Below are 111,466 nucleotides of genomic sequence, written 5' to 3'. Positions count from 1 at the left end.
GGAAAGTTTTGTTTTTTCCCTTCACGTCCTGGACGAAATAAATCTTTACTTAAATATATATATATATATACATATATATATAATTAAGTACAAACATCTCCTTAAACAAAATAATCAGAAGAGTCAGCAAAGAATGCATATTTAGTAAGCAACAGCCCATACCATCATGATACCAGTGCCAGTGTAATCCAGTGCACAACAGAAGTGGGTCTGATGCACCAGATTGTGGAAGATTTTGCATCCATCAACCAACACCAGAACACCTGGGGATGAACTGAGGAAGCCCCATTACCCAGGGACTGATCACTGCCTGACAGCAGCTAAAGTTCTGTGTTCAGTGTAACAGCACAACCGAGGAGTCTGGAACTGTTTGTAGACAGAATCTCCAGTTATTTATTTCCAGGAGCAGAGCCAGAAGTAAGAAGCTCTTTCTGAAAGCAAATTGTTGAGTAGAAGAAATTAGAAATTTGTCACCATAATGAGTTCTAGCATCCTTGATATCAGAAGTTGTTTAATATGCTGTTTGAGCAGCATATTATTCTGGAAAGTTATTTTTAAAACTTTTTTCTATTCAGTAAGAAGTCCCATGTTGATGTTTTCTTGTTCACACATGTAAAATTTCCATTCCAAAACCATTAAAGCAACAAAATGTCATGACTGGTAAAGTATCAAGGCCATTCCAATCCATTTGACTCATACCAACTTAAAAAATTATATTTTTTTCCACAATCTATTTCAGAGCAAAAATTCTGTTCGCAAACCCAACACTTTTCTTAATGGAAGAATCCAGCCCCCAGGATCCACAAAAAAAGAAAAAAAAGAAAAAAAAAATCCACACTGGGTTTCTCGTGTCCTTAAATAATAAAAAGGAAGAATATCCACCCCTTTGCACACAGTCACACATCCATCCTGAGCAACTGCCCTATTTCAGAACATTGCTGGGAAGATGAAGACGCATTAATAGAAATGACCTAAAGGGTGATACTAGGGTTACAAGTCTGCCTGTATCTCCTTTTCCTTTGTATTCTTCTTGCTCAAACAGAGTGGTGCAGTGTCAAGCTGTGTTCCTTGTCTCTGGAGACACAGCTGGGAAGGGCAGGAAGGGTCAGCACAGCTGGGATGCTCAGAATCACGCATTATGAGCAGCATCTTGAACACTGCTATTAATTGCTAGTTGTGCTGGTGACCCACACATTTAGAGTCAAACTTCCAACAGCTGTACAGAGATGCTGGGAGGAAGCCTGGAACTCACAAAAAATGGTTCCCAGCACTTGCTGAAGAACCACTCTGCAGATTATGAGCAGCTGAAAAGCATCTGCCCAGCTAGAGCTACTGAAGTATTAAGGGAATTGTGCCCTGGAGGAAAGGGCTTGAAAAACTTCATAGCCTTCATAGTCTTCATTCTCTCTAAAGATACCATATGCTGTGCGATAGTGTCTTCAGAATGCATTAATTAGCATTATTAACAATTAATGACATAAAACCCCCAAAGGCTAAATAGCAGTTACATCCAGAGCAGCCTCACACCAGCTTCAACAAACAACATTTTCACACTTGACTCCACTGTGGACAGAACTGTATTTGGAGATCATGTGTTCTCTCTATTGCTCTTGGAGATTAAGAGTTTGCAAGCTGGCCTGTTGAGAAGTGGTGTCAGGATCTTTCCACAGTAAGCAAGCAAAGGGTGCTCTGAGCCAGAAGGAACAGCCAGCCCCTTTGCCCCTGCACAGCCTGACCCATGGGCCACAGCTCTGTGGGCATTCCTAACAAGAATAGAAATCGCTCTGATTTGGGAAGGTGATTTCTGTTCTGTTCTCTGGAAGTGTGCACCTGTTTCAATACCATTTAATGTCCATGCCTGGAATATTTATATTGCAGGAATACTTACTGTTCTTGGTAGGGGGATGCATGCAAATGCACCCTTAGGCATCGTGAACCCCTGTTTTCAGCTTTTTTTTAACCCCTCTACAGGGTAGCACAGTTGCCATATGTTCTACTGATGTATGATCACTTGGTTCTTGCAGACAAGGCATTTAAAGATCTATGTAATGCAGCTTGGTACAGTGTTTCTTTTCTCTGCCAAATCTAGCTAGGAACTCTGTTACATCTTTCAGTTCCACTGTTGAATGTGCTCTGTGCAGGATACATGAGTAGCTGGAGAGGCCAACATAGCATGAAGGACTCCTGTGAAATTCTGCCATATATGATGTCTTTCCCTAAAGAAAACTCTGTAGAGATCCTCATATTGCTGTCTTTAGTCTCTGCTCCTCAAGACACTTTCCTTATTGTCCTGTAGAACAGAATGCTCTACCATACTTAGCTTTCAACCCAAAGGATGTTAGAAAGAAGCAGACTGAGATCTACTGGGTGGAAATACTGCACAGGGGTGTGTATTGCTGCTGCTTAAAGTCAAAACAAAGTTCACAGGAAAATGCAAGGAAAGTAAGCAAGAAAACTCGATTTTAGATAACAATATGGCTTTAATAATCTCCTTCCATTATGTCTCCAAGGCATGTCAAGCTCAGTGTCTTTGAAAACAATAACTACAGATACAATGTTCACACAAAATTAACGTTTCTAAGCAGTTTAGTGCTGACAGATGATGTGCAATGCAACCTTTTCTTCTCTCCTTTGAGGAAAGACTTTGCTGCAATGGCAGCCAAATTGCAGGAATTTTAACCTTATTGTACATAATTTTTTATTCAGAACAGTATTTGCAACAACTGATGTGTGAACAGCATTCATCATATGCACATATATGTGCATAAGATTTCATTCTTCCAACCAGCTACAGAACACCCCTAATTCTCAAATATGTATGTAAATTGCAACCTTGCCATTCAAATTACTTCAAAAATGTCTTCACAGGTATGTATTACATATACAGACTACATGTCATAGTAATTTCATTGCCTGTGTCCACTATTGAAATGAGATTTATAGAGTTTTTTTACAAAATGTAAAGTAGAAAAAATCATAAGGCTATGGGTTATAACATATAAAAAGAAATAATAGGTAAAAAAGATCTATTGTGCATAACAACAATACAATACATCTGTGTAATGTCCAGTTTCCTAGATTTTATTTTGGCCTGCCACACCACCCAGTTATTCTGGATTTAAATAGAAGCATACAACAAAACACAAGGAATTAGCATTATTTTGCAGCTATATAGCACAGCAATTAAAATAGCAAAATTTTTGTGGTTTAGGCCATGAGTTTAGGAATGCAGAAAGGTTTTCTTCACAGTCCTGGAATGACAACACAGCTCTGCTTTCTAGGGTTTGAAAATGCTCTGTGATACCATTGTCCCAACAGAAAAATTCCTCTTTCTCTGGATATGCCTTTTGCCTCTTGTACAGTCACAGAACTACAGAGCTGATACTCACTCAGTGCAGCTCATATCAGTTAATTCTTGTGCTGTTTCTATGTATCAGAATGGTGTGTTGTAATTTTCTTGTTGAAAATCAGATTTTTAAAATACGCATCATAATCCCAAAAAAATTCCCAGGGTGGATTCCTGCTGATCCTGGTCATTACATTATGTTAACAAAAGGAATCAATTAGTGGTTATAATATTTGATGTTACACATTGACGTTACATCCTCAACTAAGAGGACACCTGGGGACAAACATAGTGACTCCTCTTGCCATAGACATCAGAGGAGGTGCATGAAGAGAATCAGCATATTTCCTCTGAGTATGAGCAAAAAAGGTAGATAATCATATGTGTAACTACAGAGCTCCAGAGAAATTCTTTAATTTTTATATAGATCTGTCTTTAGTTCATTATAATCCTGTTAAATACAAGGAACTTTAAAAGATACTGCAACACTTGTCTGGAGTAGGGTGTGCTATTTTGAGGAGAAAAAAAAGACTTACTGATATGAGGTGAAAAGGGTTACTTTTGGATTTTCAGGAGAAAGGAAAGCTTATCTTAACAGTGGAGTCTAAAGTATTTTATCTTAGCAAACAAAAGCTACATGAGGGTTCTGTTTGATCTGTAAAACAGAGTCAGATGAGAAGAATTGTATTTTAAACAACTGGGCATCAAAGATGCAAAAGACCCATATGTTCCTACCTAAGTATTACGTCTGCTAGAAATAATAATTTTCTGATGCTTGTGCCTCACTTGGGGAAATGAGATTGCACAAGAGGTTCCTGTGGGTCTCTGTGAGCAGGCTGAGTAAGGAAGGGAGATGCTGAAGGAGTCTGCGCCTCATGGTGCCCAGGAGCAGGGGCTGGACTCTGTGAGCCAGGAAAACCTTGCAAATCTGGAGAATCGCTAAAGTACCAGAGGAGAAGGTATTTCATATGGCCTGGGTTCCTTCAGGATTTCAATAGAAAAGAGACCTGAAAGAGAAATGGCTCTTGAAGATGGCTTTTCTTCTAGTACTCTAATGTTGCCACTCATATGCTGGAGAGTCTTTTCCTGGCTGTAGTCCTTGCAGCATTTTTAGGAAGAGGTTTCTCTCTTACTGGTCTCTGCCCAGCTACTTGGAAATTGCAGTTCCCATTCATGGGGTTTTTCTCAGAATTACAGGAGTCTGAGACAGCAGCTTGGAAGCTGGAAGACTTTGAATCCAAAGAAATCTGACTAACAGCAACACTGCCTGCACTTTTGGAGGAATATGTGTAAATCATTTTGAGAAAGGCAGATTTTGTGTTTGTTTCTTGCTTGTAAATGATGACGTAGCACTTTGGAAGAAACGTGCAGCTGAGGATTCCATAATTGGATATTAAAACAACGATGATTTCCACTGCTGGCAAATATTTGCCAAATGTAGTTGCATAGACAGGGATAAATACAATCCAAGCTATAAAGTAAATTAACATGCCAAAGGTGATGAATTTAGCTTCGTTGTAGTTCTCTGGTAACTTCCTACCTTTAAAGGCAAATATGAAGCAAATAAAGGCTAGGGTAGTGATGTAGCCCAGCATAGTTCCGAAAGCCACAACAGAGCCCTCATTGCATTCCAGAAGTATTGCTCTTGGGATTGAGAAATTTTGCTTTACAAAAGGTGTCCTAAATATTAGCCAGAAGGTGCAAATGATAACTTGAATTCCAGTGCAGGTGATCACAATGGGAACAGGTTTATATACACATTTCAAGAAATTCTGTATCTTGGGGTCAAAGCTGAAGGCTAGTAAAATTTTTAGTGACTTTATTAAAATACATGAAACGCAGAGCGCGAAACTTATGCCAAAGAGGGCTTGCCTGGTTTTACATTTGAATTCTGTGGGTTCATCTATGAAGAAAACAGTGCTTAGAAAAATTAAGAAGTGACTGAAGAGAATAATGTAGCAGACGATCAGACCTCCAGATGCCTTCACAACCGGCGTGTTCAAGTTTTTAGCAAATATCACACTAATTGACAACACCAACATCACCCCGAAAGCCGAGAGGAGGAGGAGGAAGATAGCAAACCAGTCAGTCCAGGCGAGGAAGAGGATTGTCTTTCTGTAGCATGTGGAGCTGTTGACCGGCGCCCAGTAGGTTTTGTTGTTACATTGGTAGCAGTAATCCATGTCTGAAAGCAGAAGAAAGAGGGAAGATAACGTCGAAAAGCCGAAGTAAACAAACCGCGAAGTCGATTAGCGAGGCTTGAGATACAAGAGGAATGCGGGAAGCGATGCTGAGGGGGAAAATGGGGGCTGATCCCCTCTCACTGTCGCTCCCGCCGTCCAGGTGGAGGAGCTGCGGGGCTGCGGTGGCAGCGGAGGCTTCGGGAGAAGGAGCGGAGGAGGAGCGACCTCTGGGAGCAGGGATGCCTGAAGCCAGGGCCGGGGAGGAGACAGGGGGAATGGGGAGGCTCCTTGGTCACTGCTGACTGGTGATACGTGACCTGGCCAGAGCTCTGGACAGGCAAACTTTAACTGGAACCTGAAAACGACTCGAGAGTAAAGTGATTATCTTACAGAAATTGGAACGATGTTTCTTTTGTTTACCTGTTTTGACAAGAAGAAGCCCAGACAGCTTTTGAAATACAATAGCAAGAATAAATATTGATTTAGATAATGCTTTGAAAAGTTATTTTTCCTTTAAAATTCTTATCTCCTGATACAGAGAAACTTCACAATTATTTTAATTAAAAAGCAAAAATTTAATTTCCTTCTGCTCTCTGGATATCAAAAGTACCTCGTACTGCAAAATTCTTAATTCCATCTCCTTGATATTTAGTTTTCTCTTTTAAAAATTTTTTATTAAACCCATAGATGAACCCGTGGTAAAATACATATCAGATTTGATAACAGAAAATATATTGTACAGTTTGATGTGACTTCACAGTTATATCAGTTACTGCCTGGTAAGACAAGAGCTATACTGGTAAGTAAAATATATAACCCTTGACCTTCATCAGGTCATAGAAAGATTTGGGTCTGAAGGGACCTCCAACTCCCCTGCCATGGGTAGGGACATCTCCCCTTAGACCAGGTTGCTCCAACCTGGCCTTGAACACTTCCAGGGGTGGGACAGCCACAAAGTCCCTGGGCAATCTGTATCAGTGTCTTGCCATCCTCATAATGAAAAATTTCTTCCTTATTGGACTGAGCATACTGCAGAAAGACTGGGAAGCAAAACTCTATTTTCACAAGACTGTCTCACTGATGAGTCACCCAAACTTTCCATCCTAACAAAAGATAAGGCTAGTGAAGTGGAAAATCATATTGCTTTATGTTTGGTCTTCTAAAAAGCATTTAAACTAAGTTTTATGGGCCAAACACTCATATTGGAGAAACAGAGCCTAAGCAAATATTTTAATTCCATTCCAAAGTTATACCCAAGGTTGCCAAGGCACAATATACCCAAACAAAGCAGTTGTATTGATGTGTAAGTAAACCTTTATTTGGATCACAATTCCTTACCTGTTTTATTGCTGTAATGGTTTTCTGGGCAGTAAACACACTCATAGCAGCATGTATGTGGACTTTCTGTAACCTTTTTCATCTGTCCTGGCCTGCAGGGCTGGGAGCATGTTGACTGAACCTTCTGTAGTGTGCAGAGAACAGAAAAAAAAAATCAGGTCAGGCATAACTAATTACTAAGAAACATGATAAGATGATGCTGAAAAAAGGTATTGTAGTCTCCATGTTACTTGTATTTTCTCCACAAAGTCAACAAGCGACAGGATGGGGCATTATCTATGGGATAATTTTATTCTGGGCCTTGAGTGCCAATCAGTGGAATAAGCTGTAACCTTTAGAATCCAGATCAAAGTACCTGACCCAGCTTTGAATTTGAAATTTATATGGCTGAGGATCAGCTCCAAAGAAAACCCAGAAGCATCTGTTGGGGGATTTGAGTGGCCTTCTTCACAAGTGAGATCCTGAAACCCTGCTCAGCTGCTCTGAGTGTCGGGGAGACACTTCGGGTTGGGGGAGAAGATTAAGAAGGCGCCTTGCACTGCAGCTCCAATGTTCCTAACCCTTCGCAGCTCATTCCTAAGTCATGAAGCACCACACTGGGATACCTGGTCAGGGCCTTCTCCCAACCTCTGAGTTCAGGCTTTCCTCCCAAAGATGATTTTGTTTTGCAAAAGGAGAGGCAGTGCTGAGGGGTGCTGCTATTTCTTCTGTATCCAAGATGGCACTCACAAGGAGATAGAGAAATTTCCTTGCCATCCTGGTCTGTGCTACAAGGAGGGACAAGGTCTGAGGTTTCTTCTTTCTTCAGCCTTTTCTATCAGCTGAGTTCACTCACTGTGACTCCAATTCAAGCCATCTAATAAGCAGCCTTGCCCCATCCCATTACTGATAAATGCTTGGAAGCACAGAAGTGCACAATAAACCAAGACCTTCACCCATGCTCAGACAACAAATATCCATCTGGAACTAGCCATGGCTGCCCTCTAGTCCAGTCTATACCAGTGCCAGGGCTCCAGGTGGTGTCACCTATCTCAGACTGCTGTAGTTGGGCTGACTCCAGTTCTAACAGGAGCAAATAATCAACAGAACTTTTCTCTTTCTTTCTTTTTTTTTTTTTTCTTTTAAAATCAGTAAAGTCAACAGGTATGAGCATTCCTATGTAAAATAAATGGTAAAGGTACTTGAGAGGGGGCTTTTATACACAGTCATTTTTTATTTTAAAGAACCTTTTCATGATTCTGAATTAGCATCCTTAAGACAGACATAACTTCTGATTTGATCATCCTAGGAAATTTTCTAGGAGCATTCTAAGGAAATAACTCAATTTCAAATCACTGGGCCTATTTGCAGGCTACCATGCTTCCCAGGGTGCATGGAAGTTATTGAATAAATCCAGAGAGGATTCTTTGCTCTAAAAGAAGAACATGAAATCACAGAAGAGATTTGTAGCTGACACACACTTTAGTTGCAAATACTGAGGGGGGGAGAAGACATAAGAAACATATTCCACGTTATGTCAACAAATTAAAAGTTACCTTTAAAGCCAGAAATTCTCTTCTTTTCTCATCATCCTCAAAGATAAAGCCACCTTTCTCTGGGTCATATTCTGCCATAGTGGTGATTTCCATGTGGCCATCAATTTCTTTCCAAAGAAGTACATCATAACTGGTTCTCATATCTCCATTGGCATCAAACTTGATTTCTTTGCCACCATCCATGAATGAAACTTTTTTAAGTTCTTCAAGGAGCTGAACATAAATATAGGGAACAATAACATACAGCTATATAATTTCAGTGCAATAAATTCAATTGTTTAAAATCTGTATGGTAACATTAAGTTAAAAGGAAATTTTATTTTTTAATGGTAAAAGAGATCTTAATAATAAGTCTTTTTTATAATGGTTTAATTTGATATCCAACAGAATTCTATAATCAGAAAATCCTTTTGACCTTAAAAATCTATTAGTAAAAAAAATCATTATTTCTTAACTCTATGCAATGTGTACAAACAACACTCATGTTAGTGTTCTTTCCAGCCTCGGAAATTTTGGTGCCATAAATGACAAGAAAGGATTTTTGCTTGCAAGAACTAATGTCCTTTTGGAACTCCCCACAACCACAAGAACAACATTTGCTCCTTAGTGTCACCAGTGGGCAACATTTTCTTTCAGGGTAGCCTCCTCCAGCATGTCTGGAAATACCTAACATTATTTGCAGCTGTGACTCTGCCTGATATTGTGTATTGCAAAGCAAGACTCAGAACTGTTAAATGAACAATACTTGCCAGTTTGCTCAGATGAAGTGATCAATGGCACAATGGCAATAAACAGCAAGGCCATATTTGATAGATTGTAAGAAATATCAAAACAGCCACACTTTGATAAGGCAACAGTCAAGCTTCATATTACAACTCATTCTGTTTAACAGGAAGAAATTTCTCTCTCCTTCATCACAAACAGCCAAATATAAAAGCTCCTTGTGAATCTAGAAAAGGATAGTTTAAAGCACATGTAACCCTATCCCAGTTTATGGGAAGGGCTATCATTAGCTATTGTGGTTCTTAATTGCGGCAAAGGTTTTATCCCTTTGCAGGACAGGGATTTTGGCAACAGGGATTAACAAGAAAAAACCCAGAGATTATGGTGAAAGGCTGAAATTAACTGCTCTTTGAAAAGCACAGTCCTACATATTTGTGATATCTGTAGCATTTAGTGAACATACTAACAAGTATATCAACAGGCTTTGTCAAAGATATGCATGCAATATATCTGGTTTATATGAAATTATTTTTTCATGTATTTTTTTTAGAGTTCATATAGTCTAACTGTATCTCTACCGATTTATGAAGAACCTAAGTGTGCTTCTAAGATTGCATTTGAGTTGTATGCTGTGTGGGACTGAAGAAGAATTTTTAATTGCATATAATCAGGTAAGTAATTCAATCTTTCTTCTCCACTTCTCAAATCTCATTAACAATATGGGAACATCAGAGCTTTGTGACTATATCTTGGGCTTCAGACAGAAGTATCTAATAATTAACAACATTTTGATGTAACTGATGGCTACCTTTGCAAAGTCTGTAAGACCAGTGACTGTCATTTCTCTGTATGTGAAGATTTGTGAATTATTTGCATCCTAAGCTTTGCATATATATCCGTTTCTAGAGGGTCTAAATTTAGTATAAAGGAACTGTATTATGAAAACATCGCAAGGGAAATAACTATCTCTTTCCATTGTCTTCATGAGTGCTTAGCCTCTCAATAGGATTTTTTATTTGGGTTGTTTGGGATTTAATTCAATGATGATGTAAACGCAGCTCCATAAAGTCTCATCCCCTGCAGAGCAGTCCTGAATTTGTCACATTTGTATTTACAAATTCATATAAGAATATGAACATTACTGGCTTTATTTTTTTCAAATCCCCTATCTTGGTTTGACCTGCCCTGACCTAGGACAAGAGGTCAGAGCAAGCCAGAGTGCTTTTCAGTGGTTGTTTGACTTTTAAATGAACTTTTGTTTAATCCTTTCAGTAAAAGTGTGTAAAAGTGAATACTCCTAAGCAGGTTCTCAGGTAAAAGGTCAGGTCAGGTTTACTTGTCTCATTTTTCCTCTTCTTTTCCCACCCACTAGAATTTGATAACAAGTACCTCACTTGTCTTAAAGACTGTGCCTAATTTTCCTATCAGTCACTTCAGTGTAAATCAAGATCAGACTGGAGAATAGTCTGTTGCATTTTCTTTCTCAAGTAAAGATACATTGCAGAGGAAAATACTTGAATTCAGACAAAACAGAGACAATGGTGAGAGAGAGGAAAATTGAAACCCTTTGATGGATGCTCCTACCCCACAAGATCCCTGTATCTCAAGAGCACTCATTGCTCTGTATTACAGTCCTTTGCAGTAACTAGACCAATCAATGGTAGCTGAGTAGCTGGTAGGCCAACTGTAGATTGTTATTTTACATACTACATAATACATTTTGTTCCATCACATGTGAGTAGCTACTGAGATGTTCCAGCAAGGCACCTACAGACTACAGCCTTCATCCAAATTGGTGCCTACTCTGTATGCTCTTTGAAGGTGATGGGGGAAGTGCTAGGGTACCTAATGAAGCCCACCAATTAGCCTACCAGATCCCTTCTGCACCTGTGGATGTGTTTACAGCTGTTTCCATTGCATCCATGAGGGAGGAAACAGTGGGCATGCAGTTACTCATGGTCAGGTAGCTATCTGTATCTGAGATGCAGTAATTGTTCTCTACATGCTACAGTGTCATGTGGGTTACAACCAGGAGTTTCTGTGTCCACATGGTCCTAAAGAGGGAGGTAAAACTGGGTTTCTCATTCTCAGCACTGCAGCAGTTAAATATTACTTCTCTAGCACATTTGGCTGTGATTTCAATTGGTGATGAAATGCAGGAACAGGAGTAAAAAGTGATTTAGAAAAAGGACCAAGATCCCATTCCAGAAAGATGGGAGCAAAAATGAAAGTTTTGCAGAGAATTAGACCTGAAAGAATGAACATCATACCTCCCAAGGAGTGAAGGAGGAGGGATCCTTGCAGTTTCTGTCCTTGCATTGCCCCTTAATGGCATGAGCAATGGCATATACTGCAAGTATAGTACTGTGGATAAATCCTGGTTCAATGTTAGTGTTCAAAAAATCATCCCTCCAGATCTGGTCTTTATTTTCAACATTTTGCAATAGATCATCCTGGGACTGGTTTGAAATGCATGTTTGAAAATCATGGTAATCCAGATGAGCACAGAGTGACAAAAGCATGATATATTCATGTAAAAATTTGTTGTTGTCAGTGGGCTTTTCACGAAGGTTTCTCAGAAAGTCTTGGAATGTGGAGATGTCTCCACTTTTAAATCCAAATCCTACAATGGTCCCCAGCTGTCTGATATTGGGAATTGTACTGATTTTGACTGCAGTCGACCAATTATCACTCGCAATCCAGATTTTATTTACATTCTTCTCAATTGCCTTCTTAAATAGTTTTAGGACATGGAACTGTCTCATAAAGACAACAATAACATTTACTCTGGTTTCCTTGACAATCTTCTCAATGGCATCATCAACTTTGGTGTGAAAGGTGTTGTCAGAGAGATAGGCAGGCAACATTTCTTTAAAAGCAATGCAAACATTGTTTGCCATGGCCTGAACCCCAAAGCTCTCCAGAGCAAAGCGTCCATTGTCATCATCAGTGGCTATTACTCCAATCCAGTTCCACCCAGACTCACAGATCAAACGGATCATTGCTCTTGTCTGATGGAAATCACTGGGGATTGTCCTGAAGAAAGAAGGAAACCGGATTTTGTCACTGAGGATTTCAGCTGATGACACAGGACTCACCTAGGGAGAGCGAACAATTCAGTTATGGAAGAGACCTCCTGCAAAGGATGCCAAGAGATCCCAAACTGCTACAATTGCATTTTTCTCCAGCCTGACCCTCCTGCTCTGACTGAATATCAACAAGGTGGAGCCAAATGGGGCAGGGTCCCTCATTCTGCTATTCAAATGCAGACTCATGCCCAGCACTACCTCCACTACTTTCATGCCCATGCACATAATTATTTCAGTGAAGGCAGAAAATAAAACCTTTTAAAATGGTTATGGAAATTATGCTGGTATAAGAATTCTGGCTTACTCTGTGCAGATACAGTCAACATGCTAAAAAACCACTTAAAATATTGGAAGCATTAAGTATTTTTGAGTTATTATTCAAACTGCTGGTATCCTTACATTTTGCAGTATTTTTCTAAGACTGTATGTTAGTGTTGTTCACCCACATATATATTTTCTCTCCAAGATTTAATTAATGTATTTTAAAAGGATCATTAAGTCTGTTAGAGGACCTTCCCAGAAATATAAACAGCAATTGGTACTTCAGAATGTCATTACCCTTTCCCAGAATAGATTTATTACCTTTTCCTTGTGCATGCAGCTAGAAAAAAAGTAAATGAAACATTGCTATTTAAATCTCCTTATTTGTAATAATTTTCTATTTTTTTGTTGGAGGTTTTTTTCCTATACTTACATTTCATGCATTGCTTGACAGGTCTTAAGAAATAAATCTTAAGTTTTCCAGAAACAGAGTCACCTGTCTGGAGGGGTTACCAGATGTTATTGATGTCAGAAGATTACAGGCGTTATTGATTAAAGAAAATCCACTGAGTCACCTTTTCCATCTCTACATCCCAATGTAGCTTTGTTTCATTACTTGCCTTTTGACTATGTTCAAGTGTGCCATTTTAGTTTTCATACTTACTATGGCTCCTGTGGTGGAGCTGGAGGTCATAATTACTTCCTACCATTGCAGAAGAGAAGATTCAGTTAGAAGTTATGTCTAGTTCAGATTCTTTGTCTTTTTCACATGTTTGGTTACGATGATGCTACTCTGAAGTCAGGTAATTTATGTCAAATTGCAAGACCCAGCATACAAGACAGGATGGTGTGGAAGGGGGATCTCCTTTTTCGTTTTTGGTCCTGACCTTGACTCCAAGTCTTTTACATGGTGAACGCAGAAATATAAGTACTGGCCTAAGTGCCAGTGGGGGACTGTACTAGCCCTGAAGAGGTCAGAAATAGATAAGTATGTTTTGGGAAAGACTAGTGTAGATTCAGAGAGTCATATTCTCTCTTTTCTATAATTGCTTGAAGGAATAACAGAAGTAAAAATGAATTTTAGTGCAATAGTACTCACTTCCCTGTGCACTGTCATAGCAGATTCCAAAATCTAATCCCTCTCAGTCAGGAAAGACTTTTCAAATTTCTGGACAAATTTGATTTTGTTATTTTTTTGACTTGAGATGGATATTGTCATATTCACCATTAGACATGGCACTTATGCCATGAACAAAGTCATTGAGTATCATGCAAGGTACACTGGAGCAAACCATGGAGTATATCTGGAGGTACATTACAATGCAGGACTGACTAATGGAACCGCCAGACTGACAGGAGCCCAGCTTCATCCTGAAATAGCACTCAGAGGCATGTGCCTTGGGCATATAGAATCCTAGAATCATTTTGGCTGGAAAACACCTTTAAAGTCATCAAGTCTAACCATTAACCTCGTATTGCCAAGTTCCTGCTAAGTGCCACGTCTACACATCCTTTAAATAACTCCAGAGACGGTGACTTGACCATCTCCCTGGGCAGCCTGTTCCATTGCCTGACAACCTTTTACAGTGAAGAATTTTTTCCTAATATCCAATCCAAACCTCCCCTGGCAAAACCTGGGGCTATTTCCTCTTGACCTACCACTTGTTGCTTGGAACCCCAACACCCAGCTTGATACAATCCCTCAGGTAGTTGTAGAGAGTGATAAGGTCTCAGCCTCCTCTTCTCCAGACTGAATAACCCCAGTTCCTTCAGCTGCTCTGCATGAGATTTGTACTCTAGACCCTTCACCAGCTTTTTTGCCCTTTTTGGACAAACTTCAGTCCCTCAGTGTTCTTCTGGTGGGGGGCAAAAATTGAACAGAGTATTTGAGATTTGTCCTTAACAGTGTCAACTACAGGGGGAAAAGAAGGGATATAAAATATCCTTTAATGCCTTTGTTTATACTAGTGAATCAAGCCCTGAATTCAAGGTGAATAACACCTGTCTTGAGGTCCTTCTGTTGAGACAAATCCAGCCCTCTAGCAAGCATGGTTTTCACAGTCCCTATGATCAGAGGCACATCTTTATTCTAAGCATGGAAAAAATGACCCTGTGTCCAAAAATAAATAGTTCCCTTAAACTTACCTGTGGGATCAGTTGCAAAGCCAGCAGCCTTGAAACTGCCATCGACACCTCCGAGTAGGTGGCTCCAGTGACTGCCTTAATTCTCGGGATGTAATCTGTGTAGTTACACTTGAACTCTACAACATCCTCAGAGGAATTGTACTTAGACAGAAACCTCAGAGCAGATGCCATGCCTTTTGTGACTTCTGCACACGTGTCATAAATTTCGTAGCCCAGAGTGACTCCAGATAACAGCGTTGAATTGTTGATCGTTTCAATAGCGTGTATCATCGCGAGTGTCTGAAGGAAAAACTGAATTTCAAAGCTGTCAGGAAACACAGAAGTTTTATTTTAGAAGCAAGTTGCTGGGAACAAGGCCAAAGCAAAGTCTTTTTTGAGCATATCCCTTAGAACCTGGAAATTACTGAAAAGATGTTGTTTGTTTTTGTGGTATTTGCTTCAGGTTTAGTGCACAAAAGATTAAAAATAATTTTTTTGTCTCACATAAATGGGAGATTAGGCAAAATAAAGACAAATTTTAAAATGTACCTGGATAAAAATGTTTTCCTGAAAAAACAGGTACTAAACCCCAAATTTCATGGTATAAGAAAAATTCTAAGTGATCTTTCAGGAAGCAACTGTCAAAATCAGCAAAGTTCTTTGAATTTACTCCATCTGTCCAACAAACTTTCAAAATATTTATTTACTTCCATTAAAAGCATGAAACAGAGAAAGTACTACATATTTCAGAATACAAGCAAATATTTCAGAGGTTGATGTCTTCTATCTGTTTCATCAGTGTTCCCAAGATCCTCTTTAAACCTGATGAAGCCATTGCAGCTATTTGTCCTGTAGTATCCAGTGGATACTACAACTGATGCTTAATCAGAATGGTGCTAGCACACAATATCTGAAATGTTACCAATCCTACATCCCAGCAAGCTTCTTTAAAATTTACAGATCTTGCAAACTAAATAAAATTTCAAATGTGCCTGAGACAAATTATGACTCCATAAAAAAAAAATAATGGAAGACTGACAAAATAATCAACTTTGTCACCATTTTGATATAAATCCAGATGGACAGCTGTATGTCCAGCAGATTATTAGACTCAAGTGTGGGGTTAAGTTGCTTGTAAAATTAAAGTAAAATTTGAGGATTTTCACCTGTATTAAAATTAAAGAAAATGTGCATTTGGAATTCCTGAGCTTAGGAAAGCATTATTATGGAATACAAGTTCTTCACCAGCTTTCCTTGCACCTTTTCCAGAAAAATTTATGTTTCAAATACAGTAGGATGTGAAACCAACAAAATAAATATTTTGATGCATAGTCTGAAGCCAAAGGCATACATGACATGGTGTCTGTATATATAGTCTATCTATCCTATAACATAACAGCAAAACTATAATACAAAGTATTATAACTACAGTAATTATTATAATAATTACAAGCTAGTCAGCAAGGTACCATCACGCATTACAACTGATCTGCTCTGTGAGGTAGGGGACATACCAAGGTAAAATGTGCTTAGCTAAAACAGAACAGTTTGCCTCTGTGCAAATCCTGTAGATTCAACTTCATATCAAATGATGAACAACTGCAAGGCAGAGAACTTCAGATATATTGCAATAAATTAGTGCTTGCAAGGAAGTTAAATAATTGTTCAACACAACCCCACAGACCTACTTGTTTATATACAAAGAATGAAATAGGATCAAATACTCATTCCCTTTCTCAGGCAGCCACAGTACTTTTTACTGTAACTCTGCCACGCTTTGTCATCCTGTATTAATTTACGCAGTTTATGTGATGGTGTCTTTAGAGACTAAGAATTGAAAGAGGAACAGATTTTGTTGGTCTTACTATAAGAAGCACATGCTCAATGTTAGTGATCTCTTCTTTGCTATTTATGTAATTTTTGGTATTACTCACCCAGCACAGTTCTGAATTACTGGCTTGATGGGATGTTCTTCTGAATGCAGCATTTCGCTGTGCACTGCAAACAAGCCTCCGATAACAATGTCCCCTGGAGAACTGGCACCCACTAAGTCATGAGTATTCTGGCAAGAGAAAACCATATCAGTGCTGATCACAAAGCAGGGGATCAAAAAGCTAATGAATGCCATGGTTCTATTTCACTTGCTCACTACCAGCTTTAAAGTCAATTAAGCAAGCTGCAGAGCCAACCAGGGCTCCTATGTCATCTATAAACAGCAGCAAAGGAGAAAGGCTGCACTCAAAAGTTAGTCACACCTCAGAAGGTGCTTGTATTTGCTTCACTGGAGGCTATTTTGCCAAAGGTACTGAAGCAATACTGTCACATAAAATGTGAGGGTATAGGGGTGTGAGAGTACAGAGGGAGGGGAAAAGATAGAGGAGTTTAAAAGGAAATGGACAGAAAATCTGGTCTGCTGTGTTCAGAGTTCATTGTGCTTTATCTGAAACACATGGCAAATATATTTTGTATTTGGGCTTTTCTTGAATACCTTCCAACTGAGTACAGGGTGACAAGAAGCAACCATGTAATGTGGTAAACGATATTGCTGCGACTACTTTTTGGGGATCTGGTCCAAAGAGTAGTGAAAAAAGACCCCATTGCACAGAGTGCTTTAGGTCAGATGCTGGCCCAAAAAGACCACCCCAAAACTACCAAGAGACTGCTTTTCTCTAAAATATTTATTTATGCTTTTGGAAATCTTTGTATAGAAGCAGTTTCGATAAGCTAAGATTTATGGTTCTGATACAGACACAGCTTCTAGGAACCTCAGTGAGCTTTGGATCAGGTGCTGTATTTACAAGCCAGATCACTCCTGTTGATGATTAACCTGATAAACACAGAACAGTGGGAAAACAATATGAGTTCTATTTTTTTGTCAGGGGGCAACTAGACTCTCTACTATCCCTCTACCATCCCTGACTGAAGAGAGCAGCACACAAGCAGCAGCTCCTGGGTTGTAGGAGGAGCAGGCAGTAGCTGCTTCTTGCTGCCACCCTTCCCCTCAGATTCACAGGAATCAGATGCTGCACCAGAAAGGATCTGGGGAAAGATAAGCAGAAGCTGGACTTCCAGCTTTCATAAACTCCAACCACAAGCACCAAAGCAAACCTCTTTAGGACAGAAACATCACAGATGCTACTAAGCAATATCAGCTTACGTAAGAGACACAAATTTGGCAGCGATCCCTTTTTGTCCGTGACATTGCCTTGTTTCTCTGTTTTCTTATAATGGCTTCTTCAGATTTTGCTTCTTTTGGTAGTATGCCAAAGCATTCTCAGAAGAATAGGGTCAGTCATACTGTTTAGAGTGTATGATTATACTATAAAAAAGATGAGTTTTACACAGAAAATTTGAATCAAGGATTGTTTCACAGCAAGCAAAAAAAGAGAAATAAGATTTCTGCTACACAGTCTTTCTGATAAGCATAATGCATAATGTGTAATTATTTGAATTATTATATTTTGCTTTTTTTACTCACCAGTCTCTTAGTTAATTCTTTTACAACAGAGATACTTCTTGCAAAGGCAAATGCAAACGTCAATACCATCTAAATGTAAATCCCTATTATAATATAACAGTGTGTGCTGCTTTCATCTGCCGCCTTCATTTCCATGTGGCGTTCTTACTGCTGGGTCAGGGAATATAGTAAACAGCTGCCTGCATTTTCTTCTATGTATCTGATCAAATACATTTATGGGCAGAAGATGATACCCATTTATTTTGCTTCTGTGCTGCTTTGCAAAAATTCCAGTTATTCCAAAGATTCTCCTCTTATAGAAGCATAAAAGTAGTTAAACTCTGGTCCTGAGTAATGAGACATTCACTTGTAAATATTCATGTTCTTATTCCTTTCCATCCAGGTGATGCACCCCAGAGCCTGGCTCCATATACCCATGTGTTTCTGTTTCCCTGGCTTTGCAAATAATTTTGTCTATAAACCTTCTGTATATTTTATGTTGCTAAAGCATAAGATTTGAGCTAGACATTTCCTCAAGCAAGCCACAAGAAATACTCAGCCACATGCCTCTAGTAGAAAATGTAACTTTTACTGCCCTTACATGAAGTACTGCATTTTAGGATTTATTGGAAATACAGCACTTATAAGTGGAAACTTCAGACTTATGATAGTTTATTATTAGAAGCAGAAACGAAAGTTTACTCTTGCCAGTCTCTAGAAAGCTATTAATTTCTATAGAAAAGCATTTTACCTACAAACAAATATTCTTACTTGTTCACTCTGGAAAGTGGAAGTTGGCAAAACAAACACCACATATAATTGGTGCATAATTTAATGTTATTTATAAAAACACCACAAAATGAGGTGTACATGAAACTCAGCTACATTGACTTTACCTGACAATGTAGAGTATTTTCACAGGGAAGGGGTTTTGTTTTTATTCTTTGTCTTCAAGACCCATATCTCATAATTACTGCTCATGATGAAAGAGAAGTACTTAGAAGGATTACTAAAATAACTCAGCCTAACTTAGTACTGCTGAATTAACTGGAAACATATACAAATACCCTTAAGTGTTGGTACATAAGTGCCAATAAGTGTAGAGTACAAAATGTTATTTGCTTAAAATTTATTGACATACTATTGTAAACTGCTAGACTTTCACAGTTGTCTCCATAGGAGTATTTCCTGGTAGGCAGAATCAAGCACAGGATTCAGGGGAAATCTTGATGTACCATCATCTCTAGATAGCAGCCTTTAATGGGCTGGGCAAAGGCAGAAAACAGCAGGTACCAAACCCAGGGTTACTCTGGGAACCAGAGATGTATTCTAAGAGGCTTTGAAGGATTTGATGGAAGATGAAGATACTTTATAGGATTTTAGTATCTCTGTATGACCAAAAGTTACCTACTGCATTGCAAAAATGTCTACATCTTCCACCTGAGCTTCAGCTTCCCTTTGAGAAGGACAAGTAGGTGGGTTTTAGAAGCTGACCCTGTCAAGCTCAGCACTATTCCTGCAGGTAATTTCTTGTAAACTTAAAGTTGTAAAGCTTGAACTTACTTAAAGTTGTAAATTTAAAGTTACAGTGAGTGTCTGCTGCAGTGGTTAAAAACACTCCAGCACCCCAACATCCTCATGCTTCTTCCCCACTTAAGAGGATTCTGCTCCCCCCTTATGAGAAACTTGACTCATGTATTGTCTCCAATTCCTTTAGAGATCTAGAATATTTTTCTTGTAATTTTTCCAGTCTAGAAGGAGACCACAGGATAGTTCTTAAATTACTATGAGCATGGTCCTTTCCCTCATGGTAGGGGATGTCTGTAAATGAATCACCTGTCTCTCCCATCTCTGCAACCCCTAGACCTGGACAGGTCATGGCTTCTGTGCAGAGGGAAGTTTTGCAGCTACCAGGAGCCTGATCAAGCAAAGAGACAACATATCATGCAGGCAACAAGCACCAAGATTTTTTTACTGACCTTCTTTGTCCTAGCTGTTGGTTTTTCCATGGGTCAGATAAGGGGCTGATGCATTTTGGATTCCAACAGGAATATCTTTGCTCTGAAGCCCATCCACTCAGATAATTTTGAAAGAGAAAGATATTTTTCAACACTTTCTATTTTAAACTAATTTGAATTGTGGTGTTTCTAAACCAACACAGAGCAGTGGGCTAAGTCCACTGCTAGGCACACACAAAAGGTAAGGAAAGAAAGAATAAATCTGAATGTTCTCACTGTTATGCAAAAGATTGTGACAACCCATTCTCATTCAGACAGCATCTACCCTGACACAAGGATACTGCCCTGTTGGGAGAACCCAGAAGCATTAAAATAAAACTCCACTGTTTGCAGGGAATCTGATGCTTATGTAAGATAAGAGTGACCACTTTCCTTCCCATAAAGGAAAGGAGAAAAAAGAAAGGAAGATGAGCTTGAATTTTTATCTGAGTGGTTTGTTCCGAGTTCTACCACTGATTTCTTGTGTCTGATTTGCTCAAACATCTGCCATAACTTTCCAGTCCTAGTCAGGCACTCACAGCCGGGTTTCTGAACAGCTCCATCTATATCTCAAATTAAGTAGTGCCCAAATGCCTTGAAACTCTGGACTTAACCTCCTGATTTGTCTCACAATCTGTGAAACAGAGACCAATATTGCCTTTCCATTCAGATAATAAACACTTTAGAATAACTTTTGTCCTTCACTTATGGTGATCCCCCCAGATTATATAAGGGTATTTTGATGCAAGTAATAACGAATATAATAACCAGGCTAAATTAAACTAAGTTACTGTATAAATCAGTGCTGCAATGAAAGAACACACCTGTATGAGGTGTCTATTTAAAAAAGTATTTATTTTCACACAACCCTAATAGAGCCTGGTGTTACTGTAAATGCAGTGGTTGCAGAAAACTTAACCCAGCAGGAAGCTGTTGAATAGAAATGTTTGTGTTTCTCCCTTCTACTTGAGACCTGATATGGTCTTCCATTTTTTTGGCCAGAAAACCACCTCCCTGTATGCCTTTGTTTTGGGGCAGTAAGCAGCATGCTTGGAAGACTCCTAGGTAGCTCACAGGCTTCCTTGTGGTCTTCCTGAAGTACATGGGAGCTCCTGTGCCTCACAACAGAGGATGAAAGGCCAGCTGAAGACTAATCTACTGAAAAGAAAACCAGAGAGTCACAGTGTGAAGCTCGTTATATATTGGTTATGAGCAGAAATCAGGAGCACTTCAAAAAACAGAAAGACCAAGGAAAACATGTGTGACATTGGTTCCTAAAATCATCGCTGAACCCTCCTGTGCAATTGGAAGAAATCGTTGTTTCCAACAGAGAAGCCATTACAAATGTGTACACTGTCTGCTTTCAGGCCAGGAAGAAGGAATTGTCCCTTGTGAAATCATTTTATTCTCCATGCAATCAGTCTATGGAGCCATTTCCTTTCAATATGATAGGCTGCATCTGTGCTAATACAGACAGTAGGTAGTGCTGAGGTTGAAATATAAAGAAGACTAAATATTGGTTAGGACTGACAGCTTTCTAAACCTATAGAACCACTGTATTTAACCAAATTATTCTGTGTTACTGAGTTTCTTTTAATGATGTTTAAACAATTAAGCCAAATAAAAGATGCAGATCTTGGATTACTTAATTTTTATTATCTTTTAAAAAGTCTTCCGTTTGGTAGGACCCTACATAGATTAATTTTAGCTATTAAAATTAAAGAATGGGAAGGACAATACCCATTATTTTAGTTGGTGATCTGTTATTTCAAAAAACCCCAACAACTTAAATATTAAAATCACATCAGCAGTGAAATGGAATTTGGATAGAAGCCAAGCAGTCACATTAATTCCTGAGAAACAAACTAACTCAATTTTCAAGTTCATTGGGTTTGTCCTCCAGTGTCAGCTGAGCTACGTGATGAGGAGGACGAGTCTTGTTTTTCTCTATCAGGTCACAACATTATAATGTGTTTCCTGCTGTTGTTGAATTCCCCCTAATGTACATGTCCTGGCTGGAGTAATTCTGGTGGAAAACTGAGATGCTGGAATGTCTGCCTAGAGGAGGGCTGTGACAGTGCCTTCAGCCTCCTCTCCAGACCACAAGGGCAGTCCTGGGCAGCCCCATAGTAATTTCTTTTGCAGAAAGTGTTTAAGTCAACAGTCAGCATTGTGCATATTCAGTGCAACACTGCTGTTTGTGCTACCATAGCACTATAAGAAATTAAAGCAGAATTGTGAAGGGGATAATAAATTTTCCATATTTTTTTTTTAATTCACAGTAGAAATGTTTGTTTCATTTATCTTCTTCCTCTGATATTTTAATATAATTAGATTAAATTTCAAGCCAAATGCAATTCTGACAAGAAAAATCAAGTAATTTTTGACCTTTGATCTTTTGAGTTTCACTTGACAAATCAAACAAATTTGACTTTTCTTCTGTTAAGAATATTTTTAGCTATTCTAAAATTGAGTTCCTCTGTAAAGTAACTGGATTTTTTTCAAAATAATCTTTCAAGGCTGCTTCTTTGATGCCCAGCCAAGAAGATAGAACCAGCTGCATAGGATGGATGCAGGACAATTTTTCATAAAAGACATCATGGTAGGTGTGACCCAGTTGACTGAGATACCATTTTCAGAATTCATCAGATTTTATTTCTCTCCTTTGTCCCATCTCCTCTCTCAATTGGAAAATGAGAACAAAAATGTCATTCATCTATTGACAATGCAAACATAAGGGCTCAACCTGTAGTGAAAAAGCCAGCCAGAGGGAAAGAAAACTGCAAGCATAGATATTTTTAAATTATCCTAAGGGGCTGCAGCCTGTCTGTCAATGACTGTTCATGATTCTATGGGACCTTCACTGCACAAATGAGGGGACTCTAGATTTTTGCTTCCAGTGCCTTCCACTCACTGGGATGCCACTGGTGATATATTTTTTTTTTTTTGCTGAGGGTGAGAATCCTCCTCTGAGAGTCATTATATTAAGAAATTCCTGGCCTTTTATATTTGGCACATCCTGGAAAAGAGCCTATCCCACAACAAATTCAGGCTGGAAATCATCTCACATGAAAATGATGCTGACAAGAAGGCATGAAGTTGTTGCCAAGCCTCTGATCATTATTACACTGAACAAGCTTTAAATGGAATTAGGTTTACAGGAATTAAAAAATATAAGTGGTTAGAGTTTTTAGACTGTGGAGGATCTGAAGGTGTTAGTTTTGGATTTGGCTGTTAAAGGGACAGAGAACTATTTAAATGCAAATAGCCATTTTGGTGACCTTGTGCTTATTCTCATTAAATCACTTTTGCAAATAGCACCTAGTGATATTTTAACTGTTATAGTACTTGTCCCACATAAATTCCTTCAAAAATGCAGGTATTTTTCTTCAGTCATTTTGGATCTAGAAAAGAACGGGTAATATTAGGCAGTAATTAGAATAAGAGAAATGAAAACCACATTCAGTTTTTGGAGGAGGGACAGAAAGTCAGGTGGACCCTACTTTGCAGGGGATGCCTTAATCACTAAGAGTTATTATGGAAATATTCTATTTCTCTCTGCTCCAAGACTTCAATTATTCTGTGCAGATATCAGCATCGAGAAGAATGAGAATTCATTTGCTTTCCTCCCTCAGCACACTTTATCAAGAACACTTTTGGAAAACAGGAGTTTGAAAGTCTTCAGAGAGAAGACACAAAATCATGTCCATGTCTCCTAAATGTGCTGGCTGACAGGATCTAGAACAAGAGACCAGGGAAAGGTCTGGTTTTCACTCACCCTTACTTCATGAGTACTTGTCTTATCACTGGCTTGAAACCACGTATCTGAACAAATACTTCTCTGTTTGCCTTCTCCCTGAACACTGAGGTACTGGACACAGAGAGACATAATTTGGGATTGAACTAGGTGGTCTCTTCCAACCTCAAATACTGTGTGTTTCTGTGATAGTGCTACTTGCAGTGATGTTCTTGGGGGCAGGACAGGCATCCATAGGTGCCCAGCTGCAGAAGAACTGAGAGGGATTTGAGGTTCCTGAGTACAGGCTATGGTAGGCAGTCCTGAGCTCATCCAAGTGGTTTTGAGGGAGCCTGTTTTTGAGAATCTAAATTTCCATACTTTCACATAGAAACTGAGCTGTTTGGAGCTCCTTACTCAGCTGTAAGGAGCTCAGCAGGCAAGGGCTAAGATTCCTGAAGCTACATAGGTTTTATGCTGTTGTTAACTCAGTTCAGGTTAGAAGCTAAAATACATTTAAAAATTACTGTAAAACCTTTTTTGATCCTAGGATCTCAGGCCTCAAGTTATTTTTATTTATTTATTTATTTTTTTTAATTGATTCAAGGTTGTCATTGCCACCCTTATTCTGGACTTCTTAATTTATTTTGGTTTTCTTTTGAAATCTTAAAAGATCTCAGCTCACTTTACAAGGTTTAATTGATTGTGTTATAAAAGTAAACATACATCTGCAAAGAGAGTACAGTCATAACAGGTGACACTAATAAAAATTCCTTTCAGATAAGGAAAAGAACCCCAAACAGTAAATCTGAAGGAGTCATTCTGGAGGCTGACTGTATAGTTAAATACTGGAAAAAGAAATTTCTCACATGCTAAAATAATGTGAATGTTTCCTGTTAAAAGTTCACTCTTAAAATCTTGTGGAATAATGTATCACCCCTCTTACTTCCTGTAGCACACTGCACTGTTGGTTAAGGAGAACTCACATAACACAAAATAATGCATTATTAACTTTGGCTAATGAGAAAATAGGAAGCAAGATCTTGTTTTAAATCATTTCTGCTCCCTGACAATAAATTTTCTTTGAAGACATGCCTCAAGAATGGATAAAATCATTAACTTGCAGTTACTTCCCCAAGCATTCTGCTAACCCACAGCTCTTAGAAATACAGTACAAAGAAGGTAACAGTAAATAAACTTATGGCTTCTTTTAAGTTTGCAATTAAGTCTCTTTGGAATCACCCAACCTTTAAAGCTAAGGGCAGTAGAACAGCTATACTTACCTTCATTCATTGGAAGAAGAAGCAAGTTATGTCAGCAGCTATGCAAAAGTCTGAGAATTGACTAGAACCAATGAAGGACAGAAAGAAATGTGAATTTTCCAGCTTTTTATTTTACTTCTCTCTAAAGTAGATTTTCAAGCACTGAATTGCCTACAATTTTCAGGTACTCCCATTGTGACCTATGTTGATTAAATGGTTATTGCCACACTGCAAGACTGCTTCTTTTTCATAGAAAAGCAAGGGCAGTTTCATCTGAGAAATAAAAAAGAAAGTAAGCATTTTCAAAAAAACGTATTAAATATATGTATTTTTAAAAGGTTATTTCCTTTGCTTGTGTTTTCTGTTTGATAGAAATACTTTAAAATCTGAAAGGATAAGTATAAAACCTTGTACTACATGTTACTCTAAAGCTTGTTGTTCCATTGACAGCAAAAGGTTTTTACATCAGCTTTATAATCCAGAGAGGCAGAGAGAAAAAAGAACTTCAGGAGTTTGAGGCCAAGCCATGAAGTGTTTTCCCATCTGTTTTGTAATTTTTTTCCAGTCAGTATGGTTTCCTTCTCACACATCAACTTGTTTACATAGGTTTCCATCATTCACTGTAGAACTTTTATTTTTTATCTCTAGTGATAAGAAAAACAGTATTTCTGAGGCATCTCAGAAAACCAAAACATAAACTTTAAAAAAGTCTTGATTTTAAGGAAATTACAACTAAGATTTCATAATCAATGGCTGTCAAAGTTGTAGTCCAACTAATAAACATTTCAATATTCAAATTCTTCCTCTACCTCCAACACATTGAAATGCAGATACTACTTTCTCTACTACCATGGAATAAATGTTCTTGTTTACCTGGATGCAGATTTTGTTAACACACATTTGTCTAAAAAGTTGTGTGTGAGCAGCAGATTCTCAGACACACAGGATAGTTTTGGCTGGCACAGACCTTTAAGATCATCTATTCCACCCTTCCTGCCATGGGCAGGGACACCTCCCACTAGACCAGGTTGCTCCAAGCCCCATCCAACCTGGCCCCGAACACTTCCAGGAAGGGGACAACCACAGCTTCCCTGGGCAACCTGTGCCAGTGTCTCAGCACCCTCACAGTAAAGGCTTTCTTCCTTATATACAACCTACATTTTTCATCTTTCAGTTTAAAATCATTGCTCCTCATCCTGTCACTACAGATAAAAAGTTCTTCTTCCTTCATCTTTCTTGTAAATCCCCTTTATATATTGAAAGGCCACAAAAATGTTCTCATTGTTATTGAGACAGTGTTTATTTTAAAAGGTAATGTCATTATTTCCATATACAAGTATTCATAAATTATCAACCAGGCACCATAAAATCATGATGATGATTAATGATAATGATGATGATGGCATGTTGCATTTCTGTTAGTTCTCATTAGAATCTGTGAGTATATATATATATATATAGATAGATTAACGAAAGGTGATTAATAATTACATGATTCCAAGATGTGAGGCAGTAAGAAAGGCCTCGGCACAGGTACCAAATCTAATATCATCTCATTAGTGAGAAGTTAGGAAACAAAACTAAGTTATTCTCTGGATTACACTTGTGTAAATCACAGTTTAATTCTGCAGAGGTGTTTTGGCTACACTACGATGATTTTAACCTTCCAGCACTGAGCCGTGACAGACCTCCAGGTCAACTGAAACTATCACATTTAGGAATGCACTAAAATACCCTCAGATTCAAAACACAATGCACCCTGCTAGCTACCAAGGTATTTGAAGACAGTATATTTAATGTATGGCAATGTAACATATGGATTGCATTATTTAGACAGAAATATTAATGGAAAAACTTAAGAAGTAGAAATGGAAATAGCTCGTCTTCTAGAAATCCTAACTTCATATATGTATCCAGGTAGTAAGCAAAGCCAAGAAGCTAGAACAAGGAAAAGAGAAAACAATCAGAATTATTTTTGTCATTAATATGACTATTATAGCATTTCTGATGCAGTATTCAGTATATGCATATCATGCAGTCCATTAACCCTCCCATCCTCTGTCCTTGCACAGATCATGAATTTTGATCACAGGCTAATATTTGATGCTCTGTGGCAGGCTGATTTAAAACATAAAGCACTACAGCAGTAGACAATGAGATGTCAAGTTTGAATGACAGTAAAAGACCACTTTGTTGTATCTAAATATTCCAAGATTAAGATAACACCATTATTGTTTCTCTGCATAAAAATCTCAAGCCAAGAACAACTGTAATTGCAAGTGAATCTTCCTAGTTGTAAGTATTACAGAGCCTTTATTTTAGTACTGAACTTACTAGTACACTGGTAAAAGACAAGCAAAACAACCCCACTTACCTACCAGTACTGACAAGAAACACTAAGAGTCAAATGGACTTGATAGTGATGGGACTCTTTCAAAATCTGTAGTCTCTGAAAGGAGGCAGAATGAAGAGATGAATGATTGTATGAATTTGATCTCATTTTTTTCCCAGATGCCCAACATGACACTAGATATCACTGAGACAGACAATTATTGTATCACCAGCCCTGATGCCATCAACAGCAGAAAGAATCCTTTATAAGATAATAAGATAAGAAAAAGCTGCACCCATCCTGAGCACGTTCACCTCTGAACAGTGATTTACACCAGGGAGAATGAAAATCCCTGTAGGCTTTGCACAGAAAATCCCAAACTCAGGCCCCAAGGAGACTGCCTCCACTTATGCTTTTCTAGGCTTGGAGTCATCCTGCATTTTCTGGTTTAATAAACACTCAGTAATCAGAAAATCAAAGTCGAAGAGGCACTGAAAATTTGAGTAGTGGGAATCTATTCAAACAAATGTTCTTTTTAAAGATGATTTTATTCTGTGGGATAAGCAAAGCAGATAAAAGGAAAATATTTCTGTTTCATGCTCACTATCTGGAAACCTAGGTTTAAGAGGATTCAACATAGTTACTTCTTCAATGGCAATCTCTCTCCTAACCTGTTTTTTGCATAAATACACATCTTCCTCTGTGCTCAGCCTTGCTTGAAGACTAACCCAGGAACAGGGGTTTTAAAAGTACTTCCTCAAGCTGCTTTTTAGAAGGACCACGTTAACAGGGGATTTGATGAAGTTGCTACTGTTTCATTCACCATTAATGTGCCTGTTGTCAGCTGTATAAAGCATCACAGAAAAAAAAAAATCACTTTTAAGATCCAGATGTAGGTGTTCAACAGAAGTTTCATATGAGAATTTTATAGTCAGAATTATTTAATGCCATCATCCAACACGAAGTATTTTGAAGAAACATAATCTCCAGAGTTTGTCATCATTAATTTCATCCCCATGAGAGCTTTCCTGTTGTCACCAGGTCCAGATATTTTTTTTTTTTGGTCTGTTTTATTTATGCTAATTGCCATTTATAAACTGTGCATGTCCATGTGCCTTGTTTTTAATGAAGTGTAGAAGTAGCATTTGATTGGAATTCAGATAAATGAGCAATTAAATACACCTGTTTTTTTCTGCAAGTTTCTATGCATATATGTGAAAAAATAAAAGTGTAGCTAGATAAAGACCAAAGGCTGTGTTTTATTACTATGTCTCATATTTTATCACCCCAAAACAGAAAGTATTATGGGATTGACAAAGTTCTTTGTGGGATTCCTCTTATCACTGAAATAGAAGATAATAATGAAAGAATCTTTTGTGGAGTCCTTAGAAAGAATAATAGGAGGGTTGCATGGAAAATTAAGAGAAAAATATGCCTATAAAAAATTAAGAGCTTGCTCAATCTGTGCAAAATAAATTTAATTTTCCTTTAGATAAATATCAGCATACGCTATTACTTCTGTAGTTTAAAACCATCAACATCTATAGCGTACCAGGCCCTACACATGAAACCAAACAGATCTTCCCCTCAAAGATTTATAGGCTAACAGAACCCAAGGAGTCACTTAACTTTATATAGGGCAGGTGACTTTTCCAAGGGCAGATCAGAGACGCTGGAAGCAGAAAAATAAGACTTGTTTCTTACAGCACTCTTTACTGAGCACCATAGTAATAAACTAACCATCACTTCAGTGCACCATTAACTCGAGCACACATTAGTTCAGATTACAGTGGGATGTGCTGCTAAATCCTGCACAAATGCTGTTCACTTATTCTGTTGATAAGAGACACAGCAAAGACCTCGCTGATATTTTCAAAACATGTAGCAGGTTGAACAGGTGGTGTTGAAGGTGTTCTGAGTGAAGGAAAAGACTTGTCGAGGCTGGCTGGGGCTGAGGAGGTACTCAGCCTCCTTTGGTTTGGTGTGTTAAACAGAGAAGAAAACAAGCAAGCTTGCTTATTTAACACCAGTGGGCTGGAAAGTCCTCTGCCCACCAGGAACCTGACCATTACCGGATGCATCCAGTGTTCCCTTACCAAGCATTCCCTGTCAATGCAGGTCTCAGTCCCCTGCAGTGTCTGAGGCTTCACATTGTGCCCTTCCCAGGGCCTGACTGGGTTTCTGGTCACTACTTCAGGTGTCCCAAGGATCTCTGGATGGTATTTATGCTCAGAAGCTCTGAAAGCAACCTGACCTCTTTGTGGTTGGAGATTACAGATCTTAGACAATAAACATTATCACTTCTCTGACACGGAGTCCATTTTCCTCCTGAGCAGACTTCAGGATGTGTTAGTGGCAAGACCCTGTGGTTTTACTTAGAGCACAATACTTAGGTGACTGTATGCATGCAACAAACTTGACTTCTATCTGTTGTTTGCTAAGCAAATAGGGACCTAATCAAGAGCCCATTGAGGGCAGTTGACAGAATGCTACTGCCTTTGGACTGGGCAGTGAATTGCTCTGACATTGTCTGTTATTAAATATAATATATATATATTAAAATATTTTAAAAAATATTGTCTAAACATAAGATGGAGAAAAACTTCAGAATTTTTTATTCTATCCTAGAATTTAGAAATAAATGGCTATAAAATATTACTTCTGGTGACTACCATTGCATCAGTGATAATCAGGAACTGCAAACAGTTTCTTCCTAACATTAGAAAACTCTTGCTGGGATTTTCATAACTCAGAGACTAGTGAGTGCATGAATGTGTCTCCATGCAGGAAGCTGAGACTCAAAGCCAAACTCATGTAACTCAATACAGACGCTACGCTACAAATGGGAATATGCAAAAAGGCAAGCAATAGTTTTATTTCCAGGTTAATCGAGGGCTGGAAAGCCAAATTGTAGTGAAATGAGGCAACCAGGTGCCACTAATTGCCAGGTAGTGGGCATGAGCTTGTGTTAAGCCCACCTGTGCCTGATTAGCAGGATTAGGGGGCCAATGAAAGGTAAGGCCTGAACTCACAGGCTCAGCTCACGCTGGAACTCACAACCTCGGCATGCTTGGCTTTTTTCCTGCTTCTATGAACACCACGCTAACCTGACTGTGCCCCTGGAGCTTTGTCTCAGCACCGCACTAACTTGGTTGTGCCATCAGAGCTCTTCACCCTTAGGGTGAGGCTCGAACCCACGGCCTCAGCATTGCTCGGGTTTGCTGTATAAGTACCGCGCGCTAACCGGCTGCGCCACTCGAGCCTCACCCTAGTGGTGAGGAGCTCTGAGGGCGCAACCAAGTTAGTGTGGTACTGAGACAAAGCTCCAGGCATGCAGTCAGGTTAGCGCGGTGCTCATAGAAGCTGTTAAAGCCAAGCATGTTGAGGTTGTGAGTTCCAGCATGAGCTGAGCTTGTGAGTTCAGGCCTTACCTTTTATTGGCCCCCTAATCCTGCTCATGCGCAGTTGGGGCCCGCCCTAATCAGGCACAGGTGGGCTTAACACAAGCTCATGCCCACTGCCTGGTAATTAGTGGCACCTGGTTGCCTCATTTCACTACACCAAATCTGGGATTAAAATAAATAAATAAATAAATAAATGGAAAACCCCACAGAATTTTAAAAGGAAGAGGTTAGTTTTACATTAAAGAACAGTGAAGTTGCACAGTGTCTCTGTGCCAGCCTTTATTTAAGAAAGGCTATATAATGTAATAAGCATTCTTTGCCATACAAATATTGCCCATGACACCTGTGATTATGCCTGTGGTTCTACAGGCAGCTCATCAGATTGCAAAGGTAATTGCAGCAGGACTGAGGAGGTACACCATCTCTCTCTTCTATCCTATCCCATCCTTCCCTTTTCTTTGGTCCTGGCTGTACCAACCCACCCATATTATGGCTGTTATCATGTTCCCTGGCTGATTTAACTAATAGAAATGTCAGCAAACCGTTCATTGTTTGGTAGTTTTTTGGTTTGTTTTTTTTTCCCCCCTTGTTTTCTGTTATTTCAGTGAATTAAACTAGCACAGCAATGTCTAACCAGTGCTGAAGCTGTCACGAGGTTACCAGTAGGACTGTGTGGCCAAGAATAAGGTGGGCAGAGGGACACAGAAAGGGAAAGGAAGCTGTGTTGGGAAGGGGAAGCCGTCCATGAAAAGTTGCTCTAGGCAACTGCACCCTACTGATGTTACAGCCTTTAGGACTCAGTTTAACATAAAGAGAATAGTCCCTTGGCTGTAGTGGTTTGCTTCTGTTAACACCTATTTAGCAGATATTTGCAGATAGGCTCAGTATTCAGGAACAAGTGTTGCTAACAGAGCTGTTTGGAGTATCTGCAGAAACTCTCAAAACCACTTTGTCAAGGGTGAACATATTCTCTAACCTCAGGTCTATTCTTGGATCATGGAAACTGGAGATGTTTGTTTAGCTGCCTAGTGAAAAATTCAGCTGGTCTCCTTACTTTCTTTTCTTTTCCTGGCTGCTGCCTACCAAAGCACAGTGCAAATACATGAATAGTGAAGTGGCTGCTCAGTCTGCAAGCTTGCAGGAGCACGCACTTATATGAATACAAACATTTTCTCTCAATTTGGCAAAGGTAAAAAAGAATACATACTGGAAAATGACATTTTAAAATCAAGATAAGGAAGCCGAGACAACTGTCTAACATCAACTCAAGAGAGAGGTAAGCATGAGAAATTTTTAGTTCCATGTAGGATCATAAGGTCAGATTTTGCAGTCTCCACCTGCAGGTTACCTCAGCTGCCTGCAGACTGTAGAGTCACCCTGTGTTTCTAGGGGATGGAGACGTGAAGAGGTTAGTATAACCAAAATATATAACATTAGTTTATTTCATCTGAAGTTTGTTCTTCAGAGAGAAAAACAGGAACATTCACCTCTATCCAAAACAGAATGTTTTTTCATTTAAAGATTTTAAGAACAGGAAACAAGTAAAATACCCAAATACAAAGAGACAGAGATGTCTGGCTCTAAAAGCTGGTGACAGAGGAGGAAATATATTATTAAACATCACCATCTACTGGATGCCAGCATTTGTTCCTTAGAAAGGGAACCCTAAGCTTCTATACTGAATTAGAGCTATTCATGCTACAGCAAGGCAGAGAGAATGACAAAGGCTGATGAGAATGACAAATTACTTTAATATTTCCTTGTGGAATATTGGTATCTACCATAGTGTGTTGATAGAAAAAAATAGGTGTTTGAGTCTACCAAATAGTTCTGATATCACCACCTTATCAGAGCTTCTATCTAGTTGATTTGTCTGGGAAGGATATGAAGTGAAACAGTCTTCAGCACTTATAAAAACATGAAATTACACAGGGGCAGATCAGCAACAAATTATATTTCAGTTGCTACATTTGTCTTCCAAACTATTTCAGTTTCACATACAGAATCCCTCAAGCAAATTGCTGTTACTGACAGGTCACTCTGATATAAGTTGAGAATCTTTTGTTTCAGTGTGCTGTGTTAGCAACAAGAAAAAGGAACATTGCAGCAAGATGACATTGTGCAATACCTGAGTGTCAATATAAAACACATTTCACACATACAGAAATTCTGTGTTGCAGAGCATGTGTGTCTGAGCATTTTATTCAAACTGTATAACAGAGTCTGTTGAATTTGGGTAGGATTGCAACCTAGAATTTCAACTAAGACTAAGCAAAACTTCCTAGGCTGACAAGGAAGAGAAACTAAACTTGTGAGAGGAGTATCTGTTTCTGTGGGTAATGTGCCTGATATGGATCATGCCTTGGAAACACCTTTGCTTCTTCACTGACTGTAAAGTGAGGCTGGGGTGACCAGGTTAGACTCAGAAAAAAACCTCTGAGACAAAGTTAGACAAGAGGTATCCCATGCTTCATGTACAAGGACAAATTCCATGACTGCAACTAAATGTATACATAAATATTTTTATTTAGGTGCATTTTTTTGTTAGTAAAACAATAAACAGATACATGTGGGTGTATGTTTTAACAGTTCTACTTCATCATTCAGAGTTTGTTCAGGAATGAGCAATATTGATAGGATTCTAGTTATCAATGAATACAACACAAAAATGACAATAAAAATTCTTAAGCACTAGTAATTATTTAATTGCAATTACTAATTGTAATTAACTCTGCAGCTGCCCCCACCTTCTGTCTCCCAAAGGCTGAGATCATACACCTTGCATGGACTGTCCACTCCAGCAGCAGGAGTTTAAATATGAGGTAAGACTGTGTCCCTGCTTTAGCTTTTGGTGTCCTTCCTTTTTTCCAGCAAAGAGCTGGAGCACACAGAGTTGCTGCTCAGAGGGCTTATGTGGCTCTCCAAATGGACTGAGTGAGGGAGTGATGTTGTGCTGGGGTAGTAAGTCTCTTAATCCTGGGAGGAGAAGGAAACAAGGAAGTCCCAGTGCTCTCTGGGTCACTTTATTCTGCAGCCTGTACCAAACAGTGAAGACACTAAGTACTCAAATGTGTAGTTCATCATGAGGAAAAGATAATGATATCCCTAACTAACACAGGCCAGCCTGAGCCTCCTCGGCTTCGTTTCCAAGTAATTCAGCAATGCACAGTACTGTTTGATCCCAGTGTCAGGAAATGTTGAATCAGTGTTCCCCATTCCCATGTCTAAGGCCCTGCTTAGCAGAAACCATCTCCTGACTAACATAGAACAGGAGATGTGTTCCCTGGAAACGTACCTCTTCTCAGCTGTAGCAGCTAGTGTTTGAAACACAGATGACTATCACCTTTGGGAAAAGGTCATCTTTCTTATGACATTATTAGCTTAAAAATCTATTTTTAAGCAAAATATAAAATACCTTGTTCTAAAATTACTGGTTCTCTGGCTCCTAAGACACTTACAGAATATCTAACTGCAATCAGATCAAACACAAGGATAAGTCTCTATCTGCTGCAGTACCTGTGAGATGCTGCTGTGCTGGGAAAATGCAGTCCCTGCTGCAGGAGTGTTAACACAAGAGTCCATTCTTCTAAGCACAGTGTAGCTCTGTAAGGACAATAGCTTACAACTTGAGTTTAATTCAGAAGATTTGTTTCTAGGATGGAATCAATTTTGAAAATTTTGGGTGTAGAGCTAAGAAATGTTTGCTAAAAGGCATTCAAAGCACTTTTCTAGCCATCATACTAGCCTTGGAAGAGAGTACAAAGAAGGCTAAGCCATAATGTAAGCAGTATGTGTTGTCTATATATATCCTTTCCATCAGGATGAATGCTTCTGAAATTACATCAAAACCCAGAAGACTACGAATTAACTCACTGAAATAAAAAAGTAGCACACAGTGTGCTAGTTATTTTGCAAGAGACCTTTTCAGTTTCTTCAAATCAACACCTTCAGCAGGCAGGTGTGAGAACTTCTCACGTTTAAGGTCAATAAACAGAAGATGAACTTGTAATGACTTGCTTATGCTGAAATAGGTACTTTGGAATGCACTGGTGAGGCAAAGGCTTTCGGAAAGTCAGGTAAGTAAATAAAAACAATAACAAAGGTATCACTGAAAGCAGAGTTGAAATCTGGCTCAACAAAGTAGTAAATAGAATGAAAATGAAAGGATCATGGTACATTGAATGGTAGGAACTGGAAGCAGTAATGTTCTGAAATAAGCAATGAAGAATGAAATCAATGCGACAGAAGATGAAGTCCAAGGTACTTGTTTAAGAGCCAAGACTGTGAAGGTCTCAAAAATTTTAAGGAAGTTATAAAGAAGATTGCAATGGGGCAAAGAAAATTATTTGAAACTGCAAATCTGTGGACAACTCTCTGGTTTTTCTGTCTGGGTTTGGTAGTCCATGTTGGGAGTTCCATGGTGCCACTAAAATACCACAGATGTACCATGCAGATACCAGAAGCGTGACATTTAAAGCTACTCCCAAAACTCCCCCAAATCAAAGCATTACATGGTGACTGCTGCATAGATATATTCTGTAAAATGGAAAAGAAATCTTTCATAGTAATAAAAAAGGCAAATGTAAGTTCAAGCAAAGAGAAAAAATAAGTTGAAAAGTGTTGGGAGGCAGGAGCAACACTGAAAGATGCAAGGAGGTGCAAGAAACTGGTAGAGTAAATTTAAGTGTACTGGTTTGGTTTTAATAATGAAATGAAAGAACACTGGATAGGAAACATGGCAACAGTTCTCAAACACTGAAAAAGAGACAAAAATAGAACAAGAGCAATCATGTTTTAGAGAGAAAAAAGAAGTGATGGACACAAGCTGAAGGGAGATGGTTTAACACTAATAAATATCTTTTATTGACAGATGATCAGGGTATGTGACCTTCCTTCCTCAGAGATCTTTAAGAACAGTTTTAGGAATCTAAATACCTGCCTTGTTTCTGCTGGAAGGGATGTGATAGACAAAATGATCTTTATCAGTCCATTAATTCTTTCAGCACTATAGACCATTACTTTGAAAATGAGACTGAGTGAGAGAATGAACTGATAAGCAAAAAATTTCAAGAATAACAACAGGAATAAGGATAAGATACTGAAGACTCCATGTCCACAATGGCAGCACTAGTGTCAGTGGGAGGAACAGGCCCATAACAACAGTAGTCATAATATGGCTTAGCCTAAAAGCAGTCCCTGTGACTTTGGAAACAGACAGAGCACCAGCCTTCAACTATAGAAAAAAATGGCTACAGAGAAAAAGTATTTGGCTGTTTTATCGCTGTGTGAGTGAAGAGTTCAAATACTATGACTTCCATTTTCTTCCCATGATTATTCTTTCAGTTCTACAAACTACTTTAATTGCCAATGATTTAATATAGAATCCTTTAAAAACAAATTGAGTTTATTAAAGAGCACTCACTGTCTGTCACCTGATAGAGGAAAAGATTTTATATTTAATTTCTTGCATGTTACTTTTTTTTTTTTAAACCATATCTATTAATTATAGAGTAGGTATATTTACTCACATATTGGAACTGGATGATGTACCTGTTCTTGAGCATGCTTTAAACATTACATATTTGCTTAGGAGCACAGATTATCCACTTTTCTTTCTTTACTACTGCAAACACAAGCTTAGTTTTATACAAAGCTGGTAACACCACACAACAATCTTTCACTGACTTTGAAAAGGCAAGCAAGGCATAGTTTGTATAAGCCAGAAAAGGTTACTAGGTCCAAGGAGAACTCTTGTTTACAGAAAAACCCTTCAAAATCATCATTAGTTTTAGGTATAGCTAATTAAATCAGTGCCTGGCGCTGTGAAGGGATAAGGGCTACAAATGGCTGTTGGCCCTGGGTGGAAACTAGCTGGTCTCTGGACCAGATCCCTTACTCAATTAATCCCTGTGTTGATGATAGCTGGAATTCATTAGCATCACTGAGGATATTCTGACATCATAGCAAAGAAGAATCCTGCTCTTAGGCAACAAATAACTACATTTAGCTCCGTATTGAAAAAAAAAAACCAACACAATGGCACACTAGATTTTTTCTCACAAAAGATCCAACACAACAATTAACATCTGGAAGGTTTTATTATACAGTAGAAATACAGGCCCTCACGGGCCACTTTCTGAAGGACTTGGGTCAGCCAAAAATCACTGAGAAGTCAGAGTCTAATGCAATTTTACCGTAACCTCAAAATAAAGCCATTGAAACCAGAAGATGAATTGTCTCGGTGAGTTATGCTAAGAATCAATGCATAGTCATATAGGCTAAGATTTGTATAGCATCGCCTATGAAGTAAGAAGGGGAGAGTGGAACAGTGAAGAAATATTTGGTAACCAACAAGGAAAGAAATATATTTTACACCATTAAAGGACGAGGTGTAAGTAGAAGAAGCATAAAGTTCAAACTAGATGCCATTTTTAGACACTGTGACTCTTTCATGCATCTTCCTCGTTTCTGAAGTCCATAATTTACACTTACAATGCCGTTTCTGGGCCTTTTTGCAGATATGGGCACATCTGGGGCTTTGTTAAATACAAATACTATAGCTGATAGCCAGTGTGATAATGGATCTGTGAAGGAGTGGAAGTGGTAAAATTCTGCTGCATTGTACTACTGGTGAGGTCAATGACTTGAAGAGCAATAGAAGACTGAAAGAGAGTAGAAGGAAGAACAACCTTTGTGTCTGTGACAGCCCAAGCCTACCTGATGGCTGGAAGAATGCAATCTGATACAGGGCTGCTTGCCACCACAAACGATGCTGTAATCCCCCTGTCCTTGTCTGGGAGAAGCATAATGCCCAAGATTTTGCTTTAATGAGGATGTATTAAATAGTGGAATCTGCAGTGATCAGGCTAATTTTCCACCCTACAGGTATTTTTGCTGTCTGGAAAAAAGCAGACACCATCTTTCTCTGGTTGTCCTCCCTCCATCCCTCTCAGTCAGCATGCCGAAACAGGACCAAGCAAAGACACTTCTGCCAGACCAATGGGATCTATTTGTGCAAAATCAAGATGCTTTGTTCAAACACCCAGAAAATTACCCTCAGCAATATCGAAATCCTGACAGCATCAGACAATGCCCAGCCATGGCCCACTCCCCTTCACAGCCTCGGGGGCTGCTGCAAATGAGCGGAGAGGGGATGAGGGGAGCTGCGGTGGGCCAAAAGCTGCTCCCTCACACAAACGGGAGCCACGGCAAGCAGGAGTTAATCATTAAATCTCCAACAGATCCGCTCTGGGACGGCTCCTCTACACCTCTCGGGCCTTCAGCCCTGCCCCGTCCCCTCCCGGACAGGCGCGACCAGCCTGACCGAGCTCCGCGACGGGCGTGGAAGCAGAAGGCAGGGACCGGGAGACTGACGGCGACCTCCGGGACCCCCATCAAAGGCGGAGCCCCCAAGGAGGACGCTGCCGTGAGGAGGGACTGGCGCCCACCGGCCCGGCCGCCTCCGAGGGCACAGGAGTCATGCAGCCTCCCTGGAAGGCGCCGTAGGGCACACCTGTCCCTGCTGCTGCCACCGCCCCCGCATCGCCTCTCCTCCCCTTCACGTTGCCGGAACCAGCGCCGGGCTGATACCGTCTTCCGCCGAGGTGCCAGAGCCCCGCACAAACGCTAAGTGCGGCTCATGCCTCAACCCGCGGTCCCCGCACCCTAAAGCCGCCCCGTCCGCCCTGTCCCGTTTCGTCCCGTCCCGCCGCCCATGGGCGCCGCCTGCGCCGCTGCAGCGGAGGGCAGGCGCCGGTGAGGAGCATGGCCAAGGGACCCGAGCAAGAGGACGCCTTCCTGCACCTGCCAGCCGCGCAGGCACTGTCCTCCGCCGCTCAGGAGGATTGCTACGCCGGCTTGGTGGGGCGAGGCTTGCTGCCCTACGCCGAGGAAGGGCTGTGCGCCGCGGCGGGGGCCGAGAGAGGGATCCCGGAGCCGGCGCTTCCCGCTGGCGTCAAGTCAGGTAAGCGGCGGGATGCCGGCAGCCTCCCCGTGTCAGCCCCCGGTCAGGGCGGTGCGGGCAGTCAGGACCAAGCGCAGCGGGCGCCCAGCCCGTCAATGTTGCTGCTGCTGGGGATCCGGCAGGGATGCGAAGGAAGACGGGTGCGACCGCCTGGCCTCGGGATAGCCGGGCTCGCCCCCTCGGGCAGCGGCGGGCAGGGCGGCCGGTTAAACGGGTGCCCGCGGGGCCGGAGCTTCTTCGGGGAGAGGGTAGGATGGGAGTGCTGCCCCGTCCTAACCATGCCCCTGCACTTCTCTTCTTGTTTCTTCCCCCCGACACTCAGAAACACATTTTAACAGCGAGTCCCTCTCCTCGGAAGAAGAGGATGCAGATACTCGCGACGGCACACTAAAAGCCGCGGACCAGAGCCCGTCTGCCAAGAAGAGCATCACGCAGATCATGAAGGACAAGAAGAAGCAGACGCAGCTCACCCTGCAATGGTAGGGCTCCGGCGGTCAGAACCCCCCACCCCTGTTGCCAGCGCCCGGAGCCAAATCAGGGTCATGGGCCCGGTCCCTCGGAGAGGACACCCCACGTCTTTCATGAGCTGCCACCGGGGGGCCGGGCACGGGTGTCCTCAAGCCCAAAGAAAGGGACACGTCTTTGAAAGCTGAGGGTTGCGTCTCACCGTTCTTGTAGAAATATTTGTAATTTGTGGAGTTTAGTAGTTGGTGTGTTGTTTTTCGTTTTGGTTTTGGTTTTGGATGAGCCTCATCTACAAATATCCAGATTTCTGATCTGATCCAGCCCCAGATTTCTGATCTGGTCCAGCCCCATATTTCTGATTTTATTTTTTAATTATTTTTTTTAATTAGCAGATGTTTATCAGCTAACAGAAATCTCTGCCACATTTTCACAGTATGTAACTATCAATGAAATGTTTTGAAAAAAATGTAGAAATGAAACATTATTTAAGTATTACATCTCTAAATCGATGTTTTAGTTATCATTTAAGGTTCTAATTTTTTGATTCTCACTGCCTTATAACGCTTTTTTTTTTACATTATATTCTACTGTCCATGGGAGCTGTAATTTTACCTCATTTTATCTGGGAAAAATTAACCAAAGAAGAGCTCAAATTCTGCAGATATTTGTTGATAAATGTATCTATTAAAGCACACTTGAAATGAGGGAGGAGTGCTGTTGAATTAAGTGGGAACCTAGTTAACAAATACGGACTGTAAAGCTAGATTTTTTTCCTTCTAACTGAAAACTGAGAGGAATCCAAATTATTTGGTTTCTTAGTCGAGTTTACCTCTAACTTCTAAGAGTAAATTGTAAGGATTTAAGTCTGACATGTCAGTGCAAAGTTATTTAACATTCAGCGTTTACTACACACTATTTTCTTACAGGTTTGTGTAATTTTAGAAGTAAATTTATTGCACATCATCCCGGGAGTAGCAAATGATGTGAAGTGATAAAGAAGTGGAACAGTGAAATACCCAGCTTTTACCCAGAGTTCAAGTGCAGACAGCCAGATTTTGCTTCAGTTTAAAAAATTTTACTTAAATGGCCATCACTAGACACTTGCTTTATTCTGTAAACTGATTAGATTGGGAAGCTATATGAAAATAGAATCATAGAATGGTTTGGGTTGGAAGAGACTGTAAAGATCATCATCATGTATACCCGTTGGAAAAAGCCAGTACTTTGCTTTCCGGTATGGTTTGGTCAAGAAAGTCTCAGGTCCAGTCCTTGGAAATCAAAAAGCAAAGCAGGAAGAGACATTAACCCAGGTGTTAAAGATACAGTGGGTCAGAAGATCCAAGTTTGAAAGACAGACTTACACCCAAGTCTTTCATAGTCTACTGTTCTTATTTTCATCACAAAGATGGTTCTTAGGTGTTGCTAATTTAATTATTAATATAAAGCAAAAAAGTACAGATATTAAAAGGGCTCATTAGGAAAAGGGACATGAAGGGCTCATTAGGAAAAGGGACATGGCCCATGGTGTTGCATGTTCTGCAGCTAACCTGAGCACCAAGTGTGGAGTCAGTCTGTAATATCTGCTTTGTTCAGGAGAAACTCACCAACTCATCTGTGTGCTCTCTTTGAATTCTTTATTAAATAAAATAAAATAAGACAGAGGGATGTACCAAAAGTCAGAAGAAAAATGAAATCAGGAGACATTGCATGTTTCTTCTTACTCTGGCAATTTCTCTATACAGGCTGGAAGAAAACTACATTGTCTGTGAAGGAGTTTGTTTACCAAGATGCATTCTTTATGCACATTATTTAGACTTCTGCAGAAAAGAGAAGCTGGAACCTGCCTGTGCTGCAACTTTTGGGAAGGTAAAGAGTAAATGCCTTCATAATTTGTTAGAGTAATTCTTTGGTAGAGTCACAGGTTAGTATATTTATGTCAAAATTCCTCTGAAATTTGCATGTTTTCTCCTGCTAATGTACATAGAATCAGACAAACCAGAGTCTTCCATCTTTCCATCTTTCATTACATCAGCATTAGGAAAATGAAACTTGCATTGCCTTTGGTTTATTGTTATTTAATTACAAAAGATATGCTGTCTGAGAGTGGGTTTTTTTTCTTTCTTTTTGATGATAACATTAATAAGGTTCTTTCCCCAGAACCAGATCTCACAGGGAAAGCACTTTTAATTGTATTGAAGGTAGTGTAAAGTGAGATGTGGCACTAGAAACCATATAAGAAGGGGAATAAAAATTAATAATACAAAAAGCTCCTGAATGAAAAATTGTTGATCCGTCCTCTTTTCTACCCACCCCTACAATTAATCCTGAAATCATTTATTGAAAGGGGGACGTGAACTCTCTAAATTAAATCCTGAGTAGTTAGTGAAACAGGAAACCAAAAAATGGGTCAAGGATCATCTTTTTTTAAACACTACTGAGCTAGTAATTGCTCATATATAGCATAATGCATTAATTTAATGAAATAATAATGGATTTAAAATCAATTTCTTAAAGTGTTCCCTGACCATTTTTTCCTCTTGAATTAGATACACTGAGAAAGTGTATTTCTAATTTTCATTACAGTTACAGTATAAATGAGGAAGAGAATAACTTTCCACTGTTTTGACTGATCTGTTTATTAAATGTATCTATTAAATCTACTTCTATTATTAAATTACTTTTTTACTTCATAAATGTTTTTCCTTAAGCATAATTCTTTACAGGAAGCATAGGATGTTTTTACAACATTAATCTCAGTTTCAGGAGAACAGTGAGAGAATGTTTAATTTGATTAAATATGTAACATGAATTCTTTATCTGTGACATAGAACAAAAAAGTAATTTTCAAAGGGTTTCACTGAGCATAAATACGTTGAAGACTGTTCAACACTAATAATGTAGGACACAAATGTACTTATGAGGCAATTATTTACTCTCTTTAATCTTTCAATCACACTTTCCAGATGAAAAATCCACTTATTCTTAGTTGTTGACTTTGAAAAAGAACAGCTAGAAGGCAGATCTTTCCTGAATCTGTTTAGATCTCTGAAGCAGAAGGTACAATTATAGGGTCCTAAGTGAAACAGGATCCTGGTGAAAAAAAATAAATTTTAAACTGTAGAAATGAAAAGGGAAAGAAAGAACAAGTGGGAAAAGTGGGAAGGAGTTTATGGGTGGGAAGACTGGATATACACAGCAAAGTGGATGAGGATGAAGGGACCGTTGCAGTATAAAATATGCTTCATTGTTTATATTGTGACATGTGTCACAAGTATTTATTAATGGACTACATCATACTATATATTTCTGCTACAGTTTTTCTATGAACAGATTGCTAGCATTGCTAGCATTGCTAGATATTGCTAGCAAAATATACCATAGAAATTAATTCAATTATTTCCTCTTTAGACCATTCGCCAGAAATTCCCTCTCCTTACCACAAGGCGGCTTGGAACAAGGGGCCATTCAAAGTAAGACACAATTAATTGTGTATCCACTTAAAGATTGTATTCTAGGAATAGCATGTATTTCTATGGTTCCACAATATATACTATTTGGCAGGTGGAGGGCTATCCAGATGACAAGCTGCAAGTGATAACTTTCATATATATGATGAAACTGATACAGAATTTTAGTTTGGAAACATTACTGCGAGCCTAACTTGTAGAATTAAACTGATTAGCCTTCTAAATCTTGTCACAGTTACAAGGCCATGCATTTTTTGCAAATATATGTCAAAATTTTATATATAAAAACTTTATATAATACAAATATATTTGTTACAGCTGCTCATCTTACTATAAACAAAATTTATATATTATTTTATTTGCCTGTTGCAAACCTAACAACTTTCATTGTGTTCTCTGCATAACAAAGAAATTGATTGTAAGATACTAGAAAAAAGCATTTTTTTAAACTGAGAGTGTATGTGTCTGCTCTTTGTTGTGGGTAATTTATAAGAACCCCGAGAAATACACAACCTGCAGTGCAATCACTTCATAATTAGTGTATCCTATTAAGCTGTTCATTTGACCTGTGGAATATTAAGCAGTGGGAATAGATCACAGATAACTACATATCACTTGTGGTGAAATTTTTATTAGTTCTGGTCCTGGCATTGTGCTTCTGGTCATGACGAAGTTACTGTAAAACTGTGGAGAGCAGTGGTTTCAACACATCCCCTTACATCCACTCTCCCTCCTGTGTCCTTATAGTAAGTCTGATGATGATGGACTGATGTGGGGAACCTGAGGGAATGAAAAAGTGTGTGGTGTATTGATGCAAGAAACACAGAGAAGTTAGAATAATGCTCCAGGGCATTGCTAGTGCTATGAGTTAGGTAATTCTAGGAAACTTTCACGCCTGTTTGAGGGATCACAAATATAACAGTTCTCTGTATTGGCTGAAACCAAGATTTTCTTGAAGCTTGTCTGAGTGTTGTGCTTTAAACTGTTATTTCAGTGTTTGTCTATATCTGTTTTTTAAAAGCATTTAAACCTAAATACTGTGCTCATACCATTCTACATAAAATAGAACTAGTTAAATAATTTTGTTCTCTTAAAGTAACTCAAAAAAAGTAATGGTTTTCAATGACAAATCAAATTATGCCAGTTCTTTAGTTGTATATTTCTTTTGTTTTCAAAGCAGGTTTTCCTAAAAATAAAACATTGCTACCAGAAAATAATTAGGATAGATATTGTGTCAAACGTTCTGTGTATACACAGAAGCTAAACAGTTATTACTAATGCCACACTATAGGAGGTGCATGCCTTGAAACATGTGAATGTCCCTAGGATTTTTCTTATGCTTAAATGTACAGATGTGTTTATGTTCTTAATGAGTGGTTTCATGAATGTACCTTTGACTTACAGAAGAAAGCACTGGGTTGGTGGCTTACTGAAACCAAACTAAAACCCAGAAATCTATCAAAGAAACATTTTGTTAATTGCTAAGATAGAAAATCAGGATACTGGCAGTGATAGAAGAAACTCAGACATTCTGCTTTGGGAAAATCTTTATTTAGAACAATGCAGCATGGAAAGGCAAAATTTCTTTTATGTTTCAGTAATTTATAAGAAAACTCAAAGTGAAAGGAAACTGGAAAGGAAAAAACTTACAGGCTTGTGGATTCCCACAATATATTGCAATATATTAGGAATGTCTGAAAGATGTGCTTTTCACTTTTATACTTCTGGGGTGTTGTTTCATGTTGTTGCATTTGGTTTTTTTCCTGCCCTAGAAATATAAGAATTAGCCAGTTTATTCCACCTTAGTTTTGCTGAAGAATGCATTGGAGATGTCATTTGTTAATTTTTAAGTTCTGTTGCACTATAAACACAGATGGAGAAGAATTTAAATTCCAATTTTTTACAGAGACATTTTATTTCTTGAGTATGTCTCCATATTTATTTTAAATAATCATTAATTAAAAATCCAGAGGAAATAAAGCCTACATAGAATATTTTTCTAATTTTTAACAGAGCACTGTTCTTGCATAGTTTGTCAGTCTTATAAATTTGTAATCCATTGTGGTTTTTTCAGGAGAGAGTATATTGTCTGTATTGTATAGAAGAAAACTAGAACTGAAGTTCTTTTCTCTTTTTGTGCATGACCTATAGATGCTGAGTAGAGGTTTTTACTATTAAAAAAGGTTATTTATAGAGGAAAAGAGGTATTTCATATACTGTAAGCTTTGCTGAAGTTTAGCTACGGTTACAGGCATAAAGTGATGTTGACTTAGTAAGCTCTGCAAATGAACATTTGCTGCTGGTGTGGTGTGTAAGATTTTAGGAGAGCTGACTTTCACAATCTGTGTAGGAATATTTGGCAACAGACAAATTCATCAATCCCTTGCTTAAGTCTTAGGTTCATAACCCAGCATATTTGGAGAATTGCTTTCAAGTTATAATGAATGAGAAAATACAAAGGGGAAGCTCTCCCAAATGCTCACTGTATTTTTGATCTGACATATCTAATGAATTGATAAACAAGAATCAAGATCCAAACTTCCAAAACTTATCCTGTGTCTGCCTAATTTTAAGCACAGCAAGTCAACATCTATTATGTAAAGAAGTATGTTTCAAATTCTGTTTTTGACATGGGAACCTAGCTACAAAATCAGTTGTGTTGGGGAATGTGTCCCTATATTCCACTTTTCTTGAAGACATTAAACAGTAGTAGCATATATATATATATATATGCTACAGTTATATATATATATATACATATACACCTCATGCACAACATTTCTTTGACAGATCCCTTATCCCTACTGACCTTGATGGTATTATGTGACACATTTTCATATGGATTAGCTGTTCTTGAACAATTTCCTCAAAGGGGTGAGGCATCAGCAGGCTTTAGTTGAACAGATGGCGGGTTTTTTCACCTTATTTTTGTTGTCAAACTTTTTCTCAAATACTTTGCTCTGTAATTCTCATTTTCACTAAGATAAATGCATTTACATGGCTTTACTGTGCAAAAAAAGGACCTCACAAAAGCACAAATGACAATGTCTTCAGGTTAGAGACTGAATACAGCAGCAAGCAGTCATAGAGAAGTGGCAATATGATTAATAATCTCTTATTATCCGTCTATCTGTCTCTGATATTATGGACCAAATTCCCCTCAGAACCATGACCTCACTAAGCAGCAAATTAATTCCTGCTTTCACCAGGTAGCAGTTAGTGACACAAATATAATTTACAGAATTTTTTCCATTAAATTAATAAGCAAATCAATGGACTGTTCATCAGTTTTGGTAAATGGTTTCTTACCCTCTGCTTTTATGTTAGCAAGGACTCTTTAGTGTTGTACACTCTTTCTGTGTGAAGCAAAGCCGGGTTACTGGTATTGGTAAGAAACACTTCTTACTAGCAATGAAATAAAATCTTTTTAAAGAATGGTAGTGTAGTGACATTGCATTAATTATTTCTGCTGTTGCTAAAATTATTTTGATATAAGGTTAATAGGAGTGATGGCAGTATTTCCTAGGTGCTCTGATTATTGTCCAGGACTCTACTGAGCCAGATGCTGTAAAATATGAAAGGAAAAAGACAATTCCTGTCCAATGAAATCACTGTTCTCTTTGCATAGAAAAGCTGAGTCCTCAGGTGTAGAGTGCCTTACTGGACACTGCATGTGTACACAGTAATGTTATCAATAGAGCTTGGCTGTGGTCAGAAGAAACAAAGAAAATCAGTTCCCTTATCCATCATCTACAAAGTGACAGATATTGTTTTTCTCCCATACCAAAACAAGGCCAAGATCTTTCTAGTATTCTCATGAGCATGAATTTGATTTGGGAACTAACTCTTGCTCTAAGATCAATACATAAATCTTAGTTGCTCCTTTGATTCCAAGTAGCATTTGTGATCTCTGGGTCTGGTAAATGTGAGACTTAAAATAATAGTCAAATAAATCCTAGAACTTTGATCTGCAGTCAGAGTGTCTCTCTGAGTGTTTACATACAAGAACTCATTTGTACAAAAGCATCAATACTAAAACACTCGTTTAAACATTTGGCCAAGAAGTGCCCAAACACTTTGAACACATTTTGTTAACAGAGTTCATGCATCTCCCATGGCCCTTATTAATCAGATGCTGTATGTAGGGGAAGATTTTTGTATCCCTACTGTTTGGGGAAGATCCAGCTCAATAAATGCATAAAACTGCACTTAAATTACTATTTCATAAGCAACAGTTGTCTGTGCAGCAGTTCTGAATCTGCCATTTCCACCTAGGTAATGGTGAACATACTGTGGTCACTGGTAGAATTTAATTGTAATTTTCAGGATACATGAATTACCTGGAGCAGTTATTCAGGAAAATGTACATAATGCTCAGACCATACACACTGAGGGCTGTTTGAGCTCAAGTTACAATTTAATTTCTTTGTAGACTTTGATCAATGATGAATCTTAGCTTTTATCCATCATGTCTGAAAACTATTATCTTATTTATTAGAAGTGATTTAGTGGGTTAATAAAACTGATATGGCAGCTGGCTCCATGATAAGAAGTTATTGCAAGTCCCTGAACAGCTTAAGCCTATCAGCTTATCAGCTATCATTTGTGTCAGTGTGTGCTAAAATCAGGGCTACTATTTTCATGGAACATATGTTACAACAAACCAGTGAAATTAAAAGAGGAAAACAGTTATGCTCAGTTTTTTAAAATGTTTGTCAAGAAGAGTGAAGATAAGTTCCTTATGATGACTTGTTTAACTTTATTATACAATAGAAGCATAACATAGTAAAATACATATATACTGTACACATATGTAGAAATCTGCATATGAAAAGACAGAGGGTTCTTGAAGTTGTGGGTTAAAGATGTTACCAGTGTGTCTGGCGTGGACATGCTACTCTCAACAGGGAGTCCAAAATAAGCTATTCATCTAATGACTTTGGCTAGTAAGAGAATAAAAATCTTTTTACCTTATTACTCTACAAAGTGTTGCAGACAGAGCTTCAGAATTAAAAAGTATAGTGTTTTTTTTCTATTGCTCTTTTCTTGACTGGAAAGCTGTATTTTTTTAGATCTAAAAATTCAACACCAAAATCACTGAAAGAAGTTGCAGTGATCACTGCAATGCCTTTAATACACACTGAATAGATAACAAAAACATCATAGTACAAGGAAGCAACAAATACATGGAGATAAAAAGAGCAAAGTTAGATGTATGGAAAATGGAAAGAAATTCACAGAAGGAATCACTGAAATACAGAATATGCCTTTCTTTCTGAAATTTATTGCTTGCACATTTTACGTACAAAATGTGCAGTGTTCACATTTCTAGTTAAGAGCTAACTATCTTCTCCCTTTACACCCACTTCCATCAGCCCTATTGTCCTTAAAACAAAACTTGGCAATTGTAAATTCTTATATTTTGAAGCATTCCAGAGTAGGGACAAGGTTTTTTTTTGCCTACCACTGGAAATGTGAGAGTCCGAATCATACAGCAGTTCCTATTTCTAGCTCAAATGTATTAATACTGAATTAGATGCTGAATAATTTCGATATTGAATCCTACTTTTGTAGAGAAGTAATTCTTTTCCCTGACCTCAAGCTTACTCCAACTCTGGCAGGAAGAAATTCCAAATTCGTGGTGAGAATGTGGAGTTTTATTGGGGTGTTTTATTTAGGGTGTTAGAATGAGAGGTAGGAAGCTGCATGCTTGCATGTGCAGATAGCTGCTAAAAAAGCAGTCACAGCTCTATTTTATTGTTCATCCCATTCACATCTCTTAAACTGTTAAGGCCAACTAAATGCTGTTATTTCAAAGAATCCTTTCATGTCTCTTTGAAATACCCCTTGTGTCACACCAAAATATACTTCATTTTCATGAAAGAAGAAAATTTATTTCTTTCATCTCTGTTTGGAAACAGTCATCTCCAGGAGAACAGCAATGGGAGACAAATGAGTATGAGAACTGCTTGAGCAGCTTATTCAGCAAAGTCAGTCAGCCTACAACCTGAGACAGTGAATGAATGAATGGATGAGTGAATGAATTACATGTTAGTATATTTAGTCATAGGAGGCTGAAGTGTGCTCTGTGGAACTGTCTAGTTACTGTAGTGGTCAGCTTGATAATATAAACCTGGTAGATCAAATTCAGCACCTGTTCAACAGACAAGATAAAATGAAAGAGAATGCATCTTAGGGAAAAGAAACATAACGTGTTTCTAAGAGATTCACTGTCCAAGCTGTATTTCTGTAAGAGAGAGGTATTTTTCATTTAAATAAAGAAGTTTTTAAACAAGTCATTACAATACAGTTTACTAGGAGACCAGATTTTGTTCCATGTCAGTGAAAAGAATTGGTAGACACTGTCAAAAAAGGTTTTCAGAAAACACTGAAAGTCGGTTTAGCAGTTTACTTGTCTTGACACATCACTCATAAACACTCCTTTTTTCCCCCCACAGGTATCACTATTATGGAATTGGCATTAAAGAAAGCAGTGCATACTACCACTCTGTGTATTCTGGAAAAGGTTTAACAAGGTACAATAACGTAACTCCTGAGACAGTCTGTGAAGGTCTAACTTTAACCTCCCTTTAGGAAGGTATTTGTTGGATGCTAATTTTTATTGATACCAGATTTAGATTGCTTCATATCTCAGTATCTGGCATTTGTAGATTTAAGCAGCAGTTTGTTCCTTAAAGACATGGATTTTGACTTAAGAGGTTGAACTAGTTCTTTTGGCTAGTGTCTTCCAGGATGACCCCACTGCAGCCAGTGGAGAGCTTCATTGCCTGCAGATGATTTGTTCAAGTTTGTGCAAGGCAGGAAAACACCTTTTCCAAAACATGTCTCATTTGGTTTACCTGTGTGTCACCCTCTGAGTTCTTTCCCCAGGACAGCCTCCCCTTGTGAAAAGTCTGCAGAATGGTGTGAAGCTGACACCTGTGGGTGGGAGGGAGGGGTCAGTGCAGATTAATATTTACAAGTCTTTTTACTGGCTAATATCAGTTTAAACCTAACCCAGGAAGCTCTAATTATATTTATTTAAGGGACAGCTAGCAGGATCAATACATTACGATAGCTGCCTGTTGGTTTGCCAAAGATTAATAGTTCGTAAAACAAATGTCTCTGTTCACATATGGCTTGAATGATGGCTTTCATTGTCTACAGCAGTATACCTGTGTAAGTGGGGACTCTGAGAAAGAAAAGGAATAAATGAGTTTGTAACCACACACAGAAAATTCAGCTGCTGGCAGATTTAGGTTATATTCAGAGACTTTTTCTCAACAACAGAATAATTGTAAAAATTGAGGGTAATGTTACCAATGATGCTTAAAAGGAAGGATCTCTCCACTGCAGAACTTATGGTATAGTAGACCGGAATATTAACTTTCCTTCCCCAGGTTTGCTGGTGCACAGTGAGATGAGGTTCTTCCATAATACAAAATTATCTTGAACAATTTTCTCATTTAATTGACTAAAAACCAGTTATTTTCATTCAAGGGAATATAATCACTCTTATTCCTCAGCTTCATGATTTAAAGCCATATACTTGCACAATCTAGCAGCAATGAATGCAAAAAAAGTGGAGGTTCTGCAAAATTCCCCATGGCTGGGTTTCCAGTAGTATACACTCACAAAAAGATAGCATAGAAACTAAAATTTTCAGGGGTACTCACTAGATTCCCTAGTTAGGAACCTTTTATTTCTGTTAGGAATTGTGCTCTCATGTATGAGATGTTGAATTTTCAGGTCCAGCAGTAAAATTGCCTCCCTGTTTGGTTTAGAACAGAAGCTCAAATGATCCTTTTGCTCAGCTTGGGCCATTGTTGTGATTGGATTTGGCTGTATGAAGAGGATGATGCAGTAGCCTGGCATTCAGAGCAAGCTTCTGCAAGAGTCAGGCAGGTGTAGAGATTCAAAACTGAAAGTGAGTCTCCCAGTTAGTGCCTGCTGCATATAATGATCCATCGTACAATCTGTCCTTTGTCTGGTGTTTGTTCTGCTAGTTATGATACAAAAACGGTTACAGGACCAAACCTGGGACAGATATAGGCAGGGAAAATATATGGACTGATGATGATTTCAGATCACACCAGATCAGATGACACCATTTGGTCAAGGGAGGTGATTCTCCCCCACTACTCTCAGACCTCACCTGAAGTACTGTGTCCAGTTTCGGAGTCCCCAGCAAAACAAGGACATGGAGCTCCTTGATTGTGTCCAGAGAAGAGCCTCAAAAATGATCAGTAAGCCGGAGCACCTCCCCTATAAATGCAGGCTGAGAAAGTTCGGGTTGTTCAGCCTAGAGAACAGGAGATTTCAAGTTGACCTTTCCGGTGCCTGAAGGGGACCTATGAGAAAGCTGGAGTAGGTCTTTTTGCACAGGTCTGTAGTGAGAGGAAAAGGGGCAATGATTAAAACCTGAACAGGAGAGACTTAGGTATGACATTAGGAAGAAATTCTTTCATGTGAGGGTGGTGAGACACTGGCACAGCTTGCCCAGGGAAGCTGTGGTTGCCCCCTCCCTGGAAGTGTTCATGGCTAGGTTGGATGGGGCTTGGAGCAACTGGGTCTGTTGGGAGGTGTCCCTGCCCATGCAGGGTTGGAACTGGATGAGCTTTAAGATCCCTTTCCACAAAACCCATTCTGAGATTCTATGCCTGTGCACAAAGGGGAGGCCTTTACCACAAGGCTTGCATGATGGAGGGCAGCTTGGCCAGACATTTAAAGGGGTAATGGGTCTCAGTTTAGTTGTCTAAATATAATCCTCTACTTCCATTTCAAACTTAATTGGCATTCGTATATTAATATTTATGTAACTGAGCTGAGTGCAGGAGTCCTTAAATGCAAGGTTGCAGATGGCTGAATCCTTGAATTCCGCTGTAAATTTGATCTTCTGGCTCCTTTAAATATCAAGCCTTGCACTGTTAAAGGAGCACACTTAATATCAGAAATCCTTACTACCCAAAGCACTGTGAGAAGGGTGGCTTTAGCTGGCAATTAAGGTTCAGGAGAAGCAATGATAGTAGATGTGGCCTCATGCTTTTGCTGTACATTTTTCTGCATGTGTGGAAATCCACAGTCCATGACAAATACATACAGCTATGAAACTAATTAGCTCCATGCTGTGATCAACTGTGTGATATCTTCTTCCATACTCATCTATCAATAACCGAGGGAACTCTGCAGGTAACATATGTTGGATCATCATGTGATGGGAATTGTCAGGTAGCCTGTGCCTGGCCTAAGCAGCAGGAGTTCCACAACTGCTCATCCTCTGGTTTTATTTCCTGCCAGCAGAGCATCTTGGCAGCATGAAATCACAGTATTACCACTAGTAATTATAAGACTGAATGTTGTCCATGGAATCTTATCTGTTGTCGGTTAGCAGAACAGGGAATAATATTTAAACAACATTTATCAGTATGCTGATCCATTAGAATCTCTATCATTACGCATTCTGTAGTTTAGTAGTTATAATTTAAAATATGTGCACTCTTAATAGGAGATTCACTCTACTGCAACACAATTTAGACACAATGAATTTTTGATCTCAGAAAGGCATTTTACTGGCCTCAAAATAATATTGTGGTGAAAAAAAAAATGGAAATTTGCTATGATATCTTCATTTGCATGAGAAATGGAAATTTTACATATATTTTTTCTGCACTGAATGTACACAACTGTACAAAAAATTTGTTTGTGTTTCTTGGAGAAGAAGTTATGGACTTACACCAATACTGCCCCTTTGATATTTATGAAGTTGAAAAGATTAAAAAAAAATAAATCTTGAAACTGGGTTTTATACTTTACTGTTTGGTAAATGGTCTGAATCAGTATGTTTCCTGGTATTCTCAGGAACGTGTAAACCAATGGAAAAAGTTAAGAAAAATCATGATTTTTGGTTATAATTACATTTGGAGAAATGTGATAATTTTTCTACTTGATCTATTTTACATATCTATTTTAGGTGTGTGTATATATATAGGCACAAACTAGAAACTCTAAGATTGTTCTGCTTATGAAAGAATAATGAAATGTGTTTATTTTCAAAGGTTCTCTGGAAGCAAGTTAAAGAATGAGGTAAGTCTTTCATTTCACTTCTGTTATGATCCAAATGTCAAGTGACCTGTGGTTTTCTTCACATTAATTTATTTGAAAAATACAACAGTTTTTTTCCATTAAAGTTTAGACTGCAAAACCTCTAATTATTCAAAGGAAAATAAGATTGGAAGTCACCTTCTGGAGTTCGTGTTCCAACCTAGTTCCCCATAACAACAGAGATTCTTAATACACCCTATTAAGCAAAGGAGCAAACTCTAGTTTAATTCTTTGCATCTGTTACATTTGCAGGAGAGATTTTTAGAACCTCATTTGTCTGATAGGAAGCCAAAAGTTGCTTTTTTTTTTTTCAGTAAGCTGAATTTTATACCCCCTGGTCAGGATTGTCTTTCTCATTTTTTTTTTCTCCTTGTGACAGTTTCTTGTGTCTTTTCACTGCTTTGTCTTGCTAGATGGAACAAGGAGCAGCTTTTGGTCACTTCTGCTCAGCCTTTTAATCTTTCACTGCACTTGTTTCAATTTGAGTATCTTTATGTAAAAACAAGTCATGAAGTCTTGTCAATGACATATCTCCACTTTTTATTGAAAAGAGCCCATCTGATGAACCCCAGAACTGCTTTTTTTTTTTTTTTTTTTTGGTTGGCTGTTGGTTTTTTTTTTCCCACAAGTCACCTATATTTTCACTACTGTATACTGTGGTATAGTCGCTGTCATTCTGGTCATATTTGTACTAGAATATTGTGGATTATTGTACATTAAGGGTTAAGGATTATTTCCAGAATTGTTCTTTTAGTTCAACTGGCATGGAATATCTTACATCCATGTTATTAATTTCCAGTACTTACAATCCAGCATAGGCACATCTCAGGCACATTGCCACAAAGTCCTTGTCATGCAGTAGGTGTTGAAGCATAAATAGGAATTGTTTGGGAAGCTGCTAATTGGCATGGGCCAAAAGAATGACAGGGACTATTCTGAATAGTATGGTTCCGATATTTAGTGGACCAGACTAAATATACCCCCTTAGATCCACTGATACTCAGCAAATCTTTTTCCTTTTTCATTTCCAGATAAACAACTCCTAGCTGATAGCAGAAATTCTTACTGGTTCCTGAGACTGCAGCTTTGCTCTATTGATTTTCATCCCCTTTATTGCCATTATCTCAAAGCCATCCAGATCTTTCTGCATGACCTCTTGGTCTTCCTCTTTATTGATGATTTCATTAGCTCATGTCACCCACTTTAAGCTATGAAATGTTCAATGAGATCAGCTCCAAGTCTAATATTTGAGAATCTTTAATCCCTTTTCAAGCCAATAGTTTCCCTGTCAACACAAATTGTTAGCATTCAAGCTGAAGTCAGTTTCTTAAACATTTTACATTCTTGTACTAATCCCCATTCTCACCAGCACAACTAATCATTTCCCATCATGACACCACATCAAGTATTTTACTGAGGTTCAAACAGAGAAGATTTGCTGCATTTTCCCTGTTCAGATAGTCAGCTATCTTATCAAAAACAGATAGTGCCATGCCATGGCATATACCAAACATATTCAAGGATTCATGAGCACTACTACAGCATTCATTTTTTTCAGGGTTTTGGGATGGAAAAATTCTGATTCCCTTGGCAGAAATGTAAAGAGTTTTTACTTCCATCTCTAATGTAGCATGTTCCCAATCTGTTTGAGAATTGACAGTCCCATAAACTTGCCCTGTTTGTGCCCTAAAGTCAAGTACTTTGGTCCTCCCAGAAAAAGAACCACAGAGAAGCTGGTGGAAAGAAATGAGAAAGGGTACATCAGTAAGCATTTTTGGAAGTCTAGCTTTGTGTTATCTGAAATGATTGAAGCAATTCTTAAAAAACCCCAAAACAACAGCTCTCGTGGTCAAAACTGAATTTTAACATAACTGAATTTCAGTGTACAGAAAATTTGGCATTATGCTTTGCATTTAAGTGAACAGGTGATATATCCTTATTCATTTGCTTGAAAGTACATGCAATTAGATATCCCAGAAAGATTTACAATGATTGCATAAGGTGTAATTCTCAGGAGGAACATAAAGACATTGAAAAGATGTTAAAGCACTGATTGTCTAAATATACTGAGTAAATGGCATTTGAATGAACACTTACTGAGCGCCAGGGATACTGTTTACCTCTGGTATGTTTTATCACATTTTCTAGTATTCTCTCTGTAGGGGGAGATATCAGCAAATTCTTTTATCTAAACCAGTTAGTGGACCATTAGAGTCTGCATGGTTAATTAAGCAGATAATATTACTGTCATTATCTTAATGTTAAATGGCCATTAGAAACAGATGGCATTAAATTGAAAGGGCAAGTGGCAGTGGGTTAAAATATTAAGTCTAGAACTGAGGCACAGTCATATAAGTCCATTAGCAAGGTAAAAAACATTGCAGATTATCTTCTCTTAAACCTCCCACCACCCTCACTGCCTTCTTTTAAATGAACTAATCCCTTTTAATCAGTGCTTTAAATATATTTCATGGGTAATTGCATAATAAAGTCATTGAGATTACACTCCTGTTGTTAAAAAGCCCCAAACCTCCTGATACTGATAGGCAATTATAAAACTGCATAATTGACACAAAGTACTAATGTTTCTAAATTTCTATAATTTCTTTGACTTAGAGCTTTGTATGTATTTGAATAGTAGATAGCACAGGCAAAGTGTGTTTACACAGTGTGTGCTTTCATTCTTTGCTCTGTGCTTTGGCAGAAATATCTCCTTATAAAAGTAGGGTTATATATATGGCAAATAAGTCAGTTACAGCTATAGTTCTCTGAATTCAGTATTTGATACAATCTCATTTGAAACTTACGTCCAATTGGTGAGTGGGCATAGGAAAATACTCCCTTTTGCAGACTTTTACACAATATATTACACTATATAACTGCTATTCCCACTTAAGTGAAATTTTTCAGTGAAATTTGACTTTAGGCAAAGGGATAGGAGAAGGCCACTTCAAGTACCATTCCAATGCCTATCGCATGATCATTAATTCCACCTATTAGTACAAAGGGAATCTGCACAGAAGTAATGGATTTACCACTGGAATACGCAGGAGATGTGCTCAAGGCTCTGTATGCTGCCTTGACTAAGGGACTGAGTGGACTGAAACAGAACGAAGGATTTCAGCCAAATAGTCTTCTCTAGATTTGAATGCAATAGTATGAGAATAAATACAATTCAGTCAGTAAGGACAGAATCATGCTGATTTTTTTGCTTGTCTGGAGAATAAGGGCTTCATCTTAATTGTATCATCTGAGAGCTGAGTAAGCGTAATGTTGTATGCATTATAAATATAAACATAGTTATACTATCTCACTATAGAATGTAACTGCTTTCTTTTCATGAAAAGAAGAGTAAGTCCCATTTTTGAGAGTATTGGGTTAGGCATCTAATCAAGGGCTGATTCACTATGTATGACTCCATATATATGACTTCATGTTCAGTGTTCACACATATGAGGCTGCTTGTTGTTTCATCTTTTAATCCCATCTCTCCACGGTTAGCATCTAATAATTATTCAAGGTCTGTTCTCAGTCTGTAACTAGTACAAGATGTATATTTTAAACTCAAATATTCAGTATTTCAGATGTCATAAGCTAAAGAGGATTAAGAACTCCTAAAACTCTCTCAGAACAGTGATATTTAGTACAATTCAGGAGAAATCTTTCATATCTTCATGTCAGGATTGACTTTGTCTCAATAAAATAATTAAAGAACACTGAATGGATAGGAATATAATTTTAATTAAGATATGAAACTGTGATCATATTAATACATGGCTCTTTTATTTCCCCTGTTTTTTTGCTAAAGAGTTAGCAAGAGAAAAATTATTTGTTCTCTTCCTGTAAGTTCTTTTGAAATGGCATTTCTTTTTCCCAGGCTCAGTCTGTGATGCTGGACTTGAAATTTTGTGTCTGAGTACAGGATGCTCTGCAGGATTTTTTATATTGTATAGGCCTGCAGCTGTATGTGCCTGTGCTACCCAGCATAGCTTTATACTTCTGCTGTGGACAAAAGCAAAAGACTTCAAAAATATTCATTAACCTGGAAGATATTTTCTGGGCCTTCATGTCAAGTCTGCCAAAATCAGAGAGAGCAATATAATAGATCCGTAATTCAGAGGCATCAACTGTCCCTACATACCATCCATAGACTTTATGAAAAACTAAACAAAACTTCACAATAAACTATAGTGATTACTATAGTAAAACAGCAGAAATCACTATTACTATGCTATCAGAGCAGGAAGAGAGCAAGGGAGAATAATACCACCAGTATCCTGGATCCTTACACTAGAAAGATTTTTATTAAATAAAACTTATTGTCTCTCTGAGAATGTAGTAGTCCATACTGTGAAGAAGAGCAACAGGCTGTACTCTGTTTTAGCTTTCAAAAATAGATCAAATTCCAAGCTTCTAGAATTCCATGAAGTAATGAGTTTCAAAGGCTGCATGATTCTGAAAACTGTATTTGGTGGAGTTTAGATCTAGGCACATATTTGATTACCTCCCTGAGCTAGAATCCAGTCTTGGATAAGCAACCATATTTTGGAAAGATTATCTGAATGCAAACATTCTGGATGATTGAGGAATTCCTGAGATAATATACAAATTTAGAATGAATTATTTGTTTCAGTTGAATCTATATTAGTTATTTAAATATTCCTTCTTTTTTCCCTTACATTTCAGGGTGGTTTCACACGTAAATACTCTTTGAGTTCCAAAACTGGGACTCTCCTCCCAGAGTTTCCAAGTGCTCAACATCTTTTGCTTCAAGGGTGCATTTCTAAAGACAAGGTAAAATATGAGCTACTTCTCTTCTGACTTACAGATCAAAAATTGCCACAGAATGTTTCTTCATATCTTCACCTTTGAGGTATTGACATGAAAGAGCTAGAAATGTCCATAATCAAACAGAGGTGACTGATTTATAGAGGGGGCAAACCTTTACTAACACCGATTAACTGGCTTTCCACTGCAAAGGTGGTTGAATTATTTACCTATTAACTGACCTAGTATTTTACAAACTGATGGTATGTAAGACGAGGAGAGCAAAACAAATAAGTGGGAGTTGTATTCATTCCAAATGCCTTTGGATTTAAAGTAAATTTTGTTGTGAATAGATCGGAACAAATAATTTACAACAAATAATTAGATAAACTTTATTTTCCTTATTAATTATTTGAAAATAGACCAAAAATCTGAGCATACAGTTGATGTTTAGGGGTTCTTGTGGGGTTTGTTTTTTTTTTAATTTTTATTTTATGGTTTATGTTTTTTTTGTTTTGTTTTGTCTTGTCTTTGTTTTTTTAATTAGTAAACTTTCATTCCTCAAAAACACTACTCAGTATTGCTCATCCTAAGCTTAACTGCTCAGTTAGAAGTATTGCTGGCATGTGTTTTATGTCTTTGACTGCTTTCCTGTGTGTTTTGTCTATGTTGTTTCTGGTCACATTACAGCCTGCTGAATCCTTGAACTGTGCTAGAAACCTTTTGGTACACATTGTGAACTCTCCAGTTTATCCTCCAGTACAGGTCATGATTGTGGCTGTCATGAGATATGTTGCTTTAAAGCTTTTTGTTTCATGAGCCTTTTCTCTTAAGTTTGTTCTGTGAAAGTAGTGAAGCATGGGATTCCTGTTGTGTGGAGCCAAACAAAAGGAGCCATCTGTAGGGATGTTACCTGGAAATCTTACAGTTCCTAAAAAAGCTGCTGTAGTCTCTATCAGTGATTCTACCCCTCTCATCTATAAGTCATTCTCATAGCATTTAAATCTGAAGAACAGCTGAGGTTCTTGAAGACCCAATACAGCAGTGTAAGCAAAACTGAACTGTACCACTCCAACAATGAGCAAAAAAGTGGAACTAATTTTCTCTTCATTCTTGGGTTAGCAGCACATAATTTCTCTGATATTTGGAGCAGATAACGGGAGGGCCCAGCAGGTCTCTGAGAGTGGCCCTGTCTGTGAACAGACTCATGGAGTTATGAGAAATGTATGGGAAGATAGATTAATTTCTATGTGCCTCACTGTCTTTCCTTGTTGCTCTTTCATCATTCTTTGTTCTCTTATTTCTTGGTTTCTTTCCCTACTATTTCCCCCCTCCTTCAGCTTATCAAACCAAGGGTTATTGAATCTAAGAAATTCAGGTTCTCTGTTGAAGAGAGCCCATACATGAAGCTTGATTCCTGCATTAAACTCCAAAGAAAAAGAATGCAACTGAAATCTCTGCAAAGTCCATAAATGTAGCAGCCTGCACTAAAATAGAGTGATAATTTCTGCTTTTTATGTTTATGTTTCTGAGCAAAACTTACCCAAACTTTATATTTCCATTAATTCCTTTTAAAAAAACTCTTTAAAATATTCTTGAATCTTACCCTTTGTCATTGTTTTTCAAAGATGTGCAGTTACAGAAGCATCTCATCAAGTCAGCAATGTCCATTTTCAAAGAAATCTGTATGCTAAACCTATTGAAACAGGGTGGCTCATTCAAAACCTGATGTTGCTTTGTCAGGGAAGTTCACAAGCTGTAACAACCTTCTGTAATTCTCAGTGTTAAGAATAGCTTTGCTAACATTTTTCTTTCCTTAAACTGCTTTACAAAATTCTATGAATTTCCTACAAATAATAATTAAAAAATTACTATCTTTTTACAAGAAGTCTTGTAATGTGTCTGTGCAGTTAACTACAATAAGGGAACACTCCACTCAGACAAATTTCCTTGGAGAGATGAAAGGGAGTTCTGCTTTTTAAAGTTCAGTTCATGTAAGGCAGTGATTAAACTTTGACCAAATGACTGGCAGCTGTTTTCTCATTTGTCCAACTAGATGATGTTTCAGAACACTCATAGACGCCTATAGTAGCCTAATGATTAACTTGCACTAGTCTTTGGGATTAATCTTAGCTTCAGAAAGGTGAATTTACTGTGTTGCATTGCTTTGATAGCCACATTTTCACAGTGTATACAGATTCAGCCACTACATGTCTGACAACAGCATTGAGACTTAAAGATGTCAATAAAAACTAAAGATGAGGGACCTGATCATCACTTCTGGGTATACAGAGTGCCTGTTTGTAAATATGCATAGTAATAGAGTTTATATCCTATTTTTAAATACTGACTACAGAAAGCAGAAACCTAGGCCACTAGGTGTAGAGAACTAAAAAATCCTCTGTTTAATCTTTCTTTCTTCCAAAATAGGTAGATACTCTTATCATGATGTACAAAACACACTGTCAATGTGTCCTTGACAATGCAATTAATGGAAACTTTGAAGAGGTAAGGTTGTTTGAACACACATTCTTGGTATATATGCACAGGGATCCAAGAAAGCATTATTTATGTTCATGATTCTGGTTCCTACTCCTTTAGATTCAGCATTTCCTATTACATTTTTGGCAAGGAATGCCAGACCATCTTCTTCCTCTGCTTGAAAATCCCATCATTGTTGACATCTTCTGTGTTTGTGACTCAATACTGTACAAGGTAAGTTAAGCATTTAACTGCAAGGGTAATCTCAATCACATTACAGCTTTTGCTTGTGTAAAAAGTGTTGAAGTTAGAGTAGCAGGATGCTGTGACTGTTTTCTGCCTCTTGCCCATGTAAATCAACAAGGATTCCATTGATATCAGGAACATAAATCTGATCCGTGTAAGAGCTAAACTCCAGACTCAGCTCTGCTGAACCCTTGGTAGGTGCATAGAAGCAGCACACTAATGGTGAAATCCTGACCTTCTTGCCTGAATGTAACTAAAAGAAATGCTTGTGTGCTTCACTGACAAGGCTGACTAAGTTAAGCCTGAATGAAAACCAAAGACATCTTTTTATTTAACAGATTATTGCAATTTCTATCATCAAAGAGAGTCTGTGGCAGATCTCCGAGGTGATTCCACAGGGAATCTGCTAGCCACAGGTTATATCAGGACATGGTTTCATGTTACAGAGGTGGAACAATACTGGCTTAAGATATTCCTGACTCTCCTGCCTACTACATTCTGTTTCTGTTCCTATGCTGATAGATGGACCAGCCAAACTGCTGTGCTCTGAACTGGTTTGAATTTAAAAAAAAATAAATCTAAAGAACATTTGTTTTGCAGAATTTTTTGTGCAATAGGATTTCTTTGTTCTGGTTCATAGCATGATCACATGAATAGTTGAAGTTAAATGAAACTAAAGAGTGTTTCAAGGTCAGGATTAAGCAATAGAGCACTGAGGAAAAATAAAGTAATGCCACCAAAACTTCCATTTTTAATTTGGAAAATCACATAAGATCACTGAGCAACAGCTGCAGTTTACATTGAATTCCTCTGATAGGACATGCCATGTAAGTAGAAAAGGCTTGTCATCCTCTCTCTAACACATTTCACAACCTCATATTGTTGGGAAGAAATAACTATTGGTGTAACAGTAAACACCAAGCAGCCAAAGGAAGAGACTTGGGGCTGAGTGCCTTATTGTAGTCTATTTATCATTGTTTATTCTACAAAAACATGGGGGTGGAAGGCAGGAAAGAAAATATGCATTTCTTAGAAGCATATCAAGCTGTAAATTAAGAAGATGTGTTTTAATTAACAGAGTGAAGTAAAGGTGATAGTATCAAAGATCATGATTACCAACCTGGAGATGATCCATTAAGGCTCATTTACTTGTAGAGATTATAATGTAACTTTATGATGTAACTTGAGTTTATGAGTTTTTTCCTACTCTGATCCAATATTAACTTTATTTGTAATAAATATTTACTGTGACAGAAGAAGAAATACTACAGTAGCACGATATTAGAAATCGAATAAGATGGAATGTCTCAAATGTTCATAAATTTACTGTTATGCCTCTTCTGTGTCTCTCACTGTTTCTCACCTATAAACTGCCAGAAAAAAAGGGAGCAATTTTATTATGTTGATATCAACCCATTTACATTAGTAGTGAAAACAGATTTTTGGGCTATAGGCTAACAACTTTACCCTCCACAATAACATGCCCGAGCAGGCATGCCAGATCACACAGTTTTGTTCCAAAACTGTTCCACACCACACTTAGCTGTAGGAGATTTGTTCTAAACTCCACATGAACAAACGTTAGAAAGAAGAGTCAAGTGGCCAATAGCAATCAAGGACTTAGGTGATGTTTGAGTATCTGCTTTACTGAGACTCACAGTGATGCTAGAAAGTGTTTTTGCATCTCACATCTACTGCAAGACATGAGTGACAGCATTTCCTTGTTTTACTGGTATGCTGACGTACATTAAGAATGGGGACTATCTGGGTATATAACAATCTCATAATAATCTCATAAATAATCTCCTATCTAATAGTGATGGGACAAATCTAGGTATGTAAATATCTGGACAACAGCTTGAATGGCTTTATTCTGTACCCATTTCCAGTCCTTATCACTTTGCAATCAAAGCAGACAAGGCTGACATGAATTAACAAATAGCCAGTGAAAGCTTGATTTAATTTTCTGTTACCTTTTTGAAGGTCCTTACAGATGTACTCATTCCTGCAACAATGCAAGAAATGCCAGAAAGGTAGGTATCTGACACTTAGTAATAATGGTACATTCTGTTTTTCAAGAATAGTCCAGGTAAATGGCAGAGATTCTATGTCAGAAATGTTCTCACAGTATTTATGGTAATTTTTAGAACAGTGCAGTATGTATGGCAATGTACTATCAGGTGTGAGAATAGCTATAGAACAGCCTGAAAATGCTACCCAGTATTTCAATGAACAGTTTGACTGGCTTCGTGGATATTTTGAAATAGGTTTCTTCTACACCAGAATCCTAGAAGATGAAAAAAGAAACAAAAGTACTTGTGTTGTATGATGGAAAACAGTTGTTAGCCTTTTTCAGAATATTTTCAGGCTTGTATCTTGTGCATCACTATTACATAGAAGCATTTTCTCAACAAGATGTTAATAAGAGAACTACTGTAAGTTACCTCTGAATCTTCATGTCTTTCCTTTCCTTTCCTTTGAAGGGCACCTGGTTTGGGGCTCTGTGTCTGACTAAGGCCCTTCAAGAAAAATGGTTCTTGGATTTCTTATGTTTATTCTTAAAGCCAGTGTTTTTAAAACCCATTGAAGCTGGCAGACGTCTTACAATTTTTCTCAGAGAATGCACAGATCAATATATACTGAATTTTCACCATTTGATAATTGGTCATTTCCTGTTTCCTTTTGGTGACATCTGAGGAGTAATTCACAGATATATCCAGGAATCTGTTAATCAATGATTAAAATCCAATTCTTTAAACTAAAGCAAGACATTTTTTATTTATCTTTGCCTAATTTTTTTCCCTATAGTTTACTGGCAGATATAAGAAATTTTGCAAAAAACTGGGAACAGTGGGTTGTTTCCTCTTTGGAAAATCTTCCAGAGAACCTGACAGATAAGAAACTGCCTATTGCCCGAAGATTTGTTTCCTCCCTGAAACGACAGACATCATTCCTACATCTAGCACAGGTAAACAGAATAACACTCTGTTATTGAGAGTTATTAAAAAACTTGTCAGTTACATGCAGTGTACCTGGCTGGCTATGTGATATAATACATTCTTTTTTCAAGGTTCAGTTTCAGCCATGGAAGACTTAAATCCTATAGTTTTAGCTATGCAACAGGGAAATATCCATAAACAGATCTGGACAAAAATTCAAACTTCTGTAGTAGAAAAGAGAGAGAAAAGACTATAGTTACAATGAACTACTATAATGGAAACTTCTGGCAATCAAATGTTGAGATGGAATATATGGGTATTTGATTTAGTTTCAAATTGGAAAATACTGGATGGTACTTTTTGCCTAGTAAAGGTTCACTTTCCTGTCCATTATATCCTTTAGTGAGTTTATTTCTTTTTCAGTTTTGACTGAAGGAAGAACACGAGTGACAGGTAGCTGAGGCCTCCAAGGCTGTTTTGGCAGGAGACAGGTATCTGCTGTTAGGAGGCACCTCCATGTGATGGTTTAGTAGATTATACAAAAGGATACAATGTCTTACAGTAAATTTAAATGGTAGCAGCTTGGGCTTTGAGGTGATAAAACTCATGAATAACTGCAGATCCACCACACATTCATCTTGAATTAATTTTCTCTTTCATAAGTATTAAGACAGAAATAGCATGTAGGTGACATTTTGAAGATGATCTGATGGGAAGGCCCATCAGAAGAGCATTGAAAGTCTAATGCAAGGTAAACATTGTTTCATCTCATCTACAAAAAATCCAGCCAATGATAAGAAAATTAAACAGAGTATTTTTCTTCTCTGAGAAGTTATTTAGGTGATCTCCAAATCTGGGAGACAGTTAATTTTCTTCCTAATAGCTGGTATGGGGCTGTAGTTTGGATTTGTGATGGAGACAGCAAAACAGTGTTGATCATACAGAGATGTTTTGGTTATTGCTGAGTAGTGATTACTCAGGGTCAAGACCCTTTCCATTTCTCACACCACCCTTCCAGTGAGTAGTCTGGGGGTGCACAAGAAATTGGGATGGGACATGGTTGGGACAGCTAACCCCAGCTGACCAAAGGGATATTTCATACCAGATGATATCATGCTCAGAAAATAAAACTGGAGGAGGGAGGTTAACGGGGGATCTCTGCTCAGCATCCGTCTGGGAATCAATTGGTTGGTGGTAAGGCAGTTGTTTTCATTTGCATCAGCTGTCTTTCTTGAGTTTTATCTTTCTCTATGTTATTTTTTCTCCCTCTTTCCTCACAATGGTTTTGTTTTTTGTTTTTATTTTTGTTTGTTTGGTTTTTTGTTTTTAAAATATTGTTAAACCGGTTTTATCTCAGCCCAGGACTTCTCTTAATTTTACACTTCCAGTTCTTTCTCCCCATCCCACCAGAGGGTGGGGAGTGAGTGAGCAGGTGTGTGGTGCTCAGTTGTGAGCTGGGGTTAAACCACAAGAGGGTCTTAGATTTTACTTTGTCTTCTCTTACAGATAGCTCGTCCAGCCCTTTTTGATCAGCATGTGGTGAATTCCATGGTGTCAGATATTGAAAAAGTTGATTTGAATAGTATTAGCTCTCAGGCACTCCTTGCAGTCTCAGGGAGCACAGACTCTGATGGGGAGGTCTACAATGAATGTAAGTCCAGAATAATATATTTGTAATAATTTAAAGTAGTTCACTTGTTCCATGATCCACTAGTTTATTGGGAGATGGACCGAGAAAAGTCACACATAGTGCACTCCTCAGGGTCAACTTCTGTGGCTTAAAGAAAACCAATGGGTTGTGCCTACATGTTCTGCAAAAAGAGAAGCTAATTAAGTCATCCAGCTTGATGTCTTTAAATGGCTACTGATGAAATAATTTACAAGTCAGTTGCTAAGCGTAAGAAGATCTCTTTTGAAGATTTGTCCTAATCGTAGGAGGATATAAGCACAGATCAATTCTTGGAAGATGGCTGAAATATTCCATATAATCATGGGTTAGTTGAATTGGCATTTGAACTAGTTTACTTCTTTTTTTAGTGTGAATAGGTTCTTTTTCTGAAAGTTTATCTTTTAAAAAATGCATAATTTTCTATAAAGAATAAAATCTATTTTCATACTCAAAGTGGGGTAGAGTACAAATTTTAAGGGTGTTAATTTTCTTATGCATAACTGTTGTTGAAAAAAGATACACCCATTTTCTCTATTAAAAATAACTTTTGTTGTAGGGAACTTGCTGGGCAGAGTTTGGACAGCTGAAAGGAGAGCAGTAGCAATATGTTGTCTTCTAAATATTGTTTCTTTGATCATGAAAATTTGTTCTCTTTCATGGTTCACAGCCCTATTCACATTTTCATTAGAGTTGCCTATTTCCTATTTTGTGTGTAATTTTTTCTATTTTGTTCTTTGTTCTTTGTTTTCCTTGTCACTGGTTAAAAAAGGGAAGGAGAAGAGAAATAACTGTTCATTCAGGCACTTTTTTGAAAATGGGAATTGAGGAAGTAAGCTTTATACTATATTGTGAGAAACTTGTATAATAAAAGGAAAACCTAAGAAGTATACAAGTCTGGCACCTTACAGATAAAACTTTACTACCAAACTTAGTAATACAAAGGTTTTCAATTCTTGAATTTAAAATTAATGGAAAACATAAAATATTTTTTTCTTTTATTGTCTTGTAAAACTTCATTGTTTTACAACCTGCACCACTGTAATGCTTAACTAATTAAAGTTTGTGTGTGATGGATGTGTGTCTGCTTGCTTTGCTAAGGAATTGCTCATTTCTTCACTGCTCTAATTCTCTGCTTTTCCCTTTCATGCTACAATATTTTCATATGGCTGGTGAGTGGCTTTTTCTCACGTTCAGAATAGCGTGCAATGATATGTTCTCCTTTTTACATGGTAGATGACTCTATTACAGTGTTCCAAGAACTGAAGGACCTTCTAAAGAAGAATGCTACTGTGGAATCATTTATTGAGTGGTTGGATACTGTGGTTGAGCAAAGGGTTATCAAGGTACCTTTCAAATGTTCTGCCTGACTCCAGACCAAACCTTACTCCCCTTACTCCTTGCACATTTCCTTACTTATGCTGTCCCAATGGTTTCTCATCTTGGCTCCCATCTCCCTATTGTAACAGGGGAGTTCTCCATCTGGTATGAAAGGTGCCAGCACTGTTAGTTCTAACTAAACCTGTTGAATGCTATTGAAGAGTCTTATGTGTATGTCAAACTAAGAAATATCTTAACTAAAACATTCAAGTCTGTACTGTCATAACCATACATGAAAAAAAATTAGCTGAGCACGCAGAACCACAGGGGTATTGCCCACTGTGTAAGGTGAACAAAAGTTCTTCCTTAGAGAATTCTTTCTTTCATGGTTTCCCAATGGCACTGTATTGGTATAGGTTAATGTAGCAGGTGGATTCAGAAGTATCTAATCTGTAGAGAGATTTCTACATAGCAGGGTGGAAGATACAGTTTTGTAGCTTTACAGGGTGCTTAACTCGATGATTGATGGTTTTGATTTTTTCCCCCTGATTTACAAGATGCTTTATAAATATTTTATAGGCATGCCATTAGGGCACACAGAAGAATGATTATACTTCAGAGCAAATTAACTGAGTTCTGAGTTACAGCTCAAGTAAGAGATTTACCTTATTTGTGATTCTAATGAATGCAAATCAGCAGAATAAAATGTTGCACTTCATTTGCTGGTAACTAAACACTGGTCTTCTAAGCAAATCATGTTCTATATGGAAATGCAGTGTTTCATCCATCATTTTGGGGAGCATCTTGATATGAATGTGTGCAAGAGGGTGAAACAGTACAGTTAGCTTTGGCTGGCTTGCAGCAGAGTGACTGTCACTATGGGTGTGTCATTTTTGCTTCTTTCAGCTTTTTCCCAAATTTCATTGGAGACAGTGATATTTTCTCTATTTTTATAAGACTCTGAATTTCCTAACATTTGCTGTCATGTATGAGCAGCACAGTGAGGAGCTTTGGATGCTTCAGGGCAGCAAAGCCAAAGCAAGACCTCATATACAGTTATCTACACATGAAATTTGTACTGAAGCTGTGCAGTCACTACTTATTTTAGAACTGAATAATTATGGTTTAAAATTGATTCCACAGTTTCAGAAGACAATGTCTGATAAACAATCCAGGCAAAAAAAAGGTGAAAAACTCTCCTGTTCAGTATCTATTATGTGATACTCTATTATCATAGTTAACAGGTATGGCTCCTAGCATTGTTTTCCTGTGGTTAGGAGTAAGAAATACCTACAAGTCCTGATATGCAGCTAGGTTGACTATGCAGAAGCTAATAATTTACAGAACATGTAATTCTTCCCTGGCTGTCTGTCTTCTGTTCGTTCTGTAGTGTGGTTACTGTCGAACTCACACAATAACTTATTTCTGCTCATTGAGAAAGCAACAGGGCATGTGTTACCACATGAAAAAATCACTGCCAGAGCAAAGTGGCAGTATCATCTCAAAAGCCTCAGTGTTGCAATGGTAAACACATCATTTTATGAAAGTCTGGGCAGTACTATGCAGATTACATCAAAGCACAAAGATTAATTTCTGTTCTCTGTTTATGTGGAATACAGAGTGCCAGAGGGTGTTGTTTTTTTTTTCTTTTTACCATGTACCTCTGTATATTTACAGAATAATTTGGAATATTTAATACTAAAATATGGGCTAATTTATATACCTTAAGGGCACAGCAGAGCTCAAGCAGCAAGTGATTTACTTTATCTGACATTTTCAGAGCTCTGTTTGGGTTGCACTGAAAAGAGTGAATGTCATCCTTCTTTATCACTTTAGGCCACATATTATGAAAACAGTTTGAATAAGGCAGCTTGATCCATCCTACCAGATTAGTCTGAGTCAAAGACTCCTTGAATTCTCAAGCAAATTCAGTTCTCCTTTATTTTCTCCTGTGTGCAGAAAGCAAGTTAGGATACTTAACACTATTTCATTACTCTCTTTCAGGCAAGCAAGCAAAATGGGAGGTCATTAAAGAAGAGAGCTCAAGATTTCCTTCTCAAATGGAGTTTTTTTGGTGCTCGAGTCATGCATAACCTAACTTTAAACAACGCATCAAGTTTTGGTACCTGGGTTTTTAAAAAAACACTTGTATTTTGTACATCTGTGCTAGCGCTTACCAACTTTCCACCACTTCCTCAACAGCAGGACCCATCCTAATATAAAGATTCCTCGATCAAAGCCACAAATACTGAGAAACTTGTTTCTCAATCAAACATTTTCACAGTATATGCTGGCAGTATCTTGTTAGTGATCCATATCTAAATTTAAGTTTTCAATAATATTTTACTTTTGCATGGTATTTTTTCATAAAAGCAAAAGGAAGTTAGCAGATCACCACTCACTAAATTCTGCCATCAACAGACAGTCAATTCAACAGTGTAACTTTAAAAAAATAATGCTCCCGTGTTTATCTTTAGGAAGGGTCACATTTTTGGGGACTCCCAGAAAGAACCTTTTATAAAACAGAAAATGTTAGAGCAAGTGAAACTCACTTTAAATCTGAAACATAATTTCGTGAGTTTAGTTGTAGATCCATTGCTATCTAAAATTCAGAGGGTATTTGAAATGGCTGTAAGGAGATGTACATTTTTAATGTGATATATCATTGAAATAAGGTCAAAGACTTTACCCGTTATTGTCTGGTTATTTAGCACAAGGCAAACAGAAATAGAGCAGAGGTATTCTAGCAGACTTCAACCTTATCTAGCTCCACTGTGTGCCCTCTTCAAGTATAAAGCATGTCTCACTTTCATCAGTATTTTTCTTTGATGTAATTAGTGGTCAAATAGCCTACAGGACAGTAAACAATTGAGCTAGGTGGGCCAGTGCAAAGAGAGATTAGAGCTAGAAGTTAGGCACTATTCCTTGTTGGTCTTGCCAGGTCATTTAAAGTCCACAATTATTTGTTTGTTTCACTGGTTTCTTGTAGAGTGGTGAGAGATGGTCACAAAGATAACTCAGCTACTCTCTCTCTTTCTCCTCCAAAAGGTTCTTTTCATTTGATCCGCATGCTACTAGATGAGTACATCCTGCTTGCCATGGAGACACAGTTCAACAATGACAAAGAACAAGAACTCCAGAATCTACTGGACAAATACATGAAGAATTCAGGTAACTAGAGCTTGGTTCTTTTGATTATTCTCCTTTTTTTCTTAGAAAATGACATTTTTTTAAACTTTAAACTGAAGCAGGCTTATGATGTACGGCATTGTCAAATTCAACTGAGAAGCTTGGCACCATTCACTAAGCAATTAATTCACACCTCCTACCGTAGTTCACTTAATAACATTTTGTGAGACTGTGAATATAGATCACTGAAATGATCTATAATGCAATAGACACTTGGAGGGACAACTGAAGGGCCACAAGCCTGAAGTGTGAGAAGAGGTATATGTATCAGAAAGGGCAGAAATTCCTAACCCAGCTCTCCTGCCAAAGTTTGATATGTAATTGCACCTTGAACTAGGAATGTATGAAATGTTACCAGAGCACAAATATACCTGCAAGGTTGGAACACAAGCCCAACTTAGCATCTGGCTGAAGTATTACCATGTGGAAGAGAATCAAAATTAATTTAAAACAGTATCCTTAACATTTCCCATCTACCAAGTTTCTTCAAGGTTAGGCAATTTGAAACCATATGCTCTGGGTCCTTAGCTATAAAATGAATGAAGACTGATTTGGATAAAATTTTGGTTGCAAATTATTCCCTAAAATTCCATTGAAACTTGACCGAGTTCTGCTTATTTAACTTTTATTGACATTAGCACCAGCAATCAATCTTTAACTTTTTGGTTGCTATTATACTAAATCTGCACTTCAGTACAAGCAACTTGCACAGAATTTGTCTGACAGTATTTGCCGCTCTTTTTGTTTTAATTCACCCTCCAGGAAAAGTGTAGCTGCTGCCTTGTCTTTGGATATTAGCAAAGTACTTTAAACCATGAGGTAAAGTCATGGTTTCCACTGAAGAATAGGAAAGCTTCCACTAATTTTATTAATAGTCTGCAGGAAAATGAAGAACTACTGATTATAAAAAGTACTTTTCTCCAGATATCAGTATGAAAATAGAGTTCAAGCATTATGAAATTCTCATTGTTAATTCTTTATGATGGAGTGTAGCTCAGTACAACTTTATTGACTTCATTGCTGACACTACTTCAGGGGTATAAATCTGATTCAAGTCTTCACTATGATGGCTTCAGTAAGGAGCTAACTGACACTGTGATGTAGATCTGTGGTCAGGGAATATGATAGAAACAGTCCCACTGGGTAGATCAAAACTAGAGAAATCTTTGTATTCATTTGCTACATGCAAAATAGGGAGCCTGCACTGGCTTTTAAAATAAGCAGCCAAAGATATGAACAAATCAGGAAGCTTGTATGGTATCTGTATACTAGTAGTAAATTTATATGCAATGAACATACATAACAGCCACCAAGACTTCTCACTTACTCTTCCAGATGCAAGCAAAGCCACCTTTACTGCATCACCAAGTTCTTGCTTCCTAGCAAACCGTAACAAAGCTGCTCCTCTGCCCAGTGACACTTCTGTCAAAAATGAGTGTTTAGCAGAGCAAACCTACATGCCCTTGTCAGCTAGCCAGCCTAGCAGTGGTTTGAACCCTTTCACCACAGGAGACAGTGAGAATATGCAACTGACAGGTATGTATCAGTTCTCCCAGTTTCTGCTTCACTTATCTGCCTGTTAGTCTTTCAGTCCATGGTAACATGTTGCTGTAGGAGGAGCCGTGACCACCTGCATTTATAAGTACATCAAGTAAATAATATTTCTTGAGCTCACCCTTCGTGAAGATTTATAGAAGGCATCAATTGTAGAGCCCTTCCAATAATAAATCCTCTTGGAACCATTTTTAATTATCCTATACCTCTTGCATTGGTGAGGGTCTTGTGAGGAGGGAATGAACAGTGACACCTAGAACATGCAGAACTTGTAATGCTAGAATTTGCACTGAATGTGGCAACCTCCAAGCTGGGGAATGAAAGTGGGAAGATTTATAGCCTGAAGCCATGGGTTAAAGGATGTGTGTTGCATAGATGGGGACCAATGTAAGTCCTTTGTAAAGGTTTCAAGGTTACACACTTTTCACTAAGGGGTTAGTGTCTTGGCCGTTCTGCTCTATTCAGCAGGACAGTACTATCAACACTAATCATGGCTAATGCTTATTTGTTCCAGGTCAGATGGAGTTATCTCAAAGCACTGGTCCCCTGATGACTCCACCCATTTCACCAGCCCTGGTCAGTCGAGGAAGTGTTATCAACCAGGGGCCAATGGCTGTGAGACCTCCAAGTGTAGGCCCAGTCTTATCAACACCTTCACAGTGCTCTTCCTACTCAGAACCCCTTTATCAGACTCTGTCACAAACAAATCAGAATTACTATGGAAACAATTCCAATTACCAGGCTATGTTCAGAACTCAAGCCCATTCTGCTCCGGGAGTTTACCACCAGCGAGCAGAGCACAGCCGATTCAATGCCTTGAGTGAACAGCAGTTCTCCAGAGACTACTTCAGCAACAGTTGTGCTGTGTCTCCATACAATAGCAGATCCCCTTCCAGCTATGGTCCCTCAGCCATGTCTCAGGACACGCACAATATTCAGTTTCTGAATAGTGGGAGTTTCAATTTCTTGAGCAATTCAGTGTCTACGTGCCCAGGAGCAGCATATCCTGCTAATGCTTCCAATGGTATTAATATGTATTTTATTTTTCCCTTCTGTTTCTCTTTTTCTGCTGGTGTAAACCACTTCTTCTCTTTTTCTTTTTTTTTTCTCTCTTTTTTTTTTTTTCCTGTGGAAGATGTTTTTCAGCTCTGATTTATGCCTTCCTGTTTTCCAATACTTTTGTGACACACAGAGATTATAAAGCAGCTTAACAAGCTACTTAAGGATTTATTTCCCTCTAGTGAACCCTCAGCTGACCTCAAATGCATCTGCTGTGCCTATGCTGATCTTCCTTTGGCACCATTACTGTGTCTTGAACAAAGGAAGGAAAACCAAATGACTTTACGATTTAATGATTTCTTGAAAAGCACCCAAAACATCTTCTGTGAAGTAGAACAGGCATAAAATAACTTATTTCTGGGATCAGCACAATGAACCATCCTAGTCACAGGATCAGGATGACAAAATGAAGTATAAAAATGAGCATTAGCATTAATTTGAGACCTTGACCCTAATATTTCTCATGCTTTGAATGTAAAATTACTGCCACAGTCTGATTCAGAGGTATAGTCAGCAAAAGCATTTCCCTCTTCTGGAGGAAAGACAGTGGAACCGTTGCTTTTATATGGATTTGTATATGCAGTAAGTATGTATTACTATGCAGATTTTCTTTCCTAGGTACACTTTCCTTGATTGTGAGCTTCAGAAGGGAGTACAGAATTGTCCTCATGGTGTCTCTTATGGCCACTGCTTGCAGGCTACTGCTTGATTTTGAGCTCAGGATGGAAAGGCAGTTCTGTACTGAAGGCATGACTAAACACAATCTTTTTGCTATCTTGTTACCACCCCTTTTTTGAGTCAGTCACTGCATATGGTACTATTGTTACTATAAGATTATTTATAATAATAATCTTATTATGTACATATCTTACTATTTATGTACACATAAATAATCTTATTCTCAAGGGACTTAGGACATAACAGTTACCATTTATCCCAGGTTATCACAAGCTCATAACCTACCCTTTCTCTTCAGCAGTCGTTTCATTTCACCCATTTTTTCCAATCTCCCATCAATAGGATATTATGGAAACAATATAAGTTATCCAGAACCTCACAGACTTGGAACAATGGTGGATCAACATGTTTCTGTAATCAGCAGTGTAAGCAGCATTAGATCATTGCCATCATACAGTGACATACATGATCCACTGCATATCTTGGATGACAGTGGAAGGAAACAAGCAGGCTCATACTACACAGAGTCCTCACCAGCGATTGTCTGTCGGACTCCCATGCGTAAGTATAGCCAACAACTAAGGAAGGTCTATGAACTTTTTAGCATCTTAGCAAGTGCTAAGTATTAAAGTGTAGCTCATATATATAGTATATGAGATGCAGCCTAGAGATAAAGTAGCTCGGTACCTAGGATGTATCACAAGAGGTGTTTTCCTTAAAATTGCAGGACAGTGGTTTCATAACCCTTTGCTCTCGTAAGGAGGACTATGATCTGTTGTCCATGAGGAGTGAAATGGCTGGCCTGAAGTGCAGAAAAATCCTTATTAAGGAAGAATTCCTAACTTTTAAATGAGCTAATAATAGGAAGGGATCTTCTAAGGGTACTTAAGGATCCTCAATGTCAAACAGACAAAATGAACTGTGGTCAGGGATGTTTAGATATATACTTCCATGATATAGTCCCTTCCTCTTCTGTGCTTCAACAACTGTGTGTATGAGGCAAAGCTCCCACTGACAGTGAATTTTGGGTGAAATTACCTAATCCCAAAGGGTTTCCTTTGGTATATGCATTAAAAAAAATGGCAGCTCATTTTGGACTTTTATTCCAAATAGGGTAGCATGGGAGATACAAATTAGGGCACCATTTGCTTCTCCACAAGATTACCTCATCCTTCTACTTGCCTGTTAACCTCACACAGAAGATCAGACATTACTTGCCTCATAAAGGTTCTACAAGAATTCAGTACTTAGTTCTTTAAAGGATGCTAAAGAGGGGGGAAAAAAACAGGTGCTACCAGACAGGGTACCTGTCAAAATCTTCTATATTCCATGTTGATATGTGCCAGGTGGTGGCTGCAGTTGTTCCACCAGTGAATATGAACCTGACTGGCACAAGATATGGAAAGACGAGCATAGTGTGACTAAACAGCTTTGCACAATTTTCACAGAAAATGGCTCAAGTGCAAACTATAAACTTCAGACCTGTAGCTGGATTTTTAGCAGTGTTCATTTATACGTGAGTTTTGACCTATTCCCTGGTGGCGTGAGGAGCCACTGAAGAGAAGTTGTAGAAGTAAAACTGAGTAAAGTGTAGAAGTGTTGACACTTCTGTCCTTCAGTTAGTGTACCTGGCTAGATAAGGGTTTTCCATCTGATGAAACGGAATTTTATTTTTTTTTTGTTAAATGCAACAGATAGAAATCATGCATTGACGGTAACTTTTTTTCCCCCACAGCTTCAAATATGCAAACCACATCTTCTTCCCAGTGTATGTATGGAACATCTGGTCAGTTCCCTTCACAGGAAAATCTGGAGTCCCACGGCCCACCAAGCAGAGATATGGTGTCATCCTTACCACCAATTAACACTGTCTTCATGGGAGCAGCTGCTGGAGGAACCTGAACCAGGAGACACATGTCAGTGCCTTAAGCTTACTTTCCAAATCCAAACATTAAGGCTGTGATGACAATGCCCTTCAAGCTGGTGGAACAGAAAAGTATTATTTATAGGTGTAAAAGGAGCCATTTTAGAGATATTAGTAGCCCTCCACACACACACAAAAAAAATAGCTATATTCAGTTTGGGTCCTGCTTGTGAATCTCTCAGGATTGTTCTCATCACTACAGCTTTTCACTCAGAAATTTAGGAGGAGCAGAACAAGCAAGAGATTCTTTCAAGCAAGACTAAATTGTAAAGAAATTATTACATCTATTCCTAATTTATTAAAAATGCTATTTTAGTCTTTCACATACATCTTTTTGTATAAAAAAGTTTATTTAATACCTGTGTTGCTCATTATTTATTATGATCACAGAGTAACTGTTTACTTTCTCTTATTTGACAGATTGTCAAATATCTGTATCCTACCTCCTATGGAAATGTTTACAAGGTCAATTTTTACTCTTTTAAATGAAAATAATCCAAATTAATGATTTTTTTACTGTTATGCTCTGGAAAGTCTATTTTAAATGTTTAGTGCCTACTTGTGTAAGTGAAAGTCCTCAGGAAATAAATACAACATGTTTGGGTTTTTTTTCTTTTAAAATAAATCACTTTCTCTTAAAATAAAGCAAAGAAAACATTCAAATATCAGAAGTTAAGTATTTGCAGTAGCCTGCTATTGTAGCTGGATAACTGAAACAAATAAAACTGTGCCACAAAATGACATGGGATTTTAAAATTACTTGTGGTATGAGCCTAAGAATTGTCCTTGTGGAAATCCACAAAGAAGTTATCCATCTCCTTTCAAGGGTTCAGATCAGCTGTGTATATTGAGACTAAAAGCAGTGAAGATGATGAAAAATACTGTAATCCTCCAGATCAACTATTATAATAAAAATATATTAGAAGTGCCATCAGATTCAGATTAGAGGCTAATTCTGTGAATTCTTTGAGGTTATTTGATGTTCAGATCACTTTTCAGTTTATTTGTTATATGCTGAATATTGTGGAACTAGATAGTAGGGTATTTTTTGTGAAAAAAAAAAAAAAAAGGATGATACCATAATGAAGTTTATTTTTTTAATAATTTATATTTTCCTTTAGTGTTTTCTATCATGCAAAGACTGACAGCAGCAGAAAAGCAATAAGGAGCATTGACTGGGCTAGCTCATCAATCATTCCTGGTATGAAATACTTTACAGAAATGAGACCCTATGAGGAGAGGCTGAGGGAGCTGGGGCTGTTCAGCCTAAAGAAGAGGCAGCACAGGGAAGATCTCATCACTCTCTACAACTCCCTGAAAGGAGGTTGTAGCCAGGGGGAGTTTGGTCTCTTTTCCCAGGCAACTTTCAACAAGACAAGAGGCACGGTCTTAAGTTGTGCCAGGGGAAGTTTAGGTTAGATATTAGAAAGAATTTCTTTACAGAGAGGGTGATCAGGCATTGGAATGGGCTGCCCAGGGAAGTAGTGGATTCTCCATCCCTGGAGATATTTAAAAAGAGACTGGATGTGGCACTCAGTGCCATGGTCTAGCAACCGCAATGGTGGTTCAAGGGTTGGACTTGATGATCTCTGAGGTCCCTTCCAACCCAGCCAATTCATTTTTTTTTTTTTTTTTTTTTTTCACTGTAATTCAGCAATTGAGATGCAGAGTTGCTCAACTGTGTCCTCATTTGGGGTGATGTCTTATGCATGACCCCAAATGCCATAATGATGCATGAAAGTTTTGGTTTCAACAAAAATTCCCGGGGACATGCAGTGGTAATACAGGCTGCTGAAGCAAGTATTTATGAGGCAATGCTTTACATCACGTGAATTAAGTACTGCAGAAGTGTTCTTAGTTCATAATTATTCAGAACAGGATATATTTTATACTAAAATTAGTCCCCTAAAAGCCAGGTTCCCTATCTAAGCAAGTCACCTCAATAATTGGTGAAGACAGATCCTCCCATTTCAAGTGAGAGAAGATGGGGAAGGGGAGCACAAAGTGAGAGACATGGCACTGTGCAAAGGGACATGTCACTGTCCTGAAATGCTTAGCTTCCTCTGCTGAAAAATGGCATGGCATGAGACATTCCTTCAAGTTGGAAGCTTCTAGATTGTTGAACTTGGGTGAGAGCAGTGAGTGGAATTTGGAGGAAGTGGGCAGCCACTAGCAGGCAGGGTCTTAGTCCATTAGGCCCTACATAAAAAGCACAGTCCATGGTACATAGTGACTCATAGGTGATTTATATGCATCATTTCCAGTCATTTTTTCATGTGAACCATGTTGCATTGTGGCTTTTTGGGGTGTAAATTACTTTACCCACACTTTATCTGAGATAAAAAACAATATTACACCATTTAATGTGCAGATCCTTGTATGGCTGCAGAAAGCAGAACAGCATGAAGTATCACACTGTTGTAAACTGCAGTTCATTATTGACAGCAAAGAGATATAAAAAAAAAATACTCTATTTAAATAGCCAGTTAGGAGTAATCTCTCATAGTGTTCCAGAGCAAAACAAACCCAGAATTGTAACTAGCAAAACCAAAGGAGAAATTTCCATTTTATGACCCATTATTATAGTCAAATATGTGGTGTGATGAATCCAATAGGTTTTGTCTGTGGGAAATGAAATAATTCATATCTTTTGTGGATATCCCATGGGAAGCATTTTTAACTTTTGATAATGTAGCAGAATTACATTAGATAATACAAAGAATCAAGGGACTCACCCCTTGGTGGTCTTGTATTACTCAGTTCAGTTGCATTTTTATGGATGTATTAACATACTGGTTTTAGTACATGCATACCAGAAAAATGATTATAAAAATTGGACTTATTGAGTACAATCAATGTCAAATGAATATTGCCTAAAGGAAAATAAAAATTGATGTCATACTTCTGTCAAAGATGTGATACTACAGGCCAGGAGTTTCACAGCAGCCAATAGTACTATGCAGAAATACAGAGGGCCCTCAAGTGAAGGTGAGTTGTTTCTGTGTTTAGCAGGAGCTATTGAGCTACTGAGAAGCTACTGCCACACCAGCTTATCTAGTTATGATTCCTTCAAGGTCTAGTCTTAAAAGGAGGCTTAAAGTTAATTTGAAATATACATTTAGAAATGCAAGAAGATGAGCCATTTAGGCTAAAGCCAGGTCTAGAAGACACAAGTGAGACTAATTTGAGGGTTTAAGTGATGGAGACCACATTATCAATCATACTTCTGAGGTTGGCACTGGGGAATTTGAAATCATGTCTGGGGTTCAACCAGGCAGCTGGGGTTCAACATGAAGCAAGGGATCTGACCTGACTGTGGATTTAAGATCTGCAAGAATCTGTGCTCATTATTGGAATTACTAAGAATCACTAAGACTGTCATTGGCTTCATCTAAGAGCTGGAATAAAAGGCTAAGACTAGTGTAGAAATGGTGTAAGCCAGGATCAAGACACATCTAAGTAGTCACTAGTTGAAACCTCCCTGATGGAAAAGAGATGCATCTTTCACAGCCTAAGTTATCCTTAAAGGAAGGACTGTAGGTATCTGTAGCCTCTAGAGAGACACTGCATCATTGCTAACAATGAGACTTCAGGTCATCAGTATTGCTGGGATGGTGAAAGATCAACAAAGCAGATCCAACACTACCAGTTCTGCTTCCATGGTCATTGAACATTTGCAGCAGTCTCAGGGCTCAGCAGAAGAACTTCTGACCAGGACCTGAGCCAAAGGAAGCATGAGCAAAACAGGAGAAAAGCAGGGGTGGAATCTGAAATGGAGGGTGGCAAAATATTTGTCCATTGCAAAATTAGTGACACCAAATTCTATTTCTCCCCATTTTGGACTCTTTGTTACTGGATTAGTATTTTCCCATTTAACAATGGAGTTAACAATGGATTTAACAATTGCATGAAGCAATGCTTACACAATTTGAAGCGTAAAATATTACAGTAGTGGCTGAACTAGGAAAATCTACTTCCCTTCCTTTTGGCTTAGTTGATTATTATCCTTGATCAAATAAAGGGCCACATGTTCATAATGCCCTTGTGCCCTGGTTGCTACAGTAAAAAGAAACATAGAGTGAAATTGTACATCTAGAGTCTGATATTATATGCCTTTTCAATTCCTGTCATATTTAATTTTCTCATATCATTCAGTTTTATTCAGAAAATTACTTTACTGGTTAATCATCCATCTCACATCAAGATACATAGAAATCACCCAAATGTTAACTAAATCATGCTTTAGAAAGCCTCCACTACAGTAAAAATACCAACTGTATGTAATACAGATGTGGGAAAAAAACATCCCTTCCTTTATCTCTAATACAGCCTTTACCAAATCTCATCTTTAAAGCATGATCTGCCTTTAAAAGCTAGCCCAGAGGTACAGAATCCTCTAACATCATCTTTGCTTTGACTCTACACATTTTTTTCATGAGTGGGTTTCCCATACCCTGGCTGATACACTGTCTCTGTCCTCCTCCATGCCCACAGGGGCTATGGGTTTCTGAAAGCACCCAGCTTTCAGTTTAAACTGGCCAAGCTTCAGACATGCTTCAGGTAGCAGTTATCCAGCTTCTGGCTCCTGAAGAAGAGCTGATGAACTATCTATCTTCACTGCCCTACAGATGTAACCATTCTCTTTTTCAGTTCCATTTCTGAAACCACCAAAATACCCATCATTGTATGGGTTACGTCTGAAGAATTTTAGAAGATAAAATGTTACCTACACTATTAAATTCCTTATAAAATTGAGAGGTAAATTTCAATATAAATGAAAAGTATGTGGAAAATTCTAGGGAAATTAATTCTTAAAAGAGTAAAATATTAAGGATAAGACTGAAATTGTACTGCGAATATAGCCCTTTGCATAAATAAATAGATATAATCCAAGCCACAGATTAAGCATGATAGGGAGCTATTCTAGTTGATCATGGTGTTTGCTCATGTGGAAGAAAACTGTATCTCAGATCCTGCTTCAAAGTTTTTATTAAATCAAACAATATCACCAGAAAACACATCTATATAATCAGCTTGGTTTGATCCTCTGCTCTGCAGAGTGCTTTTTATCTCCCAAATGTACATATATGTCCTGGAGTACACCCAGGCTTCACCCTCAAGCCAAGAAGGTCCCTCTGCAGGAAAACAGTATAAACCAAAAATTCGTCTCCTCCAGGGTCTACACGTACTCTGCATCATCAATGTGGAACAGATTTTCCTCCCCAGCTTTTTACAGTCTTCCAAGAGTAGCCTCACAGCTCTTCTGCTCTCTTCAAGGAGCTGGGAATGAGACTCATGCTATCTCTGCCAGCAGTCAAGGCATGATCTGTCACTGATAAGTGGCATGCCTCTGAGTCCTGGACAACCAAGACTGAAAGAGAAAGTTGAACTATTCAGGCCTGGAATTGTGTACCTCTCTTGCCAACTCCCAAGCAAAAGAGTTTGAGAGGTGGCTATTCTTGAGGGATGCTCTTGCTCAGCAAACTGCTTTGCTTAGCTCTTATTGCTCACATGGATTCTTAGAGTTGTAGTTGATATCATTTCCATGTGAAACATGAGCCTCTCCACACACCTATGGGGATGTTCATCCCTCGTGGATGCCTCACTTGGGGCTGTGAAGTCTGGTTGGCAACAGGACATGCAGTAGCTGTGAGGTAGAGTACACAAGCTTTAAGTCCCTTCATGGTTGTTGGACCTGGAAAGTCTCTGCAGTCTGAGGTCAGGGTGAGATATTTGCTCACCTGCCTCAGGCTGGCTGCAACCCTGCAGCAATTCAGTCTGTGAGAGCAAACACCAAGAAATACCATTCACCCAGCAGGGCAGATTGAACTGGGCACCACACAACATCTCAGCTGAAACTGGATGATGTTCAGATGGTGTGCAGTGGAGAACCTATGTCTAATCAACATCTGGATATATGTTGCATGTCCTGGGGGTTAAGCTGAGAGTTTACCAGAGAGATAAAGTAAAAGTGCCTAAACGTGTGAAAATGGAGTGTGGAGTTTAGCTTTATTAGCATTGATTGTTGCAGAGAGCTTTGGTAGATAGGAGGATCTAATCCTTAACCTTGTAATAGAAGATACCTTCTACAAATATCCAACCATCTAATTTATAGAAAACTTACTTTTATGGCAGCACTTACCTATCAATGTTTAAAGAAACAGATCTTCACCTTTGCAATGCTAAGCAGAGCAACACATGAAAACATGAAAAAACCCCATGATACCATGGGTCCAAAGCCTGCAAATACTAACCTCCCTTCTTGAAGCTTTCTGACAACCAGAAAGGTAAGGTAGGGCTTCCACATCTGCATTTTGTTTCTCAAGTCAGCAAACAGTTTTTCTGAAGTGCTGCACACTCAGCAGTTTCTGCTGCCTGGCATTAACAAAATGGCTTTGCCAGGCAAGTGCATGATGAAGAGCTCCAGAGATACAAACAAAATTCAGAGAGTGGGGGTAGGCATCAAAGGGACTGTTCTTCCTTCATGTCACCAACTTGCAGGAGCACTGGGGAAAATGCCACTCTTTTCCACAACAACAGCATGGTGCAGGGATCCTTTTTCAGGAGAGAAAATAAATAGAAATATGGCATTTCTTTTCAAGGGGGATAGAAATTAGTGAAATCCAGTACCACTGATAACAGTGATTATTGCTGTCAGAAAGGACTGAATGAAATTGAATTTCTCAGCCACATACAATCATTCTGCATTGATCAATTTTCTTTCAGCCTCCAGGAATTTTGAGGAAATTGCCATTTTCCTGAGGCAGGATCCCGAAACGAGTCATTGGGGCAGGCTACATCCAGCACACCAAGGGGTGGCCAGCCCTTGATCTACACATGGAAGTGCAGTCTCAGGAGTCCTGATGTACTCACACTGCTTAACAGCAAAAATCTGACTCTATTGAGCTCTTCTTCATCTGTTGTCCCCAAAAGAGCTTCAGGAGCTATAATACCAAACACACTTGGGCTGAGATCAAAATGTAGGTCTACACAATGTGTGTGACAGACATGATATGTGGGAGAACAATTTAATCCAATATTTAGGTATATAGAACATTTGCTGTCTGATTCAGTGCTTTGCCATCTGCCCTGAAAGATAATTCTTCTTTGGTAACATAGAACAACAGAAAAAGAGTTAATTCTGCTCAGTGACAATGGGAAGATTTCTTACAGTTGTATCTCTTTATATTTTTTTTTCAGATTAATGTGATAAGATGTGAGAGTGTATTTCTCTCAGGCACTGGTCAAAAGAACTCTGCTGAGCTGAATGCCATTAAGAAAATGTAGGCAAACACTCAAAATTAAGACAAGATGAAGAAAAATTAAAATACATTTTCAATTAGGGGGTACTCAAAGATGTTTGACCTTATGGTGTAAATTCAGAGCAGCAAACCAAGAATGAGGATTTCTGCTTAACTTGATATGTGCAAAGTAAGAAAACATCCACTTTACCTCAGCACACATTCAGCATACATTTGCATCTGCTGAAACTGCAGACCAGACCAGTCAGCTGAAATAAAACCAAACCAAAGAATCTCACAGAAATGGGAGAAAGGAAAATATATTGTTAATTTGTTTTACTGATGCAGAGAAAGAGCTCAGGTTTTAATGCCTAGCATTATTACTGTAATAACTGTTTCTGCTAAGATAATATTTTTTGTATTGAACTTGGTTACAGTAGTAAAAATCCAGAAGTTGTTGTTGCCAAGTACTGATGCTCATTTTGCTAGGAATGCCAGAATATTATTTAGCTGGGATGATTTGCTCTGACTTTCTTCACATTGACTTAGTTCAACTTGCAGGAGTAGGCAAATCCTGAGGGATTTACAAGATTATACAAGGCCTAGCAGTGCTACTGTTTGAACATCATTGAGACATTCAGATACAAGGTGTGAGATGTCCTGGTCAGCAAGAGAGATACTCAAGTAGATCACCAGACACAAGTAACTTTGAAAATTTGCCACTCTGCCTTTTGCCTTTACCCTTCTGCTTTCTTTCCTTGATCACAAAGAGCTCAGAAGTTCCCCACATGAGTACCTTGTTGTCCAGGCTCTGTCCTCTTTCCCTACTTCTCCCAGTGGGAGACCCTGGCAGGTGCCAAGCATCCTGTCAGAACAGGGGGTTGCCCCCCTAAGAAGCTCCCTGCTTTGCCCTTGAGACCAGGGGACAGGAGGAGCCAGGAGGGGTCCTACGTGCACCTCCCCTCACAAGGAGCACAAGCCTTGTGAGTTTTTGCCCCTTGTCTTAAAAAAAAAGGAAATTATCCTCTTTTTCCATTTCTACTCCCATCATAAGAGGGTTTTTGCAATTAAAACCCTGATGGTGTTTTGACCCTGGAGGGGAGAGGTGGAGCGGGGGGTGGGGAAATCAGCCATGTACCATAACAGATGGTTTAAGTACGGTGATTACAAAATCCTGAAGTTAAAATAGTTTAATTACAAAGTCAATACTGCCTCCAACCTCTGCTAAGCCTTCAGTGTAAAAACAACAGACGGTATAGTGCAAACGGTGGGACAATATTTAACCAGAACTTTGCATTAGCTACTGCAGCCCAGCTCTCCATCAGGCCTTCAGCAAACGGAAGATCAACTGATTTTCCCAGCTTGTATTTGTTAACCATCTCTGTTTCAGTATCAATGGGTGGCTGGGAGCAAGCCACAAACAAACCAGAGGAAACAAACTGCAATACTATACTGCAAGCTGAGGCTCAGCAGGATTGTATGTAAAGCCCAGTATTGCAAGCATACAACTGAAACAATTATTAGCATCTTACCAGGAATTAATACGGAGGTAAAAAAAGATGAGCAGGTGAAGCTCTCATATATGAGAGAGCTCATATATGTCTCTCATATATGTCAAATGACAATGAAATGTTGTGAAACACACAACTATTCATTTTAGAGTATAGATTTTACAGAAAAAATAACAGGATGTGGGAAGGCATGGGGAAATAAAAATCTGGGGATGATTTTATAAAGCATAAATTTGATCTTTCATTCACAGAGAAAGCAGCATCTCTATCCAGGATGCTGTAGGAATGTCTTGCTAAGCTGTGCTTTTGCAGCTGAGAGCCTTGGTCTTGGTTTTTACTGAGATTCTATATATTCTTCAATAGAACATATTTTAAACCTTCTTTCTGCTGGCTTATGTCCCTTACAAACATCAGTTTAACATGGACCTGGAAGAGTCAGAAAAGTCTGTCTTTGCTTTGTTAGCTAAAAACTTGTCCCACCTGCTTTCATCACGATACAGTGTGTCACGATACCCATCATCCGTGCTTCATACAGAGCACTGTGAGGCTCTGCTCTGTTGCCAAGCTGGATGAATAAAAACAGGGCCTGGCAAATTGGTGACAAGAGATACAGACTCATGAAAGTAAAAGCAAAAGTAGACAAATGGGAGACCATCTTCAGCATTTCTTCTCTCCACTGACCCTCACTGGTCACTAAGAAAATTCAGATGCTAAGGCAAAAGGGAAAAAAGTTTCCAACAGTGATGCTACAACATAGAGGAATTCTCACAACTGTGTTATGCCTTTGTAATTTTTTTATGGAGTTTGAGAGATGAAGAGTAACTTTGGGTGTTTGAGGTAATATTTGCTGAATCAAATAAGAGTTTCTAGTGGCTGAGCTACTTCCCTGTGGTTCTTAATGAGCATAAACATTCAGGACAGACTGCTGCACTGGCTAAAATCGAGGGGAAGGGACACCCTAGTGATCTATAGGAAAATTCTCTTTAATCGTTAAGATAAAAGAGGACACATTCCTAGGGCCTGATTCTGCAGGTTATTGCATATTCCAGTGCTGCTTTTATTAAATTAAGCTTACATATATGAGTAGATTAGTTGACTTTCAGTTAAATCTAAGTGTTGTCTAAAGCACTTCTTTTCATTAGCGTGTTCCTGGTCCTCTGTAACAATAGAAATATAAACTAATGTTCTGTTGGAAATCATAGCATGACTCTGGCATAGCACTAACAACACAAAAGCAATTTGAATTATTTCTTTATATGAATAGAAGATATTTGTAGGTTTTCCCACAATGGGATCATAAAGGTTTTTGTTACTATTTATGATAACAAGTAGCCCTTTAAAGCATATTGTTTGGGCCTTTTGGATTTCCAGTCATTTCTTTTTGTCTCATGCTTGCCTGTCTTCTTTCCCTTAAGCATCCACTTGTAATTGGGAAATCAATCCATAAAAATAAGGTGCAGTCACAGCATTCTCCAAAATCTTAGCCCAGGGCATCAGCCACATTATATCAGATCTCAGTCTCTCCCCATAGTGGATGTGGGACACAACTGCCTTGTTTGCTCTCAGCCTTGTTCTGTATTTAGGCCAGTAAGTCTTTCATGATTGCTTCCACCCAGAACCACTGGGCCTGCTGCTCAGTGCCCTGTTCCGGGAGTAGAAATCTTCTCCAGGCCTCTTGTCCAGACAGATACCTTGGAGGAGAAGCTGTGAGGTGAAAGCACCACCTCCTTCTTCTGAACCCCAAAAAGAATAAAGGATTGAGGTCAGTGAGGAGCTGCTGCCTACAGGAGTTTGTTAGGGAGATCATCTACGTAGTGATGCAGAGGAGTTTCAGTACCTTAAGTCCAGATGAGGATTGGTACTTAAACACTCCCCATCTTTCCTGCACTGGAAGTTTACCGTGGACTCTGTTTCTTTGCCTCAATATCACACTGAGTGTCCACTTTTTGGAAAGGGCCATGTGCTGTGAGCAGCACACTAGAAAACAGACGTATTCAAGTGATTTCTGCTTAGAGCAGACACTGCTACTGAGAGGCATACTCTGAATACTGGAGTTCAGCTGGGAGTTTTGGCTGTTGTCACTGCTTGATATGCACATCACTAGGAAAAGCATGGTAACATAGCAGGTAAAATGTTTTTCAAGAAACACAACTCCTTGGAAGAAAGGGCTCTGGTATAACAGAGCTCTTAAGCCAGGCTACCCAACAGAAGCTGTTTCCCAGGATGCACATTCAAGATAACCTCTGTGGGCCAGCTAGAAACCATGGCATTCAAATCTTGTCTTTTTTCTGCCACACTAAATGTTGATTTTAGTAGAAATTTCATGAATTTGGTCCTGGTGAGATGGGTCTTGACTCTACACACTCCCGGGAGGCTATTTCCAGACCAATAATTCTTTGTGGCAGTTCTGCACTCTGCAGACAGCTGATTTCACTCTGAATTGGTTGGCAAGGTTTTGGGTACAAATCACCAGCACAAGGATTATCAGTGCCATCATCACTCTTATCGGTGCTCTCAAAGCACTTGGTGGTGCTGCCAGGGATTACAGCCCTGTCATGCTGATGGCTCCTTGGGTGCAGGGAGGAGGAAGAAGTCAAGTTCCCACCACCCAAAGCTCCCCCTCTGAAAGTCTGGAGCTGAAATGGAAGTGCAGGCTTGTTACAGACCTCACCAAAAAACAGAGGAAATGAATTCAGCCTGAAGTGTACCTGTGCATTAGAAAAAAAAATAGTGGATAGCAGCTATCTACTTTAGGAAGATATGTTTAAAAAAGCTAAGCAGTGGAAAACTTGCTGTTGTAGACCTGGCCCTTCCCCCTCCCAACAAACATTTACCCAAGTTGTCTCATGACTTGGTCGACTTTTGTAATCCATTAGTAAATGATGCTGTTGCATGACCTAATCAAACACCAAATACAGCAGAAAGGCCATAACTGTATCTAAAAAGGCTTTGCTTCGTCAAAGCTTTTCACTAGTGCTGGCAACAAAATTATCAAGGTCTATAATGAGCTGATCTCTTGTCAAATGAGCCTTCTTATGAGCTGTGTTAAACTTTGTATCTGCTTTTAAACTAAACACTTCGGGTTTATTAATGTGTCCTTTCCTCTCCAAATTTCTTTGTTGGGAAGAGGTGCCAGAGGAAATGTACTAGCAGCAGTAGGATATGAAGTATAGTTTAGAATACATTAAACATATGTTGATGGAGCCATTAGCAGAGTTTATAGATACAACCACCTGTCTCTTATTCCACTTGCCATTACTTTAGTGACAGAAAACATGCTTAAGAGAGGTGGCATATTACCATTACATCTTTACTCCTGTATTAGAAGCAACATAGTAGCAAATCCATACCTTGATGCTAAAAATATTTTCCAATAATGTCTCTTTTATTGAGATAAATAAACCTGAATAAATAGGGGAGTGGAGGTTAAAGAATAAATATCACTCTCGTTTAGGATGCAAGAGAACCACTGAATATTTGAGAGGAAAATAATTTGCCATTATAAATGTAGAGTGAGACAGTTAACATTTTATTTGTTCCTTTCAGTCTTGCAAGTCTATCCCTTAATTTAAATCTGCAAAACACTCTTAGGCCTACTCTATGTAGGTAGAATTCTTTGCCTTCAGGCAAAACAGTTAAAACAAAATGAAGTAAAATAATCATAGAATCATAGAATGGTTTGGGTTGGAAGGGACTTCAGAGATCACTTAGTGCAAATCCCCCCTGGCATGGGCAGAAACACCTCCTACCAGATGAGGTTGCTCAAAACTTCATTCAACCTGGCCTTGACCACTTTCAGGGAGAAGGGCAGACACAACTTACCTGGGCTACCTGTTGCAGTGTCTCACCACCTTCAAAAGAAAAAAAAAATTCAAAATATCTGATCTAAGTTTACTCTTTTCCAGCTTGAAATTGTTTCCCTTTGTCCAGCCCCTACATCCTGTTATAAAATATCCCTTCCCAGCTTTACTGTAGGCCCCCTTCTAGCATGGGCTAGAAGGATGCTATAGGGTCTCCTCAGAGACTTCTCCTGTGGATGAACAAGCCCAACTGTCTCAGTGTATAATAATAAAGAAAATATAAAAGAAAATATAAAAGCGAAGTGGGAAGGGAAGGGAAGGGAAGGGAAGGGAAGGGAAGGGAAGGGAAGGGAAGGGAAGGGAAGGGAAGGGAAGGGAAGGAAAGGAAAGGAAAGGAAAGGAAAGGAAAGGAAAGGAAAGGAAAGGAAAGGAAAGGAAAGGAAAGGAAAGGAAAGGAAAGGAAAGGAAAGGAAAGGAAAGGAAAGGAAAGGAAAGGAAAGGAAAGGAAGGAAAGGAAAGGAAAGGAAAGGAAAGGAAAGGAAAGGAAAGGAAAGGAAAGGAAAGGAAAGGAAAGGAAGGAAAGGAAAGGAAAGGAAAGGAAAGGAAGGAAAGGAAAGGGGGAAAGGAAAGGAAAGGAAAGGAAAGGAAAGGAAAGGAAAGGAAAGGAAAGGAAAGGAAAGGAAAGGAAAGGAAAGGAAAGGAAAGGAAAGGAAAGGAAAGGAAAGGAAAGGAAAGGAAAGGAAAGGAAAGGAAAGGAAAGGAAAGGAAAGGAAAGGAAAGGAAAGGAAAGGAAAGGAAAGGAAAGGAAAGGAAAGGAAAGGAAAGGAAAGGAAAGGAAAGGAAAGGAAAGAAGGAAAGGAGAAAAAAAGGAGAAAAAGGAGAAAAAGAATAAAAGTTGCAAAAGCGCCGCCTCCGCAGCCGCCGGGCAGGGGCTCCATGCTCGTCCCTGTGTCTCCCCCTGGCGGTGTCCGTGCGGCGCTGCAGGGGAGTCAGGCGCGGTGCGGGGCGGTACAGAGGGGGGTGCAAGTGAGGTGGGGGGGTGCAGAGGGCGGGCTCACGGCCGGCAAGTTTTTTTTCTAAATCTGCGGTCAGAACTGTGCCCCCCTGACAGTTAACACCGTGCCCGGTGTTGTTGTTGCGGGGTGCGAGCGTGTGGAAGCCGAAAAGCAGGGAGGTGGGTGGTACAGCACGGCCTGCGGGGCGTGGGTGAGAGCAGGGAAAAGAGTAAAGAGAAAGGCACTGTATTGAGGTAAGGAGAGGAGATCAGTCAAAGACCCACTGGCCTCAAGTTATACCTTGGAAGTTGGGCAAATAGTGAATGCACCAAAAAAAAAGGTGGGTTTGGACATCTTAAGAACAATCTTCCTAAAAATCTAGGTTGTATTTCTGGGAAACTTCAATTCAGAAAACGTTTGTCATCTTCCCAAATTGGACAAAGCCTATACCTTCTCTCTTCCATGACTGCCGGGAAAAATCCGGGAAAATCCTGCGCAGAGCACTTCCCTGGCAGCTCTAGTCCTCATCCGAGTCCAGCCGCGGTGCTCCCTGATCCCGGGTGTCCTCTGCAAAAACATTTCTGTGTAACAGAGGAGGCGAGAAGGAATGGACTAGGTTCCTTGCAGAGCTGGTACCCGCGTCCCTAGATGCCAAGTTATTTACTATCCTTTTTGGAAACAGAAGGAAAAAGGTGGCGAGCCTTCGTTTCCGTCGGCTTAGAGCAGAGGAAGCCTAAGGTTTGATCAGGAGATGGCAGCACAGCCTTGGAAAGCTTGAAAAGCTCCCGAAGAGGTGCTCACTGGTAGCAAAATGCCAGGAGACTCGGAAGCAAAGCACCTTTGTGCCCACTGGAAAAAGAATTTAAAAGAGAAAGCATGGACGTTTCCATTAAGTATTTGAACTGTATCGCAAAGAACACAGTAAAGATCAAAACTGAAAGTGTATCTCTGCATCACAGGAGTCCTGGAGAGTGATGCTGGCTACACACTCTTCTCCAAAATCAGCCACAGTCTATGACTGTTGACTTCAGTGCTTCAGTGCTGCTATCTACTTATCCAGAAGCATTTACATATCATTGGCAGAACCATGAAGCATAATAATATATTGACAAAATTGAGACATTTCCCTGTTTTTCAATATTTTAAATGTATTCAGTATTTTAAATGGGTAAATGGAGGATTTAAAAATCTGCCAGCCTGATAATCAGGACTTTATGTCAGACTCACAAAGAGTCTATGCCTTGATGCACACAGAGCTGATTCAGTTTTGCCATAATCTTTGTTTATTTCATTAAAAACAAACAAACAAACAAACCAAGTAGCACAAAAAACCCCCACCCCAAAACAAATAACAAAAAAAAAAAACAACCAAAAACAAACATAAAACAAACAAACAAAAAACCACCAAAAACAAAAAAAACCCACCCAGGAAATCCACCAAAATGCAAATAACCTAAAAGAACTATAGCAAACATAAAGTATCAGTAGCAGCCCCGTTGCTTTGTCTTGTCTGACCCAGACAGAATTATAGAATAATTTTGGTTGGAAAAAGCCCTTAAGATTTTCTGATCCAACTGCTAACTTAGCAGTGCCAATTCCACTACTAAACCACGTACCTAAGTGCCACATCTACATGTCTTTTAAATACTTCCAGAGATAGTGACTCCACCTGTTGCAATGCTTGGCAACTCTCCCAGTGAAGATTTTTTTCCTAATATCCGATCTAAATCACACCTGGAATAACCTGAAGCCATTTCCTCTTTCCTATCTCTTTGCTAGCTGGAAGTAAAGACTGAAACCCACCTCACTACAAACTCCAAAATCAAACAAACCTGAGCAAAACTAATGTCACTACAGGCACTGACTTAATCTGTGAGCTTTCAATCAGAAGCTGCAGCCAGAGACACTAGTATCAAGCCATGTATTTTGCTTCTCCACTGTCCCAGACTCCAAGTTTGCTAAATCTGTGGCTGAGGAATTCCCATAGACTTGCAGGTAGCTGTTGCCAGGAAAAAATCTTACAGTTCATTAGGTGGTGCTGAAAGACTTTGCTGGAAGCATTATTGTGTTAACCCTGCCAGAGTTTTCTGGAGCTGGTCTACCTGAGGGCTTAATGAGTAGAGATGCTGTTGAGAAAGCTTTTGGACTTAAGTTGCACCCTTGCCAGTTTCAAGACCTTTTAGTATTCAAGACTTTCTGGTATTTGCTAAATATCCAAGTCAGTGCATGCAATTCTTCTTTTTTTTTTTTTTTTTTTTTTTTTTTTTTTTTTTTTTTTTTTTTTCTTTCTCTCCAACATATTCATAGATTTATAGATCCATCTCATTTTTGACACGTTGTTTAGTATTGGCAACATTCAAAGAGTGTAACAAATGGAAATTTAGAGTTTAGCCAGATTGTATCAATTGTTGGTGTTGGAACATCCATGGAGCTCAAACAAGTTTCACTTGGCAGGACAACCGCACAAAAGCATTTTATGTTGAATCACAAGATATATTCAAGGTTCATACACACAAAAGGCTTCAAATATAAGCAAATTAAAGCCCTTGCATTAATGAAATGTGTTCTTGTTTCCTTTCTGCTTGCCAACTATTTAACCTGGTCAGGAGACAAATTCACACAGGATTAATTCTATGGAGCCAACCTCAGATTCCTCCTGGGTTTCCTTGAAATGAAGTATCCTTCACTTCCTATACTGCATGGCTTTGTAATGCAGCTGCACATTGTTGAAAAATTGCCACAATTCATGGCGGGGTGGCTGCATTTCAGCAATGAGAGAAGTTATTTGGGATACATATATCTATATTTGCATGCTTGTGAAGCTTACACGTCTGGCTTGTTAAGTTCTAGGAAGCTCCTTGATGGACAACATTGGGATACACAGTGGATGGCAATTAAGCCATGAGCCTGAGTAAGGAGTGGGTGATGCTCCACTCTGTGAACTCTGAAGGACCTTAAGAGTATTTTTGTAATTCAAAGGGTAAAGGTTCCTGTAGAGCAGAAAAATATTTAGGAGATGAAGAAGAGGTGAAAAATTTTCTCCACAGCCCATTATCCCATGTGGTGTGGGGAGTTCCCCTCAAAGCCAGGTGACCCCAGGGATCTCTGTTTGTTCAGAGCACTGGAGAGAGAGAGATGACCACAAGGAGCCAGCTGGAGGCAGCTTCTTGCCACCACTCCTGCTCTGTGTCCATGGGTCTGCCCAAGCCTGGCCAGGCACATCAGGGAGCATGCTGAACTGGTGTTACAGTCATTCTTCCATGGTTTTAGGCTTGCTTGCTCCTTCTTTCTTTTGCCGTGTGATAGAGAGGGAGTGTTTGGCCTGGAAGTGTGAACACCTGCTTCAGAGCAGGATGACAAAAGGGAAGGTGAAGCAGGGATTGCAGCTGTAATCTAAGTTCTCCAGTCTTTCCCAGGAGCTGGAGTACATGCCTGCACAGGTACCTCAGGAGGATCATACTCTGTGATTTCAGCTCAACAGAGCCTGAATGACTTCTGCTCCAGCACAGAAAGATGTGATGACTGGGAGCATGAGAGATGGGGCTCCTTTGGATCCCCACTGGATTAACTGAACACCTGTTTCTGCAAACTGGACTCACAGCCCATGTAGGCCAAAGCACAGGAACAAGAGCAACAGATTTGCTCAGCAGCCATGTAACTGGGAATTGAAAAAAAGATTATACAATCTCTTCTTGCAATACATGATAACTGGCACTGCTCTGTGTTTGTTTGGTCCCTAAAAAAAGAGAATCATTGCCTCCCAGACACACCCATTCTGTAAGCACTTTTGGTGGCCTTATGCCTACACAAGTCCTGAGAAAATCATGGAGCAGAAGCCCACGCTTTTCCCACCTTTTTATTTAAACCCAAATGGTGAATCCAGGAGTGTGTTTAAGCTAACAGGATTAAATCCTCCTCCAAAAGGCCAGAGGGAGGTGGGCATCAAAGGTCTGATACCACTCCTGACCGTACCCTCTCTCCACAGTGCTGGATGCAGAGCAGACCCTTTGCAGGGACCTGGGTTGGTCACTGGGCTGGGGGAGCAGCTGCGTAGCCTCACCAGCCATCGGCACGAAACCTGGGAATGGAAAACAATTTTGACATTGGCAGCCTGGAGCCCTGCCCTTCGCAAACACATTTGATGTTCATACATGGTCTCTTGGCTGCTGCTGCTGGGGACCATCTGTTGGGATGGCTTCGTGCCTGATCAAATGGTGGCATGCCAGTTTCAGTGGGACACAAAATACATGCCAAACAAAATGTGTCTGGTTTTACTTCTATTACTCTGAATTCAAAGCACATGCTAATACTAATCCCCTTTTAACACTGTTGTGGTGCCAGTTAAACCTTCATTTTTTCCCCCTATCTGCCAGATTTCTACTACGTACTTAGGTGTGTAACAAAATCCAGCAGAAATTGGAGCTGTTAATTTCACACAAACAGTGCACTGTTTGCAAGGGTTTGGTGAGAGGTGTTAGTGCTAAGGACAGACCTGAGTGCATGAAAGTTTCCTATACACACGATGCAGGATCCTTGAAGGAACTGGACTAGGGCATTTCTTTAAAAGTTGCTCCTGAATCCACATGCAAATATAGAATTTTTTCCTTGATGGAAATGTGGCTTACCAGTTTATAAATGTTATGGTGAACTATGCATAGTCCTTTTGTTTGTTTTTTGCTTGTTTATTTTTTGTTTTTTTTTCAAATAGATTCTACTAAACGTGCAAAGGCTTTTAGCATGATGAGGGTACTAACCTGAGATGTTCTAAAGATATTTCTTTTCAGTGTACTATGAGTTTACCCTAGCTCCAGCCCTGATCTGTTGTAAAATCTTCCATTTGTAGCTGGCTTTGCTGTTTGGGTTTATATGACTAACTCCCTGTGAATGTTCCACATACAGAGAAGTGTGTTCCTGACCTCAGCCAAGATTAATATTATTGTCAAAACGACCATCATGACAGCTACTGTGGGTTTTCAGATTCCTCTAGTGTTTGTGGGGAAAATCCATCTGCCACAGATATTCCCCTGGATGGTTAATTTTCTCCTCTAGTCCCACAGTGGATCAGGAAAGCTTAATGGAGCATCCCCTGATGAAATTCCCTTTGCTCTTCATTCGTCTTCTGCTTTGCAATGCTAAGAGATACTTTGGACACCTTCTGCCACCTCCTTCTCCCTCTGTCTCTGGCAGAAAGATGGCAAAGCTCCATTCCTGGCCTCCCCTGGCCAGATCTCTGCTGTGAGCAGGGTGGGCAGGGTCCAGGTGTGCCAGCTGAGGTTGCTGGTCTTAGGAAGGGCTGGGACTTTACTGCTTGATCAAATGTTTAATACCTCAGCTTCTGAAGTGTTCTGTTCAGAACACTTTAAAGCACTTTGTTGTTTTTTTCTTTTTTCAAATATGCAACTGATTCCTGTGATACTATTCTTTAATAACCCTAGTTATATTTGTAGGCAACTTGCTTATAGTGTCTTCTTGTATATTTCTAAAGTAAAAGTTGTTATAGAAAACTGAAAAAACCCCTGCCATTAACAGCTAAGGAAATCTGAGGCTTGTGGAAATTAGTTTCTGCTTGTATTAGCATTGTGCAACCAAGAGAGAGAAAAAAAGAAAAAAAATAAGGAGAATTATTTGAATGTCCCAAGTAAATATGGCAGGGCCAGGAACATAGGCCAACTGGTTGCATGTGGACTGGCCATAAAATTAAAAATAAACTTAGGACTAAACGTGCAGCTAAATGCAGACTGTGGGGATAGGATGTGAACTTCAGCTATTTCCTGGAGCTAGTGTGGTTCCAAAGTTTAACAGCTTTAGCCTTTGGAGACCTGGAGGCGTGCATACTTGTTTTCAGCTTCTCCTCCTTTCATCTCCCCCCACTTGGAGCCTAAGCACTGCACAGCTGCCCTGCTTGCTCCCTCTCTCCCTGCAGAAGGACACTCCTCTCACCTTCTGACAAGTGTCACACAAAGCACAGAGCATCCCTGCCAAGCAGGAATGCCTTCCTTACCATCCTTATGTCCTCCAGCTTGCTACAGCAGGATGGGGACCCATGTTCCTATTTTTCCCTCAGGACCATCCAGAGAGATGAGTAGATGCCGGCTGCTGTCTGGGAACACTGGCTCATGCCTGAAAAATAAGTTTTTTATGATGAATTTCAGTCATGAACTTTTTTTTTTTAATTTTTTAAATTTTTTTGTTGTTGCTGTTATTAGTTTTTTGTTGTTGTTAAAACAACCATGGGGAAGGGTTAATGGAATAGCTAAAATATCCTTATCTCACAGGGACTGTAGGAGAGCAGAGATATTTTGAGGCATAAATTTGTTATTATGGGATCTACTACAAAGCTCAAAAGCATCTCACTAAGCCTAGCCTGAGCTTTGTGATCTTTTTGCTTGTGTCCCTGGTGCCTGCATAGACTCATGGCCAAATTCAGTTTAGGAATGTATTTCTAAAGCATGTCTTGATGTCTCTCTCATTTATGCTAAAACTTTATTTGTTAAAATAGAAATGCACGTGAAAACAAATTCTAAAAAGGTTTGAAAAAACGTAACTAATTGTTTTTATAATTCAATTTACACTGTCTGACCAGTGCCAATCTCCTAGCCCAAATCTCCAAGATACATAAATCCCTCACTTCTCCCTGTTTGTCAGTGGCACTCGGCAAGGTCCTTTCCATTCAAATCTTTTCTCATCTTGTCACCTGCTAAATCCACCAGCTGTACGTAAGAAAACAAAATAGCAGAATAGGTCAACAGAAGAAGAAATGCGGGGCACATTTTCATGAACCTTCAAGAAATTAGTTCACACATTTGAAATACATAGAAGGAGGCTGAGCAAAAAGGTGTACAAGTAAACCTTGTTTGTTCTAGTCCTTGGTTTTCCCTAGAAGAAAATGTGTTGACAGAGTTGAAGACTGGCAGAATAATCTAAATTGCAAACATGACAGCGGAGGCTTTCTTGTGGAGGCAGAGGGAAAGAAGCTTCACCCATGAAGGTAATAGAATTAAGGACTTTGGTTTTCTATATTCAAATAACAGCTTTCCAGAATCAAATCATAAGCAAGTCCATTATTTGTCCCTGCACAAACCAAAATTAAGCATTCAGTCTTTGCACAGCAGCTAATACCTCATGGGTTAAAGTTCCCATGGCATAGCAGAGGCAGTTAAAGAAAATGGTAACCTTAATATACAACATTTTTATAAGGGTGTTTATATTTAGTTCCCTCTTAATTTACAGGTGAAAAAACTTATACTAACTATATGTAATCATATACATTTCTATACATCAACATCACACACCTGTGATGTTTGTGCTTTATTCTTTCACACAGAATATGTTACCAAAGCATTGTTGTAGCCAAACAAATGTTTCTCTGTGTCAAAACTTTGGTGCTGCATAACCGTGATTCATTAAAAATACATTGGCCATTGCAAATGGCTGAATTCTGGGTATCAACAAGCAACATCTTAAAGAGTAGAAACCTCAGTGGATGAGATCTATGAAGAGGCAGAGGAGAGCTCCACATGCTCTTACATTATTGTTCTTATTTAACAAAAAGCCTTACTCTCCCATTAAGAACTGGGGTGATTTATGAAAAAAATGGTGCAAATGTATCAAGTAACATCTTGCCACAGCAGACACTAGAAAAATCACCAGGAGGATACACATACAATGTTTTTCCAAGGGTTTCTAAGAATTAAACTTATATGAAGGGTTTTCTGGTACCCCCCAAATAATTTCCATTCCATGCTGAAAGTCAGAAAAGACATGGGCTCACACAAGAACTTGAGAGAGGGAATACACAGATTTCAGTGTCTCCTTTTCTTTTTCTCTGGCAATGAAGACTTAATTGCAGACAGATTTTTCCATATGTTGCCTTCATATTTGCACACCTTTAGCATGCAGCTTCTCTACCAATGCCCCCCCTTGAGCTTGTAAAACTATCAGTCTTGCAAATGATCTTCCAAACTTATGCCTGTGAAGTGAAAATCCCTCAAAATGCTTGAGCCCATATGGAAGTAAGCGAAGCAGTTCTCAAAACAAAGGGGCTAGAAGTAATCCTATATTTGGACTACTAGTTGGAGTTTCATCACATGAAGCAGCCCTTCATCAGTACAATCAGTCTTCAAAATGTTTCAACAGCTGGGGCTAGCTGTCACTTTCAGAGGAACATTATTACCTGTTAAAAAAAATAGGACATCTGGGGACATGCTTCACTAGCAATGTAGGGAGTGCCTTCTTCCCAGAACTGAAGGGAGGTGGCAGGGCAGAACAGTGAGATTTTTCGAGCTATATCACCCAGTGTGCAAAACTTAGAAGAAAAACTATTTTGTAAGTAATTTGTTTGAGAAAGCATTCCTCTGGAGTAACCTTTTCTGTTTGAGTGCTTTCATGAGTAGTCTGTGAAAACAGCAGCTTTGCTGAGTGTGTCAGTAACACTAGTTTGTACATTGCCAACAGTTCCAGGGGTCTACAGCAAAGATGGAGTTCATTAAAAGACAATTTAAGTTTTTTCTACAGTCTGAGTTCTACTGGGGGAAATCCAATGTAAGCCAATGACTTCATGTTATCAATTAAAAAATAAAATTTCTTGGACAATCTTAACTCTGCTTCATTGTACATCAGTGTTGCAACACAGCCCTGAAGTAGATCACACCTTGCTGCTTCATCCCTGCCCTAAGAAGTGTCTCAGCTGATTCTCATGGATTGATGAAGGGACATTCAGAATACTCAGTTTTGTACACAATCTTCAATGCAGGACAAATACAGGTTTCCCTGCACAGGATTACTCTCATTCGTGGTCAAGAGACCCTCGTTAGCCTCTGAAGGTGTCTGAGAAATCTTTGCTCCAGAGGACGATTCATTTGACCTATTTTAGACAGCAACTTGGGATAAAATGTGTTTATTGATTTAGAGAACTGCATTTCATGTGAAATGATTGAGTCAGTGCCCTCAGCTACCAGATCAAACACTAATGTGGTCTAGGATGATAAAATCTCTCTTTTTTCTTTCTATTTTTTTCTCCAAAGATCTTTCAAGTTCCTTGTTTAAAAAAAACCAAAACAGTCTACTGAACATTGTTTCTGAGAGTTTCTGAGATAGGGCTATCTATAAAATTAACAGGGTTCAGTGAAGAAGGTAATGGGTGCAAAGAAGATATCAGAATTCAACAAGGAATCTGATTAAGCAATGCAGTGATGTTTTCTGAACACTAAGATTAGTTGTCATTTATTCTCAAATCTGAATCACTTGCCATAGATTGCTTTTTGATAAAAACAATCCTCAGTTCTTTGGTTAACCTTGCCATTTCTGATTAAAACATCTTCAAATGTAGGATGGGATCTGCGCTCACTCCCAGATCTATTTCCAAGTGCACTTCATAAGACCTCACACACTAAAAATGGGCTGAATCAGCCTCTCTCCAAAAGAAGGAGGAATTTCTGAATTCCTTCAGCTGAAGTTACTCCAGAATTTGTTCACTTCTTTTTTAAATGAGTTAAAGAAAAATTTTTAGTATCACTTTTGAGTAACTTTGGTTTTTTTTTCCCCTCCTTAATTGTTTAACCATTGAACTGTGGCCATAAAGCAACTCTATGACAGGACTTTGTTTAATCACACACATTTTTAAGGCACTATTCAGGGAAAGAAGAAGAATGTCTTATGTTGTGGTACATGAATTTTGGGTGTGAAGCATCTACTTCTTTCTCTGCCAGGGGCTTCAGGGAGACTCTCTGAAGTCCCCCAGACTTATCTATACCAAACTGCAGTCCCTAGCTGGGGCATGATCTCTTCTGTGCTTCATCAGTCCCAGGAAAGGGACAGACAGGCTGACTCCCCCTTGAAGAATGCCCATCTCTCAATCTCTGCATGATTTGGCTTCCCATGTGTAAATATGGATAGGAATCCTCCCCTGACAGCCTGGAAGTTCACAATTGTAGACACTGTCTTTTGCTGCCAGCCTTACTCTTTGTGTGTGCAACAGCTCTCTCCTTTTTTTTATTGCAATCTGTGTTTAGTACTGTTTACTTTTGTGTTACACATCGTTATCAACATTGTCTGCAATTGCACTTGCATTAAAATGTTTGTGCAATGCTGCTCTATTACACTCATTGATCTTTTCCACCTAGAGGCAAATAGCATCATTTAATTTCACATATTGATCCTCCACCTAATTTATTTCTTCAGTGATACAAGCTAGAAAATGCAGAGAAGTACCACGTGATTGGATCCATGATCCAGTCATGATGGCTGATGGATCATAAGCCCCCAGCACAGGCCTCCCATCCTGAGAGGAGCCACCAGTGGTGGAACCATGCACTCCACCTCTTCCTTCAGGTATCAAAGGCATTTCTGTCATTGGTGGTAAATAATCTGGAAAATCTCTCTGCCTTTTTTGGCCCCACAAACATTATGCTTTGCTATAATCTAAAGATATATCGTGGCACATTCAGCTGCCATTAGTTGCAAATTAGAGGTGTCATTTAGTTTTCCTTTTGTGTAAATATTATTAAAACTACAGACTCCAAAAACTAGGACGTATATCAATGGAGTATGCTCACTAATCCCAGGAAGATCATGTCTTCTGTTCCATGGGATTTAGGCTTGTCTCTGGTTCAAACGGATTTGTGGTGTGAAATGTTAAACAGTGTTGCTGGTGACTATTTATTCATAAAAGCCAATACTGATACCTCATTTTTCCTGTCCTCACACACCCTTGATTGCAGTGGAAATCAGTCCTTTGAAAACAAAGTAACCAGTGAAAAAACCTGTGGTTTCTTCCATGGATACTTGCCAGTAGCAGGCAAAATAAAAGCCTAGACTGTGCAATGAAGGCTTTTTCTGTTCTTATCCTCCGCATTACCAAAGGGCACTTGTGATCTGCAGCAGGCACAGATGGATTCAGACATAATCCAGCTATCTGTGCCCTTCAGTCTGAGCTGCTTGCTGTAGCCTGGGAGGCAGGGCTAGAGCAGAGCCAAGTGACAGGATGCTGACAGTGCCTTCTGGTGGCAATCGTCAAAAACCATTTAATTTGTCTGCTTTGCCATATGTGTATAGCAATCCCCTTGGCCTCTGTCAAGACTATGGAAGGGAGAGCCAAGTCATGTCCCTTGGCTTGGCTCGTCCTTGGCAAATGTTCAAGCTTTCAGGCTGCCTTGGAGTAGACAGCATTCACTCACAGCTATCTTTCATAAATGTTTGGCCTTTAGAAGATACTTAGTGGTCTCTGTTGTTTTAAATTGGTCCTAATTGAAGCTGCAGGGTCTGAGGCCTGAGCACTTTCCATTCTTACAAAAACCCTCATGTGATAACTGGGGATTCTGCAGCACATCAGCACATCACAACAAAATAACATTGTTATTTTTCTCATAACAAGACTTTTCTAAATGACTCTTTCATTTTCTGAAAGAATGAGAGAGACAATCTAATGCTTCAGGAAAAAAAAAATAATAATGTTGATTTGAGCTGGATAAAACCCTTTTTCAAGATGTAAATGACCAGACGTTGACAGTCATTCATCTCAGGTACCAAGCCAGCCAGATACAAATCAGCAGATGTATCCCTGTTAGCGCTAAACTGAGACGGAGAAAACAGATGCTACCTCTCAGCAGGGCTTATTAGACCATGCTCAACAGCATGTTGACATAGTTACATGGTATCCCAGCTTCTTCTGGCCTTCAGCTGCTTCACTCATAGCAAAGGAAGAGGAGCAGACAACTGCACAAAACCTGGCAGATACGCCTTCACCCTCAGCCACTGAGAATGGCAGAAGACTTTTAGAAGTATCAAGGAGAGATGAAAGCTGTGGTCCTCTGCACTTTTGAAAAGTCTTCCTCTTGATAAGACTTCCTCAGTGCACCCATCCCTATGCTATGGCTCTCAAGCCACCTGCATAGCTGACCATTTATTTGTGCTGCTGTGGCTGCACACATGCAGTGACCACAGACCAAGTGTTTGTACTGGACAATGGGAGACCTCTCATGTAGAGGGATTGCCATACCCTTCAGATACCAAGAAACAGCTATCAGAAGTGAACTGAATGAAAGCTGCACTTCTACCACCTTCTCCTTTCCTGCTCCCAGGGTTTTATGCTGTTGTTCACACTGACAGTGCTTTTCCAATGTAGGCAGCACAAAGTGTCTGGATTGAAAACTGTGGCTTTCAATGCACAAACAATAAATTATTGTTTCAATTTCTAATGTTTTGGGGGTTTTTATTTGTTGTTTTAGCCAAGTTTCATCTGGCAACAGTGACTGTCCAAAGAGCAGTCTTGCATCAGACTGTTCAATGATATTACAAAACACATAATATGAAACTAAAATGAGGACTTTGTGTACGTTTTACCTGATGATGATAAATAATTTTAATTAATGTCTTCAGCATTTCAATAGCACTTGAAATTATTCAGAATATAAAGAAGATAGTTCCAGTAGTCTTTTGGAGAGTTGATCATATTCAGCAATTTATACACTTCATTTTTTTTTTTTTTAACTCTAGGTTTTATGGTTTCAAACCAAATCTGCTAAACACATATCTGTTTTTCTTTGATCAAAATAACAACTGGAAATACCTGTCCCAACTAACCAGTCTTATGGGAAACTAACTCTGGGATACAAGTGCTAGCTATGCAGTGGTGAATATCTTTGCAACTGCCTCAGGAGACACAGCTCTGCTAACAGAGTAACACAAGATGGAAAAAAATCCCCTCTTATAACTGTCTGTCTTCTTCCAACCATTTCTGAACTCTTCTTGACCAGCAACTGGCTCTGTTTGAAATACACCAGTTGCAGACTCTGCCTCTGAACATTATTCCAGAGACACACAGATGCACTTTTCCATAAAGTTTATTTTTTCCAGGCTACTCTTTCCCGTGTTATGTTTTTCAGTTACTCTATGGCTCTAGTAAGCTGCCAGAGAAAACAGTGGCAGAAGTTCTGAAAGATGGAGAATGGAGAACTAAAAAAAAGCTAAATGAGAAGAGCTACTGGTAGTAGAAAGACTAAATAAAGAAAAGATTTTTTTGTGAAGACAGCAAATGAATGTGATACTTATTCTGTCACCTTTTCTGTGTGAATCATGAGTTGTTTTCTTTCTAGAGCTTCATTTCATTTACCCCAGTAGCAAGAACCAGCAAAAGGTCTAGGATAATTTGACTCACAGAGCAATAAGATATTTTCATACATGATTTCCCTGGGTCAGTGAGTGGGCATTGAAGCAATCAAGACCCAGCTGCATTTAGCTACCAACTCAAGCTTTTGGAAAGAAATGACCACACAGCTCTACCAGCAGTTGTGTTGACAGGGATAACAAGTAGCCACGACTCAGACTGAGTCATCATGCCTTGCTTGCCAGAACACCAGTCCCAGCTTATTCCTATCTCAGCCTCAGTTCATATCTCACTTAAGTGCACATCATTTCAAATGACTCTGTTTATTTTTGAGTCTTTGATCTTTTATAAGACTAATATAAGGGAAAAGGCAGGGGAAATGGTTTCTTTGCATACCACAACATCACAACCCCCCCTGAATGAACTTGATGCAAGCACGATGTTGGATTGCCTGTGTTTACTCCTAAAGGTTAGGTACAATCCTTTAAAGGCATATCCTTATAGACCCAGCCTTTGGGTTTAGCCCATCCACCAAAACTCATCTGTTTGATGTAACTTTCTGAAACATAGTATGAATTCCAGCCAGGGCAAAAGCTTAGCTGTTGAGATATCAAATGTAGCATTCCTCAGATTTATGAAAATGTAGCATCTAAAAGCAGATGAAATGACAGTGACCTGAAATAACAGGAAGCTGGCCTCAGTTGTATATTCACCAGAGACTAAGGATAATGGAAGCCTGTGGGCTGTGTCCAAAACCAGAAAATATAGCCCTGCCTCCAAACTAACTGGAAGGCAAATTTCAGCCTACAACAAGTCAAAGTTCAAGCATTAGTGGCCTTTGAGACCTCTGTTCTGTCCTTGTTCAGATCCAAATGCAGAAAATTTGGAGTGATCTTTTGACTCCACTGCTGAATTTAAGTGGTACTTATGTCTTCCCACCTACTCCTACGTAGTATCATCATCACACTCTACTCAGCACTTGTGTGACCACACATGGAGTATTGAGTTCAGTTTTGGTCCCCGCTGTACACAGAGGATGCAGACAGACTGGAGAAGGTATAGAGAAGAGCCACGAAGATGATCAGAGGAGTAGAGCACCTACCACACAAAGAGAGGTTGAGAAAACTGGGTCAGCCTTGAGAAGAGAAGGCTTAGGGGAGACCTTAATATGATGTTCTAGTACTGAAAGGGCAGCTACAAAGAAAATGGAGAGCCCCTATTTACAAGGAGGCAAATGGACAAGACAAGGGGCAATGGGCACAAGTTGCTCCTGTGGAGATTCTGTTCTAACACAAGAAGAAAATTTTTCACCATGAGGACAGTCAGATACTTAGGATGGCCTCCCAGGGGAAGTGATATATTCCTCCACTTTGGAAAATTTTAGGTCTCAGCTTGATGGGGTGATGAGGCATTTCGTAGATAAAATATTGGAAGAGTTGGACCAGATGATCCTTGAGGTCCCTTCCAACCTCATATTCTACAGTTCTGTGATTGAGCTGTGGGCTTTCCCCAACACATTCACCAGCATTCATATTTTCCATGTGAAAATGGGGATAAGAGAGAAAATTAAACTCTTACATCAACTCAAATCCTCTCCTGGGAGTATGGAGTAGAGCTCTGGAGACCCCAGACTTCTGCAACCCTTTTTGTATGAGAGATTTACAGACCACATAAAAAAATTTAGCCTTCTCCATTTCTTAAAATGGAAAATGGTGGTTGCATAAGCACTGTGACCATGTATTACAGATCTTTCTGATGTCTGAGATAGCCTGGGCATAGTTCAGCTTGGTTCCGCATTTTAAGAAAGAGGAAAATAATTTTCAAGTCTTTCATTATTTAAAGATGACTCCAACTCATGCAAGTGGGGCTGTATTGTAAATTACATGTACTTTATGAGTGTGCAGATAAGGAATTACATGCAATTTCTGTCTGACTCTGCTCTGATATGCAACACAGAGGTTGAAATTTAAGCCTTCAGTTTGCAATATTTCTTAAAAACCATCTGAAAAATTAAAAAAAAGTCCTGAACCTAGCCACCTTTGAACCACTCATATTATTGTGGTGATTCAGGTTTTCCTTTGCAAATGCTGAAAGAAGATCACGCTCCAGTTGGAGAAAGATAGAACTGAGTATTTTCCCCGTCAGTCTTGGCAGCACTAACATATTTGTTTCTGTATTGGTAGTGATTCATATCACAAATGTCTTTGTCCATTTCCCTCTTTCTGCTACAAAAGCCCAAGTAATTAACTAAGTGAAGAGGCTGTCAATTAAACACTGATACTAATATTGGCATAAAAGCTCCCTTAAGAAATACTGAGTTGGAACATATTTCCCAGCGTCACCACTGCCTTCATTCAGCTCACTTCTCAGACAATTAAGTGCTCCAAATGTTTGTGTGTCATCCAGGCAACATTAGCAGCATGAACAACCCCTGCTATAGATACAGTCCCTTCCAGGAATGCCTGGGGAATACAATGCCTATTGTGCCAGCAAGGTTGATTTCATCAAGAAAGGGACATTATATAGTTAATTAATGCCAAGATCTTTAATTATAAGATTGTCAAGGACAATTAAGAAGATGATTATAAGTGTCCTTGGTAACAAGAATGCAGTACTGATTTTAGCTTACTTTCACTAAGTGTGGCTTAAAGGTCAGTTTCTCTAAAGTGTGAATACTTAAGCATTCTTTGGATAATGATATTATGCATTAATCTCAGGAGAAAACCACATTTTTCTAATCTATCCGTGCAACAAATGAAAATGAATGTGAAACCCTTGCTAGAGAAATTAAGGTAACATATTTCAGTGAGAAATATCTAGCAGTGCTGCATCCACAGCAACACTTCTAGGTCCATGCTCTCAGATAAGTCAATGGAGAGGCTTGCTCTGACTTCAGCCCATCTGCCCCAGGATGGTGACCATGCAGTTGACAGATGAACAAACTCTCTTTGCTCATCCCCTCTGGGCTTGGTTACCTTCTCCAGTTTCTTACCTGCCCAGTCTTGGATCTGGTTTTGCCAAAACCAAGCTCAAATGACATTTGGCATAAAATCATTTTGTGAACATGATGAGCTTGCAGAAGATAAGTGATGCATACCGGTAGCATAGATCAGACCATGAGTGTTGGAAGTAAAAGATTAGTCCATTTGTCCATTAGAACTGAAGAAGAACATGTTGCAAGAGGATATTTCATCCTTCTGCAATGCCATTGTTAATGCAGAGCGCTTCGTGATTTAAAGTTTTAAGTAATTACAATAAAGATTAATGCTGCAAGAATGCATTTATGCACAAATTCTACTTCCTCTGTCCCTGCTCCCGCCAGCTTCTGATGGACATTTTATGATGTTAGTACTAAAGTTCTTATAGCTTTTGTAAAAGGAATAAGAGAGTTTTCTTCCTTCAGCATCCCTCACTGGTTAGTTCAGTATTGGGCTTCTCTCTGATGGGCATGTATTAATCACTGTTTTAAAAATATATATATAAACAAATCACATTGTCTAAAGAGAACTGTAATCGAATGTTCACTAATGTGTCAGAAGCAGGCTAGTGCAGAGGGTGGAATGTCTGAAGCTCAAATTTTCCAAAAGCTCGGAGCAGTAATTAGCACACCTGGAAATCACTTATAAGTAGGAATTGTTCTAGGAAAGGATATACAGTTTCACAGACATGAAAAAAAAATGTTTAGAAAAATGTTCTAGTTAAAAACAGATATAATCCCTTGATATATATATATATTTAAGTACAACAGTTATAAGGAGGAAAGAAAAGGAGATTTTCAGCTGTAGTGTGTAATACTTTCTATTCCGAGAACTGAAAGGAATTTCTAAAGGAATATCTAAAATCTCAGTGGCCTTTTCATTACAACCGAAAGAAAGGTATTTAAAAATGTACAAAAGAGATCTTCACATTAGGCATTGGATTAATGATAAAACAGAGGGTATAATTATAAATGGGGTACAGGAAAATATAAAGAGACTTCAGAGATACTGCTGTGCTACCTTTAGAACAAAAAATTCTATATAGAGCTAGAAGTGGATGAGGAAGCTTATTGTTTGAGAACAAATAACATCAGGAAAACTTTTGGTAAAATTAGTTATTTTCAAAACTATCAGGTTCAATCTTGCATTGAAAATCCTTAAGGAGTTGTTACATCTGCTGAGGAGCTCTTCAGATCAGAATTTGTTTTTAAAACCTTAGCAGCAAAACAATATTATAACAATTAATAGAAAAGTGACCTTTTTTTGTTTGTTTGTTTGTTTGTTTGGTTTTTTTTAAGGGAGGGGAAATTGCTAGAGAAGCTGACCTAGGGAAACTTATGCCAGTTATGCATTGTTAATTTTGAGCAAAATAATGAAAGCCTGTTCAAGACTACAAAGAAATAAATTAATGTCTACCAAGACTAAGAAACTACATATTACAAAAGCACATTTAAAGGCAATCAGCATGTTTCTTGGAATGTCAGTTTATTAATCCTAAAAAGCACTAAGACTACCTATTTGGTCAATAAATGCAACTATTTCCTCGTAGTCTCACTTAGCTTTATCCCAGGTATCCCATACAGTACCAAACACCATACTGATTTTTAAACCACAGCTGCCTCTAAACCCTGATCCAAAAACATATTGGGTTTGCCAATTGCTGGTTTAATGGTTGGGAAGTCTGGCCACCACTATAAGACAAAACAGGTTATTACAACAGCTTGCGACACTGAATTCTACCTTGCTCAGTCACCTCAGAGAAAGTGTGGTCTTCTCTTTAAAGAGTTTTCCAGCGGAATCAAGATCTGACCCTTCTTTTTAGCACAAAAACAATGAGTTTCAAGAAGTGTAGAAGAAGACTGCAGCTTTGCAATGGCATCAGATCACTGAAAGTATATTTTCTTTTTGCTTATTTTATATTGATATTTATTTGCTTATTTTATATTTATTCCTCTCCAGATGCTAGCCTCCACAACATAAATACATTGACCAAGGCATGCCTGTCAGCCCCTAAGCTGCTATGCTGTGTGATGTTTTTTCTGCACCTATTCTTGCTTTGGAGGGGTGATGCCTGGTCATGCATTCAGAGCGTCATGGAAGTTGAGAGGTTGCCCTGTTCTCCCCAGGTATTTTCTAACCATGTGGCCCACACAACCCTGCAGCTGCATCCCACCATTAGATATCTGCTTTGGGTATGGGTGTGAAAAGCTGGAAGCCACCAAAGTGCTCTATACACAAGCATGTCTCCATTTGGCAGTCTTCTTTGTCCTTTTTTTCCTTTTGTTCTTTCATAGAGCAGATATACTTAATTTCTCTCTATCAGGTCCTAAGCTAGTGAGCAGGAAGACCCAATACAAAAATATGGTTTAGCTGAACAAAAGCTCTACATCTGGGGGCAGGAACAGAGCTAGGAGGTGTTGAAAGTAAAAACCAGGAGTATAACATCAATAAATATCCATTACAATTGCCTTGAATTTCTCCCTCCTTCTCTCCCATTCTCTCTCCAGTCTCTGTTTTCATTTACTTCTAATCTTTCCTCTGCTCATCTCTGCACAGAGTGATCTGAAGACTACTTAAGGGCTTTCTGTGAAAATGTTCATTCACAATCTGATTTTCAAGGGGGAAAAGTTGGTGTCACTAAATGCACCACCACAGCTGTCAGAGAGCAAGAGCACCCCTTTTCTAGCCATACCACAAAGTGCACACCTGAGAAGAGACTCAACAAGAGAAAATAAATAATGTGGCTGACTGGCATAGAGTCCAAATTTTCTCCTGCTTTGTTTCTATGCTCTTGCATGTTCTTATTTGGGACTTGATGAGCAAAATTCTGATCCTGGAAGCACACTCTCTTACCCCCTTCCCACCAGAAGCTGCATGTACACTGGCAGCTTCAGAGCTCACCCTTCAGTTTACTCTGGAAAATTGGTCTGTTTCCACGTGAGAAACATACTGAAATACTGAAGCAGCAACAGTAGAATAAAAGCATGTGAATGCCTATTTGCTAGACAGAAATAAATCTGCTTGCAGGGAGGTAGAAGAAGAGTAGGGAATAAAATCCAGAGGGCTAGGTTTTTGCACAACACTTCATGTTTGGCAGCAATGCTATTTTACCATCAAGGATATACTGGTATAAACAGCAGCTCCTACTTAGCAAGTCCCTTTTTCTTAACTACCTTATTAACTCTTTATTATTAATCAATCACATTGCAGATAAATTGCAATGGAATTGCAGTTGTGATTGTCCATTGGCACGAGAGTTTTATTCAAGAGGCTGCCTTTATGGCAAAGAGGGGGATTGCTCTTACTGGCTCAGAAACTTGAACACACAGCCTTTCTGATGCTGACAGATTCCACCTGCTCCCCTTTAATTAACATCTAATATGCAAACCATCTAATACATGCCATACTGCATAGCAATGGATTAAGAAATGGAAGGTAACCCTCCCATCATAGAGTTGTGTCATCACTTAGGATCTCACTACAAAGGGTGAACAATACCAAAGTGAAATGAGAACTACACAGTTGCAGAAACAGCAACATGTAGATACACTCCCTGTGACAGGTATAAAATGTAAACTCAGAGACAAAATAAAGTGGAAAGTGTAACCGCTTTCATAAATGGATTAACATGGGTACTGCTCCAGCTCAGACATTCGCTGATTTAATGCAGTTATGAGGAAAAATGGAATCTACTAATTTGTGCTCCCAATTATTGCTAGCTAGATAAAAAAACATTGTATCTATAAGACTCTGGTGCAGTCCATTAAAACCATTGAAAGTGCTAATTAGCTCATGTTCTACAAATGAAAGTGCCCAGGCTGCATTCTGCTGTCTAATACCTGCCAGCAGCCAAAAGATGGGGAAGAAAATATACAAAGAATACCTTCTAGAAAAGCCCTGTAACCAAATTAAGATGTCAAAGGTAAGGAGATAAAACGCTCTTCTGAATAACAGCAGCTGATGAACAGGCATTAAATTTATGTGGCTGGGGGACAGGGCTTGCCACCATTCATGAATAGCTAAGTTATGTGAAAGGTCAAGGCTGCAATGTTTTCAAGATAACATCTAAGCAGAACACAAGCATTTGGAGAGTCTCATCCACACATCTATCTAGTGAGCTAGATTAAACTCATGCAGAACAGCTGCAACAAGGCTTGCAATGCTCAACAAAGGGCAGGAAGATTAGAGACCTTGATAATAAGACATGAAAGACCCTAATGGCAGGAGGAGAAGGGGAACTGTGCTCACTAACCCACAGCAATGACAGAATCAATGTTTGAAGCCTATTAGAAATGGCTGAATGAGGCTTGGGTTAGGTGTGGAGAGAAGGGGGGACAGTGTGAGATCACCACCTCATTGCAGGGTTGGCCTTCGGTTTTCTGCAGCTACAATTTTTGGGGTAGGGGCTTTTGAGATAATAATATTAAACTATACCAGTTGTTTTCCATTTGCTCAACATGGATCTAGGAGGCCATTTCCCAAAGACACAGTCACTGAAACTGTGGGCTGAGCAGGTCTTGAACATGAGAGAGGAGGAGACTGCTCTCATTTCCCTAAGGTATACACATATTTATTTGTGCTTCCTCCTTTTCTCCTTCCAGTTTCAGATGTGTAAAAACGTGCCTCGTTCCAGCCCACACAGGACAGTGCAGGATCTCATCATTCACAGCATCTTCAATGGGCCCTGGTCAAAAGCTTAAGGTGAGGAACAAGGGTCACAGTGGGATCTTTACTACCTGGGACTGATTTTTCAGTCAGGGCCTGTTGTCATGAAACTGGGGGGAAAAAAAAGAGATTGTGTTAAAGTCAGTACAAATCTAAATTCATTTATTTTAGCATGAGCCTCACATTTCTGTTTCTTAGAGCTTGGGTACCTCATACTGTGCACATTTAAAGCAATGTAAATAAATAAATGTCATGAAGACCACAGACAGATAATAATGAAATGCCTCACAAGAAATGTCCTAGCACAACCAGCTACACAAAAGATCCATGCTAACTGCTAACAAAAGTCACTGGAGATTTAGCATGACAGAGGTGCTCAACAAAAAGTTCTTCAAAGTCAAAAAGTTTGTCACCTTTGCTTTGTTTTCCATCCACCTTTCTTAACTTTTCTGTTTACTACCCTGTTGTTTTGGGCTGCTGGAAAGGTGCATCTATTTCAGGACTGTCTGTTCATTGCATACTTGTCCTTTCCCCTCCACTCCAGTTAACAACCATGTTTACACTGTCACAAAAGCAATGTCCCTGTTCTGTGACAAAGCAGAAGTCTTCCTTGCCTGAACTATGTAGAGTTTATGCATTACATACACTGTGCTATCTGTAATTTAATCTCCTGTTTTGAGAAAGGACTTAAAGGGAAAACAAAACAAAACAAAAAAACCCAACCCAAGCCAAAAACCCAAGTCCTGATCTTTATTTATTTCTTCCTAAAATAGATATCTGTTCCAGTTATTATTTTATTTACTAAACACAGAGATAAATTGTTTTCAGACCCTATGTATTTCTCAGAATGATTTTGAAGGAATGAAATAGAAGGAATGATCCTTCTATTCTGTTAATTTATGTACTGAGATTTGCTGTATAGTACTTTTAAAATGAGTCCTGGATTTCCTAATCCTTTTCTTTATCTTTCTTTCCTGCCACAGGCTAGATGCATTAGATGGATACATGATCATTCAGAAGCCATTGTATCTTTCTTCTGAGAAGGTCTCTCTAGCTAGGGTTTCAGTCTTATCTCTGTTTCCGATCAGAAGAGGAAGTGCTGCTACAGCGATCCTGCCTTGAAGCCTCCCACCAGCATCCCTCTCTGCAGGAGAGCAGGGGTTTGATTACCTGCCTGATCTCTGTGTTTAAGCCCTTGGGAGTGGTCACCCTGCAGCAAGTAAGCTGAAAACCAGATTTGCTGTGGCAGAGCCTTGCTGCAGACATCTCCGATATAGCACAGAGCAATTTCTGGATTTGAAGCCATGCATTTTAGGGGAGGAACATCACACTTGCACTGCCTTGTGGAAGAAGCACTTCAGTATAGGTGGGTAGAATCACAGAAAGTCAGGGGTAGAAAGGGACCTGGGAAGATCATTGAGTCCGACCCTCCTCCCAGAGCAGGGTCACCCAGAGCAGGTCACACAGGAATACATCCAGATGGGATTTGAACGTCTCCAGGGAAGGAGACTCCACAACCTCCCTGGGCAGCTTGTTCCAGTGCTCTGTCACACTCACAGTGAAAAAATTCTTCCTTATAGTTATACGTAACTGCTCCCCTTTATAACTGTTGCTCCTTGTCCTATTTTTAGTCACTCCTGAGGAAATCTTGACTCCAAGAAGATAAAGGAGGGTTTTCATACTGATGAAACAAATTAATCGGAATGATAACATAGGCTATGTGGTACCAACAGACATTTGTGAGCATCAGTGTGTAGGTTATCAAGCCCTTGCTCGCTCTCTGATCAGTTGCCACATTCCTAGCGGACACAACCAGAGCAGCTTCTCCATGCATGTCCCAGGGTCTGGGGGGAAAGGAAGGGAAAATGTTTATTAGCAATTAACACCTGCAGTGGGTGTAGAGGCTGGCTGAGAGGTTGGCCAACCCAACCCTGCCAGCAGGAGCAGATGAGGAATAGGAGGAATTTAAGCGGGTAATCCCATGAACAGCAGAAGTCGTGCAGAGAGGTTTTCTATGGATGAATTACATGGATTTTCTGCTCCCAAGTAATCTGTTTGAGCTCAAATTACAACATTCTCCTTTGGGAAAAGTATTAATCTCTGTGTTTCCTACAGTTATCTGAAGGCTTCCTGAAGACTTAGGAGTTCAATGTCATGGAGGTCCCTGTTCTTCAGATGTTTTTGAAAAGGACAACAGCAAGTGAACAGCCACACATACAGACTGGACAGAGTTTGCTTACAGAAATACTACATTTTAGCTAAAGAGGCTGAAAATGGTTTGACAACGTGTACTAAAAGTCTAGCAAGTTTCATGAGTGGCTGGAATACATACAGCCCTTAACTTTGACTAATTGTTTTCAGATTGATTTAGCCATCTCTCTCTCTCTTTCTTTTTCCACACCAGTAGAACTTGACAGTTCTGAAGTGGCAAATAATAACTCTCCACAAATAAACAGAGAGTACTGAACATCAGAAAGAGCAGGAGTCAAGCTTAGATCTCCAAGCAATTAAACTCAGTCAAAGCATATGCTTTCTCTGCTTGGTAAAATCATGCCAACGAAAAGGGTA

General features: G+C 39.0%; 2 protein-coding genes across 2 annotated transcripts; one reads left to right on the top strand and one right to left on the bottom strand.

The window, feature by feature from the left end:
- Positions 1-4,410: 4,410 nt before the first annotated feature.
- On the bottom strand, positions 4,411-16,727 carry GPRC6A (G protein-coupled receptor class C group 6 member A). Its single transcript, XM_008497344.1, has 6 exons — positions 16,534-16,727; positions 14,621-14,924; positions 11,396-12,223; positions 8,403-8,615; positions 6,868-6,991; positions 4,411-5,531 (listed from the first exon to the last, which is right to left on the bottom strand). The coding sequence occupies exons 1-6, from the start codon at positions 16,725-16,727 to the stop codon at positions 4,411-4,413; spliced, it is 2,784 nt and encodes a 927-aa protein (XP_008495566.1).
- A 21,824-nt stretch (positions 16,728-38,551) lies between these two features.
- RFX6 (regulatory factor X6) lies at positions 38,552-74,584 on the top strand. The gene is made up of 19 exons (XM_030448067.1): positions 38,552-38,750; positions 39,073-39,229; positions 40,958-41,081; positions 42,624-42,685; positions 49,141-49,218; positions 52,738-52,765; positions 57,470-57,577; positions 59,981-60,058; positions 60,152-60,265; positions 62,261-62,310; positions 63,086-63,245; positions 64,723-64,867; positions 66,119-66,228; positions 68,207-68,324; positions 69,251-69,373; positions 70,727-70,927; positions 71,460-71,969; positions 73,025-73,243; positions 74,418-74,584. Exons 1-19 carry the CDS (start codon positions 38,552-38,554, stop codon positions 74,582-74,584), a joined length of 2,751 nt encoding a protein of 916 aa, XP_030303927.1.
- Positions 74,585-111,466: the final 36,882 nt, after the last annotated feature.

The sequence above is a fragment of the Calypte anna genome, chromosome 3 (genome assembly GCF_003957555.1).
Source record: "Calypte anna isolate BGI_N300 chromosome 3, bCalAnn1_v1.p, whole genome shotgun sequence".
NCBI classification, from domain to species: domain Eukaryota; kingdom Metazoa; phylum Chordata; class Aves; order Apodiformes; family Trochilidae; genus Calypte; species Calypte anna.
Note: the sequence above shows the minus strand (reverse complement) of the source record. Positions and strands in the feature narration are given on the sequence as shown.

Bases quoted from the DNA above. Each gene is read 5' to 3' on its own strand.
- GPRC6A (XM_008497344.1), bottom strand. From the start codon at position 16,727: ATGGCATTCATTAGCTTTTTGATCCCCTGCTTTGTGATCAGCACTGAT. The intron at 12,224-14,620 runs GTAAGTTTAAGG...CGCTCTCCCTAG, and splicing joins CTTTGCAACTGATCCCACAG to GTGAGTCCTGTGTCATCAGC. The intron at 6,992-8,402 runs GTAACTTTTAAT...TGCACACTACAG, and splicing joins GAGAATTTCTGGCTTTAAAG to AAGGTTCAGTCAACATGCTC.
- RFX6 (XM_030448067.1), top strand. From the start codon at position 38,552: ATGGCCAAGGGACCCGAGCAAGAGGACGCCTTCCTGCACCTGCCAGCC. The intron at 64,868-66,118 runs GTAAGTCCAGAA...TTTACATGGTAG, and splicing joins TGGGGAGGTCTACAATGAAT to ATGACTCTATTACAGTGTTC. The intron at 70,928-71,459 runs GTATGTATCAGT...TATTTGTTCCAG, and splicing joins TGAGAATATGCAACTGACAG to GTCAGATGGAGTTATCTCAA.